This window comes from Chenopodium album, chromosome 27 (assembly GCF_948465745.1).
Source record: "Chenopodium album chromosome 27, dcCheAlbu1.1, whole genome shotgun sequence".
Lineage (NCBI taxonomy): Eukaryota > Viridiplantae > Streptophyta > Magnoliopsida > Caryophyllales > Amaranthaceae > Chenopodium > Chenopodium album.
The window spans coordinates 25,585,753-25,729,931 of record NC_137860.1 but is presented as its reverse complement, the minus strand read 5'-3'; the positions used below and the strand labels follow the sequence as shown (position 1 = coordinate 25,729,931).

At 32.9% G+C, this 144,179-nt stretch overlaps 13 protein-coding genes and 2 pseudogenes across 14 annotated transcripts; 9 read left to right on the top strand and 6 right to left on the bottom strand.

Moving 5' to 3' along the window:
* Positions 1-5,998: 5,998 nt before the first annotated feature.
* On the top strand, positions 5,999-13,115 carry LOC145619852 (sorbitol dehydrogenase-like). The gene is made up of 4 exons (XM_081674543.1): positions 5,999-6,097; positions 12,288-12,425; positions 12,765-12,832; positions 12,923-13,115. The coding sequence occupies exons 1-4, from the start codon at positions 5,999-6,001 to the stop codon at positions 13,113-13,115; spliced, it is 498 nt and encodes a 165-aa protein (XP_081530669.1).
* A 2,414-nt stretch (positions 13,116-15,529) lies between these two features.
* On the top strand, positions 15,530-18,023 carry LOC145619851 (putative F-box/LRR-repeat protein At4g15060). Its single transcript, XM_081674542.1, has 3 exons — positions 15,530-16,909; positions 17,373-17,570; positions 17,982-18,023. The coding sequence occupies exons 1-3, from the start codon at positions 15,530-15,532 to the stop codon at positions 18,021-18,023; spliced, it is 1,620 nt and encodes a 539-aa protein (XP_081530668.1).
* Positions 18,024-22,495: 4,472 nt separating this feature from the next.
* On the top strand, positions 22,496-24,558 carry LOC145619849 (putative indole-3-pyruvate monooxygenase YUCCA5 pseudogene; annotated as a pseudogene).
* Positions 24,559-29,149: 4,591 nt separating this feature from the next.
* Positions 29,150-32,205, top strand: LOC145619848 (acyl-acyl carrier protein thioesterase ATL3, chloroplastic-like). The gene is made up of 5 exons (XM_081674541.1): positions 29,150-29,352; positions 29,481-29,581; positions 31,591-31,703; positions 31,814-31,909; positions 32,095-32,205. Exons 1-5 carry the CDS (start codon positions 29,150-29,152, stop codon positions 32,203-32,205), a joined length of 624 nt encoding a protein of 207 aa, XP_081530667.1.
* Positions 32,206-38,504: 6,299 nt separating this feature from the next.
* Positions 38,505-40,205, top strand: LOC145619847 (acyl-acyl carrier protein thioesterase TE3, chloroplastic-like). Its single transcript, XM_081674540.1, has 4 exons — positions 38,505-38,604; positions 39,034-39,143; positions 39,786-39,881; positions 39,984-40,205. Exons 1-4 carry the CDS (start codon positions 38,505-38,507, stop codon positions 40,203-40,205), a joined length of 528 nt encoding a protein of 175 aa, XP_081530666.1.
* A 1,408-nt stretch (positions 40,206-41,613) lies between these two features.
* Positions 41,614-46,371, top strand: LOC145619846 (borneol dehydrogenase, mitochondrial pseudogene; annotated as a pseudogene).
* Positions 46,372-46,938: 567 nt separating this feature from the next.
* On the bottom strand, positions 46,939-48,969 carry LOC145618918 (secoisolariciresinol dehydrogenase-like). The gene is made up of 2 exons (XM_081673533.1): positions 48,932-48,969; positions 46,939-47,707 (listed from the first exon to the last, which is right to left on the bottom strand). Exons 1-2 carry the CDS (start codon positions 48,967-48,969, stop codon positions 46,939-46,941), a joined length of 807 nt encoding a protein of 268 aa, XP_081529659.1.
* An 11,672-nt stretch (positions 48,970-60,641) lies between these two features.
* Positions 60,642-62,443, top strand: LOC145619845 (acyl-acyl carrier protein thioesterase ATL3, chloroplastic-like). Its single transcript, XM_081674539.1, has 5 exons — positions 60,642-60,841; positions 61,353-61,456; positions 61,691-61,806; positions 61,999-62,094; positions 62,213-62,443. The coding sequence occupies exons 1-5, from the start codon at positions 60,642-60,644 to the stop codon at positions 62,441-62,443; spliced, it is 747 nt and encodes a 248-aa protein (XP_081530665.1).
* A 9,271-nt stretch (positions 62,444-71,714) lies between these two features.
* Positions 71,715-72,959, bottom strand: LOC145621517 (borneol dehydrogenase, mitochondrial-like). The gene is made up of 2 exons (XM_081676250.1): positions 72,876-72,959; positions 71,715-72,575 (listed from the first exon to the last, which is right to left on the bottom strand). The coding sequence occupies exons 1-2, from the start codon at positions 72,911-72,913 to the stop codon at positions 71,807-71,809; spliced, it is 807 nt and encodes a 268-aa protein (XP_081532376.1). The 5' UTR covers positions 72,914-72,959; the 3' UTR covers positions 71,715-71,806.
* A 15,045-nt stretch (positions 72,960-88,004) lies between these two features.
* LOC145621215 (acyl-acyl carrier protein thioesterase TE3, chloroplastic-like) lies at positions 88,005-92,316 on the top strand. The gene is made up of 4 exons (XM_081675956.1): positions 88,005-88,104; positions 90,808-90,917; positions 91,936-92,031; positions 92,200-92,316. Exons 1-4 carry the CDS (start codon positions 88,005-88,007, stop codon positions 92,314-92,316), a joined length of 423 nt encoding a protein of 140 aa, XP_081532082.1.
* A 1,768-nt stretch (positions 92,317-94,084) lies between these two features.
* LOC145619844 (F-box/FBD/LRR-repeat protein At1g78750-like) lies at positions 94,085-106,507 on the bottom strand. Its single transcript, XM_081674538.1, has 4 exons — positions 106,325-106,507; positions 98,216-99,472; positions 97,872-98,069; positions 94,085-94,494 (listed from the first exon to the last, which is right to left on the bottom strand). Exons 1-4 carry the CDS (start codon positions 106,505-106,507, stop codon positions 94,273-94,275), a joined length of 1,860 nt encoding a protein of 619 aa, XP_081530664.1. The 3' UTR covers positions 94,085-94,272.
* Positions 106,508-108,047: 1,540 nt separating this feature from the next.
* On the bottom strand, positions 108,048-109,612 carry LOC145619086 (uncharacterized). Its single transcript, XM_081673685.1, has 4 exons — positions 109,480-109,612; positions 108,816-108,943; positions 108,653-108,732; positions 108,048-108,473 (listed from the first exon to the last, which is right to left on the bottom strand). Exons 1-4 carry the CDS (start codon positions 109,499-109,501, stop codon positions 108,401-108,403), a joined length of 303 nt encoding a protein of 100 aa, XP_081529811.1. The 5' UTR covers positions 109,502-109,612; the 3' UTR covers positions 108,048-108,400.
* Positions 109,613-119,106: 9,494 nt separating this feature from the next.
* On the bottom strand, positions 119,107-126,914 carry LOC145620501 (uncharacterized). 2 transcript variants are annotated; one of them, XM_081675188.1, is made up of 11 exons: positions 126,477-126,914; positions 124,703-124,945; positions 123,849-124,010; positions 123,407-123,516; positions 122,591-122,699; positions 121,127-121,282; positions 120,861-120,976; positions 120,604-120,770; positions 119,964-120,094; positions 119,735-119,878; positions 119,107-119,632 (listed from the first exon to the last, which is right to left on the bottom strand). In XM_081675188.1, exons 1-10 carry the CDS (start codon positions 126,867-126,869, stop codon positions 119,768-119,770), a joined length of 1,698 nt encoding a protein of 565 aa, XP_081531314.1. In that variant the 5' UTR covers positions 126,870-126,914; the 3' UTR covers positions 119,107-119,632; positions 119,735-119,767. The 2 variants fall into 2 exon arrangements, 1 of the variants encoding a protein (XP_081531314.1); XR_014108244.1 differs by having other exon boundaries at positions 119,108-119,632; positions 119,714-119,878.
* Positions 126,915-134,057: 7,143 nt separating this feature from the next.
* Positions 134,058-139,488, top strand: LOC145619843 (uncharacterized). Its single transcript, XM_081674537.1, has 6 exons — positions 134,058-134,169; positions 134,214-134,424; positions 134,868-134,945; positions 135,535-135,659; positions 136,849-137,402; positions 138,733-139,488. Exons 1-6 carry the CDS (start codon positions 134,058-134,060, stop codon positions 139,369-139,371), a joined length of 1,719 nt encoding a protein of 572 aa, XP_081530663.1. The 3' UTR covers positions 139,372-139,488.
* Positions 139,455-143,746, bottom strand: LOC145619390 (IAA-amino acid hydrolase ILR1-like 4). The gene is made up of 5 exons (XM_081674073.1): positions 143,200-143,746; positions 142,657-142,782; positions 141,501-141,815; positions 140,853-140,981; positions 139,455-140,188 (listed from the first exon to the last, which is right to left on the bottom strand). Exons 1-5 carry the CDS (start codon positions 143,557-143,559, stop codon positions 139,784-139,786), a joined length of 1,335 nt encoding a protein of 444 aa, XP_081530199.1. The 5' UTR covers positions 143,560-143,746; the 3' UTR covers positions 139,455-139,783.
* Positions 143,747-144,179: the final 433 nt, after the last annotated feature.

Here is a 144,179-nt window from a genome sequence, read left to right as displayed (position 1 = left end):
ATTAATTATCAAGAAACAAGAGAAAAAGAGGAGAAAATCGGTAATTGTACCTGTAATTATTCGGTAGGAGAAGGTTCAAGCTGCATTTCTTCCAATTCGGCCACCACCCTTGCGTTTAACTGCTGCTGCTCCATTCTTGCGATGTGAGCTATGCCCAGAAAAATTAAAATGGAGGAAGAAGAGAGTAAATGAAGGTAAGGACTAAGGACCAAGGAGACCAGAGGAAGTAATCAAAGGAGAGAGAAAGCAGTTAAACACCGCCATGAATGAGGGAGCAAGAAGCCAGGAAATGGGGAAAAAAGCACCGACTTAAGGGGAAAAGCAGAAGGGCAGATTTGGTAATGTATTAATATTGGGGGCAAGAGTGTAATAGCGCCAGAATTTACTGTTCCTAAGGGGGCACTGTTGTTAAGCTACAGTGCTCCCAACTTCCTGCTTTTATAAGGTTTACAGATTAATAATTCACCAACAAAACCCTCATACACAGTATTAAAGGCTTATTAGAGTGTTACATTTTTATTTTTATTTTTATTTTTTAAAAAAGGAGTACTTTTAATCCTCCAACTCATATACTTGCAAGTTGCAACACATTGTCGTTGGCATGTTATCGAGAGAACTTATCAATCTAGATAGTACAACCATATTCATGTTTATGTGATTCTTAGCTTGTTCAAAACCTGATTTCTATTCATAGTGATTAGTGAACCTAAGTCCTAGCCTTTTCATTATTTGATTTTATTCGTATTAGTGTCTAATTGCTGTTAGCATTTCATCTCAAACAAAATCCCCTTTTACATAATCTAAATCCTATTAACCAACCGTAATAGAATAGCTTTCTCCGTGCGGATTTGACCATATTTCTCTCACTAATTTAGCGAGTGGATTTTAAGTTACCTTTTATTATTTGGTGATACGACTTTAGCCTATCAACTATTGGTAGAGGAGTTTTGAAAGAAGGTTTTTGCTTGGCTCATCCTTGTAGGAACATGGGTTAAAAAGATTTGGAGTTGCAAAGATGAGCGACGGAAATAATATCCTAATTTAATCTTTCTGTTTAAAAAAAAAATATTCTTGAGTAACATTGACTCTAGAATAAAAACACGTTGTTAAAACCAAAGACATATTTAAAATGTATTGTTGAGTTCATGAACAAAAATTACAAAATTCATCTCCAATCTCATTTAGTTTTATACCAATATAAAGTTGTGATATGATATCCAAAACTAGAAATTAAAACCGCAAATGTTCCTTAAATATCTTAATTTTTGTTTGAAAAACCCTTATTTTGAAAAATAAATGGGTAGGCTAGAAAGATTATTATTAGGTTTGTGTTAGATCTACGAATTGAGTTATATTTTTGAAAGAAGGGAGAGAGAGACAAGAAAATGAGGTGAAGGATGAGAGAGAAAAAAAAAGGTGGTAGAAGTGGGGATTGTTTGGATAGTGTGAAAATGTTAAAGCGTATTAGACAAATTAAACGAGGAGGTAGATCCTTATTGCTAAACTCTTAACAAAAAGTGTCATTCATATCACGTTTGATAACATGTAGAAGCTTGAAGTTACCACTAATAAAAGTAAAAAGTAAGTGGCAATTAATGAAAATTTTCCCGTAAAACCTTGTAGTTATATCGTGCTATTGACAATAAAAGAAGCTTTTATTAAAAAAATAAAAAGCAAAAACCATCACAAATATGAAAACATTTATCACATTATTACTTATTGCATTAAATCAAGTTCTATAAGCTGATATATGGAATTTTCCCTAAATACTAGTTTATTTGAACAACAAATAATAAATTCGATATGTAAATCAATAATTCTTCTTTCGTTCTTCAAACCAACTACGGCAACTCATAACGACAATAGGGGCAAATAGGATTCTTATGCAGCCATCTTACGATACAAGGCTCATGAAACACATGTTCGCAATGCTACTTCACAAGCGACTTTGTTGCAAGACAACATAAGCATCAACAATAGTTGTAGCAGTTGTATCGATCTTTGCATCTTTGTTGAAGAATAAACCTCTCAAGTGTCACCACATGTAAATGTCCCACATTGGTTGAAGAAGAGAGAATTAAACACTTTACAAGGCTAAGGGGCTACTCCTCCTATTGCCATATGGTTTTGGGATGAAACCTCCTTTGATCTTGTGAAGTGGACTCTCTCTTAGTTTGCGGGTGCGGCCCAGGCCAGCGTTTATCATGGTATCAGAGCCAGGCCCACGGTATGGGACCTCTAATGGTCTGGGTATGAGGGGGAGTGTTGAAGAATAAACCTCTCAAGTGTCACCACATGTAAGTATCCCACATTGGTTGAAGAAGAGATAATTAAACACTTTACAAGGCTAAGGGGTTACTCCTCCTATTGTCATATGGTTTTGGGATGGAACCTCCTTTGATCTTGTGAAGTGGACTCTCTCTTAGTTTGTGGGTGCGGCCCAGGCCCGCGTTTATCAATCTTCTTCCTCTTTTGTGTCCACAAATTTAAATTTTTGTAGACATATACTACACATATTCTCCATCTCCAAATATTTACCTTCATCATTATCATGGACAACATTTTTCAATCCCTTAATCAATGGTATCTTTGTCTCTATAATAGCCTCGTTTCCAGTCAAAACCCATGCCCTAAACTCTTCTCCACTGCAAATTCGTTCAGGAGTAACACGAACAAGAATTGATTTGGATGGAGAGGTGTTTTCTTTGAAAGGGATTCCACCTAAGAAAGTGCAGGTAGTTGATGGAAAACCTGATGCTAAGGTCTTAGCTAATGCAGCTCATCTGTGTTTGTTACAAGTGGTGGATATGGATATAGGTTCTTTGGAATCAGAATGCATTCTGTCTTCTAATGAGCTTGACTGCAGTTCAGTTTCTGAGTTACAAGATCTTAAGGATCAGTTCAGTGATATTTTTGCTGATCCTACAGAGCTGCCACCCCTTAGAGGTGTCTTTGACCATAAGACTCCTCTAGTTCCTAATGCTAGTCCTGTTAATATAAGGCCTTATAGGTATCCATTAAAACAAAGAGATGTGATTGAGCAGCTTATTCAGGAAATGGTTGATAGAGGGATAGTTCAAAACAGCTCAAGTCCTTTTGCTTCACCTATGGTGTTGGTGGGTAAGAAATATGGAACATGGAGGCTATGTGTGGACTACAGGGAGCTAAACAAGAGAACTATCAAGGATAAATTTCCAATTCCAGTTGTGGAAGAATTGATTAATGAGCTTGCTGGTGCAAAAGTGTTCACTAAACTGGATTTAAGGTCTGGTTATCATCAGCTTAGGGTGCATCCAGATGATATATACAAGACAGAATTCAAGACACATACTGGGCATTTTGAATTTCTGGTTATGCCTTTTGGGCTGACTAATGCTCCTGCATCTTTCCAGAACTGGATGAATCAGGTTTTTAAACCATTGTTGAGGAAATGTGTGTTGATATTTTTTGATGATATATTAGTTTATAGCAGCAGTATGAGTGATCATTGGGAGAATTTGTCTGAAGTTTTCAGTTTAATGAGACAACATAAAATGTTTGCAAAAGAAAGCAAGTGTTCTTTTGCAATGGAAAAGGTTGAATACCTGGATCATTTTATTTCTGCAAAAGGAGTAGAAACAGATCCTAAAAAGATTGAGGCTGTTTCTAAATGGCCAGTACCTAAGTCAGTTAAAGAATTGAGAAGTTTTTTGGGGTTATCTGGTTATTATAGAAAGTTTGTGAAGAATTATGCTGTGATCTGCAGGCCATTAAATGAGTTACTTAAAAAGGGGTCTTTCTCTTGGAATTCTTCAGCTCAACAAGATTTTGAGAGTCTGAAATTGGCATTAGTTTCTTCTCCTGTATTAGCAGTCCCTGATTTTACAAAGCAATTTATAGTTGAGACAGATGTTTCTCAGTTGGGTATTGGTGTTGTTTTGGTTCAGGAAGGGCATCCCTTGGCTTATATTAGCAAAACTTTGGGGCCAAAGGGTCAGAAATTGTCAGTATATGAGAAAGAGCTGCTGGCTATTATTTTTGCAGTGCAGAAGTGGGAACAATATTTAACTGGTAATCATTTTTTTATCAAAACTGATCAGAAGAGTCTTAAATGGCTTTTAGAACAGAAGATTTCTACACCATTTCAGCAGTTTTGGCTATCCAAGTTGATGGGATTCGATTATGAAATCCAGTACAGGAGTGGTCAGGAGAATTTAGCAGCAGATGCTTTATCAAGGAAACAAGGGTCTGATATGATTTTGATGGCTATTTCAGTAATCTCTACTGATCTTGTCTCTCAGATCAAGTCAAGTTATCATTTGGATTTTAACTTGATTGAAATAATTGAGGAATTACAGGATATGGAAATTTTTGCTGGGTTTTCACTTAAGAATGGATTATTAAGGAAGAAAAACAGAATAGTTATGGGGCCAGATGAACAGCTGAGACTGAAATTGATTAACTGGCAACATTCCTCTCCTGAAGGTGGTCATTCTGGCAGGGAATTGACTGTTAAAAGGCTGAAATGTTTATTTCACTGGAAGGGTATGACAAAACATGTTAGACAGTTTGTAAGAAGTTGTCAAGTTTGCCAAGCTTCTAAATATGATAATGATGCTAGCCTAGGGTTGTTACAACCTTTGCCAATTCCAGAGGAAGTTTGGTATGATATTTCCATGGATTTTATTACAGGTTTGCCTAAATCTGTAGGGAAAACAGTGATATTTGTGGTGGTTGACAGACTTAGTAAATATGCCCATTTTATAGCTTTATCACACCCTTTTACTGCTGTTCAAGTGGCACAGGCTTATCTTGATAATGTATTCAAGTTACATGGTTGGCCAAGGAGTATAGTTAGTGATAGAGATTCTGTCTTTTTGAGCAATTTCTGGAAGGGATTATTTTCTCTTTATGGGACAGAATTCTTGTTATCTTCTGCTTATCACCCTCAAATAGATGGGCAGACAGAAGTGGTTAACAGGTGTTTGGAGACTTATTTGAGGTGTATGTGTGGAGAAAATCCTAAGGAGTGGAGCTTGTGGTTACCCTTAGCTGAGTGGTGGTACAACACTCATTTCCACACTTCTATTCAGTTAACTCCTTATGAGGTTGTATATAATCAGCCACCTCCTTTACATTTGCCATATTTGGCTGGAGAATCAATCAATGAGGTTGTTGACAGGAGCTTGTTAAAAAGGGAAGCTATGATTGATACTCTCAAGTTTCATCTAAGAAGGGCTCAATCTAAAATGAAGTCTCAGACTGATAAGCACAGGACAGACAGAGAATTTTCAGTTGGAGAATGGGTTTGGCTGAAGCTGCAAGATTACAGATAGCAGACTGTAGTCAGAAGAAGTAACCAGAAATTAGCTTATAAGTATTTTGGTCCTTTTCAAGTTGCTGCTAAGGTGGGGAAAGTTGCATACAAACTATCTCTGCCAGATGATGCTCAAGTGCATGATGTCTTTCATGTCTCACAGTTGAAGAAATTTCATAGAACTTTGCCTATAGCTGCACATATTCCACCTTGGTTTCAAGGGCTACATGATTCTGTGCTCCCTAAACCTGCTGCTATTTTGGCTACAAGGATGGTGAAGCATCAAAATCAAGTTGTCATTCAATACTTGGTACATTGGGATGGTTTTCCTGATCATGAAGCTACTTGGGAGTCAGCCATTGAATTTGAACAAAGATACCTAGATTTTGTGCTGCCTGAGTCTTGAGGACAAGCCTCTTTTTGATGGGGGAAAGTATGTTAGGGGCAGAATAGTCTTTTCATATTTGTTTTTTATAACTAACTTTCTGTTATGGTTGTTAGTAGTTAGTTAGCTGGGTATAATCGATTAGCAAGCTATATAAGCTAATCTTGTTCTTTCTATTTCATTCAATCAAATATTGGAATAGAATCCTTTTCCTTCTCTCTAGTTTCTCTCTTCTTTTCTCTCTCTACTTTTATCTCTTTCCTCTGTTTTCTAATAGTCAACATCGTTGACATATCGTAGGATTATCATCCTACATCATGTGTAACCAAGAAACGGTAGAACACGATAAATTTTTGGCAATTCTAGACAAGATCGGTAATTCCAAACATTTATCTTTGGCACTCAAGGATTTGAAGGTACGTTACTACGATTTTCATCAACAATTTACATTCTAAGACGTGAATATATTTTTTTTTAATATATTTTTAATTTTTTTTAATGCTTAGGATGTGATTAAGTTACTTAAATTGAGACAACCAAATTCCTCACCGCTCTATGAAGTCAAGCATTTGGAAATATCATGTTACTATTTTAACTCAGATCTACTTGGAAAAATAGTTGAAGTTTTAGTTTGGTTATGTCCACGATTAAAGACGCTTCAATTTAATACTTCTAGGGTATGTTTCTATTTCTTAATTAACTATTTTCCATCTAGCAAGTTTAGACACAAATTTTTTTTTTCATCAAACATGATTTACTGGAAACATGCATCGCACGAGCTTACATCTAGTAATTGTATATTTAAAGATTAAATGAAAAATTACGAAACTTTAAAATAAATTTAACAAATTACATAGAATAAAATATTTGATTTATGTTAATATGAGTACATTTTACGTGGCACTAATGAATCAATGTCATATAAGATTGTGACAATTGTATTCGTATTTGTTTTATGTCAATTATATTTGTTAATCCTTGCAGGTACACATTCAATTTTGATACAAGGAACCAACTAATAAGAAGTGTGGTTGCTATGCATTTCTTCCTATTGACTGTTGGAGACATTCGGTTACGGATTTTGTGATTGAAAAGAATCTCACTACTACAAAAAATGGAATAGAGAACCGTTGAAATAGGCCTTATAGAACGCCTTAGAGGCGATCTTCTGCTAAGCGATGTGTAAAGTTTACAGAACAGGTATAGGAGGCGTTCTATATGCAAGGGAAAAGAGAACGGGTACAAGAGGCGTTCTATATGCAAGACATAACCGTTCTCTATCCTGTTTTTTATGCTTATAAAAAATAAATAAAAGAGAACGGTTAACACTGATAACAGTTCTCTTTGTTATATTTTTTTTTTAAAAAAATTATAAATTTTAGGAGATTGCATATATACTAATATACATTAGTAATCAATAAATCAAATTGAATTGAAGTTGTAAAAGTTGAAATCAAATGCCAAATTAAAACAAACTTTATTATCTTATTCAATTAATTACATCTCATGCCTAAAAAAAAAATTTACACCTCAAGTACTAGTATTGTTTCCCCTAAAAAAAAAATAATAACTATCAATGTACTAGTATTGTTTCGGTGCTTCCCCTAAAAAAAATAAACAAATCAATTTTAGGCACCATTTAAGGAAAATAATAAACAAACTTTATTATCATATTCAATGTACAAATGCAGGTTGCGCTTTCACTAGCCTCAACAACCGGAGCACGTTCAACCAACCTCAACCACCGTAGCGCCTCCACCAACCTCAACCATTGAAGCTCCACCACGAATAGTTCACGCAAATAGTGAAGCCGCACCAAACACCCAAAATCATAGATGAAAAATCAGAATTTAACAAATCATAACATTAAAATCAATTGATAAAAGTTATAGATAAAAATTAACAACTGAGAATTAAACAACTTGCGACCATGAACAGAGCACAACAGAGATTCAATGGTTCGATCTTTCATACTAGACTTTCGCGCAGCAACTATATCGAAGTTGGGGTTGGAAAACAAGGCTCGTTGTTCTTCATAACATTAGCGGCGATGCGACGATATGGATTGGACAGTACACTTGTAAACAAAGGAAGACGACGACAGTGAGGAGGTCAATCGATCGGATGTCAGCTTGGAGTTTTTAGGCGCCATTGAAGGATGAAGGTAGAAGAGAAAGGAGTTAGAGGTTTTTTTTTTTTTTTTTTTTTTTGAAAAGGAGTTAAAGTTTTAGAGGAGGAAAGAAGTGAAAGAAGAGGGGAACTTATGGATGAAGAATGATAGGTTGACGGCTATAAGAAGAAAGAGGAGTTAGGGTTAGAATTTTGGGCTTTTCATATGTTAGATTATTCTTTTTTATTTTTTAAAAAATAATATTAAGCATATAGAACGGTTAACTAAGAGGAGCGATCTATATTGTAATTGTAAAATATTTGGATTTATCAGATAGAACGGTTAACTAAGAAATGCGTTCTATAAAATAAATTTACAATTTAATAAATATAATAAATAAATCAAATAGAACGGTTAACTTAGATGGACATTCTATATTCTTCTGGAGAACGCCTGCCTTTGGTAACCGTTCTATATTTTGCGATCTCTAATCTAGTTTTTGGTGTAGTGTCTATTTCAAGATAATAATTCTATAGAAGAGTTTTTCAATAGTGTGATTAGTGGAGAAAATCATTGACAACGTTAATTTTTATTTTATTATTATTTTAGTAAGTCGAATATTATTACTCAAGTTTTAATTTGAATTACAACTTTACAAGGACAATACAATGCTAAGTTAAAAGTACATTATTTAATCAAAGTTTGTACTGTTAAATTAAAGATTAGACTCTGTCCACTTCACCTTATTTTTACTGAGTTCAAATTATTTTTTAAAGAATTTAATTATTTTTATTGAATTAAAGTAAATTTTATTGAAATGAAATTATTGTTGATTAACTAGAATTATTTTTTATTAAATAAAATTATTTTTACTTATTTTGTATTGTAACTTCTTTAAAGGTCTAAGTTACACCTTCTTACATTTATTTATTTCCATGTTTCTACTTTTAAATTAAATATTTTCCATCTAACAAGTTTACAGTACAAGAAGTTTGTTTTTTTCTAGTTATTTATCGGATAGTTTTAGAATAGCTACAATAAAATTGTGGTCATCATAAGAAATCGATTTGATTGATACCATTAATCTAAAAGATATATTTCCTTCAAAAAAAAATCTAAAAGATATATCATAACCATTTATTAATTTGACGGTTAATATTATCAACTACTAAAAAACTGAAGAAAAATAATTTATTTATTAGCTGTTATTTTTTTAAAATCAGCCATCACTTCATCTATTTTTTCGGAAATTATAATACTTGTCAGAATTCATGTTCCTTAAATAATCACAAACCACCAAAATTTCTAAAAAAATATTCCTATCTAGAATATACATTAGCATAAAGATCTTTTCAATACTTGAACAATAATTTTCATACCTTTATATTGATAATTTTAATATCAAATTATTTACTTTTATTGTTGTTTTACAGAAAAAAAAATTTGAATTTTTTATCCACCGAAAAAAACCACTCAGCAAGCTCTTTATCTGTTACTATGCTGATTTTGATAACGGGAACAAGTGAACTTTTTCTTTAAATCTTAATTGTTGAAGTCAGCTCAACTATTCTTGTGGTATTAAATATATCTTTTGTTAGTTATTCATTTTTAATTTAAATTATTACAGTTTGCAAATTTAATTGCTTTTTTTTATAATGGTAGGGAATTTTTGTTGTGGGCGCTAGAAGATTAAATGTAATATGTATATTATTGGTATATTTAGTAGCAAGTAACAAATTTTAAAAACTTCTTATTATATATAAAATGTTTTTTTAGCCTAATAATTGTATATTTAAAGATTAAATTAAAAAATACGGAATTTTAAAATAAATTTAATTAATTACGTAGAATAAAATAAATTTAACAAATTAATTAAAAAAAAAGGAAATTTTGTCAAGAACTACCAATTAAAGCACTTGTTTTGAAAACAACTACTATTACAAAAAAAAAAATTATATGATAATTTTAACAAAAAACGCATATGATAAATTACAAATAAAAAAATTAAAATTAAAATAAACCGTTTGATTTATCAATTTAAAGCATGACAATTTACAGAAAAAAAAAATTATATGATAATTTATAAAAAAAAAAAAATACAGTAAAACATATTATTATATGATTACTCCCTTTTTTTAAAAAATATTTGCTCCACTTTCCATTTGCAGCCGTTTTTAAATACTTGTTTCATTTCCTTATTTAAAAAGCTTTTACATTATTTAATTATTTCTCTCACCTAATGGTCCCAACATATATTCTCTCTCCTCCAATTCTTACCACTACTTTTGTCTTCTATAATTTTTTATTCTTCCACCAACCCCACTACCTCCATATATTATAACTTTCTCCAAAATCTCCTAAAACTCCGCGCATGAAGAAATGGAATAAGTATTTAAAAACGGAGAGAGCTTAATATAAATAATATTAAATTTTAATGATAAAATACCATTAAATATAAAAGTTTGAAAGAATTTATGATAAGAAACAAAAAATGGTTCCTAGCTTAATCATAATGAAATTAAAATTTGTAGTATTAGCATTATAAATTGACACTTATACGACACCAACAAAATTTCGTATCAATACAAAACCACATAAAGCGAATTTTGTATAAGTAATTTTGTATCAGTTTTAATTAATCAATGGCTAGGTAATTCTTATCTTAATTTTAAAAATCCGTTTAAATTTATACTACCTCCGTTTTGCATTATCTGCAACAAAGGAATATTTTATATCTCACAAATAATACCCCTTTGTTGCAGATAATGCGAAACGGAGGTAGTATCTGTAATCATTACTTAATTTTTTTTTTGGGATACTTAATGATTATAGGCTTATGTTTAGTTTACTAAATTTTGTTTTACACACAGATCTAAGCAAAAATGATTGGAAAATCAAAGTACGATCAAAATTCTTGCCTATTTGACGTACCAAACTTTCGCAAATAAGATATCTTAATAAGTTTGGATATGATGTTATTGGACGAGGAGGTATTTTTATAAATTATTTACATTTATTAACTTTATTTTATAAGCCTCTTTAGTTTTTCATTAATTAATTTTATGAATATATTAAATTAACTTAATTCTTATTTTTTAATTACAGGGTGATTACGTTTATGCTTTGATTAAAGCGAAATTTGTTCTATCTTAAATTTATTGAAGACTGAGATTAAAGAAGTTAAATTATAATGGTTGATAATTTAAATAATTGATTAATTTTATGATTTTATTAAATCATAATTTTATAAAATATTATTAAAACATGTTATAAAAAAAATCATGAATATAAATTTAAATTTAAAAAAATAAAGATAATATTGATTATTATTGTTATGATTTAAAAGAAAATCACAATTAAAACAAATATAATCCTTTTATATTATCTATGATAGTTGTTATTATTAATATCTAAAGTATGTAAATATAATATGATTTTAAGAAAGTCACAATTAGAAAAACATAATCCTTATACAAAGTAGATAATTTTTTTTTTTTTTTTTGAGAAAATAAGATTAGATTAAAAAAAATAATAGTGTTTTTAACTTATTATAAATAGGCATTAATAAATTAATTTATATGTACAACCAATTAACCACAAAAGATTTATAAGATAAAGGAAAAGTAAAGTTAAAAAAAAAAGAATCAACAGAAATACAAAAAAAATATTAGATAAAAATCCGTGCATTGCACAGGCTTACATCTAATATATAATGAATAAGAGAAAAGTAAGGTCTGTTCACTTCAACTTAATTTCAGTTCAGTTCAATTCAGCTCTCAATTTTCTTCTCTCATAAAATATTCATTTCGTCATAAAATATTCATTTCAACTTTATTCAGTTCAGTTCAGTAAATGTGAACAGGCCCTAAATAACAATTTTTATCATATAAATACAAGTTATTAAGTATTTCGTTGTATTTGATCGAATATATAGATGATAATTATTTATAGTATCAACAACCGTGACCCTATTTTTTTATTTTTATTTATTTTTATTTTTTTTAATGTCATCATGATCATCTAATTATTGGATAATAAAATAAACAAAATTATGTGGAGTAGATTTTGTATTTTTGTTCAAGAAAATTTTTATTCCTTGTATAGAAGAAATTAGGGGTGAGCATGGGACGGGTACCGGTATCGTTAGCACTAACTAACGGTTCGGATACCCAATAACCAAAATCACTAAAAGTGATACCCATAACCGGAACCGATAAGTTCGGGTACACGGACTTCGGGTACCCGGATTTTCGGATCGGTTATTGGATAACCAATAAGATATCCAATAATGATAATTAAACTTAATTATGTAGTTATTATGATATTATTTACAACTAATTAATTATATGATCTAAATCTGTTTTTTTAATGATAAGTATTAGATAATAATATAAATCAAATTAATCCAACGTAATAATTAATTATCTCTTAGTTTACAATTCTAATATAATGCACTACAAATATCTATAATAAGTAAAGTCCTGTTTTTGTCGCAGTTTGTGTCAGCAGAAGTGGATGAGATAAAGAAAATAATGGGAAAAGATATAATCTATGTAACTTTGGATTGTGCTGGTTTTGAGAAAACTGTATCAACTGCTTTCGGTGCTACTCGTAATGGTGGTACAAAAACTTTTGTATACATCCGGTTTACACTAATATTAATGTACATCGAATAGTATAAGGGTAACTTTAAGTTAATTTGGGGTAACTTTTTGCCCTTTTTGGATAATTTTGAACATAAAATAATTTTTTTATATATATAGAACAAGAAAAGTTTTTATAAAGGTAATGGAAACTACTTTCAATCACTAATAATTGAATTTTAGTCATTTAAAATGTGATTCTTTACTAATAACGCGTATTGTTTTTATTTGAATTGGGTTACTTTTATACATATTTGGGTACCTTTTATTCATTTTAAGGGTAACTTTTGATCACTTTGAGAGATCTTTATAATAGTTGTACAATAAAAGTTTGAGGTTCGCTTAATTGGAATGGGTCATTACAATATGACTGTTCCTCTTACACCAGCTGCATCAAGGTAAATATCAGTTATAAGTTTTCTTAAGAAAAATTGGTCGTACATGGTAAAATATACGAGTATTGATTTTGATAAGCACATGTATCACAGGGAAGTAGACGTGTTGGGTGTATTCCGATACAAAAATACATGGCCACAATGTATTGAGTTCATAAGCACTGGGAAGATCGATGTGAAGCCTTTGATTACTCACCGATTTGGATTCACTCAAGAAGATGTGGTGAAGGCTTTCGAGACTAGTTCTAAGGGTGGCAAAGCTATTAAGGTTATGTTTAACCTTTAGAGGATCGACAAGAGATTTTAGGGCTTTGTATGATTAGTATTTTCACTGGGGCAAACATCTCTAAGATGTAATGTAATGAGTTTTCACTAATAAATTTTCCATTCTTAATATTTTTCGTCTATCAATCAAGACTTGAGTTCGTACATTTCGAACCATTCATCATTGGCTACATCTTTACACGGTGTTTTTCACTGCACCCTTCTATTGAAGCACCTAATTGAGCAGCTGGTTGCATAAATGCATAATAATAGAGTTTCTGCATTTCTAACATGTGCAATTGTAGTTTGTTTTATTTTGAACTTGTAATTGGTTCAATTGTCTTAGTAATGTTCGATTGTGATTTTTTATATAAGTGCCGTATGCCTTATTATTTATGAATTTTAATCTTCCCCTCAAAAAAAAAAAAAAAAAGTTATACAAATACTATAATAATATAAGGAAAATCTGTTTACAGAATAGTTTTCACTTTTCAGTTTAGAAGTTTTATAGAAAGACAAAATAATAAATCTCATTAATGTGATACTTTAAAGTGTTTTGCTTACTGTACATCTTTGCTTCTAGGTCGGCATTTATCCATCTATCCTCATCCTTTATTTAAGTTCCAGTATCTTTCATTCTTTGATAAATGTATCAAATTAATTTATCATGAGATTTTATGTATGGTTTTTATTGGCTAAATACTTATAATTTTTTATATAAAAAATACCAATATATTTTTAATTTCATAATGAAAATAATTATAAAAATTATATATTATGATTATGATATACACATTATTAATGATACAATAAGTTCGGATCTAAAAAGCCAGAATAAGATTAACTAAACAAGGTCTAAAGATAAACTTTTTGTGGTTTTATGGTTTTGTTTTATGCACTACTTCCACGAGCCCTTAAACCTAACAGCATAAGTGCAGTCATAAACTCTTATTATTAAACCTTGAATTCTTGGAGAAAACCAAGCACTTTCATTACTATTAAAAAGTACTATTACATACTAACAAATATATGAGTATTAAAAAAATATAAGACAATTACAAACAATCTGCCGGCAACTCAAAACGACACAAAGGACAAAAGTGATTAAGGTTAAGCCACTTGACAATACAACCGTCATGAAAAGCATGTTTACATGGTAATAAACACACCAATTCTTCTTCTTTTCCTTCTTCTTTCTTTTCAAAATTATTTAGGCAAATTGAGCAAACTTCATCCATATCAACCGCTAACTCTTCAACTCTCACCCTTTTCAAATTAGCTACAACCGATTCATTGGTTGATCGTTGTGCGTGTATTGATACTCCATCGTTGTCGTAGAAGCCATTAGTAATAATGTTGTTTAATATATGATGAAAGATTTCTACGCTACTATCTGACCCCTGTCTAAAGGCATTGATGGCTTCCCAAATGTCAAAGCCATAAATAAGTAAGAACATAAGATGAATGGTTTCTACGCCACTATCCGACAACTGCCTAAAGGTATTGATGGCTGTTCTAATTTCTTCATTGGTAATTGTTCTAACCCCACGATTAATAATTCTAAGTATAACTACAATTTTGTGCCTATCTTGGCTTGACATTCTGTTTGGTATTATGGTAATATTGTATGGTATTGTATGTTATTAAGATTTGTGTATTAATTTATGACAATTGAATTCGTCTTGAAAGGCTTTATATAATGATCAAATTGGTATGAACTATTATTGTTGTGAAAGATTTCCTTAAATAGGAGTAGATAAATTTTAAGTAGGTTAGGAATAGATAAATTTTAAGTAGGTTAGGAATAGATAAATTTTAAGTGTTTTTACGTAGGAGATACAATTCAATCAATATATCAAATCCTATTTCCTAAGCAAAACTATAAAAAGAGATAGATTCAATTATCACCCAAATTTCCTTCTCACTTTATATATTAATCCGTAGTATACTCAAAATAGTTAGAACTTCCATTCAAAAAAAAAAAAAAAAAAAAGGAAATTTTTTTTTGTTTTGATTTTTTTTTTTTAATGGAAAAAGTTAGAACTAAAGAATGAGAAATAGCTCAAGTGGTTAGAGCTTCTCTCCCAATTTTAGGAACGGATTGATTTTAGTATAGTGGCAAGTGTGCAATCCGACAATTAAGAGTCTATTCGACATCACTGTACTGTATTAAGGAAGACGAACAAAAACCTAGTTTTGTATATTGAATGGAAAGCTGGTGTGTCATCCCAAAAAAGACTATTTCAAAAAGATATTTTTCTAAAAAAAAAAAAAAAAAAAAAAAAAAAAAAAAAAAATCGGACGCTCGAGAAAAGATAAGATAAATAAGAAACATATAAACATAATATACTCGTAACTATTTACCACAAATTTCGGAGACTAATTCATTAGGGTTTAAGCAAAATCTATATGTTAGCCATCTTCTGTCTCCTACAAATGGCAATGTCAATGAATTTTTCGAAACGAGATCGAATTTCGACATTACCAGAAGAATTAAAGCAACGTATACTCTCTTTGTTGCCCTGCAAAGAAGCAATTAAAATAAGTATTTTGTCGTCGAATTGGAGGTATGTTTGGCTCAACTTAGTTACGCTATCGTTCGAAAAATCAATCTTTGCTAAGAAAATAGAATTTCAAAAAATTGTCCATGTAGAAAGGTTCAGAAGCTTCCTTAATAGAGAAGCTGAGAAGTTAAGAAATTTTATATTGTTATTTTTGGACTTCCTTGAACGTTTAATTATTCATAGAAAAGATAGCGAAAAATGTATGCGATACGAAATTACACAAGTGGTAGATCTTTATTTATGTACACTACCGGAATTCTACCCACGAATCTTATCGTTTTTTAAACGATTGAAGGTGAAGGAATTACGTCTAGCCTTAAATTTTGGGATTTTTACAAATGAGAAGGATACCGAGTTTTTGGATTCTATAGGGGATCTTCAAGAATTAACAAGTTTAAGTTTATCTATTGGGCTCTCCGGTAATCTAACGAGTCCGTTAAGACTTCCTTCGTGTCTTCGAATCCTTAGTCTTGATAATGTGGACATACACGTTTTGGTGCTTGAAAATCTTTTTGATTCGAATTCTTGTATCGAGAGCTTGTGCTTTCATCAATGCTCGGGTTTTACGATACTCAAAGTTTACGGGCTTCCTAAATTGAAGATACTCAAGGTTGAATATAACGGAGATTTAATTCGTCTTGAAATCGATTTACTACCTAGTCTTTGCTCATTGTTTTATTATTTGAAAATTAATCAAAGAGCGAAGTTATTGGTTTCGAAGTCTATTTCCCTTAATAGATTGAAGTTATTCAATTATGATTTGCAAGAAAAATTTGGGAATTCGATGGATAATCTTGTGGTATTAGAGATGGAAGCTTGCAAAAATATTATCGCTTTTAATGTCGGAAAGTGTAAGAATTTGACGACGTTAGTTTTGGATGGTTGTCAAATCGATGATGATTGTCTCGATAAGTTTATAGAGACACTTCCAAGCATCAAACGTTTGGCTATACAGAATTGCGATCTATTGAAAAATATAAAAATTTCGCGTAGTAATCTTCAAGTCTTGGTGTTACTAGGGTGCACAATGTTGCATAGAGTTGAAATCAATTGTCCAAACCTTAATCGTTTTACTCATGTCAACTTCGATAACTTGATTGTCCTCCCGTCAATGACTCCATTCCCTCCTACGAAGGTTGAACTTTGGATTCCTCATCGACGAAATCATAGGGCAGAGTATGTCAACCTCCTTGAATTGTTCAAAAGGATTAGAAATTGCAAATCGTTGATCTTTGGAGCATATTACATTGAGGTAATCTCTAGTCTCACTTTCAAGTACTTTTAAGTTTTAATTAGGACATGTTATCTTCATTTTAAATGAGATCGGGTCTATTTTAATAATTTTTTATCTTGTCTGATTTGAATATTTATTATTGGGTGAGAGATCTGTAATGAGGTTTAAAGAGAAGAGACATGGAAGAAGAGGGAAGAACATAGGTGAGGATCGAGAGCAAAGAAAGGGAAAAGGAGAGAAATTGAAAAGTGGGGTTCACTGACGTTACATCTATAGAGGAGTTGGGCAAACAGGTAGTAATTTTTAAGGTTTTTGACGAATTGTTGGTGGTGAAGTAAAAAAAATGATAAAAAAAACTAAAAAAAAAATTTGTTGGTGGTTATTCACAAAATGAGTATAATTGTTGGTGATATTTTTTTAATTGTCTTCATTCTAACAAAAGAATAATCGTGTTGTGTTGTCATGTGCTTTCTTTATAAAGGATTTGATGCTTTTATGGAGAATGAGGCAAAGCTCTTGTCCACCACTTTATGAAGTGAAACATTTGAAAGTCAAAGTGGTTGAAAAGAGGGCATCTCAATTTCTTGCAAAATATGTGGAAGCTTTACTTTGGTTATTTCCTCAACTAATAACGATGCAATTCAAATTTTCAGAGCCTTCATCTAGCATATCCTTCAAGGTATGTGCAACCTTCTCTATGATTTCTTTATAGTTGTTTGCGGTTCTGTGAAAAGGTTAGCCTTAATAGTATGGATTCTTGTTTCATACAGATGACCCTTTTTTTTTAAAAAAAAAAAAAAAAAAAAAACCATTCTATTAAGGCAAAGCTTATATTGTATAGGATTGTAACTATTGCATTCGAAAAAAAAATAAAACTATACTATTGAGTTGGCCCTCTAACACACATTGGCAGATGTATCTATGTGTACAGTGGGTCAGTGGTGCATGTGACTCAGCAGCAAAAAAAAATGAAGTTTAATCTAGGAAAAAAAAACCGCCATGATTTGTGGTTTTGTGATTGAATGAATTAGATTAATTTTCTATTGAAAGTTTTGTGGTTTTGTTAATTGGGATTGAATTAACCATGAAGAATGGTCTTGATGATTTGTTGATTGATGGTGATGGACGATGATGATGATTGTAGAGGAAGAGGAAGAAGGAAATTGGGGTGGGGGCAGAGGCGGGGGGTGATGGGTGTGAGGGTTTTTTTTATTTTTTTTATTTATGATTTTATTTTTTTTATTAGAGTGTATTTGTGCGACCGTGCTAAGGCACAAGATATACACACGATATATTTAATATGTATATTTAAAAAGAAAAAAAATAGTAGAAGCGGAAGTTATAGAAATTTTTTAATTTTTTATTTTATATTTTGAGAAGTGGAAGTAATTTATAGGTTATTGCAAAAAAAAAAAATATAGGAGTGACGTTTGTTTCACAAAGTGGTATGAGTTTGGAATCGGGAATGGGGTTAAGGTGATTTTAGGTTGAAACTTGATACTTAATACCATGTGTTTGGTTCAATTTTGGAATGAAATTTCATCCCCTTAATTCCATGTATTTGATACCTAAGGGAATAGAGCCAAACCCACCTCCTCCCCCAAAGGTTTTTAAACCACATACCTCATGGGTTTAAGGTATGGGTTTAAAATTCATACTTTTGACAATCAAACATATAATATGGAATTCATTCGTACTTATATTCTGCGAATTAAATGCCCCCTAAGATTTTGTTTTGTTTTCCTTTTTTATTCATTCCTTTTTTTAAAAAATTATTTTTACTTTTTATTTCTAGTATATTTTATTTTTCTTATTTTGATAAATAAATTGTCTTAAAATTGTTGGTTGAATTGTTGAATGGATGAAGTTGTTTTGTTCAATTGCTGTAAAATTGAAGTCAAAGTATAATTGTCGTATTTTGGCATTGTGTTTTACCGTTTTGGACTTTGGAGAATTGGAAATGAATGGCTTATAGTATTTTAGGAAAGAACATGTATCAAAATCACAAAAATCATATGTTTGTTCCTCCCCCAATTTGACCCATGATTGATGTATTTTGTGAGGTGTGCCTTAAGTTTTATGTGTTTATTTCAAATTTTCTGTCATAATTTGGATATTTTTTTTTATTTTTATTTATTTATTTTTTTTCTATGCTGCAATATGTAACATATGTTAATGGTGGGTGCAACGGGTGTGGGGTTGTGGTTTTTTATTGTATTTTTTTGCTTTTTTGGTGGGTGGTGGCCGCGGTGTGAGTAATGGTGTAGGTAGGACATGGTGATCAATAATTGATGGTAAGTCACCTGCTCAAAAATCCTACATATTTCCTTGTACGTAAACAGTGATTAAATAGGACTTTTTGATAGTGTTAAAAGTTAAGTTGAAGTGTTAAAAAATTGTATATAATTTTGGTTTAATTTTGTACATTTTTGTGTTGTGTACATGAAATAGTTAAACTTTGAGTTTCTTGTAACTATCTAATTTAAACCGAATTTATTTTTTTGGGTTGCATTTCAGTTCAATTATAAATTGCAAACGCCGTTAGATGCAAAATATTGTGGTTGCTATGGATCAGTCTCTATCCAATGTTGGAGGCATTCAGTAGAGAGTTTTGTAATGCGAGGGAAAAAAGGATTTAAAGATGATGACTCTCTAGAACAATATTTTATTAGTGTAACACAATGATTCGGTTGTTATGAGATTTGGTGCAATAATACTAAAGCTGCTTTTATTTATAAGACAATACAAGCTTTTTGAGGTTCAACTTTAACAGATGCTTCTAAGTTCTTACTATCGGACTGTCTAATACAAGATCTAAAGGAAAGTTCGTGTTTAACAGACCTGACCTATGGTACATCCGATTGAAATAACAACCTATGTTCTTTGAGGTTTGAAATTTATATTTTCTTTGGTTTGAAATATATGTTATATGATGTTGAAACAGATTTTCTATCTCAAACATGAACATGCTTTTTTCTTTTTTTCAGGTTTGAACAAAATGTTCTATGATTTGGGTGTGAAGGTTAAACAAGTTTCTTGGATTTAAAATACATCCACGTTTTTTTTTTTTTTTTTTTTTTTTTTTTTTTTTTTTTTTTGGTAATTCATGTTACCTACAAATTAAATTTGACGAAGTATAAAAGATAAATGAAAGTCCATACTACGTAAAATTAGTATTGATAGATAAGTCACAATGCATATTATTATTGGGAAATTCCCTATTTCTCTCAGTGAGAAACGAAATTTGTTTCTCATGGGGGCATTTTCGTGAATAAATCAACAACTTTTTCAATATTGTGGGCTACACAGTTGAATAAAGTTGAAAAAGTTGTTGATTTATTCACAAAAATGCCACCATGAGAAACGAATTCGTTTCTCATCATGAGAAACTGGGGCATCCTCATTATTATTATAACAAATTAACACCAACTTTTGTTAATTTTACTAATAAACATTAAAAATATTAATCATCAAAATTGTGGATTGACAATTTGACACATTTATCGGTCGATCTAACTGATAAACTCATTCAAATATGAAGGAAGTATCAATGAAAAGCTTACAACAACTTTATGATCGATACCGACCAATCTTTGTGGTATTTAGCGGCGTGGATGATAGAGCCATGGCGATTCCATGTGACACCCTACTATCAATAATGATGCTCTCAACATTAAAAATTAGTGTTTGATCAGATTTAAAATTAATATTTTATGAATCTTGCTTCTGCAACAAGAATATATATTTTTCTGATTTGAATGTAACTAGTTTTTGGACCCGAGCGATGTCAGGGGTTATTACATAGGGTTGATCATTGTAATTTATAAATCAATTTTCTTGTAATTAAATTTGTTACTCATATTGTTTCAAAAAAAAAAAAAAAAAAAATTTTGTTACTCATATTGAATTGTCATTTGTTAGCTATTAATATTTTGTATTCAAAATAATACATAAAAAATAACTTAGATTGGTGGTTTAACAATTAGTTTTTAATTTAGAGGTTGCGTGTTCAAATCTTGTGGAGATTTTTTTTTATTATTATTATTTTTTTAATTATAAGTGCATGACGTGGCGTGGACGTTCTTAGGAACACCTTGTGCATGACGTGGCATAATGAGGGGAGTTTACGTGACACGTTGACGTTTTTATTAATGCCTTTTAATATATTAGTATAGATTGCTTGTAAGTTGTAATTAATGGCCGCCTTAAGATAGCGTTTTATGTTTTGCTGAGCTATTTCAATCCCTTCACTACCGTAAAAAATTGATTAATTATCTCAAAAATAATTATCATACAAATTACATATTTTATTATCACTTCAAGCCTAACGTTTTAATTTTCTCTTCATTTTTCAGAATTTTGTCATAGCAATAAGGGCATGTGCACATTTACTGAACTGAGCTGAATTGATTGGAGCGGAGCTGAGCTAAACTGAGCTGAACTGATTGGAGCTGAACTGAACTGAACTGAGCTGAAATGAATATTTTATAAGAGAAGGAAATTGGGAGCTGAACTGAATTGAACTGATCTAATTAGAGCTGAACTGAATTGAACTGAACTAATTAGAGCTGAACTGAATTGAACTGAACTAAAATTAAGTAAATGTGAACACGCCCTAAATCGCAAAACGAAAATTGAGGGCAGTATATTTCTTGAATTTGCTCATATACATATATATTTTTCACATCGTTACAGATTTATTGTATTGCTAAAGTATATATCATCGCGCATATATATATATATATATATATATATATATATATATATATATATATATATATATATATATATATATATATATATATATATATATATATATATTTTGTATATTTGTATTTCATCGTGTCAATTATACGTGGCAGTATATATCGCCAGTTATATGCTGCATGAATCAATCACATACGGAGTATAAGATTAAATTAAAATTTCACGATTATACCTTGTAGTATATATATGTAACCAGTTATATGGTGCATGAATCATAAGCTAACACATGCGAAATACTCCGCATAAGATTAAAACATCCCAAAATGAACTTTCATACAATTAGTAAACAACAAAGGAAGTTAAAATAAAAGGTGAAAAAAGTGATTCTAAAGTTGAGTGTCCCATCCTAGAAGAAGCTACAAATGTTGACACTAAATACATAATTAATCAATAATGGAATTGTGTTTGTTATGGAAGAATCTGAGTAATTAATTAGCTTAAAATACTCCATTAGATTTCGGTCGTCGTTAATTGCAGCGTTTAGCCCATATAAAGGGCCGTGGCTGCTACTTTATTTTCATGTTTATAGATACTATGATCTGTTGACTTGTTTTTGACTACTATTATTAAGGTTAATTACACTTTATTAAAGCTAAAGCATACATATTATCATACACTGTAAAGTTTGTACTATATCATTAGTGTAACAAGCATTATACCTTTCTTTTGGTACTATATAAATTCTAAACATAAACTGCTTTCTCCATCCATCTAATTACCACTGCAACAACATTTAGCAACAACAAAGAAAAATAACACTCAAATTAAACACTGTATCATTCCCTAGAAAAGTAAACACACAAACTAATTAAGTTTGGTACCACCAATTTTGATAAAATGTTTAAGCTAACATCCTCCCACAATGGAGAAGATCTCATAGCCCACCGATGCGAGTGGGTAAACGGGCCGGTAATTGTTGGAGCCGGGCCATCGGGTTTAGCCGTAGGGGCATGTCTAAAAGAGCAAGGGGTGCCCTTTGTAGTCCTAGATAGAGCTGATTGCATTGCTTCTCTTTGGCAAAAACGTACATATGATAGGGTTAAACTACACCTTCCTAAGAATTTTTGTCAATTACCCAAAATGCCCTTTCCTGAGTCTTACCCAGAGTACCCTACCAAGAGCCAGTTTATTACCTACCTTGAGTCCTACGCAAAGCACTTCGAAATCGACCCCAAATTTAACACGAGCGTTCAGTCTGCCAGGTATGACAACACGTTCGGGCTTTGGCGGGTCAAGACTACGGGCCATGCTGAGGGTCCAGATGGGCCCGAGGTTGAGTACTTGTGCCGATGGCTCGTGGTGGCCACCGGAGAAAATGCTGAGTGTGTGGTCCCCGACATCGACGGGCTAGCCCACTTTGGCGGGAAGGTGATCCACTCGAGCGAGTATAAGACAGGCGAATCGTTTCGTGGCCAAAAGGTACTAGTAGTCGGGTGCGGAAACTCGGGCATGGAAGTCTCCCTAGACCTCTCGAACCATGATGCAAAACCTTCTATGGTCTGCCGTAACTCGGTAAGTAAAAGCTAACTTTTCGACCACCACCATGTTCCATATTACTAATAGCATAAACATTTCGGTGTAAAAGCTAACATTTCCACTACAAAAGTACCATGATAATTAAAGTAACTAAAGATGCATATAAATTATAAATAAGTACTCTATATAATGTATAATACTTCCTCCACCAAAAAATTGCAACACTTTTTATCAAAAATATGATAATTTTTTAGATAAGTGTTGCAATTATTTTTGAAATTAAGAAGTATATAACATTCATTTATATAAATAAAAACTCAAAGTAGTGATACGTCAATTTTTAGTTAAATATTTTGCCTCCTAACTTTAAACTCCTTATTTTTTTTATTAATTTTTCTAATAAGTTATACACACTTTATTGTATCAGATTCATATCCTTCCTAGGGAAATTATGAGAAAATCGACATTCGAGGTCGCAATGTTTCTAATGAGATGGATTCCTCTATGGTTGGTAGACAAAATTTTGATATTTTTTGCCTGGCTTATACTTGGTAACGTGGAGAAGTACGGGCTCAAAAGGCCTAAAACCGGACCACTTGAGCTAAAGAACGAGCATGGAAAGAGCCCTGTGTTAGACATAGGTGCCTTGGCTAAAATTCGATCCGGGGGTATCAAAGTAGTGCCTGGAATCAAGAGTTTCTACGCAAACAGCGTCGAGCTTGTTAATGGTGTTGCAATGGAGGTTGATTCTGTAATTCTTGCTACAGGGTATCATAGCAATGTTCCTTCTTGGCTTCAGGTTAGTTAGACGTTATACTTTATCCATTCTATTTCATTTGACCTAGCTATTTTGACTTTACATCGTCTACACACTGTTCTTTGACCATTAGATGTAATTTATACATCAGAAAAATATACACATATAAGATGTCCATAAATAATAATATGCCTGTATTCCAAACATACAGTTAATTCTATCATAATTCAAACAACTTTTTGTACTTTTCAATTATTAATCCCCTTGCACATCCATAAATTTCCGTGTTATTAAATACGTTTTAACAACCGTTCCCATAATACACATATTTAGTTAAGCAGAGAGTATTAATTACTTCATCATAATTTTTTAGTTTTTTTTCTTCTTTGAGTTGTGATAAGTTGATTAATTTACTAACCAAAGTTACTAAAAATTTGGATGACAGGATGGTGAATTCTTTAATAAGAATGGAATGCCAAAATCTCCATTTCCAAATGCATGGAAAGGAAAGAGTGGACTTTATGCAGTTGGATTTACAAGGAGAGGGCTTGCTGGTGCTTCTTTGGATGCCGTAAAAATTGCAGAAGATATATGCAAAGTTTGGAAAAAAGAAACTAAGCAAAAGAAACTAAATGCACCTCGATTTAGGAGGTCTTTCACTACATGATTTTAATGTATAATGAGTATGTAATTACATGCATTATTTTTTTTATTTATTATTAATTTTATTATAAAGGTTTAACAAAATAACATATGAATAGAAAAGCATTATTATTGTAATTGTTGATCCGCTTCTGCTTAAATTTGGTGAACTCCCAGTTATTTATCCGCCTTGTGAATACTACAGTGTTGAAAGGATGCCCCTAATAGTTTATTCAATGAGCCAAAAGTAATTGATGTCACCTTGACCATCAACCCTAATAAGAAGACTAATTTAAATAAATTATAAAAGTGAGTAAAATATGTTGTTGATTGAAAATCCGAATCCAAAGCCGAATGTAATGCATAGACAAGGTAAGGCTTTAGAATGTAAAGCCAACGCGCATAATTGTCCATAATTACTACATGCCACCACCAATAATTTTCCAATCGTTAGCATTATCAAGACACCAACCCATCTCTGCTTTATGTGCATCTTCTCTAAACCACGGACCGTCCATTTGAATAGTAACTAGAACAGTTATAAATGAAAATTTACTTAATTGCACTGCATAAAACCTAAGCATGGTTAAACTGTCATGAATGATGTTGGAACTTGGAAGAAGGGGAGCATCTTGTAGTAGGACCGTCATTTATAAAAAGTGCATGTTATGTGTTTCATGAGTCTCCAACACCGGTTGGTTGATTGGTTTAGTAAATGGTAGTCAGCTCTAAAACCTTGTTATTCCTAAATAACCACAGGCTCCAAAGAGTACCAATAAATTATTATATTGAAGGTACTAATGCGGGGACTGGACTTAAAATCTAATCCTGACTAATAAAAGGCCTTTTCCTACGCCTTGGGATGTTCTCTTGCTTTTGGTGCGCTTTGCATACGGTTTTGTAAGTGGTTTTGAAAAGAGATGTCACGTACTATAATATTTAATTATTGAGTATTACAAAAATCATAATATTGACTCCGTTTTTAAATTATAGCTTGTGATGGTCATCGAAATCAAGAGAAGGGCTCGGAAATAATGGTTGTCTAATTTCGATGGTTTGGTGTGCTATGCAAAGTCCTAGAATTGTCTGCATATAAACCTTTGTTGTAATGCTTTGAGGTGAACTTTGATTTAGCGATCGATTACGGAGCTTTGAATGTGACAATTTTAAATTAAGTAAAAAAATCATGCAAATTGGGTAGCTTTCACAAATAGAGATTGTTGAAGAGATGGATCAGGAGAGATGCCTAGTTACTATTACATCACGAGAGTAGTTGAATGGATGAATAGGAAATTTTGTTAGAAAGGTCCTTTTAATTAGTTGACTTTGTGGTAAAGTTTCTTATATAAAAAAGGTGTCAAATAAAGTCTTTTTATCACAGTAAGGTTATAAAAAGGGTCCTTTGACTGAATTCTGGTGATCGACCTTTTTTTCCGTCTAAATCAACCTTTAACAATCATTTTTTTTAAACTTTTTCCCCCTTTTCCTCCAACTCACCCTTATTTCTCAGCTCCCTTTCTCCTTTCTCTCTACGAACCCTAATTCTCAAACTTAAACCAAGTGGGAAAAGATATTTAAAAAATAAGGATTTTAAAAGTTTTTTTGGTCTAAAAAAAAGTCAATGAATAATATCTGGTCAAAAGACTGTATTTACAACCCAAGTGTGATAAAAGGACCTTATATGTCACATTTTATTATAAGGACCTTTGTCACAAATCGACAATATTATAAGGATCTTTGACTCTTTGTCACAAAATCGACCACTTAAAAGGATATTTCTAACAAATGATTATTTACAAAACACTACTACGTCTTCCGATTATTTTTTTAAAAAAAAAAAAAAAAAATGAAAGGCTGGATTGGTACATCCTACTCTAGCTTAAAATTTTCAATTATTGCTTGGCAAATGGCAATAAATGCCACTAGTAATTAGAGGTGTCAATTCGAATAACCGGATCGGATGGAGTTTGGGTCAAGTCTGTTCGGGTCGGATATGTTCGGATCAAAATTATCCTTTTAACTCGGATCGGGTCAAATTCGGGTCATGGTCTATCGAGTCCGGGTCGGATATGGGTCGGGTCAACTCCAGATCGGTTCACTTTCGGTTTGGATAAATTTGGATCGGGTTTAACCGGATGACTTCGGGTCTGAAGAATTTGGGTCGGGTTGATTTCGGTTCGGATGATTTCGGTTCGGTCAAATTTGGTTTGATTAAGATAAGGTTGATCCGTTGATTCATTAAATGGTCAGTTTTGATTTGATTCCTTTTTGTGTTTGGCTGGATTTTGGTCGAGCTGACCAAATTCATATCCAAATAAGGTTATTTTTAATCTAAAGATATTATTGAGTTTCTACCTTATTATTGGTTCAATATGATTATTAATTACGAAGCACGAAGTTTTAGTTTTCTCATTTGATCAAGTTATGTATAATTTTTATCTTAAGGGAAAATTGAGATTGAATAATTATCGAAAACTTATAATACCTATATAAGTGAGACCGAGCTAGTGATATATTGACGATTAATAGTTACATATGGTGATATATACAAAAAAGAATATCAATTTTTTAAGGTTATTACAAAGTTACAACTCATCATCAATTGTACAATCTTACGAGGTTATGAGTTCTGTACTATTAGTTTAGTTTATTACTAATTCAATTTGTATAAGATATTTGTTAGAGTTGTTAGAATTACTTTATTACTAATTCAATTTTTATATTAAAAACTTGACATTATACATATTGCTAGTTAATTGTTACAATGTACATTATTTTATTTGAGCATAAATTATTGCATATGTATGTAATTTGTATATAACCATACGATGTATAACGCCTATAATTCTAGGATAATGTACAATTGTAGAGGAAGTAGTAATGAAGGAATGTTATGTATTTGTAAATACATAACAATGATTAAAATATTCTAAAAACACATGGTAGAGAGATAAAAAGAAAAGGAGAGAGATAGGAAGAGAGAGCTCATTATGTGGACCCCACCTACTTTTTGATCAGATTGTCTCACGTGATGGGTTTGTAGTAAACTTAGCAGACTATTTCTTTGTAGTAAAAAAGTTAACTTATTAATAATTAGTAAATATATAGTATAAGAACTTGAATAAAAAGGTCAATAATCAATTATGGTCGGGTTAAATTCGGATCGGTAAAAATCAAATTGAGTTAAAATCGGGCCGGGTTAATATCAGTTCGGGTCAAAACAGATCGGATATGATCGGTTATTTGTCGGGTCAATTTCGGATCGGGTTGAGCTCAGGTCGGGTCAAATCGGTTCGGTTTGAGTTCAGGTCGGGTCAAATCGGATCCGGGTTGAGTTCAGGTCGGATCAAATCGGTGCCGGGTTAAGTTCAAATCGGGTCAAGTTCGGATTCGGGTTGAGTTCAGTTCGGTTACAGATCGGGTTTGGGTCTTGAATTTCTCGGATCAAATCAGATCGATTACAGTTCGAAACGGATAATTTTTTTCGGGTCGGTTCGGGTTTGACACCTCTACTAGTAATTGCAAATAACACTTCACATTTATCTTTTCTTGCTCTTACTTATCTTACTAGTTACTACACATGCAGTCTACGCATCTACACATAAGTAGAGAATGAAGAATACTTGCAACAAAATTGCTTATACTGCAATCCTTTTTCAGCTTCACGCCATAGCCATGCATGTGATGTCACATGCAAATATGCAAGGTCTTATTACGTCAATTTAATTAATACTTTCTCATGTATCGTGTACATATTCAGAAAAAAAATTACGTATCATAAAATGAGATAAAGTTTAATTAGGACTCTTTTTTTTTTTTTTTTTTTTTTTTTTTTTGAAACATAGTTTAATTAGGACTTTAATTAGCCACATTGTTTTCCACCTATAACAAAATAAACTTTTGGTCAATTACTCCATATCTTGGAGGAGTACACACAAGGGATTAATTGATTGATAACATAGTAAGATTATTTTTTATTTTTAATAATTATTTAGCTATTTTAGGAAAATATATACTTCGTGGAACTTTACCCTAATAATTGTTACAACTCACGCGATAATACATTATAAGTTTATAACATTATTTTCCGGCAAAAAATAAAGTTTACCATTGACTTCACCCGTTGACTTTTTTGTTGTTATAATCACGTAATTTATACTTTACTAAGAAGAATTCTTCTCACTATAATCTCTTTGCTAGCTTTATTAATAGATTAAATAAATACATAGTATATACTAATACTAAGGCCTGTTCACATTTACTTAATTTCAGTTCAGTTCAGTTCAATTCAGCTCCAATCAGTTCAGTTCAGTTCAATTCCAATCAGTTCAGTTCAGTTCAGTTCAGCTCTTAATTTCCCTCTCACATAAAATATTCATTTCAGCTCAATTCAGTTCAGTTCAGTTTCAATCAGTTCAGTTCAGTTCAGCTCCAATCAGTTCAGTTCAGCTCAATTCAGTAAATATGAACAGACCCTAAATATTTGTTTAATTGTTCACATTTATTGCTCGTTACTATATAATGCCATTAGCTATTGCAAACATTTCTTCATCATCCTCTTATAATTTCATTACGCTCATTCTTATATTATCTTATTACACAACCTTGCTATAAAAATGCCTTTACTACAAGCGTTTTCTAGCTTCACAATTACACCTACACATGCGATGTCACCGAAGCCTAGTTCCATCAATTTTGGTTGTGGCAAACCAATTTTTTCTAATATTTACCCTCTCTCATCATCCCAATCGTCCGATTTCAGCGTACGTTGTTACTCACCAAATCGTTCCTCACTTCATCAACAACATTTTCCAAATAAGTATGTTATTCTTATTTGTTTAACCTTTTACCTATTAGACAATTATTAGTGTTTAATTAATATCATTCTAAACACTCTTAATGTACTAATACATCATATTTTGTAATAATATTTATGATTATTGCCAGAAAGAATGGATTTCTAGAGATTGAACTCAAAGTACGTGATTACGAATTGGATCAATACGGTGTTGTTAACAATGCGGTCTACTCAATTTATTGTCAACTTGGTAAGTACTTCCATCTAGAGCTGTCAAAAACTGACCCAACTCGAGAATTCGACCTGAACTAGCAATGATCTAAACTCAACCTGTACTCGAACAATGGGGTGAAACTAGTGACCTGTAACCTAACCTGAACCTGACCTAACCTTAACCGAAAACCGATTTGATCCAATACTTTATGACCTACCGTCAACCAATTTAATCAGACTCGAAAAAAATCTGAACTCGAACTAGTACCCGACCCAATTAAAACATGTACCCGAGTCATGGAAGGTTTAATAAAATTTCATATACCTATTATTCAGCTTATATGCTGGTATAATTATGTAAACCCTCAGTCTAATTTAATAAAATTTTTGTTCAGCTTATATACCTTTTGTTCTCTAACACTCGTATATAGGTTTAATAAAATCTTGATGATGCTTGATCAAATTATGGAAGGCGTAATTATATAGTTTCACTTGACCACATCGATTTTTATTAGAATTGAATTTGAGCCAAAACCCGGCACAACACTAACCTGACCCGAATGTACCATCTTGTTAACCCATTTAAACCCGACTCAATACAACCCGAACCTGAATTTGAACCATATCTAATTTTAACTCGAATTGAACCCGATCTATATCAGAAAAGGCGAACGGTCCGTTATAACTTGAACTGAAATTGACCCGACCTAAACTTGATCTGAAACTAGATTAATCCGACATAACTTGATCCTGATTTATCCCGAGACCTAATTTGACCAGACCCAAACCCGACTTGAATACCCGAATTGTCAGCTCTACTTCCGTCATTCTTCTTTAGATCTTACATTTTGATGCTTATGATATGTAATGCATATCTTTAATAATCAACTTCAATTAGATATGAGTTAAAATATTTAAATCCTAATACTCCCATTATTTTAATAAATTCTAAACAATATGATCGGTTTATACTGGTTTATTTCTTCATATTATAAAATGGACACAATTGGAAATATATACTTCCTCCGTTTTTTTTACTTGCAACACACCTTTTAGGCACGCAGTTTTAGGAGATGATTAGTGAGGGTAAACGAGCGATTTTATCAATATAATTTTTACACGAAGATTAGATCGAATGGGGTTAAGTATCACTTGTAAAAATTATAATGAATAATTTATCCGTTTACATCACATAAACCCGACCTCAAAGTACGTGCCACAAGGCTGTGTTGCAAGTAAATAGAAACGGAGGAAGTATATAATTTTTAAAAATTGTAATCTAACATAAAAAAAGTATTTATTTTTCGAGAATCTTATACAAATTTTTATATGAGGTTGGCCACACTGTGTGGCTAAAATTACTTATTCAGTGGTAAGTCTGGTAACCCATGACCGAGTAACCCCTAACCAACCAAGTAACCCCTATTCGACCCAGTAATCCCTAACCGATTGAGTAATCCCGAAGTGATCGAGTCACCCATGAATAAGTGACCCCTTAATATAAGTAACCCTGTTCACACGGTATAGCCAGCCACACCGAAAATGAGCTAATAAAATAATACTTCCACCGTTTTTTTATTGCACCATATAAGTTGGACACAATAATTTTTGATAGTGGAAAAGAGGAAGAGAGAAAGGTAAAGATACAAAATTGTCCATGTGATGTAAATATAAACTAAAGAATAAATGTAAAAAAAAAATAGGGTATGTTGGGTATTTGCAGTGTAAACAGAGATATTTTTGTCTAAAGTTAATAGAAATGGTGCAATATTTGTAAAACTTCTATGTAAGACAGGTAATGAAACTAAAAAATTGTTAAATTAAAAAAAAATGTTGATAATACTAGATATTTTGTACCAAATTTTTTTTGGAGAAAAATATGTCAATTATGAAATAAGTAATTATTAAAATATTATGATAGTTATATTTCAAACGACTATTATAAAATTTTAATTTAAAAAAGGAAAATAATGATGCGGGTAGATAGACTATTGACATTTGCAATAGACAATCATTGACGTATCCATTGATGTTATATATATACAGCAATTCATGAGATTTCGGAAAGAGTTGGTTTCAGTGTTAATACAGACGAGAGCAGTAGTGTTGCTGCAATAGCGTTGTCAAAACTTTCCCTTACTTTTCTTGCACCTCTCAAGGTACGTATGCAATGCGTTACATCTTTTGTGGTGGCTTGTTTTATGGCTCAATGAAGATTTATCGATAATTACTTATTGAGGTATGTATGTGCTTATATTGCGTTATCCAGAGTGGAGACAAGTTTGTGCTCAAGGTGAAGGTGTCTAACTACTCGGCTGTTCGCGTATTCTTTGATCATTTTATCTATAAGCTACCAAATAATGAGGTTTAATTTCTTGCCCCTTAAGAATAAATGCATCCTTTTATCTTTCATATGGTATGTGCATGTTACAAATTAAATAACGTCCTATTAGAGTATATAACATATATCTGAGTCTCAACCATATACTGTTGTACTTGTAGTTGTTATCTACTTAACTAACAACTTCCATATAATTTTTTGTGTAACAGCCGGTCCTTGAAGCAAAATCAGTTGGTGTACTTCTTGACAAAAATTATCGTCCTGTTCGTATACCAACAGAGATAGAATCCAAGTTAAGACAATTTATTAAGTCTTTATGATGAATCAAGGAGGTTCGACGACCCTTATTAATCATACTATGTCTACTGCTTCCGAGCCATTGAATTGGTTTATTACCATTCAAAATCTCTGTGAAGAAGCAGTAGGATCGCTCGTCTAGCTGTCTAGGGCATGATCATGAGCAATATTGATCACGTATATTTGACAATTTGTGTGTTTTAGAATATTTAGTTTTGCGCAATTTGATTTGTTATAGTCATTAAGAGAATAGTTGAAATTAGTTAGAAATTGGTGTAAATAATAAAGTGTTGTAATTAATTTAAAATAGAGGAAGTGCAACTATTTTATTTTAATATGTTGTGTAAGCCAATGATGGCTATATATAAATAATTCAGATAATATATACACAGCTTAGTTCAATTCGTTTCACATTACAACTCTAATAAACTACTAGTAGTGATAGTTACTCTATGATTGTGGGATTGGGGTCTACGTCTACCATGCATGCATCTAGTAGTGCCGGAAAAAGGGTAGTTGAAGTTGTTGGTGGATCATTATGGCTAAGGTTAGCTAAGAGCTTGAACGTAGAAGTGGATAAGGGTTAGCTAAGAGCTTGAACGTAGAAGTGCTGGTCGTGGTGGTGGTCATGGTGAAGGGTGGTGGACGTGTCTTGGTGGGCATTGAACGGTTAAATTATGCAATTTGTTCTCTACAAATTTAATGTTACAAGTTTACATGTAAGCCATGAAGCTCAAATAAATCAATAGATCGATGGATGGTGTAGATGTTAGTTTGTTACAAGATGACGATTTCAAAAAACGTATAATGACCACGCCTCAATATGTGAGTAAAACAAAATACTGTTATTTTATTTCTATTATATTGCACGCAAGTAAAGCAATCAAAGCCTAAGCTTTCATAAACTATTTCTTCCACCTAAAGTAGCCAACTTGGTTTCCCACTCCAAAATTGAAGCGTAAGTGTTCAACTTACGTATAAATAAATAGATATAGTAAAATGAAATTTGGACAATAATATATCACATAGTTTTCCAACGTGGAACACTTAGCTCGTAACTGATTTGCTTTTACTATCTTAATTAAGTTACTTTATTTTATTAATATACGGCAATACCCAGAAATTTCCTTCTATATAAATTGGTTTAACGCGGAGTAATGCTTTCTAATTCTCCTATACCAAAATAAATGCCCACATCACGTACTTATCTTGTTGACCGTTTTTAAACCGTTGGAATCAATTATATCAGTACTTTAGTACAGATACACCGTATACCAATGAGTATTTTGTTCTCATTTTGATTATTGTTCTTTCATTTAATCATCAAATAAAAAACAAAAAACTAATCTTGAGGTAATTGAGGGTTAGTTGGGTATACGATGCATCCGGATGTATATATCAAATTCCACAATACATGTGAAGCATATTTTTCTTTCTTATGATAATATCCACTTAATATATTTCTTTTTCATTATCCACATCGTCCTTTTATTAAAATGATTAAATCACTTACTCGCTCACTCACTATATTTGCACTATAGTCCCTCTATTTTTAAGTGTCCTGATTTGACCAACAAATGACATTTGATAACACAGAACATTAAAAATTATATAGTAGATTTTTAAAAGGATTTTTTGTAAAGAACTACCTTTTATAATCCATTTTTTGCGAGAAACTACCTCAAAAACGAAATGTTGTAATTAACTACCTAATAAAATACAAAATGTTGTAATTGACTACCCTCCACCGGAAGTCAAGTTGACTTTATTTTCCCGGCGTTGACCTGGACACGTGAGGGTCACGTGACCTTTAAAAAAAAAACCCCCCTTTTTTCCCTTATTCTCCCTCCTCTTCCTTCGAAAACTTACTGTTGCTTCTCTCTCCTCATTACCAATTGCTCAACAACACTGATTAGACCTAAATTGCAGAAGCTCTGAGCAAAATTAATGGCGAATTCAACTTGGCATTGAATACTTAGCATCAATTAACCTTTTTTGGTAAGTTTGAACTTTGTTATTTCATTTTCAAGTAAAAAATACGCACTGTTCATCTCTTTCAAGATCTGACAAATTTTGTACCTTTGTTTCGTTTTCAATGGCAAAAGGCTCTGGTACACGCAAACGTGGAGGTGGTGAGGGGACCAGGTGGCAATTAATTCAAAAACCCAGGTATGGTGTTTACTTTATTTTGAATTTGATGATGTTTTCAATTGAAAATAAGGGCTGGTGCGATTTTTATACTTGTTTAATTTTGGGGGTTTGTGTACCATTAGTTTAATGATATGTATGGTTGTCTGATTAAGTGTTTAGTTGCATGGGGAAGATGAGTTATAGTGTGGTTGTATGTTAATTTTTTATGCTGAAATCTGGTTTAAAGTAGGATTATTTCTTTAATTGCAACATGTTTAATGGTCAAGATAATATATTCTATCTTTGGTATAGACTGATGGAAGGTCCAATTAACATTAGGTTGTATTATGGGGGTGTGTTTGTCACTAAGAAAAGGAGTAAGAAAACTAGTTATGAAAAGGGGGAGGATAATTACTATGGTCTTGCTTTGCATCCTGATGTTTATGAAGTTTGTTATTTTGAATTTGCTGATTGGATTAAAAACAAGCTGAAGTATGCAACTGTAGGACAATTGTGGTTTAGAATGAGAGGTTGTACTTTGTACAATGGGAGGAAGGAGATAAAAAGTGATAGAGATATCCCTGACTTTTTGGATTCCCCTGAGCCTGATGGTTAGTACAATTTATATGTTACTCATACTAACAATGCTGAGGGTGTTAATGAGGTAGGGGTTGACAGTGAGATGGATGAGTTGGGCGAGCAGGGTGAGGTGGAAAGTGGGGAACATGGGAATCTCATGCATAACATTGACTCACCAAATATGAGGGGCCTACCAAATAGTATTGAAAACCCTAGATCTGAACTAGATAACCACAACACCACTTCTAAGTTGCCTCTTTCTTCTACTTCAATTTTAACACTATCCAAAAAAAAGACACCAAGCTTAACTAAAACTAGAGTCAGATCTAAAACCTCTTGTAGATCAAAAAAAATGGGCAGAACTTTCTGTTGTGCACACCATAAGAGAAGAGGATGATGTGGTTGAGGAAACTGATGAGGATGATTCTGATGTTATATTAAGTGAGGGAGATTATGATGATGATAGTGATGATGATTTATTTGCTGATAATGTTGATGAGGGCTTAGATGAGTTGGTAAACAGGAGTTTAGGAGGGACATTGGTGATCAGTTCAGGTCAGGCAGAACAAGAAAGTGAGGCTCATAGGGAAGATATTTTGGTAGGTGATGATGTTGATTTGAATGAGTCAGATGAAGATGTTAGGAGCTTGGATGGCAGTGATGATGAGAAGGGATTCCATTACCCTGTGTTTAACCCATCAGTTGACTTTAAGGGAAAGATTAAGCTTGTTTTAGGACAAAAATTCCCTTCTGTTCATGTGTTTAGGAAGGCACTGAGGTACCATGCTGTTGAAAATCAGTACAACTACTACTTCCTACATAATGGTGCTAAGAGGGTGACTATGTACTGCAGAAATAGATGTGAGTGTGAATGGATAAAGTACAGATTTGTTCCTTGCACTTGTGAAGCTGTTAGAAAGTGCAGGTTTAGGATACATGGATCTAAGGTGAAAGGAGAGGAAACATTTCAGTTGAAAAGCCTTAATTTAGAGCATGTTTGTGGTAGGCAACATCAGAATAACAAAGTAACAGCAGAATACTTGGCTGAAAGATTCTTGGATGAGTGGAGGGATTCACCAAGTTGGAAACTGTCTGAATTCATGAAAAGGGCAAAAAGGGCAGAATACAGATGCTACAACTACTGTTACAGCCCAACCATCTTCATCAGTTGCATCAAGGAAGTCAATGCCTCCAAGAACAGCAACTACTGCAACTGTTGCAACAACTACAACAACTGCACCAAGAAAATCAGCTGCACCAAAAGGGAACCCAAAGCCAAAGAAGCACAAGAGTATGGTTGAAGTGCTCTCATCTCAAACAAGCACAGCAGCAAAACCATGATGCATTATGTATTTTTTAGATTCTGTATTTAGAACCAAGTCTTTTGAAACATTATCTTTTGGAAGATGTCCTGTCTTTTGTTCAATTTGGATTATATGTAAGATCCAATATTCTGTTCAAACTTGGATGCTTATTTTGGAGTGTTCATCAATGGTTTAAATCTCATCATTTACTTTCTAAATTTTCAGTGTGATGATATATTTACCACAACACAAATATCTAATTACGAATTAATCATTAGGATTAAACATTCCAACATACAGTGCATAGTACAATCCTAAACACTCTAGCTTACATATTAGGCTGCTAAAACACCTAAAAAACAGAGGCTGGAACAACCTAACTTAAGAGTTTCACCATAAGGAAACTCACTACAACAGATACAAAAACAACAAAAGCTAAATTTCCTCCAGCACTAAATTCACCAGAATTCTTCTTCTTCAACTTCAGTTTCATGTGCTCTGCTTCATCCATTAACCTCTTCTTTTCAGCTTCAAGACAGCATACTCTGTTCTTCAATACAGCAACCTCACCTTTCAGAATATGCTTTTCAGAAATTAGTTGATTGGTAATATCCCGTTGCCAATCAATTATCCCTTCATCCACCCAACGAAAGTATTTGCAACCCCTTCGATTAGTTTCGGGATTATAAAACTTACAAGCTTCAAACTTCCTTCCGGGGTTATCATGCGTCCACGATGTCACCCTCGCAATGGGAATTCCACACTTACACTTGCCGTTGGATGGTGAAGCCATTCACACCTACACTCACAAATCGCAAAAAAAATTTGAGTCAAACCTAAAACAAAGAACACAAAAATAATAGGATAAGCAATTCAAAAGGGTATTCCAGCATACACCATCAAAATCACACAAGCAGAACGATTTCTGGTTTAATTACCCAATTTGAGGAGGAAATTGATAAGAAGAAGGGAGATTCGAATTGAAATTAGGGATTTGGGGATGAAATGAGGGGAATTCGTGAACTGGGAGGAGAATAAGGGAAAAAAGGAGGGTTTTTTTTTTTAAAGGTCACGTGACCCTCACGTGTCCAGGTCAACGCCGGGAAAATAAAGTCAAACTTGACTTTCCGTGGAGGGTAGTCAATTACAACATTTTGTATTTTATTAGGTAGTTAATTACAACATTTCGTTTTTGAGGTAGTTTCTCGCAAAAAATGGATTATAAAAGGTAGTTTTTTACAAAAAATCCTTTTTAAAATTAATTGATATGCGAAAATAATACATTATACGATTCTAACAAGTATTAATATAACCATATATAATCTTATGTACAAAGCACAAACATTAGTCAAAGTAATGTATGTGAATAGTGTAAAAACCATCAAAGTGGGACATATATTTTAGAACGGAAGGAAAAATTATACGAGTAATCCTACAATTAAACAGATTATTCTTAAACTCTGTGTTATTTCAAGTGAGACATTTATTTTAGAACGTGTAATAATCTTTTCTCAAAAAGAAACGACACGTTAATAATCTTTTTGGGCAATAAATTAAAGTTTTTCCCATTGACTTATTTTAAAACCAAATTTTTAGTCGTGACCAAACGTGACTAAAACTTCGGATAATTTTATTTATTTTCTCCAATGATCTCTCGTCCTTTTGATTTTCTTCATCTTCCTCTCACTTTCTCCCTCTAAAATCTCTACAATTTGCTTACTTTATTAATAGACTATTATTATAACTAAACACATGATTAAAATGTTCTTAATTATGGCTCGTTACTATATAATGTCACAACCTATTGCAAACATATCTTCATCTTCCTCTTTTCTTTCACTCTTCATATCTTATAATCTAACTACACACAACAATACTTATACCAAAAATGACTACACTACAAGCCCTATCTAGCTTCACAGTCACACCAACGCATGTAATGTCACATGAAAAACCTAATTCCTTAAATTTTTGTTGTCGTCAACCAATTTTTTCTAAAAATCACCCTCTCTCACTATCTCAATCGTCCAATTTTAGCCTCCGATGCTGCTCACCACATCGTTCCTCACTTATTCCTCAACAATGTTTACCGAATCAGTAATTCCTCTCATCTTTTTGTTTATCACTTATATTTGTTCACTTAATTCATAATTTAAGTATATAATTGTAAAATACTCCGTATGTAACAAGAGATCAATTGGTGAAAGTCATAGTTTATACGGAGTAATATTAGTTATTTTATGTTTTTTGACACTCTTAATAACATTCTACTAACTCAATATTTTATGTGTATTATTCTTATTGCTAGGATGAGTGGGTTTCTAGAGATTGAACTCAAAGTAAGGGACTATGAATTGGATCAATATGGTGTTGTTAACAATGCGGTCTATTCTAGTTATTGTCAACTTGGTAAGTGCATACTACTACGTAGCAAAAATATGCATTTATGTTGGTTATATGTTGTGGGTTAGTTGCATACAAAAATTTACTACTACGTAACAAAAACATGCATTTATGTTAGTTATATGGTGTGGTTGCATACAAAAAATTCACTTTTTTTGGTATAAATAAGTAAATATATTAGGTGTATAGGTGACTATGCACATCCTGCTTTAGCCAATTAGGGATAAAAAAAAAAAAAAAAAAAATTAGGAATTTTTAATTTTCATTTTCTATTTTTTTTTCATTATTTTTTAAAAAAGTGTGCATGCAACTTTACAATGATTTAACTTATTAAAAAGAAAAGGAATATAAGTGATGTATTATTAAAATGCTGGTTCGATGAGACTATTTATGGATAATTGACACATCCATTGATGTTTATTAAATTATAAACAGCACATCATGAGGTATTAGAAAGCATTGGTCTGGATGCTAAAACAGTGGAGAGTAACGGTGGTGCTTTAGCGTTGTCAAAACTTTCTCTCAATTTCCTCGCACCTCTTAAGGTACGTATATGCACATTTGGACCTTATTCACTGAATTATACTTTGTATATTGGGCTGTTTAATTTGCATTATTGAGTGTAGAAAGTAAAGTACTCCTTCAGTTGTTTATAAGTGCAACTGTTTGACCGACATGATTTTTTAAAAGTTTGGGTTGAATTTGTTAAAATGATACAGAGTATGTGAGAGGAAAGAGTTATACTGAAAATATCTGAGGGTACACCAGTCTATGTTAGGGTAGGTTGTCAACTTGTCATTGATAGACAGCCCAAACTTAGTGGTGTATTGTTGCAATTTTTTTTATTTATTTATTTTTTTTTGACAAAAGCGTATGTTGCAAATTAACTACTCCTTCGGACATTCAGCCCCTTATTGTTTACACCATTTTGACAATTTTAATATAATATGTAAGATTAATTTATTGGATCCAAATAAAAAGTATAGGTTATAGTAGTTGTAATTTTTATAACAAGTTATGAATAAAATCTAAAATATTTTAAAGAAAATTCCCAAAATTTTACTTTTTAAATGGGGTCAATTGACTCCATTACTCCATTATTTACATGGTACATGTAAAGTACGATATTTCGTTATGGCTTTCACTTAATTGATTCCGCACTTGTGCGCTAATTTCGTGTAATCTAGAGTGGAGACAAGTTTGTCCTGAAGGTGAAGGTTTCTGAATACTCGGCTGCTCGAATATTCTTTGAACATTATATCTACAAGCTACCAAATAACGAGGTTTGATTTCTTCTGGCTCTATTACTAGCTGTTATATATTGTTGTTTAACTTGTTTTAGCTTGCTACTTGATTAACAACTTCCACAACTTTTTATGTAACAGCCGATCCTTGAAGCAAAATCAGTGGTTGTTCTTCTTGGCAAAAATCACCGTCCTGTTCGTATGCCTGCAGAGGTAAAATCCAAGTTACGACAGCTTATGATGCATCAAGAGGCAGGCGCAACGCTTATTGATCATGCTATGTGTACTGCTCCCTCGCCGTTGAACGGGTTGATGACCATTCCAAATGTTTGTGAAGCAACAGTAGGGTCATTTAGAGCATGATTAGGAGCAATATTGATAATGTATGTCGGACAATTTGTGTGTTATAGAAGGTCTATGGAGCTCTGCAATTTGGAATATGTTTTGTAGGATGTGTACTTGTGAATTGTGTGTAGTCAGGGTATGTTATATATATAAATGGATAATAATTGTTACTCCAGTTTGACTGGCACATACATTTATCAACACGAAACTCAAATCAATAATGTCTTTGATTAACAAAATGGGTAGATTAAGAAAAGTTGATATCCGAAATAGGATCTCTGAGATCAAGGCATAATTCAATAAATAGATAATCACTTGAGCTAGTAAACATAGATTGTTGTTTGGAAGTATGACTATTAAGTTTAGATATGAAATTTGATTTATTTCATTTTTTGAAGTGCAAACAATAAATTTAAATCTAAATTTCAACTTTAAATATTTAGAAGTAATAAACAAACTTATCTTATTTATCTCGTGGTGTGACAAAGCATCACTATCCTGAAATCGAATGTGTTCCATCCATACTATTCACACAGACTATTGGCAATTCAAATGATCTCCATTAATACACAACTCGATACTAGCTATCTCTTAAGTGTTCTACAAATCTACAATGAAATAGATTGATATAAACACTGGGGCACCCCAGTTTCTCTTCTTGAGAAACAAGGCTCGTTTCTCTAATGGCATTTATGAAATTATAGCTCATTGAGAATTGTAAAGTAATAGTACTTTAATGAAAAGAAGTGCTGACTATAGCATTCACTCATACTGCTGATGTGGAACCATTTAGACGGTGTGAAATGGTAATTAACGTCGTTCTTCAACATCCATCCAAGCTATCGTTACAACCAAAGTTACTCCACATTAGAAAATTTTCACTTACAGTACAAGGTTCCAGAATTGATTGGAGGATTCCGTCGGAAAACTTGAATGAAAGTGAAGTTTAGTTCAAATCGCTGTATGTAGTTGTCTCCGGATCTCGTCGCCCCCGGCCGTAGTCTTTAACCTCCTTAGCCTTCCCGGTCGCTTTACCGCCAAATCAAATGAAAAACCCTAGAAAAAATGGAGAAATGTTGAGCTAGGCTTATGTATTTAGCTTATATTGGGCTTATGTTTTAGCCCGATCCTAGGTTGTATAAATATACCCTTATACGTAATACACTGACTAAGGATTCACATTCTTGACATGGTATCAGAGCCTAAAACTCTAAAACCTAAAACACTGATTTTTGACAAGAAATTAGGGCTTATATTGGGCTTATTCACATTTTTTCAGTTTTTAGGGTTTATTTAAAATCAGTGTTCACATTCTTGACAAGAAATTAGGGCTTGGTTAACCCTCAAGGGCAGGGTTTGACTTCCACCTCCATTAAAGATGTACCTGCATTTTGATTTCTACGTTGAAGGTTTTTTATTTCCATTGATGGAGGTGAGAGAATGGAGAATGGATGGAGGAAGAAGGAGAACCTATACAGGAGGTCGTGAAGTGGTAAATTCAGGAGGGTAACTCCTTAACAGGAGGGATACCTCGTTAACATTCCGTCAACGAGAATACATAACGCCTGGTAGCTTCAAAATAAACTAGGAAAATGAAAAAGTCACATTTACCCTTAAGTTCTTGCGCGAACGAGTTTAACCCCAGTATCTCAAGAAGATAAACTAGAAATTACCCGATAAACACTATTGATCATCATCATTCAAGATTTTAAGAAATACTACTTTAGGTCTCATGCAATGCACTTCACGGCTATAGTTGAGATTTTCTTTCATAACTAACGTAAAAAAGACTATTACAACAAAAATAATAATAATATAAATTGATTCATAATTTCGTCAATATTTCAAAATTCATAATAAATAATAAATGTTGTATACATTAACTATGCAAGTAACTTTATATTGTGACTATGTACCACAAAATAAGATAGTAAGATTTTAATAAATAAAACCTTTGAGAAATGAATTTAATTAATTTTTACTTCTTTTTCCATTAGAATGGTTACATGTTTTTATTTATTAAAAGTGCATGTTTTCATTCTTTAGATGTGTATTATATTTGAAGTGTTTACATGTTTTTATTTTTTATTTTTTATTTTTCCATAATAAGGTCAACTAGGCCCAACCGAAGGCTCTAATCATATAAAACCTAGCTGGTAATGCCCTAAAGGGGTAAAGGGTCGAATTTGTTCGTTGCTGATGAGAATTGCACCTCGAGGATGTAAGGTTACCACTTGTGCCACTGCACCAAGAAGTCTTCCTCTTGGCGTGTAAGAGAATAAATTCTTATTTGAAGCATACAACACTTGAAATTAGAATCAATTATAACTCCAACTAGCATAATTTTGTTCAATCTACCAATTCAACTGATGTTTATCCTTCCTCTCACTCCTAGTGAGTATAATTTTGTGAGGTGCCGATTAATTAGGGTTACTTCTAATTATCGACTCATCCTAAGTGAAAGAAAGTTAATGTTTTGCAAGAATGTCCTCTGTTTATTTTTCTTGCAACACTACTCGTGATACAAATATATTCTAGTACTATACTTTGACAACAAGTAAGGAAAAATATAGTCATTTGAGATCTTTTAGATTTGCTTCAGTTTAAACTTTTATGAAATTGTAATTTTATAATGTTTACATATTCATAATGAGAAAAAAATAATGTAACGATTAATAATGCGTTATAAGTAAAAAGTAATAATCATGGAAATCCTACATATTCAATAAAAATCAAATTTAATTTATAATAATTTAGCTTAAATAAGATGAATATAACAGAACCTTATTCACACTACATATTATCATAATAAATTTTACCTTTACATATACATAATGTTTACTAATATTAAGTTGAGTAAACACGAGCGATACGTGCAGTGCGCCACAACTTGCCATTTTTGAGGGAGCTCTTTCAATTATTGCTGGTAACATCATGAGAAAAATTATGTAAAAATATATTTTTAAGGGTTTAATGTCCGCACACTATTCTTAAGGGTTTAAAAGAGACAATCAACCTTAATAAGGGCAATTAATTACATATACATTTAAGAGGGTATAATTTAATTTCTAAACACTACTCATATAAGTTAAATTATTAAATCATCCAATGAAAAATTTAGAGACAATTAACATCATATCAAAAGGGACATAGATAAACAAACATATTAAGGATATATTTATCCTTACACTATTCTTAAGTGTTTTCTCATCCTTTCTAAAAGGTAGGGATAAAATCAAATATATTACCACCACATTATTTAGATTGAGAGAATCGGAAAAAAATTAAAGAAAAGAGAAAAGAAGGGTTTCATCTTTCCTTCTTTGGTTAGGAAAGGGAAGGGATCGGAAATGAAACAATTCATTTTCCCTCTCCTTTTCTCTTCCACTTTGTTATCCAAACAAACCGTAGGCATACATACACAATCAAATGCACATATATTAAAAGAGATGAAGTAAATGATTAATGAAAAGATAAAAAAAGTTACTCGTAATAATAAAAGGAGCAACTTGTTCAATAAGTCGAATAAATATTATTTTTATAAGGAATAGTGGACCTTGACTAATAAAAGACAAAATTACACTGACCAACTCCCGGCTGTTCTCTAGTTCTAAAGTATTCCATTCTCCATGCTGGGTGCCAGGGAGTTGAAATGAGAGTGGAAGTAAAAAGTTAAGTGGGTTGTTGTAGTGACTGCCTATAATATTATTGCTACATATTCTTAACATGTTCTCATTGTAATTTTCATGCTTTATATTATTCCACACAAAATAAAATTATAAAATTATATCTCCTTGCAGATATCTTTAATTTACGTCTTGAATCTGTTCTTTCCTTATAAACTGTTAAATTATCAACTCAATCAAAAACATAAACTGACGGATGAAGGCCGTGATCGATTTATTTGCTCTATCATGCCTCTTCGTATATCTGAGAAATAACAGGTGACTTTTGAAAATGACCAAAGTTTGATAGAGAAAAGTTAGTTAGGTAGAGGGAAAGCTAGTATTGCATGGTGTAATTAGATAATTAAACCCATCATTAACGCGTCGTTAATCTTATAAATTAATGGCAGGTATCTTTCAAATCTGGCCTATATAAACCTCACCAACGGAGTATGGAGCATCACAATTTTCAGAAATTTAATTCACTCTCAAATCTCATTCTATAAAATCAAATATTATATTCATCAACCAGTCTAGTTATCCATTTTCATTGGTAAGTTGATTTCTCTTAGTAATGGTTTTTTTTTATATATAATTTTTAGCATTTTAATTGTGAGCTCCAATAAATATATTATCCTTTTTCATTAGTAACTTGATTTCTCTTAATAATGGGTTATTTTAAAAATATTTATTGAGCATTTTAATTATGAGCACCTACACAATTAGAAACATTTTTTTATTTAAAAACACTTTTGAACGATAATAACGATACATTATAAAATTTTAGTACTTATTTCATTTGCATATTTCAATTTTAATACAAAATCGTCATAACATTTACTATCATTAAAAAGGGTTTTAAGTTTTACGATCCTTTCATTTCAAGATTTCAACATTTATTTGGAGATTTGTATAGTAACATTTTTTTTTCTTTTGGCATCAATACTCAATATTGTCGTAACAAGCTTATTTACCAAGCAATAAATCTCGTTATCACTTTAATATTCCATCTTATATTTTCTTTATTTAGTGTGTTTTATGTGATGAATATGCATAATATATTGTATTATTGTGTGATTTATTAATAAGAGCTTAGTATCTCAACAGTGTCTAATTCTTCCTTTGTCTCTATGCATAGGCATATGGGAAATTTCTCAAATTTTTCTGGCATAGTAAGAAGGTAAGCAATATTTCCGACTTCTTTTAATCTTTTTTATATCTCACATCCTTTACTTTTCCATAAAATATTAATCTCAGTATCTTTTTTTATAGGAGTAATTTTTAATCATTAATACCCTAACTACCCTACATTTTTTTATTTTATTTTTTTTGTAAAAGTAAAAGTCAATTAATCTACCTAAAACTATGTGTCGGTCAAAGTATAACATTCAAAAAACAGAGGAGTAACAACATTTAACATGACAATATTTGAAAAGGTGTATCAAGTAGTAAAAAGTAATAGATGATCAATAGTAAAAAAAAGTCAAACTGTGTTAATAATTCTAATACAAAGGAAGTACGATGTAATGGAGTTAAAGTTAAAAACACTTTATGTACTATCTCCGCTAATTTTTATATCACATTTAAGAGGTATTAATAATTGTGATACATAAAAAATTCCTTTTTTACAACTAAAACTTAACGGAGGTAGTAGTAGTAGCTAGATACGGAATTCCTTGTTGAATTTTATTTGTGGATACTAAGTAGTACATATTTACGTTTATAATTTACAGGTTGGAAGGCAAAGTGGCCCTTATCACCGGAGGTGCTGCCGGAATCGGCGAATTCACAGCAAAACTTTTCTCTAAACACGGTGCCAAAGTTATAATTGCTGATATCCAAGATGACTTAGGCCAATCTGTCTGCAAAGAAATAGGCACATCATTAGCCTCATACGTCCATTGCGATGTCACGAATGAAAGCCACGTACAAAATGCAGTAGACTCAACGATGTCTCAATATGGAAAACTCGACATCATGTTTAACAATGCAGGCATTGCAGGTATGTCCAAGCCAAACATCCTTGACATCACTGAATCTGAGTTCAAAGAAATCTTGGGGGTGAATATTATTGCTCCGTTCTTGTGTACTAAGCATGCAGCTCGAGTAATGATCCCGGCCAAACGGGGTACCATTATCAATCATGGGAGTATTTCCTCTACCATTGGAGGTGCGGCATCTCATGCCTATGTTAGCTCGAAACATGGTGTGCTAGGTCTTACAAAGAACACAGCTGTGGAGCTCGGAAATTATGGGATTAGGGTGAATTGTTTGTCACCATACGTGGTTTCGACTCCAATGACAAGGAGCTTCTTTAAGCTAAATGATGAAGGATTATCTAAAGTATACTCAAATCTCAAAGGGGCTAAGTGTACAATAGAGGATGTGGCGGAAGCAGCTTTATTTCTTGCTAGTGATGATTCTAAGTTTATAAGTGGCCATAATCTTGTTGTGGATGGCGGATTTACTATTATGAATCGAGGATTTTGTATGTTTGAATAGCTCAAGCAATAATAATTGTAATAGTCAAGCAATAATAAGGCAATAAAAATAAGGTTTTATGTCCGATTAATAAAAAGTAATTTTCATATATAAGAGCTCAATAAAAATAAGGTCTTATGTCCGATTATCTAAAAATTTTCTTTCAATTTCTATTTTAATTGATGGATGTGTTATTGTTTTTTTTTTTTCAATGAATTTATGACGAAGGAGAGAGAGGGGTTGGAGTGGGGATATGAGGAAGCGGGAAAGTGGAACGGGAGGGATGGGGTGTCGTGGTTTGGAGGAAAGGAAGTGAGGTTGGGTCGCCGGCATCGGGAAAAAAAGGAGGGGATAGTCTCCGACCAGCGGCCGGGTGGCAGGGGAGCTGATTGGGAGTTGACTTATTTAGTAGGTTGTAAGTTATTTAACTTATTAAAAGAAATACTGTAGTATCTTTTATAAATTGACTTATTTTAAGTTAAACAAAAAGTTGGCTTATTTTGAGCTAACCACACAAATGTTAGTTTATTTTCGATAAATGTTCGGTAAGAAAATTCATTTTCATTAATCGGGCATAACCGCATAAGACCTTCTTACTGCTTGAGCTATTGAAACATACAAAATCCTCGATTCATAACAGTAAATCCACCATCCACAACAAGATTATGGCCACTAATAAACTTGGAATCATCACTAGCAAGAAATAAAGTTGCCTCCGCCACATCCTCTAAAGTACAATGAGCCCCTTTGAGATTTGAGTATACTTTAGCAAATCCTTCATCATCCAACTTAAAGAAGCTCCTTGTCAACGGAGTCGAAACCACGTATGGTGACAAACAATTCACCCTAATCCCATATTTTCCAAGCTCCACAGCCGTGTTCTTTGTAAGACCTAGTACGCCATGTTTCGAGCTAATGTAGGCATGAGATGCCGCACCTCCTATAATAGAGGAAATACTTGCATGATTGATAATGGTACCCCGTTTAGCCGGGATCATTACTCGAGCCGCATGCTTTGTACCCAAAAACGGACCAACAAGATACACCCCCAACGCTTCTTTGAACTCGGATTCGGTGTTGTCGAGAATGTTAGGCTTGGATATGCCTGTAATACCTGCATTGTTGAACATGATGTCGAGTTTTCCATATTGGGATACCGTTGAGTCCACTGCATTTTGAATGTGACTTTCATTCGTGACATCGCAATGAACGTATGAGGCTAATGATGTGCCTATTTCCTTGCAGACAGATTGGCCTAAGTCATCTTGGATATCAGCAATTACGACTTTGGCACCATGTTTAGAGAAATGTTTAGCAGTGTATTCACCAATTCCGGAGGCGCCTCCGGTAATGAGGGCTACTTTACCTTCCAACCTGTGAATAATATGAGGATATGAATACCACTTGCTATCCACAAATGAAATTTAACGAGCTACTCAATCTTTCCAATCCTATTTGTTCTTCTGATGAAATCTTGTTAGTATTCGTCATGAAATTCCTATCAAATTTCAAACATTTTTATTTGGTGGAGGTAGTGCTATCCGCTAAGCATGAGCATTAGCAAAATGTCTACCATGCATGGCATTTATGAACCAAGTTATACTTGGTCTAGCGGTAAGGTTTTACCTTCCAATCTTGAGGTAGGGGGTTGAATCCCCACTATAGGCACTTTAAGGGTGGGGGATCCCTTACCCTTCCCCCCTCCCTCTCAAAGTGTCTGACACGCAAATATCGGGCCAAAAAATCTGTGAGGATTGAAGTTCGTCAGGGTCCTTATCCTTACCGTTTACAAAAAAATAACGAAACTAGAAATTTCTTTGATACTACATATTCTTGTAGTAATACCAAAAATACTTTCAGCGGTATTTAATTTTTTTTTATGACATGTTTTAAGCTACTAATGGCAATGGCAGCGCACTATTAAAATGGAGGCGTAGCATGGTCCATACCAAGGGACGAAAATAGTATAAAAATCAATAATAATAGTATAATTAAAAATAACGCTCTTTCTTCTTTTTCTCTTTCTTCTTTGAAAATCCACTAGAGTAATAACAGTATAGAATAAAAAATAACAGTATAAAATCAATGATAACAATATATTTATCAAAAATAACAGTATAAACAAAAACGAAAAAAAGTATTTGGTATGGACCATATCCGATATGGGCCTATACTTACTCTTTAAAAGTAGTCCTATTTTCATCACTTTTATTTTACCCACATGAATAGCTGGTTGAGTTATGTAGTCTAGCATAAAGTGTGTGAGGTATAGTACACACCACTTACATTTCTCCTCTTTTTTCTTCCTTTTTCTCTCATCCCTTGTTAGTAATTTAACAAATATCTAAGTTGTTAGCTGATATAACTTCCTCTTATAGGGTGAATTTATCAAAATTTATTACTACTTTTCAAGTTTTTTAAAAATAAATTTCATACGAATATTTAACTTTTTGTTTCACCAATTGAACTTTCTTTCGCATATGATTCAATCACTCTCTCTCCCAATGGGTACAATATATGTCCAAACTAATAATAATTGTTACAGATTAAATTAGAAAAAGAAAAAAAGAAAAAAATAAAAAAATAAAAATTGCTTACCTTCTCGCGACAGCAGAAAATTTTGAGAAATTTGCCATATCCCTATATATACAGAGAAAGGAGAAATAAGTGAATATCTACATTATCTAAATTTATGATAAAGAGAATTTTTAACGTGTACTCAACTTGTATAACATGTGTATAAAACACTATATAACGAATAAGATGCAATGTTAAAGTGCTTACAATATTACTTGGTAAGCACGTTTGTTATCAGTTACCTTGAAATTGATCGAGTATTGAACTTTTTTAATAATAACAAGATTTTCTCCAAATTGGTGCATATCAAATGTTAAAAGCCTACGAGTATTTATAGATGATCTATTAATATCTAAACTATGAAATGTATCTAAAATTTTTTGTTTCATGTGTACTGTACCCTTTCTTACATTAGTATCATGCTTCATCATCATTATTGAACAATCATTATCCGTTAGATCATAAATTAGAAATACATATAATGATATTTGATCACCAAACTTAATTGAATGGAAACCACATTTATTACCATCTTAGCTATAAATAAATCTGTTCTATGAATCTACATGTATATTTAAAAATCTGTTCTATAAATCTACATGTATACATACATATATATATATATATATATATATATATATATATATATATATATATATATATATATATATATATATATATGTCATCCAAAGCAAAGCTCAGATCACATACTATCAAGTGTATTAATTAAGTAGAAAGTAACTTACCAATAAATATGGATAAATAGATTAGTTGATAAATATTTGTTTTCGTTGAACAAGATATGTGATCAGAGGGAGTTTTTTTTTTTTTTTTTTTTTTTTTGTTCTGAAAATTGTGATGTTTCATATTCAGTTGGCGAGGTATTTATAGGCCATGTTTGAAAGATACTCGTCATTATTTTATAGGAATAACAACGTGTTCATATTGGGATTAATAGGCCATGTTTGAAAGAACGAACTTTTCTCCTCGAAAACTTAAGTCATTTACTAAAGTCACTTGTTATTTTTCTATATCAGTATATGACAAAGGAAAATGAACAGTACATTATTAATTTATTTTCTTCATAAATTAACCTATTGCATTAATAGTTAAGCTATTGCGTTTATAATAATTACTACCTCCACTTGTTAGTTGTTGTTATATCTTTTTAACTGTATTTTAAAAACAAATTCCACATGATATATACCCAGTCAAGGTAACAAATTTGTCGTTATATCTTTCTGTTGTAGTTAAAAAAATTTACATACCCACTTAACAATAATACTACCTCCGGTTTTTATTATTCGCAACAAAGCAATATTTTATATCTCACAAATAATACCCCTTTATTGCGAGTAATAAAAACCGGAAGTAGTATAAATTGTTCACATCTTTCAAAAAAAAAAAATGTTCACAACAAAGTGCAATGCACATTACCCATCAAAAAAAAAAATTAAAAAAAAAAAAAGAAAAAGAAAAAGTACTACGCACGTTACCTTTGTCTATTGGCAGGTCCGAGGAAATTGATAGAGGACAAAGCATGAGAAAACTCTAGCAAAGCATGCATACTTTTTGTTTCACCTAGGATGAGCTCAAGAATTTATTTTTATATACACCCATGTCAAGTCCATAGCATTATTAAAACGGTTTGATAATTCGGTTTTGATTTCGGTTTTAGTTTTGGTCGGATGAAACAATTTTGGTTTAAACCGGTTCAAGTGTTTAGAAGGTCAGTTTCGGTTCGGTTCAGATCGATTGGTTTGATTTCGGTATTTTGTGCATTTATAATTCGGTTTGGGTCCTAAACGGTTCTAATAGTAAGAGGTTTAAGTTATAAACGGATTGGTGACGGTGTAAGTTGAAGCCTTCCTAGCTCAATAAATTTGGCGTTTTGCAGTCGGGACAACAAACACTTGGGCATTATGATTTTTCTTGTTTTAAAAGAGTCAAAATGAATAAGTTGTATTTGGATTACAGTCTGAGTGAACTCATAGTGCTTTTTTTTTTCTTTTTTTTTTTTTTTTTTTTTTTTTGAACGGTGAGTAAACTCATAGTTAGAAGAGCTTTGAGTGAAGCTGTTAGGGTGAGAGATTTAGAGAATGCAATTGGTTGAGGAATTAGTTGTTTGGGGACCTCGAATTCGTTGAAGAACTTGAGTTAGGGCTTGTTTGGTTTGCCTTATTTTTGCTTATCTAAACTTATCTAATCTGGTTTGGTTTGATATGGTTCAATTGGATCTGATCTGATAGTCCGATTTTATCAAACTTTGACCTTAAGTGTACAATAATCTATTAGGAATACCTATATAAATGGGGTTCTTGTTAGATTTATTGTAATAATGTGTATTTTATTTATATGTAATTTTTTTCGTTATGAAATTAAAGATATTTAATTTAATGATAAAAAACTACACATACTACGATTATCTGATCTGAACTTATTTTTTCTAATCTAATCTAATCTAGTCTAAACTTATTTTTTCTGATTTGAACTTTATTTCTGAAATAAGTAAAAATAAGGTGAACTAAACAATGCCTTAGTGTCTTAAATTGTAATAGGTTATTTGCCCAACTATAATTAAGAGTTGAGTTTAAATCCTTAATAGTCGTAGTTTTAGTTTTTTTTATTAATTAGGGCCAATAAATTTCCACGCTAAATTCTTTATTTCTTGTTTCTTTAATTTGACTTCTTTTAGCTTTATTTATCAATTTCGCAAAAATTACCCTAATTCTTGTACAATACAATTCACCAACCCCCCTTCCTCCCTAGTGGAGAATTGTATTGTATTCGGAGGTATAGATGTACTACATTCAGCGAAAAAAAACCTCATAACATAAGAGACCGCCTGTATAAATAGGAATTTCTTAGGTACTGCTGTGTAGTTTGCCATGCCCTTTCTGTGTAAAACTCAGATAGACCACCTATTTAAGATATTTTCACTATTTTAATTTCACGCTATACTACTATTTTTTTATTAAAGAGATCTATTGTTACAAATAATAACATGTCTCAATCTGTTAATTTTTTCCACCATAAATTAGTACTTTTGATCAAAGAGATCGTACCCATTGTTACAATATAATCTTTTTTTACACCCAAACATATTTAGTTACACAATTATAAATCTTATGAAAATTTGATTTGAATAATCCAACGTTTACGCGATTCACTTTTAATAATCCGACCTTTTGATTATACATGAATAATCTAAGCTTTATATCATATTCTATTCTATGAGGCCAAACCGGTCACCAACCTACAACACTAGGTTACCTTGCCACGTGTCGCATTTTGATTTGTCTAAACAAATATATTTTTATATTTAAATTTTTTTAATCTCTATTTATTTTTACTTTAGAATAAAAAGGAATTTTTTTTCCAATTTTCTCCCTTCCTCCATTAAATCCGGCCACCATGGCCCTCACCACCTTCATTCCGGCCACCCTCCCTTACCAGCCATGCAGCCACCTTGCCTTTTTGGCCACAAGCAACCTGAAACGTGTCACAACCCCACCCGAAACAGCCACAACCCACCTGAAACCGGCCACAACCCCACCTGAAATCGACCATACCTGAAACTGGCCACAACCCCACTCGAAAACAGCCACAACCCACATGAAACTGGCCACAACCCCACCCGAAAACGGCCACAACCCACATGAAACCGGCCACAATCCCACCCGAAAACGGCCCCAACCCACCTGAATCCGTCCGTAACTGCAAGCAGCCGCCACAAATCGTCCCCGATGCTCCCTCACCACCTCCACCAACTGCACTCCATTTCGCAACCATTCGCATAGCAGAACCGCCCACCAGCAGTCACCAATTCAAATAAGAAAAATCGCAGCCCACGACACTGCGGGGTTGGGTGGTTGGTGGGGAGATCGAGCAGGAAAGAAGAGAGGAAAGGGAAGGGCAGGAAGAGTACATGTTTATTTTTTAAAAAATTGAAAGGAAAAGAAAAAAAAAATTACTTGAAGAACAGGTAACTGGTCATTTTGGCCTAATAAAAAAGAATGGGATACAAAGCTTGGAAAAGTTTGATTCCGGCACTTGAAATAAGTTGTAAATACGTAATACTTCGTAGTTGATTTTTTTTTTTTTTTTTTAATTTCAAGAAAACTTCTGAGTGTATTCTTTAAAGACTAAAATTAATAAATAAAAGTTGAAAGAGCAAAAGCAAACTCCAATGAATGGTTAAATTATTTACTTATTTATTTATTTTTTAATTTTTTTTTTTTTAATAAAACCGATGTTGAAATTAATTATTTTGAGCTAAGCTTTTAGATTAGGGTGAAAGAATTGTAACATGTTTATAGTACTCCACAACTAGCTTATTTTTTAACTTTCGGCTTTGTTCAGGGTTTTGGTTTCTATATTGGGCGGAATCACTTTACATATTTAATGACCAAATTTAATTAATTACTCGTACTAGCTTGTCATTGATCTAAGCTTTACTCACATGCTCATGTTTTGTTTTTCTATTTTAATAAATTAAAAAAAATTCTCTTTTTAGATTTAGTAATTAAACTATACTAAAAACAAATCCTTACGTAACACTTGTCGTTACCCGTGAAAATTTTACCACCTTTTTCTATTATCTATTTTTTTTTTAATTAGTTTGACAACCATATTCCATATACTACGTATAATTAAATGATGTATTTCACAATATTTTTTATATACTTTGAAAATTTAACAACAACAAACCAACCTTTGCTACATTTTCCCAAAATGGACCAACCTTTAAATCTTCCCAAAATAAACACAATTTTGCATTTTATCTTGCTATAGTGAACCAAGCAGGTCACTTGAACTGTAATGCTAGGTTGCAATATGTCATGCCCTCATTGGTTAATTTTTTTTTTTAAAAAAATATTTTGATAATTAATAATACTTATTTATTGTAATTTTTAAAATAAAATAATTAAAAAAAACACCCTCCCTACTAGCCACCTCTCCTCGGCCTACCGGTGGCCGACGCTCAACTGGAAGTAGCGCCACAACACACAAAACCCGATCAACCAAAATCAAAACTGGCAAAAACCAATCAACCAAGATAAAAAATCGATCCACTTTTTCTGATCCAATCTCCTCTAATCGGATCTCATTCTACCCAGAAATCATCAATGGAGCGCCACCACATCACGGTCGTCGCCTTCTTCTTCTTGACCCTATTTTCTTTCTCCTCCTCAGATTTTCGATCAACCAAGATCAAATCCAACAATCGACCCATAATAATACCCATCAACAAATTTAGGCTAACTCATACCGGTCACCTCGAACTCAACGTCATCGGATTCACCCTCTCCAACAACAACAACAATCACTATCACTGGAATCACAAAAAGCAGCTAGAAAACACTGCACTTCACCCTCACCGCTGCAGAAATCTAGCCACCATATCAAACTGCATCCCCGTTGCACTTCCTTCATATCACAAAACATAGCAAATCGAAAATCACCCATGTTAGGGTGGTTTTAGCGATTTTAGGTGAGAGAAGAGGAAGAAAGGTCGAAAGGGAGGGGGTAGGTCGTCGGCGCCTATGATAGGAATGGTGTCTTTCGAATAAGTGTATTATTATAATAGAGGGTTCGGAATTATTAGAAAGCTAGTTATTCAATGAGGCCAATGATTAGGATGCCTAAGCTAGCTAGAGGGTCGCTTCCAATCAGTAATATTAATGTATAATAAATAATACAACTTAATCTTGACTGAACGACCCTTCGGGTCACACCCAATCAAGTAAACAATATATGTAACGACGAATTAATCTGAAAGGAATTAATAAGTCATTCGAGTATTATAAGCAAAGACGTCAGATATCAAGCTGGGGGCATCAAAACCGAGCGTCTCAAGTAGAGTCGGATTTATGATACGATGTGACAATAAAATCAAGTAATCAACAATTGATAAATAACCCAAGCATTGGAATGCACCAGGAAAACCGAGTGCTAAGGGCATGGTTGCTAGCATGGGCGCCGCACCTAGCCGAGGCTGCTAGCAGCGCTGGCTATTGCGGGGGGCATCGCATGCTAACATCGCTAGCAGCGTTAGCAGGCCAGCAGCATACTAAGCCTTGCTAGCTACTGCTAGCGTAGCGCAGATCACACAACTCGCCTCACACCAGCAGCCCGCAACAAGCAAGCATAACTTGTTGGGCTAGCGCGCATGGTAGCTAGCAGCAGCACCCAGTAGCCCGGCAACATTAATGCTTGACTTGCTAGCATGGGATGCTGACCTATGCGACTAGCTGGCAGACCCAACCAAGGGGCCAGGTAGCCAGCTGGGCAGCCTTGGCACCCAAGGCAGAGAGCGTCAGCTGGCGCGCACCTAATGGGCTGCAGTGGGAGCCGGTTTGTGAGGCGTGCCTTGGGGATTCTTGATGGTCCTCACCTACTCCTTCTCTCTTGCTATGACACTTGTTGATTCTTGATTACCTTGGCTTTTTATTTGATCTTTGGTTTAAAAATTAAATAGGAAAAGGCATCTTTTCATTTCTCCGACATTAATGTGAGAGTGAAAGCCTCAAGTGCTTTCATCTATAAATATCCAAGTCTTGGGATTTGGGAAGACACTTGAGTTGTGAGCTTGAAAGGATGACCATAAAGTTGAACAGTTCGGCTCCAATACTCGAGTAAGTCATTTTTGGTCTAGCTCGGCTAAGCTCTGGGTAAGGGCCGTACGGGTCATGCACTACTAAAATTTGGCCAAATTGCAACCGCCTCTGACGACCGTTGAAAATAGCAAAAACGGTTGCTGAAAATAATTGCGACAGTCAACGGTCGTAACGTGGTGGTCATTATTCATATAGTCGCAAAAAAATATACTACCTCCGTTACATATTAGTTGCAACTTTGGAATATTTTATCTCTCACAAATATTGCCCAAAGTTGCAACTAATATGTAACGGAGGTAGTAATTACGACCGTTTGACGGTCGCATATTTTTTGCGACCATTTTTAATATTTTCAACGATCGCATGGATGACGGTTGCATATATATATAATTACGACCTGTATAAGAAGCGGTCGCAAATCTGGAAATTAGCGACCACTTAAGGCCGTCGCAAAAAGTTCTAAAGAAACAAAGAATAAAAAAGAGCAAAAGCGCACCCACTTTCCTGCAGCCAGCCCCATCACCTTTACCCACCCTAAAACACCTTTATCCACCTTAAAACACCACCAGCCACCTCGTAAATCTCCCCCAACCACCACAATTTCCATCCCTTTGCCGTGAAAACCCCAATCAGCCACAACAAAGCCACCCCTCAATAAAATTTATGAAAATTAAACCCAATTAAACTAACTAAAATTAACGAAGAACAATACTAAAAATAACCAAAAATGAACAACTTCAATTTGATTATCAAACCCAAAAATTAATAATAAAAAAAAAACCAAAAAATTAAACGAAAATTACCCGAAAATCAGACCCAAAAATCAACGAAAACAAAATCAAACCCACTAAAACAAACCAGGCCAAAAACGAACGACAAAAATCAAACAAAACAACCAAAAACGAAACGAATATCAACCAAAAACTAAACAAAAATAAACCAAAAACGAAACAAAAAAAAATCAAAAACATGAAAACATATCTCAAACTTTGAATTTTACCTCAAATTTGGTTTAATAAGGCCAAATTCGACTAGACTTTTCAGGGTCGAATTCCACCTTAAAAACAATTAATTATACTTGTTCAGAAAAACGAACCCGATCTCGCCAATAACACCGCCGCTGCCGGACTCCTTTAAGGAGGATAAGAGCCAGTGAAGATTGTGGCGAAGGAAAGATGGTGGCGGAGGCTGGAAAAATTATGGCGGAAGCCGGTGAATAGAAGAGAGGAAATAGAGAGGAGAGAGAAGAGAGGAAAGAAATCAGAGATTCAGAGAAGAGAGGAAATAGAGGAGAGGAAAGAGAAAGAAGAGAGGAGATGAAAGATAAAAACGGCATGAGGTTTAGTAAATTAGGGTTGGGGTGAGATGGGTAACATTTTATACCCGTTTTTTTTTTTATAAAAAAAATAAAGCTTTTTGCGACCGGTTTTGTGGTAGCAATTTTGCGACCGCTTCTTAAACGGTCGCAATTTACCAAATTTACGACCGTTTTTTACTGTCGCAACAGACTTTTATAATTTATAATTATTTTTAATACCCTTGCGACGGTTTAAAAGGGCAAAACGGTCGCAAATTTGCGACCGCTTTATAAAACGGTCGTAATATTGCGACTGTATTTAAGACGATCGTAAATTTCATATTTTGCGACAGTTTTGATGATAGTCGTAGAAAAACGGTCGCAAATTGACCAAATTTTAATAGTGATGCTTGTGGGTGGACTCCGTAGTAGTTTCTCGCATTTGCGACACTCGAGTAGCTTTTCAAGTACGAGCTCTCTAAGGAGCGAAGCACGCTACAAGGTAAAATCGTCTTTCTCACTCTTTATTAAATGTGTTGTTAATTATGTTATTATGCATTTATTAGTTATATCAATTATGAGCGGGTCTTGGGGAGGGGTTTTACTTCCTCGGGATGTCGGACATTCCAAAACCCAACAACCTGAAGGTAGGGGTGTTCAGATCCGGGTACCCCAGATTTCGGGTAGTTAGTTACTCGGCTCGGGACCAGACTCGTGAAATCTGGGTACCCGCCCAGGTCGGGTCAGAGGGTACCCTAAAAAAATGTAGATAAATTAAAATTAATTCTTGTATTTGAATGCATATAAAAATACTTTTCATATACAAACTGAAGATAATTAAATTGAACTAAGGTGTTAAAAGAAATTGAGAATAATCAGCTGCAAGCTTGCAAGTTGCAATCCGAAATAATATTTTGTACTATAATATGAAGTATACAAAACATTAAAGTTTGAAAAAAAATGGACAAAACACCATTAACATTACAAATGAACCACAAGGCTTTTAAATTCAAATCTGTACACAATAATCTGAACCCGCAGTGGTTTCCGGGTCGGGTATTTTTGAATACCCCTACCTAGGGTTGAGTTGAGCGCCAGGCGTCGGTATGGGGAGGGAGGGGAAGTGGCTGGCAGTGGGTGGGGGAAGAGGGCTAGCGGTGGTTAGAGTTTTTTGTTTGTTTTTTTTTTTCATTTTGTTAATTTTATAAATTAAAAAGATAATTAAATGACAAAAATATAGTAAAACGAAGTGACCGGTTTTTCAGGTCATAAGTCAGATTGGTTTGTAAGGGAGAAAAAACGCAAACTTGTGTTTGTTTTGGGAAGATTTAAAGGTTGGTCCATTTTGGGAGAATGGAGCAATGTTTGGTTTGTTGTTGTTAAATTTCCCTATATACTTTATATTTTATAATATTACTACATCGTATGTCTTTATATACTTTATATTTTGTAATATTACTATGTCTTTTATATAGTTTATGTTTTGTAATATTTCTTAATATTTAACAACCGTGCATTGCACGTGATTTTAACCTAGTAAGTCACTATATATCTATGATTATATGAGTATATATATGACCATCCTTTTAAAAAAAAGGTATTTGTATGCTTTCCGAATTTTCTAAACCAATAACAATTCAGTAAAAAATTTTAATAACTTAAATAAAAGAGCACAAATTCTACACTTTATCAAGCATCAACTCAAATTGAAGCAATATCTAATCAAATTTACGAATACTTTGAGAGCATAACACCCATTTAAGCAAAAACAGAGAATAAAGAATTGCCCTAATTTTCTCTAATGAACAATTATGCATAATTGCTAGAGGTGTCTGTTCGGACTTTGGATTGGACTGAAGCCTAGTCCAATCCAATCTGAAATATATTTGGACTCTTATTTTATAGTCCAAATCCAAATCCAAAGTTTTCAAAATTTAATCCAATCCAAATTAAAATCTCATACTCTGAATCCAGTTTGATCTAATCCGAATTCATAATAAAAATAAATTTTCCTAAGAAAGTCATAAGAATCATAACTTTAAAGTATTAAGGGGATTTGGTTAGTGGATTTGGGCTATTGGGTTTGGGCTTATTAATGCTATATGGATTGAGGTTATATCATCATCATCATCATCATCATCATCATCATCATCATCATCATCATCATCATCATCATCATCATCATCATCATTATTATTATTATTATTATTATTATTTCTTGTATATATATTTATATATATATATATATATATATATATATATATATATATATATATATATATATATATATATATATATATATATATATATATACTCAAAAAAATTTAGTCCAAATCCAATCTTAAAATCCGAATTTCAAAATTTTTTAGCCCAAATCCAATCCAAATTAAAAAAGTCCAATTTGAAAAGCTTATTTGGACTGGATTGGATTAGATTTTGGACTGGAGGAACCTCCTATTGCCATATGGTTTTGAGGTGGAACCTCCTTGGTCGTATAAAGGGACAGTTTATGTCGGGTGTGGCCCAGGCCCGTTTATCATTGTATTAGAGCAAGGCCCATGGTATGGGACCTAATGGTTTAAGTATATTGCCAGGTCCAAAGTTTGGGACCTTTAATGGCATTAAGTATTCTGGGCCAAAATTGAATTGGATCAAGTGATCCTTGAGTTAAAGGGACCTTACATGTGAGGGGGAGTGTTGAAGAATAAAACTCTCAAGTGTCACCACATGTAAGTATCCCACATTTATTGAAGAAGAGATAATTAAACACTTTATAAGGCTAAGGGGCTACTCCTCCTATTGCCATATGGTTTTGAGGTGGAACCTCCTTGGTCGTATAAAGTGGACAGTTGTGTCGGGTGTAGCTCAGGCGGCCCGTTTATCAACATGAGTGACATGATAGTAATCTAATAATAAAATGACAACTCAAAAATTACTAATCTTACTTGAATGTTCGTCAACTCGACCAAAATTTTTGCCAAACCGAAAAAGATCTGAATTGGAATGGACCCAATATTAAATTGAACTTAACCGAAGCGAAATCAGGCGAATATGAAGCAACCCTACCCTATCGTTATCCGACCAAAAATTAACCCTATTAAATCCGTTTTGAACTCGATATGAACCTATCCAAACTGAATATGAACCGATCTAAGTTGACCTGACACAGACAAGACCCTGGCTCAATAAATCTTGACCCAAATAATTTGACCCGATACAAATCAAAACGAGTTAAAAAAGTGGCCTTAACCTAAATATACCAGATCCAAATACATCCTACCTGTCATAAGTTAATACAAACTCCATCCGGTTACTGAATTTGTATCCCTACTTGGCTACTTCTACTATTCTACATAATCTATCCATTGAATAAGATAGTTTGCTACGGAACATGCTACAACATTCTTCTATAACAAATATTAAACTTTTTCCATCCATTGACTTACTTTAGAACTATGTTGTAAGTCTTTGTCCCAAAAAAAAAAAAAAAAAAAAAAAAAAAAAAAAAAACTATGTTGTAAGTCATGACAGTGTGACTAATATTCCACTACGAAGAAATTAAATTTTTTCCCCTTAAACTGTGTCCCTATGATTCCTTCATCTTCCTCTCACTTTCTCACCCTAGATTCTTTATTGGTTGATTATTTAAATTCCTAACTACAGAATTTAATAAATGCTCACACTTATGCTTATCACTATATATAATGCCTCTTGCTTGCAAACAATTTCATCATCTTTTCATTTTGCTCTTTATCTTAACTTACTAAACAAAAGTATACTTAACTTACTAAACAAAAGTATACTTATGACAATAATGCAAGCCTTTTCTAGCTTCACAGTCACACCAACGCATGTAATGCTACATGCAAAACCTAACTCCGTCAATATTTGTCATCGCCGTCAACCACTATTTTCTAAATACCCTCTGATCTCTATAGCTCAATTGTCTAATTTCAGGCTTCATTGTTGGCCATCACAACATTGCTCACTTTGTCAACAACGTTTTCCGGATCAGTAATTCCTCTTCTATAATTTTTAATTTTTATTACATGTCTTTAATTATTCTTTTCGTGATTTTGATTGTTTTTCTTGCTCTTTTATAAAGTTAGTTGTAAAATCACTAACAATTTATATAGATTAAGTGGTTTAAGCCATAAGGTAGTGACTTTACTATAATTTCGTCTACATCATTTACAACAAGTGAAAAGAAAAACAAAAAAAAAAAAAAAAAAAAAAAAATCGTCAACTCATTTCTATTGATTTTAATAGTTTGTATTTGTTGATTTAGTTACAACCTATTTGCCTAAAATAGTATATGGGACTAATAAATTGATACAGATGGAGTACTATACTAATTACTACGTAAATATTAACATTGAGCTTTTAGTATATACATAGCACTTGTTAATATTAATTATTTATTCAATTTTTTTCTTTGACAAAATAGTATTAGTATTATTGCACGTCTTTGTACAGTACTCTTTAAATTATTCTACTAATATATAATTTATTCTTCTATTACCAGATTGAATAATGGGTTTCTAAATATTGAACTCAAAGTACGCGACTATGAATTGGACCAATATGGTGTTGTTAACAATGCGGTCTATTCTAGTTATTGTCAACTTGGTAAGTAATACAAAGTATTGTACACGTTTACATAATTACATACGTAAGTTTTCTTGCATCTAATTTTGTTATATTGTCTAGTTGATTTAATTCAATGTGTATATATTAACATGAAATAACCTCTTTATAATTTTTTAAATACCGCAGTATATACATTTTTTTGCATATAATTGATTCGTGCCCAAATGCCCCAATACACTACATATTGATGGATCCATTGTGATATGTCAACAGCACATCATGAGGTTGCAGAAAGAATTGGTATAGTTGCAAATACAGATGAGGGTGAGGGGAGTATTGGTGCATTGGCGTTGTCAAAACTTTCACTCACTTTCCTGGCACCTCTCAAGGTACACATCCATGAACGAGTATTATTTTTATTCGTTATTATTACCTATTGGTTTTAGTATGGAACATTTAATTTTTATAAAACTCGTAAGTGTACTAAACTCTCCTCCTTATAGATTTGTGTTGACTCAATCATAATTTCTAATATTTTAACAAATGCCCATTTCTCTCATGACTTGTTTCGTGTAATCTAGAATGGAGACAAGTTTGTTCTGAAGGTGAAGGTGTCAAACTACTCGGCTGCTCGAATATTCTTTGAACATTTTATCTACAAGTTGCCAAATTATGAGGTTTAATTTCTTCTTGTACCCTTTTAGAATATGTCTTTTAAATAACTTAATAGTTGTTATTGTTGTTTTAGGCTGCTACTTAATTAATAACTTCCACAATATTTTGTATGTATAACAGCCGATCCTTGAAGCTAAATCAGTTGGTGTTTTTCTTGACAAAAATTACCGTCCTGTTCGTATGCCTATAGAGGTGAGATCCAAGTTACAAGAGTTTATGACGCATCAAGGAGGCTCGACGCTAATTCATCATTCGCATACTATGAATACTGCTGATGCGCCATTGAATGAGTTGATGACCGTTCCAAATCTCTTAGAAGGTCGTCTAGTGCATGAAAAAGTGCAATATTGATCACTAATATTCGGCAATTTGTGTGTTTTAGAAGGGTCCAATGTTTTGTGATTTTGTTTTTGTTTTTTTTTTTAAAAAAAAATAAAAAAGTTAGAAGAATAATGTTTTGTTCAGGATATGCACTTGTGAAGTTGTGATTAGTGAATTGTATGTAGCAGCCTTAAACAAGCGAGATTGGTTGTTGCTGCTATCTATTAACTGTGTATACATTGCTGGTAGCAATCCTTGAAGGATTTCGAGATCAAAGAGAAATTTAAGAAAAGTTAATTTGAGGATGTTATAAACAAACACTTCGATTAAGCAATGTTGAAGAACTAGTTGGATGATGAAATGGACAAAATAAGCATGTTGATTTTGTGAACGAATGGTTATTCTACCATAAAAATGATGGATTTACATTACGTTCAAATAATACTTTAACTGTATATATATATAGGTGGTATGAAATTTTTATTATTTCATGTCCATACTACTAAATATTACAGTATTTTATAACTACATTATATGATAAAAATGGGATGAAAATGACTCAATTTTTCTTATAAAACATCATAATTATGTACACTTAAAAAACAAAAATATTTAATTAGCTAACCATACTCAAAACTAAAGTTGCAAAGTGGTAGGTTTTACTCATTATACTTCATATAGTAATTAATAATATAATAATTAATTTCTTATAAATTAGATGGTAGATTATTGTGTATACTAAGGAGTTACTAGATGAAAATTAAATAGGGATGTTATACATATGAAGAGGCTTTTAGTAGGTTAAAATAATTACTACAAGGAGGTTATACCTAAGATGAGTTTTTATAGAAGATTAAATATTAATTACTTCAATAATGTTTTTGCATATAGTAATGATACGTAAGGTGACACATAAGTTCATGTGGCGCCAAATCATCTTGAGATAAGGGGTGACACATGGCAATTCCATGTTGTTCCCTTGAATTTTAATAATTTTATAGATAGATATGAAGTTTTTTTAAGCTAGTAGTAAGGTTGTGTTTGTTTTATTCACCTAATTTTCACTTATCTAAACTTAACTTTTTTTTTCTACGGTAAACGACGTGTACCGCTATGTACCACTATTAAAGTTAATTATATAAATTATTTAATGTTTGCATTTTTTAAGTATGGTTTAAGTCTAGTTAAGATGGTGAACTGTATTATTACTTTGATTTTGTGGTTCAAGGATCAAATCTTTATACTTACCATGTTTTTTTTTTTTTTTTTTTTTTTTTTTTTTTTTTTTTTTGTGCAATCCTCAATTGTGTAAAAGTACTTTTCTATTTACATAATCTATACATACATATAGAGATTAGATTGGCAAGATTACAGAATGAAATTAATGATAAAATCGTTCCGAAAAAAATACAGCGCAAAATGAAATCAAATACATTATAAATGTCAATCAGTTCAATTTTCTACACAGCGTTTTGTATACTTCACCAACTGTACTTTCACTCTCTATAATTCGAATAAGATAGTACATACGTTGTTTCAATTAAAAAGTTTGGCTGGTAACTTTGGCTCCTCTACCAGCCAAAGAAATTGATTGAAGAATAAAATTAAAAAAAGTATGTACCATGATAGATTGAAGGTATGAAAAGTGCCAATCAATTCTATTATCTGTATTTATGATATCGCTATATTATAATGCAATGCCAAATTATTGTGATGAATTATTTAGGTTTAGATTAAATCTGTTACAATGGCTACCAAATTATTGTAGCCATTGAATACAGATTAGGGTTTTAAATTAATAAGAGGAAGAGATTGAAATTAACAAAAATAATTATTTTAAACTTAGAAATATAAGTTAGAGTTATGTTTTAGATTGATGAACAGAGATATTAATATTGAAAAAACTAATAAATTATAATCTTCATAGCTATTGAATAATACTAGATGAAAGCCCGTGCGATGCACGGTTTTTTCATATATAAATCTCAAGATAATATATTTTCATATATATTCTATGTTTTTTTAAAATTATTTGATTTATTTTACTATCTAATAGTTTTAGACAAAAAAAACACGTAATATTTTAATTAAAGTGTTATTGCCTATTACAAAAGATAAAGAAATCAATAATGTATAAATTTATGGAAGTGAAAAATTGTTGTGAAATTGATCTAAAAATTTTAATTGTACAAAATCTAATCTAGATCTATGCATTGGAATTTTATCATCATCCTCAATTACCCGAACAATAATATTTTAAAAAATTAAATCATTATATATTTACCGGAAGTGAAAAAATTGTTGTGAAATTGATCTAAAAGTTTTAATTGTACAAAATCAAATCTAGATCTATGCATTGGAATTTTATCATCATCCTCAATTGCCCAAAAAATAATATTTTAAAAAATTAAATCATTATTTTGTTGTCACTAACAATGTGTGCGATATTGCTTCTTATTTGTAACGATTGAAAAGTATCTAATGGCATAAACTTTTCTTTCAATTTATTTTGGACGAAAAGCTACAAAGTTAGCTTTAATTGAGGCATTAACGCAATCATCCTGTAATTAAAAATAAAAATTAAGTTAATGTGATGGCTTGATTATGCTACCTAAATCACAAAAAATTGTTTTAATCATAAAATTAATGAATAAAAACTAAAAAGGTTTATAAGAAATTTAAAAAATGTAAACGATTTATAAAGATATAATACCTCTTCGTACTTTGATTTTCCAATCATTTTTGATTGAATTTAATTCTCTGATTTAATTAGATCTACATGTAAAAACAAAATTCAATAAACAAAACATAAACATATAATCATTAAGTTTTCCAAATAAACACAATGTAAGAAATAATCACAAATATATACATTTAACACATGAAATTTAAAAATTAAACTAAGAATTACGCAACCATTGATGACCTAAAACGGACACAAAATTCGCTTGATTTGGTTTCTATTGATATGAGATTTTATGTGAGTCGTAGAATGCGTCAATTTATAGTGGTAGGCATCACAAATTTTAATTTAATTACAATTTAAAAATAATTTTTATTTCTTATCATAAACACTATAAAGATTATCTTAGATATATACCTCCTATATCTAAAGATGATTTTTGTAAAAGATAAATATTAGTTTTTTAAATAAATTAAATCCTCATAAATCATTATTCGTTGTTTTTACCTACGTGGCAAATTTCTTAAATCTCATTCGTCGCTTTTATTTAGGTGGCAAGTGAATTTTTTAATTCTAAAATAAAATAGAATTCAAATTTTTAATTGGTCAAAAATATACCTTCGTGCGATGCACGGTTTTTAAATATTTCATTTTTGTATTTTTTTTTTTTGTAATTTCTTAATATTTTTTGTTTTTATTTTCTATTTTATTATTTTAACATTAATTTAAGATAAAATATTTTGTTAAGTTTGAAATTAAATTATTCTTATTCAAATTTCACGTATATAGAACTTGAATTTATAAATTGAAATAAATATAATCTCATTCATCGGATAGTTAGATAAAATCATTAAATCAAATTAAATTTTTTAATTTCTAAATATTTGTTAAAATAATATAAATCCTAATGTAAAAGATAATACAATATAATAATTTTTGTTTTTTTTTTCATTATTTAAATCTTAAATTACTATTTTTTGTTTTCAATTCTCAAATTTCATTTGTTAATTTTTTCTTAAATGGCGACTGAAAATATAAATTCTAAATTAATATATAAATCTAATTTTTAATTGGTCGAAATATTACTTTTGCTTATGTGGCGTGCAATGCACGAATTTTCATATACATTTTGTATATAAATATTTTTTTGGTGATATCTTAATTGTTTTCTTGCATTATAAGTTTTAAAAATTTTGTATGAAAATATCATATCATCAGATATTTACATAAAACCATTAACATCAAATGATAATTTCAATTTTTTAAATATCAAAATATAATTTTTAGTTTTTTAAATAATATAAATCCTAATATCTAAAGATAATTTTTAGTTTTGTAACAAATAAAAATGATAAAATTTAGTGTTCTTTAATAATTAAAATCCTAATAAATTACTATTCGTCGTTTTTACCTACGTGGCAAAAATTTAAAATTCCATTCGTCGCTTTTATCTAGGTGGCGAGTGATTTTTTTAATTCTAAAATAAAATAGAAATCTAATTTTTAATTGGTCGAAAATATACCTTTGCTTACATGGCGCTCCCAATGCTCTCCAAAAATGCCTACTTTATTTATATATATTAGATTATCCCCAAATTATAATTTGCTTTAGGTAGGCAGAATGAGTGATCATGATAGGATAATAAATTAATAACAAGAAAATGGTAAGAAAAATAAAAATAAAAGGGGTTGAGGGATTATTTATTTATTTATCTATATATATGTATAATTTAATACTTCCTCCGTTTCTTTTTAGTTGACACGTTTCTTTAGTCAAGTTTGTCAATGCACTTATTCAATCATTAATATCTTTAATTGTCGATAAGCAAAAATTTTGAAAAGTTGATATTTTGAAAAGTTGATATTTTGAAAGTATATAACGTTACGTATCTAACAAGATCCCACATGACTATATTTTTCATTACGTATAAAGCACAAAATACGGTCAAAAGGAGGTAGATGAATAGTGTTAAAGTCAAAACGTGTCAACTAAAAAGAAACGGAGGTAGTAATACATAGCAGTACATATCAATTACAATACATAGCAGTATTTGTCATGTACGGACATTATTAAAATTTATACTTGTTGTAATTTATATTTGAATAACTCCTGTCATAATTTATTATATTTCTTGAACTAATTTTAATGGATCTTAACTTATTTTATTTGAATGTATTAGATTTGAAGTTAGTACATACTTCGTATATGGTAAACATAACATGCCTTAAGTGAACGGAACTCTCTTCCTCATTGGGATGTCCTGGCCCACGTTATATTTTCTAAAATTTTAACAAATGTTCATGTCTTATTGCTTGTGCTTGGCGGCTTGGCCTAATTTATCAACAAACAAAGATGATGTTCACTTCATCATAAAAAAATAATATTAAATTAAAATAATTTCAATTCAATAAAAATAAGTTCAGTTTCGTAAGATTAACTTCATTTCAGTAAAAATAATTTCAACTCAGCAAAAATAAGTTCAGTTCAGTAAAATTCAATTTTCTTAATGAAGAATTATAATAGAAAACCGGTAAAAAATAATTTCAGTTTAGCAAAAAATAATTTCAATTCAGTAAAATTAATTGAAGTTCAGTAAAAATAATTTAAGTTCAGCAAATATTATTTTATTTCAGTAAAAAGAATTTCACTTAAGAAAAAATAAAGTGAAGAGAACGGCCGAAGTAGCTAATTCAGGCATGAATGTATTTGTTTATTTCGTGTAATGTAGGGTGGAGACAAGTTTGTTCTGAAGGTAAAGGTGGCGAAATACAAGGCTGCTCGAGTATTCTTTGAACATTTTATCTACAAGTTGCCGAATTATGAGGTTTAATTTCTTCTACTCCCTCCGTTCCCTAATATTTGTTACGTTTGGAATTATGCGCAGTAATTTAGAAATTGTGTAAAGTTGAGGTATATTGGGAATATTTTAATGATTGAAAGTACAAATTTATTGAAAAATACAATGTTGAGCATGTGGGGTGGAGAAATTAGAGGAGAGAGGAGAGAGAAAGTAATAATAAGTGTTGAAAAACTAATAAAACAGTATAAAAAGTACAATAGCACATGGAAAAGTAAGGAATTTTGAGTAAAAAAATTGTAAAACAAGGGTAATTTATTCCAAAATTTATGACCAAAATAGGAAAGATACTAAATGTAAAGAATAAAAAGGAACACCCTAAATGGAAACGTAAAAAACATTTAGAAACGGAGGGAGTACCTTTTAAAAATAAACTGACTTTTAAAAAAATTTTGTACACCATAGGTTTGGTTGTGTTGGATGTTTTCATAGTAGTCATTATTTAAAGACTATCACTTTACGTCTATACTTAATTTTCATTGGCCGATTTTTCATTAATTTTTTGTTGGTCATTTTTTTTAAAAAAAAAAAAAATCATTTTTTCAGACTAAATTAAGAAAAAAAAAAAAGATTTTTGAAAATTAATTTCTGAAACTTTTTTGAATTTTAAAGAAGAAAAATCATTTCTAATGAGTTTGAGTAACAAAAAAATAAATAAAAAATCGGCCAATGAAAATTAAGTATAGCTAAAATCATATTGATCATTTTAAAGACGACTACGGTAGATTTTTCCGTGTTGTATTGTTGTTCTAGCTTGCTATTTAATTAACGACTTCCACAATCTTGGTATAACAGCCGATCCTTGAAGCAAATTCAGTTGGTGTTTAACTGGACAAAAATTATCGTCCTGTTCGTTTTCCTACAGGAGAGTTTATGATGCATCAACGAGGCTCGACGCTTATTCATCATACTAACACTTTAACACCTACTGCTGCCGCGCCATTGAATGGGTTGATGAGCATTGGTGACAATATCAAATCTATGTGACGCAACTAGCTTAGCCAACTACATGGTTGTCTAGTGCATGAACAGGAGCAATATTGATCACATATGATGGACAATTTGTGTATTCTGGAAGGGTCCAATATTTTATTAATTACTTTCATATTATAATTTGAAAAATAAATCAATCATATCGTTTTATTAATAAAATACTATGGTATTCATATTTTGAGGTGACAATTAAATAACATTTGTTTATATATGTGTGAATTGTGATGGAGTAGTCCTATAATTGATGGGCTACAAGTATTGTTGATAGGTAGCTTAATTAGGGTTGTCTTAAAAAGGGAGAGTGGTGGTTGTTGCTACCTATCTAAATTGCATTGATAGGCTTGTCAAGTACCTCTCAAAAATAAACCTAACTAGACCATTTAACTATACATGTAGACGGTCAGGTAATGGTGGATCCCTATAGAATATGGTTTAATGAATTGAAACGACTCAAGCAAATACTAAGCAAGGAACCAATTCGATCAAATAATAAGAAGTATACTAAACCAATAACTAAATAACACAATTAATCTAAACAAATAGAGGAATTCGATAATAAAAAATATTCAAGATCAAGCATTACCACAAACATAGCTAATGCGTAGTCATTCTACCCTTAACATATAATACAATCGACAACAAGAAAACTAATCCCTAGAAAATATCAAAGGTCTCTCTCGAGTTATCAATGGTTTCACTAATCACAATCAAGTCTACTTTCATATAATCAAGCAAATATGAGACATTAAGCATATTACTTAGCTTTGTAATCATTCAACTACTCTCGTGATGAACTTCGAACCCTTAATTGATTTATGTAGACCCTTAATTGATTTATTCAGATCAAACCCGTGAAAACCTCACCTTTGTTGCGATAAAAACAATACTACGCACGTGAAGTTTGTTCTAGTTTTATCGTTATTTATTCTAACAAATGTTATAATAAGTGGGTATTTATGTAGATTTTATACACAAGTAGTGAAGTAGAAAGATATAACAACTAAGAGGATGTGGTAATTATAGCAAGTGCAATAGATGTATTTTCACATATTAGATTTTTTTTTTTTTGAAAGGCATATTAGATAGATGTATTTTTTTTTTTTTTTCACATATTTGATAGATGTATTTTTTTTTTCACATATTAAATTTTTAATCTTCATTTTCATTTTTATTATATATAATCACGATATGTGACTTTTGAAAGCGACCAAAGTTTGATGGAGAAATGTTAGGTAAAGGAAAAGTTATCATTGCATGGTGTAATTAGATTATTCAACCCATTATTAACGCGTTGTTAATCATATGAAATAATGAAGGGTCTCGTTCAAACATGGTCTATAAATACCTCACCAACAGAGTATGAAATGTCACAATTTTCCTAAATTTAATATTCTCTCATCACAAATCCCATTTTATAAAATCAGGTATTCATCAACTGGTCTAGTTATCCATTTTCATTGGTAATCTCATTTCTCTTAACAAAATATTATATTATGAATATTTTTAGCATTTTATGAGCACCATAGATATATTCTCCACATCTAGAAACAATCACAGATCATAATAATACATTATACTCTGTAATTTATAAGTATTTTCTTAGCATAATTCAATTTACTAGGGCAGTCAAAGCGCGCGTTGCGTTCAAGGTGGCCAGCCTTTTCAACATAATTTTCCTTGGTTTGTGTTTTCACTTAGCTTGGAGTTAATGGATTGATAAAGGAATATCTCTCTATTGCTTGATTTCACAATGCTCAAAAGTTAACAAATAATTAGAAAATGAACTCGGACAAAATGCTTCTAACAATTTGGTTTTGCAGTAAAATAAACACCATGCAGCACCATAATTCTCTTGATAATTCCCTTGAATCCCTTCTTGCTTTCTTCCTCTTTTCACCGTGTCAATTTGGTTTCTTTTCTTCCTAGTATATCTACTTCAGCACAATCATAGATTTATTTCATTAGCTTTAATATGTACTTTTTTACACAATTATGTGTAAGTCGTTAATTTTGACATTCACAAAATAAAGACAAAAAAAACCTCCCACATAAAGCAATAACCTTTTGTTATTCAATAAATAATGTTGTCATGTAATTAAACCATAATCTCCATTAAATTAAATATAGAAAATTTTAAACTTTATTATCTCATTCTCCATTTTTCTAATTAATTGATGGCCTGGGTCTAAGAAAAATTACAAAATTACCCATGAGGGTAAGAAGGTAATCAAACATTTTGAGGGGTATAATTGTTCATGCACTACTCAAAAGAACAATCTACTACTTTTTAAAAGCTAGGGAAATAAAAAAAATTATCTTTAACTTTTCTTCCCATAAAACAAAAGCCTTAAGTTTGTTCTATGATCCTTTAAGTATTTCAACATTTGGAGTTAGTATTCGTAATAAAATTTTCGTATGTATTTATGGACAATTTGTACTATTTTAATAAAGCACTAATTTACCTTTGTTTCAATTAAAAAATAAAAATAAATAAATAAATAAAAAGCCATATATTGTAAATTATTTTTTTTATTTTGACTTCAATACTAGCTAAATAATCAATATTGTCTTAACAAGCTTACTTACCAAGCAATAAATTTCGTCACCACTTTAATGTTGCATTTTTTTGTCAAAAAAACAAAAAAAAAAAAAAAAAAAGCAAAAAAAAAATTTAATATTGCATCTTACATATTCTTTATCAAATGTTTTATGTGATGAATATACATAATATATTCTTTTATGTATGATTTATTGATAAGAGCTTAGTACCTCAACAGTCTCTAATTCTTCCGTTGTATGTATACATAGGCATATGGCAAATTTCTCACATTATTGACTGTTACAATTATTAGTTCTTGTGTTATTCAAACATACAGAATCCACGATTCATAACAGTAAATCCTCCATCCACAACAAGATTATGGCCACTAATAAACTTGGAATCATCACTAGCGAGAAATAAAGTTGCTTCGGCCACATCTTCTAAAGTACAATGAGCCCCTTTGAGATTTGAGTATACTTTAGCAAATCCTTCATCATCCAACTTAAAGAAGCTCCTTGTTAATGGAGTCGAAACCACATATGGTGACAGACAATTCACTCTAATCCCATATTTTCCAAGCTCCACAGCCGTGTTCTTTGTAAGACCTAGTACGCCATGTTTCGAGCTAACGTAGGCATGAGATGCCGCACCTCCTATAATAGAGGAAATACTTGCATGATTGATAATGGTACCCCGTTTAGCCGGGATCATTACTCGAGCCGCATGCTTAGTACCCAAAAAGGGACCAACAAGATACACCCCCAACGCTTCTTTGAACTCGGATTCGGTGTTGTCGAGAATGTTAGGCTTGGATATGCCTGTAATGCCTGCATTGTTGAACATGATGTCGAGTTTTCCATATTGTGATACCGCTGAGTCCACTGCATTTTGGACATGGCTTTCATTCGTGACATCGCAATGAACATATGACGCTAATGATGTGCCTATGTCCTTGCAGACTGTTTGGCCTAGATCATCTTGAATATCAGCAATTATGACTTTGGCACCATGCTTAGAGAAAAATTTAGCAGTGTATTCACCAATTCCAGAGGCGCCTCCTGTAATGAGAGCTACTTTGCCTTCTAACCTGTGAATAATATCATGAATTCATGATATACTTAGGCCATGTTCAATTTACCTTATTTTTTTAATAATTTAATTAATATGTTTTAAACTTATGTTTTTTTATTTGAATGATTTAATTTAACCTAATCCTATCATTTGATTTGACCAAATTTGAACAAAGGTAATGGTAATCTGTAAAGAAAAAATATATACCAAATTGGATTTTATAAGATTCGTAATAATGTGAAAGTTACTAATATTTAATTTTTATAATTTTTTCATTACAAAATAATTTTTATAATATTTAATAATATTTGCTTACCTTCTTGTGACAGCAGAAAATGTTGAGAAATTTGCCATGTCCCTGTATATACATTAATGTGAGCAGACAACAGACAAATAATTAGTGATGATGGACACAATCTAAAATTCAATGTAACAAAATATATATATATATATATATATATATATATATATATATATATAGAGAGAGAGAGAGAGAGAGAGAGAGAGAGAGAGAGAGAGAGAGAGAGAGAGAGAGAGAGAGAGAGAGAGAGAGAGAGAGAGAGAGAGAGAGAGAGAGAGAGAGAGAGAGAGAGAGAGAGAGAAAATTTTACGTGTACGTTTTTTTCTTGAGTAAAGACTAAATACGGTCCCTCAACTTTTCAATTATGCTCACTTTTAGTCCCTCTCTAACTATCGCTCATAATAGTTAGAGAGGGACTAAAAGTGAGCATAATTGAAAAGTTGAGGGACCGTATTTAGCCTTAACTCTTTTTTTCTTTATTCTTATTTTTAATATACGACATGTGCATTAAACAATACTCCCTCTATCCCACCCATTGTTGTGTTTTAATTCATCTGCCATTGCCACTTTCTCTCTTCCACTCAATTTTTTTTTTTTTTTTTTTTAAATCTGTAGAAATTTTTTTAAAAAAAGAATCATTAATTAAATAGTGGTTGAAAATGTCTAGTGAACTTTTCCGGCTGAATTTTAACGGTGTGATTGGCTTGTGGTTTTCATGGTAGAATGGGTGGAAGTCGTTGACGGTGGTGGTAAGGAGGTACGTAAGAGTTTGGGAGTTTTGGGCTGGTGGAGTTAGTTGTTTGATTAAACTCATTATTCTCAACTTTGTTAATAAAAGCAAATGGTCCCCACCTTATTTTCCTTTCAACTAGCACTTAATAAAGCGAAAAAAATGAGACGGGGCAATAATAAAAGGATAGAGGGAGTACTAAAGAATAAGAAGCAATATTAAAATGTTGGCGATATGATTACTTGGTAAATAAGCTTGTTATCACAATATTGATCTGAGTATTTGAATGTCTAATAATATATATATATATATATATATATATATTATGATTCAGCAAAAATCACGAGTATTTATAAATAAGAGAAATCAACTTTTCGTAAAAATAAATAAATAATAAAAAAAAAGGGGAAAAAAAAAGGAGAAAGCAACTTACCAATTGGTTAGTTGATGAATAATCTTCTGAAAATTGTGATGTTTCATAATCCGTTGGTGAGGTATCTATATATAGACCATGTTGCCCGTCATAACTTAAAGCTATAGGCCATGCATCAGTGCATTACTCGCTTTTATCTAGATAAAGTCCCTGTAATTTTTATTTTTCTAGGAGTAGGTATGACAATAGTAAACGAGTGGATAAGTATTGGCGCATAGGGCTTATATATTTTAGAAACAAATAGGATGACTTTTTTGTGAAAAATGAGAACATGAGAAAAAATATTGGTGGAAAATGCGCCACGTGAAAGGTATTTTGGGGGAAAACATGATGGCAAAAAGTAACAACACATGTATAATACTCCCTCCATTTTTTATATATGCATCACTTCCCTTTTATGGGTGTTTTTTTTATATGCATCACTTCTATATTTCTCTCTTTTACTTTAAACTCCACTTAAATTATTTTATCATTTCTCTCTCTTCTATGTCCCCACTTAAATAATAAAATATCTATTCTCTCTCACATACTTTCTCTCTCATGGTCCCCTCATACTTTTATTATAATAATTTATTCACCCACTCACAATATTATATTTATCTCCTAAAACTATGTGCATTTCCAAGTGATGCATATAAAAAAAACAGAGGGAATACTATAATTGTAAAAAAAAAAGGTACTATTAAGACAACTTATACTTTAATGGTACATCATACATACATTATACAGAGTACTCCGTAGTACACAAAAATGTACTATTCTACTATTAAAAGAGAAAAACATCAAATGAAAAACCATATATTACCCTTCTAGATATGTGCATGCAAAATTAATACTCGTAGGTCATAGGCGCTTAGATGCACTCAAAGAAAATGAACATTATATTGTTGATTATTCACCTATTACACTTATTATAACTACTACCACTTTTTTGTCAAAAAATAAATAAATAAAATAAAATTATAATGAATGACACGCCTTGTTTTTACAAAAAAAAAAAAAAAAAAAAAAATAAATAAATAAAAAGAATACTAACTACAGTACTACCTCCTCTTTTCTTTTCTGTTTTTTCCCCTTTTATACTCACTTTCTTAAGATACATTTTTATTTATTATTCTTTTCTTAACAAATCATAACCACTTAGGGCCTATTCTGTTTAGCTTAATTTCAGTTCAGTTCAACTCCAATCAGTTCAGTTAAGTTCCTAATTTCCTTCTCTCATAAACAATTCATTTGAACTCTATTCAGTTCCAAACAATTCGGTTCAGTTCAGTTCCAAATAATTCAATTAAGTTCCAAACAATTCAGTTTAGCTCAACAGTTTTCAGTAAATCGGAACAGGCCCTTAATATTTATATAAATATTAATGTAAGAAAAATTAAAGAAAGAGCAAGAACACATTTATTTATTTGGCTCAATAACGTGCTAACTTTGTCTATGGGCAGTGTGAGTGAGAGTGTGTCATCAATGTATTGGTCTTAAAAAAACCAAAAACAACAAAACTACTAAATTAACCAGCCATCAGCCTTACGGCTGGCGACCCACATAAATAAAAAAGTTTTCTAATAGCCAATGTAACCTTTTTATAAAGCAAAGGTAGTGAAATGTTAAAAAAATAAATAAATATAAATAAAATAGGAAGTGTGAAGAATCATGCAATTCTACAATGTCATCCTGTAAAATAAAGCACCACAATTTACTTACTAGTGAAATTTATTTGGCCCATATTTAGTATTTTGAATTTATAAGAGGTTCACATAAGCATAACATGAAAAAAAGGATCACATAAGCATAACATAAATTTTATAAATCAGGAGTGCAACGAAAGGATCGATGTTGAAAAAAAAAAAACAACTTGCAAATGTAAAATAACATATACTTATTTTAAAATAACATATATATAAATTGAAATAATAAGAGGTTCACATCAAAATAACATGAATTTTATAAATCTGGAGTACAGCGAAAGGATCAATGTTGAAAAAAAAACAACTTGCAAATATAAAATAACATATACTTATTTTAAAATAACATATATATAAATTGCGAAGTTCATATTAAAATAACATAAATTTTATAAACCTGGATTACCATGTACACGGTACTTCATGAGTAGCATAGAATTTAATGTCCAGAATGTATTAAAATTGTATATATATATTATATATTGTTTTTAATACATGTATTGTTTTTAGAAATACATAATTGTAAATTATAAAAATCTATTTTTAAAAAGCGAGTTAATTTTCAAAATCATACTTATAATTAAAAATTAGAAAATTAAAATTGTTCATCATTGTTCATCAATGTTCAGTAATGTTATAGATTAGCCATCCATTCCCTAAATTATTGTTAATCGATTGTTAATGCGTAGAGGTGTCAAAAGCACACCCGACCCGACCCGATCCGACGACCCGAAAAATATCTGATTCAGATTTGGACTCGTGTGGACATAATAACTAGTATAACTCAACTTTAAAAATTTACCCGACCCTACCCGACTATACGATCCGATTATCTAAACTGACACCCCTATAATAATGCGTATATGAATTGTGTTGTCCCGTTTTAATTTTTCAGCCAATGAATTGTTGTGTACTACTTCCTTTTTTAGGTTTTTGTTCATAAAATATCTCAACAACAATATTTATGTACTTGTTGAGGAAGAATTGCCCACATAGGTATTTTGCAATATCATGATGATAGCAATTTAGGTTGAATGATTGATGTTCTTCCATTGTCTAATCGAAGAAGATGACCATGATTGATTTTTTTTAATTTTAATTATTATTTTTTCTTTTTCAGTCCCATCAGTTTGATCTGTAAATATTAATTAATTTTTCTCAAACTTGTGTTTTTCTCAATACTCAACTTTTTCCCATTGACTTATTTTAAAACCAAGTAGTAGGTAATAACATTGATTTCTTCATCTTCCTCTCACTTTCTCATCAATAATCAATAAAATATACTAAAAGAATTAAAAAAAAATATTAATTAAGGAAACAAATCATTTACAAAAATAATATTTTTTTATGCATATTCCATATTAGTGGAGTATGTAAGTATTATATTTAAAAATTAAAAAAAAAAACATATTAGTGGAGTATGTAAGTATTATATTTAAAAAACAAGGGGCAACTATAAACCAAAATTTGTATTCTTAAAATAATTTGTGACCTATTTTACAATAGAAAAAAGGTTGCTTAGATCTTTTGCCTACTTTTGTTTAAGATGTGTATTAGAAGTTACAATTAAAAATGTAAATACCGGATCAACCTATTGCATACTTTTACTCCCTCCGTGGTTTTTTTTAAGTGTTAAAGTTTGACCGACACATAGTTTTAGGCAATTTGATTGACTTAAATAAAATAAGAGGTAAGTGGGATAGATGGAGTATTTAAAAATTGTAAAAGAAAGATAGTGGGGTTAATAGTCTATTGAAAAGTAATGAATATGAGAGGAAAGATATAATAATAATAATAATAAAAAAAAAAAAAAAGTAGTAGTAGGTTTGATTGGGGAACATGAGAGGAGAGAGATATATTTTTATTTTAATGTAGCTTTTCGCCAAAAAAATGAAGTGTAACACTTATTAAACACGATCGGATTTGGTAAGTGTAACACTTATTAAAACACGGTCGGATCGCAGTATTATTCCTTGACTAATAATTTATTATTATAATACATATAATAAATAATTTATAATTGTAGATCACCGTACATGGCACGAGATCTAACCTAGTTTATTGTTCACATTTATGCTTATCATTATATAATGCCTTTGGCTTGCAAACATTTTTTTAACATATATTCTATTGTTACTTTATTACACTACAAGACATTTGCTTTTTGGTAACCAAAAAAGTTGCTGCTAAAAATATCTTAGTTTAAAATACGACAAAATATTATTTTAAAGATAAATAATATGACTGGTTTAATTTTTTATGGTGTTAAAAATTTCACAAACTTTTAAATAAATCGGATGTACAATAAATATTGTACATCCGTTATAAAGTTACTCCTAAAATAAGCAAAAGTTACCCTAATATGGATAAATGTTACCCTAACATAAATAACTGTTACAAAATATTTATACTTTATTGATAAAAGTTACCTAAAAAATTGTAAAAGTGACCCTAAATTTGATAAAAAGTGACCCCCGATGTACAGTAAATTACTGTACACCGGATGTATACAAAAGTTATTGTAAAAATTAATATTTCCTAATATTTTTAACTTTTGTGGCCAACTTTTAGAAAACTTAATTGTACAATACACTATTATTAAATTTCGAAATCATATTATGTGAGATATCTGTTTAATTTTTCTTGAAATGAATTTTCAAAATATCTTTTTTTTTTTATTATTTATATAATATTTCCAAAAATCTACTTTAACATTTCCCTAATTAAAGTTGTACATTAGAGACCTTAAAATTTAAAATATAACAAGTAGAAAGAAATGACGGAAGTAATAATAATATGGACTCAAGTTTGTTCATTATGTTATCACAAACTCTTATATGTGGTGTGGCCAGCTAATATAGGGGTTACTATATTAGCATAATAGAGTTTAGTAGATCAGTATTAAAGGGGTTACTTTGTTAGTGTTATAGGGTTACTCGGTCATTATAACAATGGTTACTTGATCAGTGTTACAGGGATTACTATGTTATTTTTATAAGTGGTCGCATGGTATGGCCGGCCACACACAAGACGAGCTGTTATGTTATTTATATTTGTCACATTACTTTCTGCTTCAATCTGGTCGAGTGCTTAGTTTAATAAGGGGGCGTTTGGTTTGCAAAGTGGTATAGGTTTGGAATCAGGAATAGGGTTAAGGTGGTATCGGGTTGGAACTTGATACTTAATACCATGTGTTTGGTTCAATTTTGGAATGGAATATCATCCCTTAATTTTATGTATTTGATACCTAAGGGAATGGAATGAGGCCAAACCCACCTCCCTCCAAAGGTTTTTAAACCCCATACCTTATGGGTTTGAGGTATGTGTTTTAAAATCATGTTTTTGACAACCAAACATATGGTATGGGTTTTGGTCATTCTAAACCATACCTCATACCTATAATCTGTGGACCAAACGCCCCCTAAGTTTTTGGTCATCTGTCGTGGAACACTTACCACAAGTAGTCAAGGATTACTTTGTTGGTTTTGCTTTTACTGTTTTAATTTTCATTAATTCCAGGAAAACAATCAGAGTGTGTTGGAAAATTTTAATAGTTATAATTACCTTAACACGTCTTCAAATGTATATATCTCTATTTTTATACATGCAAAAATGAAAATAAAAAACTTAATATAAATAAAATATACAATGATACGGCTCCCTTTAGGTTTTGTCCTTAGGAGGGTTATTTGTTCCCTTTAGGGGTTTTCTAGCTTGCATTGCTAAGTTTTTTCAATATTTTTTGAAGTGGATACGTACGGTTCCCTTTAGGTTTTCTCCTTGGGAGAGTTATTTATTCCCTCTAGGGGTTTTCTAACCTGTATTGCTAGGTTTTTTCAATTTTTTTAAAAGGTTTTCCTTCTCTCGCTCTTCTCCCTTTTCTCTCCTTCTCCACCATCGCTTTACTCTTGGTCTCAGCTGTGAATCTTTGTAGGGGTTTTCACTGGTTTTCTTATTGGTGGTAAGTTCTAATTAAAAACCTTTTAATTGCTTTCAATAAATAGATCTCATCCCTGGGATGATGATTTTTGTCTTAAGTTTATTTTCTTTTTATGTTTGTATGGCGTTAATTAAAGATTTAGGGTTTCATAATCTCTACAAAATCCAGAGGACCACATGACGTACTTTCACTCAAACGACTACGCATTAGTGGATTTCAAGCCGAATTAGTACATACTCACAGATTGTATTGCTTTAGTTGAAATTTATTATTAAGGCAATTGCTAATCAAATCTACGACGTATTTAGTTTTAAGGTGTATACTTGTGTTGAAATTTTTGATTTCTTAGAAATTATATGCAAGTGCGTGCCGTTTGGCTATATTTTATTAATGAAATCCTTTTCTTGTCAAAAAAAGAAAAAAAAATTATACAATGATACGATTCCAATCAGATTCCACATGAATATATATCACTTATAGATTAATGAGACTTTAGGGGTTGAAGTTTTAAAAGTTTGACCCAAAAAAATGCAATGGAGCAAAAAAATAATGGATGGAGGGAGTAAGAAGTAGGCCTGTTCACGGATCGAATATCCGATCCGAAATGGGATTTCGGATCGGATATCCGAAGCTTCGGATATCTAAAATTGATATCCGAATCCGATCCGAAAATTTCGGATATCCGATATCCGGTATCCGAAATCATTCGGATCGGATATTTCGGATATCCATTATCCGATATTATTTTTAAAAATTGATTATGCTTATCTAATAAATGTCATTAATTTTATCAATTTTCTAACCTTAAGCCTTCCTGTACAATATATCAGAGGGGGCAATTTTGCCAATAAAAGAACAAAAAAAGGAACCAATATGAAATTGAATCTCCAAAAAAAAAATCCCTCATTCTCGCAAGTAACCTCGGAAGCCGACATCGCCACTTAGCCCAAGCAGCAAGATGATGATGCTGAACAATAATCCTCGCAATTTCTAGTTTCCGGCGACACACGACATCAAGAAGCGGGTTCCACCCGGAGGAGTTTTGCAGTGACATATCAGCGCCGACGGAGGCGAGGAGTTGAGCGGGGACGGCGTCGTTTAAGCGGACGGTGTCATAGAAAGGGATATCGTCGCGGCGGTCGAGGAGATCTGATCGGAGAGTTTTTCTTGGTGGAGTGAGTCGGACTCGGAGTTAACTCGGGTCGGATCGGCGAGTTTGGGGAGGGTTGAGAGGAGGCGAGTTAGGATGGGGTGGTCGTGGACTGCGACGAAGGGTGGGTGGCGGCCTGAACAGTGAACATAGAGAAAGGGGGAAGAATTTAGGGTTTTTCTTTTTTTATTGAGAGATTGAAAGTAAGTAGATGTTGTGATAAACTGATAATGTGATTCACTAATTCTTGTGAATTTATTTTAGAAATTTCAGTTTTTTTGTTTATTTTTTTATTTTCTAATATCACGATTTAGTTTTACCTAATTAATTTCGGATATCAGTTCGGATATCCGATATCCGACAATTTTCGGATATCGGATATCCGAAAATTTGAAAACCAGTATCCGAATCCGTATCCGATATCCGATTTTTCGGATCGGATATCTGATCCGAAATGAAAATTCGGATCGGATATCCTAAATTTCGGATCGGTTCCGGATCGGATTTTCGGATTCTCGGATAGTTTTGTACAGGCCTAGTAAGAAGTACTCCTTCTACTTCTTTTTTGTAGTATCATATTGACTATGCACGATACTCCTTTAACTATTAATGTATTCAATTATATATCACCAAATATTACAAAATTCTGATATTTTAAACTAACCAATCTAACAAAAAATCACGTGAATATATTTTTTTTATAATTTAATGTGAATTTTAGGTCAAATTTTAAAAGTTCGGCCATAAAAAGTCAAAATGGACTACTAAAAAGGAATGGAGTACTAAAGGGAATAATCCGAACTTTGCTGAATTCGCCTAAAATTCCATGCACGCCTTAATAGGGTAATTATAAAAACGGATGGCGTACTTGTAAAGTTGTAAGAGGCACACTACCACATAAACGAGAAAAAGCATGCAACAGCCAAATGCAACAATTATATCTAATGCAACGGTGTAATGCAACGATCATAGCTTGCTGTAATAGCCCGTATTTTCAATGAATTTTATAAATTATATATTTATTTATGAAATATATGTTGGGTAAAACTATTTTAATTATCAAATTTAAATTAAGTAATAAAGTTTAATATTTGGGTCAATACCTAGCTTACTCCAATATAGTCAATTTCATAACAAGCCCATTTATCCTATTTTCATAATTGGGCTAATAATTCTTTCATCACATTACTATTTTATGAGGCCCAAAACTTACCCTAATCTACTCTACACTATAAATACTCCTTTAATTCCCAAAGTTTCCCACACAAAAAGTCAATTGGTCAAGAAAATTATTTCTCCTCTTCTTTCTCTTTTCTTATTCTTTTTCCTTTTTCCTTTTCTCTTCTTTCTTTTCTTATTTTTTTCCTTTCTTTTGCTTATTCTTTCACGTGGGATTTCATGAATTCCAAGTTGCTACTACTCCCAACAACACCATGCCACTGCTGCCCGTCAATCCCACAGCCGTTCGGCCACCACCCACGGTGGTTCTCCCCTTCTCTCTCCTCTTTTATTTTGTTTTAATAATTATTCCTCTAATATATACTTTGGGGTTTTGATTTTAATTGTTTAAACATGATTATTATGTTCTATAATTGTGTTTTGATGATTAAATGTTGTAAATTTTAGATTATAAAGTGTTTAATTTTCAGATTTTATAAAGTATTAAAAGTTAGGGTTTTAATTATTAAAGTGTTGATTTTTAGGGTTCAAACTTACGATTAATTTGGGGGTTTTATATACCCATTGCTTGCAAGTGATTATAGAGCTTAAAGATTGTATCGTTACGAAGTTTTGATGAAGTTTTAATGGGTTTTTTTTTGTTAAGTTTTAATGCTGAAATTTTGCCTAAAGTACTACTTTTGATGATTTTATAAAAAGGGTTTAATTACCCATTAAAGAGGAGTGTAATTAAGGGTGTTACTATAATTTTTCAGATTTATATTAAGTAGTCTAAATGGGAGTTAAGCTGCTGGAAATTGTGTATACAATAAGGAGAAGTAATATAGTATTATTGTCCCTTTATGTAGGAGACTTGGTTCGAGAATTGTGGTAGTGTAATCGGCTATTTTAAGAGATAATTTGAGGTACGTTTGCGTACTTAGCATATTTTGGAGTTGTAGTATCATGCTAGGCTTGATTTAAGTTAATCCCAAGTAGTATCATGCTAAAATTTTGATTGGAAGTTGTGGATTATTGATATTGGTGATCAAATTGAAAAGCATGATTTATTTGTGATGGATTAATGGTTGGAAAATTATTATTTGGCATGTTGTGTATGAACCACACTTTTATTTATGCCATGTTTGGAATGCATGTTTAATTATACTACATGTTTAATTTGGTTTAAAATATTGAAAAGGAATTTATTGATGGTTCATATAATTTTTATTGATGCTATAAGCATGGAAAATGAGCTATATAAGTGTCTATGTACACACGAGGAATAAATTGTATTTTGGTGCCTTCGTGCACTTAAGGTGTTTTTAACAACGAAGGATAGGATTTGTGGTGCTTTATGCGTTTAAGGTGTTTTTGACACTAAGATAGATTTAAAAAGGGTTCAACATTAAATATTATGGGGTCACCAATTATTCAAAAATTAAATTGGTATGTTTGTTTGATTGGATATTTATTGTTGATTGAATTATTAGGCTTTGAGAGTCATCACCAAGTCTAATAATATGTAAATAACGTAAAGTGAAAGAGATTACGCACCAAAACTCTTGGAACGTATATACCTTGAGTATGAACATATGGGGGGAGTTATGGGATTTTATATTTAATTATAACTTCTAATGGAGTACATGACGCTGTACATTCCTTTTTATTTATTATTATACGCTGGAATTCCGCCACCTATGTGTGGTATTGTGCTGGCACAGTTAGCTCCTGTGTCAGTTAACCTCAATTTATTTGGGGGAGGTAGAGTTGGAAACCCGTTCGATGCGTAATCAATGCTAAATAAATTATTTAGTGTTTAGTTGAAAAGTCTTGTTGAATGTTGTGTGTGCTTGTAAACAGGTGCATTGAGGTAAGTGTGTGTTCGTTGATAGGTGGATGCATGTTAATGTGTTCAATTACGCTTATGTACTCAGCTTTGCTGATTGTGTGTGTGTTTGTGTGATTTGGCCATGTCTTTACCTTGGCCCTATGATGACCCATTTTTAATGAAGAGTAGTGGAAACAAGTAGAGATAAGCTTTTCAGGTATTGAAGCATATTCATGACGGGGCATGAGTGAAGAGCGAATCATGCTAGTTTCCATTAGTTTATGACATGTTCTTATGCTTTAATTATTTATGATATTGTTCATATGTGGGACTAACGCAAAGTTTTGGATTTGGTTTGGTTTTAATAAGGGCCTACAATGGTTCCAAGTTGTAGGTTGATTTTATTTGACTTCGTTTGCCTTAAGTTTTAACTTTATTTTCGTTTGGTTGACTTCTAAAGTTGACTTGTTTTGAATGGTTTTGAAATTAGTCTTCCGCTGTGTGTCTTTGATAATTTCCTTAGCCGTATTCACGGTGGCGGTAATGTCTTAGAATTTCCTATTCCGTATTTTAAAAGAGTAAAACAGGTATTTTAAAGGAAAGGAATTTCTAAGGTGTTACACTTGCGCGCAATGGTCTAATGCAACGGGTAAAGCAAAGCAAAGCAGAGCAGCTCTAAAGAACGGGGCCTAACTTACCCTCACGTGTACTGTATGTATTATTGTATTTCACCACAGATCACCAACTGCCAAGACAAGCCCATCACCGGAAAAAGTATTATTGCTATTATTATTATTACTCCCTCCGTTTCATAATGTTAGTCCCATATACTATTTTGGGCCTTTTTAAAAGATATACCCATATTGAATATATTTCATTTATAACTTGATTTTTTTTATTTGAAATTAATAAGTTGTGGATTGATGACATGACTCGAATTAAGGAAATCTTTACCTTAAATTATGCAATTATGACTTGTGATTTCCTAATAAAAAATTTAAAAAGTTAAATAAGGTAAACTAATTATAAATTATGTTGTACTTTAATGTTAGATTCCAAATATATTTCTTTTCTTATTTTATGTGATTGATTCCATATGGGGCTAACATTATAAAACGGAGGGAGTATTATTATTTTTACATCAACCCAAAATATATGGAATAGGCATTTTCCACCGGTCCAATCGGTTTGTAGGGACAACTAAGCTAGAAACCGACCTGAATTTATACTTCTACAGTTCAGCCTACAGTATCATTTAACCATTTTCTTACATAATAATACTCAACTTTAATTTTTCCCATTGACTTTATTTTAATACCATTAAACCAAGTTGCACGTAATAACACTGATTTCTTCATCTACCTCTCACTTTCTCATCCATAATTATTGTACACATTTATGCTTATCGCCTTATCACTATATAAGCCTCTGGCTTGCAAACATTTTTCAACCATATTTTCAATTATCTTACCAAACACTACACGTATGAGTATGACAATCACACGTATGAGTATGACAATCAATAATGCCTATAATGTAAGTATTTTCTACCTTCAAAATCACACTGACGCATATGGTGATGTCACATGTAAAACCTAACTCCATCAATATTTGTCATCGCCAAACATTATTTATTAATCACCCACTCTGTTCTAATTCAACGGTCCGATTTTAGGCTTCATTGTTGCCCATCACAACGTTCCTCACTTAGGCCCTGCCGCCCTGTTCTTTTAAGTTGTTCTGCTCTCCACTGCTCTTAAATCTGTTATGCTTAAAAATAATAAAATTAATAGTTAAATATAATAATAATAATAATAATAATAATAATAATCATAAATCAATTGACATTGTAGGTTTTGATTAATATAATAATCATAATAATTAATATTAAATAATAATAATAATTAATATATATAATAATAATAATAATAATAATAATAATAAATATTTAATATTTCATAATAATAAATATTATTCAAACATAACAATAATAATAATAATTAATATTTTATAACAATAATAATAATAATAATAATAATAATAATAATAATAAATCGATTGACTTTGTAGGTTTTTATTAATATAATAATAATAATAATTAATATTAAATAATAATAATAATAATATAATAATTAATATATAATAATAATAAATATTATTTAAACATAACAATAATAATAATTAATATTTTATAACAATAACAATAATAATAATAATAATAATAATAATAATGCTGAAATGTGCTGTGCTCTGCTCTGTTTCGCTGACTCTGATCAAAAGAACAGGGATCAACATTTTCAAGACCAGTATTTCTCTTCTTAAATTTTCTTACGTCTTTATTCATTCTTTATTTCTTGTTCTTTGTAATGTTGTATAATCGCTAACAATAATAGATTGATTAAGTGGGTTAAAATCATAACGTAGGTACTGGTACGTAGTGACTTTTCTATAATTTTTTCTACATCATTTACTCATTTTTATTTATTTTAATAGTTTTGTATATGTCGTTGTATGTAATTACAACCTACGGAGTAATGATTAGTCGCTGATAATAAAGTTTGAAATAAGACAAAAACACCATTCATTTATTGTGGATTTGAACTGTGCTCTAAGTACATTTTGGACCCTAAGATATATAGTTTTATAATTGATATCATTATAGCTAGGGATGACAGTGGGGCGGGTCAAATAATTATCCCCGCCCTAGTGGTTTGGCAGATCAGATGGTGGGGCGAGAGAGGAAAATGAAAACTATATACCCGTCATGGGTGATGGAGAGGGGGTAGAGTTTAGGTTGTACTTGTCCCATCCTCGCCCCGCCCCGCCCCGCCCCGCTTCCACTTACTCCATACCTAACACATACCCACATTTTTATATATTTTAAAAAAATAAAATTATATGCTTTAATTTTATACTATTTTATTTTATAAAAGAAAAATTTAAGGTAAGTATTAAATGTACGTAATACTACTTTGAATTAGACTAATACAATAAACAAACAAAAAAAAGTGTAATATTAACATTGATTTTTTTTGTTTTTAAAAAAAAATATTGATGTAATTTATATTATATTATGTAGTATTGTTGTATTTGGGAGGCAGGGATTGGACGGGTCTTGGGTGGGGATTAAATGGGTGTGGATATCCAAATGGGAGGTGGGATGTAGATGGTTTTAAATTGTACCTGCCGAGGTGGGGATGTAAATGAATTCGAACCCACCACAGGGATAGGGGTGGGGATGAGAATGTTGGGCATGGATGATGAAGGAAAGGCCAACATTTCCCTGCCCTATCTCGCCCCATTAACATCCCTAATTATAGCCTTATGTGACTATGTCATATTTCTTTTGAACTAAAATAAAATGAAAACTTTATCAGGTTTTCTCTAAGTACAAAGGATCATAATATACATCTACATCTATCACCCAACATTAGACAATAATAGCCCTAATCCATTAAATTATACTATAACTTAATATCAAAATAGACATCATCAGATTACTTTATTTATTTTCTTCAATGACCTCTCGTCCTTTTGGTTTTCTTCATCTTCCTTTCACTTTCTGCCTTTAAAATCTCTTTAATTTGCTTACTTTAATTATAGAATGTTATTTATTTCTTTTCTTTTGGACAAGAAGAGAAGATACTATTATTATTACTACTCACATGATAAACAAGTTCTTAATTATAGCTCGTTACTATATAATGTCACAAACTTATGTAAACATTTCTTCATCATCCTCTTTTCTTTCACTCTTCATGTCTTAATTAACGACACAAAACAATACTTATATAAAAAAAATGCCTATACTACAAGCCCTTTCTAGCTTCACAATCATACCAACGCATGTAATATCGCATACAAAACCTAATTCCTTCAATTTTTGTTGTCGTCAACCAATTTTTTCTAGTAATCACCCTCTTTCCCTATCCCAATCGTCCGATTTTAGCCTCCGACGCTGCCCATTACATCGTCCCTCACTTAGTCCTCAACAATGTTTACCGAATCAGTAATTACTCGTCTTCAGTGTATTGCTTTTATTTGTTCTCGACATTCATAATTTAAGTTTTATCTTTATTCTTGTATATATTTGTAATATACTTCATATGTAATTTACAAGAAATCAATTGGTGAAAGTCATAGATGATACGAAGTAATATTAGTTATTTCATGTTATTCGACTAATCCAATATTTTGTGTTTACTCTTATTGCTAGGATGAGTGGGTTTCTAGAGATTGAACTCAAAGTAAGGGACTATGAATTGGATCAATATGGTGTTGTTAACAATGCGGTCTATTCTAGTTATTGTCAACTTGGTAAGTACTATGTAACAAAATATGCATCTATTCTAATGATACGGTCTAGTAGCCGTAGGTGAACAAAACAACAGTTAAAAAAGATGCATTATTTAAAGGAAAATTTGACAATTACCACCTTCTGTTATGTCCATTTTAGCAATTACCACCTTCTATTTTTTTTTTTGAAAATTACCACCTTCTATTTTCAAAAACATCAAAAGTTACCACCTTCTTGCCCCTCTACTACCACGTGACGTCATTTTGGGCTCGTTCTTTCCCTTTCCTCCCTATTTTCCTCACATTTCTCATTCCTAACTCGATTCTCATCCCCCCTTTCACTTCTTTTCCCCCAAACACTACTAAAAATTGGCCAAATTGCGACCGGCGCAAACGGTCGCAAAAAATAGTAAAAACGGTCGCAAAACATAATTGCGACCGTCAACGGTCGCAACCAGGCGGTCGTTATTATCTCGGTCGCAAAAAAAAAAATTTACGACCGTTTGACGGTCGCAAATTTTTAGCGGCCGTTTACCCTATTTTCAACGACCGTTTCAAAAACGGTCGCAAATATTATAAATTGCGACCGCCTTATGAAACGGTCGCAAATATTAAATTTAGCGACTGTCCTAAGCCGTCGCTAAAAGTTTTTAAAAAAACAAAAAAAAAGAAAAAAAAACCCACCCACCCACTCTTAACCTAGATCCCACCCACACCCTTAACCCAGATCCCACCCTTAACCCAGATCCCACCCAAACCACCACCGCTGCCCACCCTAAACAACCAGTAGCCGCCTATGCCGCCCTCTACTCACCATTACCTTCGCCCACCAATACCCACCACCACTCACCCTTAACACAGAAAAACAGTAAAAAAATTAAAAAAAAAAATCACCTACAAAAATCAATCAATTTCGGAAAAAAAATCCAAATTTATCAAAACAATTAACCCACAAATAAAATGCTCAGAAATTAAACCAAAAAAGGAACAAAAATTAAATAAAAAAAATCGGCCAAAAATTCAACCTAAAAAAATAAACACAGAACAATTAAACCCACATAATCGAACAAAAAATTCGACAAAAAATCAAACAAAAAACGAAATAAAACCCTCATAAATCGAACCAAAATTCAACAATTAAACCCACCAATTCGAACCTTAATTCGACAAGTTCGAGCTCAAAATCAAACCAAAAATCTATGAAATTCGAACAAAATCGAACAGAACTAAAAAAAAAACTCAAAATAAAACCAAAATCAAAGTAATTGGAACAGAAACGCAAACAAAAATCGATAACAAAATCAAATAAACATGGAAATTCTAACTAAAAACGAAATTCAACCACAAAATTTGAAAATAAACAAAATTTTCGAAAAATAAACATACCTCTCATAATCTATCTTCCTCTTTAGGTTAATATGGTCAAATTCGACCAAGAAAACTCCAGATCTAGAATTTTTAAGGTCGAATTTGACCATAAACACCAAACTAGCGTGTTTCTTTTAACGGTTGGCTTTGCTTGTGACGGTGACTGCTCTATTTCGTTCGGGTTGGTGAAGAGAAGAGATGCAAGAGAAGGAGAAAAAGATGAGGAGAAGAGGATTCATGAGATGAGGGCTGTTCACAAGGAGGTGGAAAGAGGAAAGAGAAGAGAGGGAAAGAAGAAGGGTTTGAGAAAAAGAGAGAGGAGAAGAGGATGCGTGAGGAGAGAGAGAGGATAGAGGATGCGTGTGACGGCTGTAGTTCTAATAGGGTTTGGGTGATCTCCTTATATACCCTTTTTTTAAAAAAAATTAATAAAACACTTTTGCGACCGGTATGGCGGTCGTAATTTTGCGACCGTTTCTCAAACGGTCGTAATTAACACATATTGCGACCGCTACTAACGGTCGTAACAGAATTAATTTAATTTTGAATAAATTTTCACATGAATTTTATTTTTAAAATATATTTAATTACCTTTGCGACCGTTTTATAGCCCATAAACGGTCGCAAATTTGCGACCGCTTACAAAACGGTCGCAAATTTGCGACCGCTTAAAAAACGGTCGCAAATATCAATTTTTGCGACCGTTTTCATGACGGTCGTAGAAAAACGGTCGCAATTCGACCGAATTTTAGTAGTGAAACAATCAAAAACACTTCAATTTACTCCTCCAAATCAAAATTGACGAACAATTATTGGTGGTTTGGGGGAAAAAAAAGTGAAAAGGGAGATGAGAATCCAAATAGGAATGAGAATTGTGAGGGAAATAGGGAGGAAAGGGAAAGAATGGGCCCAAAATGACGTCACGTGGTAGTTAGGGGCAAGAAGGTGGTAACTTTTGATGTTTGTGAAAATAGAAGGTGGTAATTTTCAAAAAAAAAAAAAAATAGAAGGTGGTAATTGCTAAAATGGGCATAATAGAAGGTGGTAATTGTCAAAATTTCCTTATTTAAAATTTTCTAATAATTAACTATATTCAGTATTAATGAAATTAAAATCAAATTCACAAATTTATTATAAAATATACGTATAAAAATTTAAAATATAAAAAATATTTAAAATTAATTTTGACATATAAAAAAATCAGCCAATTAAAAATTAGTATAATAGTAGTCATTTTATACAGAATTTTCACTTAAATATTCAGCAAAAATGCAAAATAACAAAATATTGCATTATATACATTATTGAGAAATGCCGAGTTTTTTTTCCTGAAACATTCGTGTTTTATATATACAGCACATTATGAGGTTTCAAAAAGACTTGGTCTGGTTGGTAATACAGTTGAAAGCAGTGTTTGTGCATTAGCGCTATCAAAACTTTCACTCACTTTCCTGGCACCTCTCAAGGTATGTAATTGATCGATGAGCTCGTATATATTTTGTTTTTCATTATTACCAATTGATTATAATATGAAACTTTCTTTTTCTTTTTTTTTTTTTTTTTTTTTGTTTTTTTTGACGGGGAAACTTTCTTTTAAATTAGCAAGGGTATATTCGGTTCACTTAATTTTCACTTATTTGAAGTCATCAACTTTAATTATTTTTACAACTTACTTTATTTGTAAATTGTATTTTTTTTTTTTGAGAGAAAAAAAAAAAAAATACAATTTACAAATAAAGTAAATTGTATTTGAGTAACACTTATCATAACTTATTTTTTAAGGTAAACCGAACATGCCTTAAATGTTAATGTCTCATTGCTTGTGCTTGGCCTGATGAAAATTTATCAATAAACAAAGTAACTAATTAAGACGTGTATACATATTTTATTTCGTGTAGGGCTTTTTGTCAAAAACTACCTAATAAAACTCATATTTTGCGAAAAACTACCTAACAAAAAAAATGTTGTGATAAACTACCTAATAAAGGTAAAATGATGTAAAAAACTACCTAAGAAAATGTAAAATGTTGTAAAATACTACCTATACTGAATTTTTACCGTTAATCGACCTCAAAACACTCTCAAAACTACCGCTTTCATTCCTAAACTAACACAACTTGCTTGAAATCGTCTCCACCACATCTAAAGCACCTTTAATTTCAACCCCAACACCACCACCTCTAACCTAAAAACCACCATCCCGAAGCACTAATCTACCCTCACCAACTCAAAATTTCCTCCAACCACCTCGAAAATAACCTTACCACCTTGAAAACCAACCCCAACGGTGGTTTTGGGTTGTTATAAGGTGGATCAACATCCTAGAATTAAGTCAACGGTGTAATTTCGGTCAAAGGTAGTATATTACAACATTTTATCAACTATTAGGTAGTTTCTTACAACATTTTTTTTATTAGGTAGTTTCTCACAAAATTTAGGTTTTATTAGGTAGTTTCTCACAAAATGTCCTTTCGTGTAATCTAGAGTGGAGACAAGTTTGTTCTGAAGGTAAAAGTGGCGAAATACTCGGCTGCTCGAGTATTCTTTGAACATTTTATCTACAAGTTGCCGAATTATGAGGTTTAATTTCTTCTTACCCTTTAAGAATAAACTGTAAACCCACCTTTTTTTTTTTTTTTTTTTTTTTTTTTTTAAGGTTTGTGTTTTAATTAACTTAGTACTCCGTAATTGTCACTGTTGTTTTAGGTTGCTGCTTAATTAACAACTTCCACAATCTTTGTATAACAGCCAATCCTTGAAGCGAAATCAGTTGGTGTTTTTCTTGACAAAAATTACCGTCCTGTTCGTATGCCTACAGAGGCGAGGTCCAAGTTAGAAGAGTTTATGATGCATCAAGAAGGCTAGGGTCCAATGTTTTGTAATTTCAAATATTAGTTAGAATATCTTTTATTCAGGATGTATATGAAAATTATATTTACATAATAGATATTAAAAGATTAATTGTGTTCATGTTATAATATGGAATAACGAACAGATCATATTGTATTATTAATAAAATACTATGGTAGACATATTTCAAAGGACCACTATAAAAACATCTGTATACATACATTCCAGCATATGCTGGGGGCAAGGATCGATCCCGTAACCTCGAGGTTACGAGATGGTAGTGCTACCATCAAGCCAACTCCACATCCTTACCTACATGTGAATTGTGATGTAGTAGTTATATAATTGGAGCAAATACAAGTTAATAACTTATATCAACTTCAATTGTTGATATCAGGGGCAATACCGTCTTTTAGCCTGTTATATCAGCCCCGTTTGAAAAGAGTTTACTGGTAATGTCGTAGTTGACAGAGATATCAAGGTTAACTTGCTGTTAACCTCTTTTGTTCCACCTTTACACTCGCATAGTCGCATCCACCACCTTCAACCATAACCCTAGTCGGAGGATCTTAACCGGAACCTAGGAAATCGCATATTCTGCGGAATCCTTTCCCATAATTCAGCTACAAATTGGCCGACAACCAGCTGGTCAGTAGATGCTTTGATTGTTTATGATGGAATCGAATTATCAAACGCCGACCATCATCGTTTCCTTTACCGAATTTTTTTTTTCTCTATAAGCTAGGTTGTTATTCTCTCTCCTCCACTCCAATTTTACCAAGAATACATTAGAGTTGAGCAGACAATGTCAACATTTCCATCCATTAAAGATACGTTACGCTATTGGAACAAAATATTGCAAAAGCATTCCACTGGGTAAGATCATGAGATTCATGACAAACGAAATACATACAAAATGCATCTCACGAACGAAAACACTAGCCAGTTGCACTTAAAGCAAGACAAAATATAATAGTTCAAACAACAAATCACAAATGCTCTGTACCTTTCCAATTCATTCATGATATAGCTTGCAATGCATATTGATAATTGTTATTCCATGGTGGGTTGAGCTTTACAAATTTCAAGGCAAGTAAGATCATATCATACAGTATCAAGAAAGAAGCGTACTCAAAAGCATAATCATCAAATAGAAGTCCAGCAAATTTCAGACGTTTCATAGATCCACAAGCCGCAACCTCAATATCACACGGATGATAGTAACGATCCAAGTCCTCACCTTCATTCACATAAGTGAACTCTAACAGACTAGGTGCATCAATCTCAACCATTTTACACCCTTCAGCAGAGTGCTCAACTTCAACCTTCACAAGCTAAGTAAGACCAAAGATTCCAATTCTTCTCAACCCATGACAATGTTTCAAGGTTAAGACCTCGAGGTTAGGAAAACTAGCTCCTAGACTCTCCATAAACCCCTCACCTAAGTAAATATTTTGAAGGCTTAGCTTCAACAGGGAAGGCAATTGGGACATTCTCAGCTTCTCTACATGATTTCATGTATTCACTAAATGGGACATGGGATGATGGAACATTGGAACATATCATTGAAAAATCTTAAACACAACTGCATATCGTTTCAGACCATAAATAGAATAGTTTGAAACTTTCTCAGCTTCTCTACATGATTCTAAAAATGAGGACAGTTTCAATAACATTTCAGAATTCGGACAGTTGGCTGTAAGTTCATGAGCCTTAATCAACAAATCTTTCATAATCCCTAATATCAAATAAAAAGATGGAATTGTCTACCCATCATTCCAAAACAACAACAACAACAACAAAGCCTTAGTTGTTCCAACCAAAAAAAAAAAGGAAACTTGTTTAAGGAAACCTCATACAGCCAAGGAAATACAAAGACACCAATAGAAGTGAAGCTCACAATACATGATCTGCAACTTTGGTCCAAAATGCTTCCCATATGATCCAATCATATCTAAGCATCTTCCCCATTTATATATTCAGGGGGCCATCCAGGCCCAGCATTCGATACCATCCAGGCTTCACGTTCTTGACAAAACATACCGCTTTCCCATCAGCCCTCGCCTTAGAAAAGAAAGTTGCTAGTTTTGTATCGTCTTCATCTCCACTCCGATTCTCAAGGGATACTTGAGTAAGATCATGCTTCCAGCAGCCACAGTTCATCTTGCCTTCCACTGGTTTCTCGTATATGAGCTAAAAAGTAAAAAGAAAAACAAGACCAAAATCATCATCTCATTTAAACCATGCTCCCCAACCCCATTCCCTATCTTTTTCTTACCAACAAAACATGTTGAATCATTATAAGAATGAAAAGCATACAGATTACACAACAGATTTACATATTTGTTTGAACAAGACTAAATTTTACAAATATTATATATATGAGCCTTTGTGACACATGCAAGGTGCAAGGGACATATACTATTTAATAAGAAAAATCTCCTCCTGAAAGCCTTAAGCTTAACTTGCCCACATATTTTTCAACACCACAAAACAAAAACCCAGGGGTAAGGGGGCAAGAAGCCTAGCAACAAGAGCAATGATATCATACGTCATACCTCACATAGACATACACACACATATCCCAGAAAGCACATAGGGACATCATAAGCCAAAGAAATAGTAATTATAAGTGAGTACTGAAACTAAATTTTGATATTTGTAACTCTGTATGTACAAGTAACAGCTTTATTTAATAAAAACTACAACAATCTGCATAAATAAGTACATACTAAATGTACTCGCCAAAGACACACCAATGTGAGAAGCTGTGGTGAAACAGTAGGATTCAATTTAACGATTAACACTAAACAAGTACCATGTAACTCAGGCCAAGTGCAAAGTAACAACGAATTTGTTGAGATCTAAGCAACTTAAAACTCTTACGGCCTGAGACATGTAGCTTTCTTCCCTGTTATCCCCAATGTTTCCAGTTTTATATGCACAAAAGAAAGCTTCATTTTCTCAGTCGTCCTATGTACCGTCATAACTCAATCATAAAGCACATAGCTAAATAACTGGTGACTGCTCTAGGTTGATGTAAAACTAAAAAAAATATCTGTTTTTGAAGGAATAAAGTTGGCTTTAGTTATTAAACAAAAATATTTGAAATTTCCTGTACAGCTACACCCGAGATCCATAGGGACTTCCATCTCGACTATTAGACTCCCTAAAACATAGCTAAGAATAAACAACATGCTCAAATAAGCCTTAAACTATTAGTATAATCACTGAACATCCTTTCTAAGAGCGTGAACAAAGTACAGAATTGTATGCATGAAGGGCCTGTTCTCATTGACTGAACTCAGCTGAACTGAACTGAGCTGAACTGAATTGAATTGAATTTCAACGTATGAGAAATTGAGAACAGGCCCGAAGTATATTATTTTATATTCAGTAAACACTACTAGAAAACAAGCTAATTCCGACGGATTGGTTACGACGGACTCGAAATTCCGTCGGAAAAAGCAAAATTTCCGACGGATTTATGTTCCGTCGTATATTTCCGACGAATTAAACATTTCCGTCGGAAATTTCCGACGGATTAAAAATCCGTCGGAATAAAGGTTCATTCCGACGGAATTTTCCGTCGTAAATTACAATTTCCGACGGATTTGTAGTTCGTGTCGTAAAATAATTTTAAAAAAATTTAAAACTGATTTTTGGTCTAACCCTAAAATGCACCCCAACTCCTCATTTCCCCCTTCTCCTCATTTCCGCCTCCCTTTCTCTTATTTCCCCCTTCTCTGTTTCTCTCTCATCTTCTCTGCTCCTCCTTCTCTTTCCTCTTCTTCGTCCTCTCTTCTCTTCTCCTCCTTCTCTTTCCTTTCGTCCTCCCTTCTCTTCTCCTCCTTCTCTTCTCTTCTCCTCCTTCTCTTCTCCTCCTTCTCTTTCCTTTCGTTTCTTTCCTTTTCTTCGTCCCCTCTTCTCCTCCTTCTCTTCTCTGCCGACGAGTTTGGTTTGGTGGTGTTCAAGACGCCGGTGAGTTTGGTTGGTGGTGTTCAAGTCGATTTCTCGCCAATTTTTAGAAATAAATGGTTTTTCATGTCAAATTCGACCCTGAAAACTTTAGATCTAGAGTTTTCAGGTTCGAATTTGACCTTTAAAACCCAAATTCGAGCCAATTTTGGGGGTTTTTTGGGTGAAATTCAAGGTATGTACCTTTTTTCTTACTTATTTTTGTTTTTTGAGATTTTTTTTTAATTTTATAGTGAATTGTGGTTGAATTGCGGTGGTGGTGGACTTGTCGGTGGCGGTGGTGTAGATCTAGGTTAGGGTTTGGGTGTTTTAGGTGCTTGGATCTGGGTATGGGTTTGGGTTAGGGTTTGGCGGTTGAAGTTCGGGTTTAGGGTGTTGGGATTTTAATTTTTTTTTCTTCTTTTTTTTGTTAATTTTTTCGGGTTTCGGCGGTAGTTTTAGGTGGGTTTCGGCGGTGGTTTAGGTGGGTTTCGACGGTGGTTTTAGGTGGGTGGTGGTGGTAGGTCTGTTTTCATTTTTTGTTTATTATTTTTCTTTTTTTTTTTTGTTCAGTTTTCAAAAAAAAAATTGGGTTTTAAGTTTTCATTTTAATTTTTTTTTGTTTTTTGTTAATTTTTTCGGGTTTGGTGGTAGATCTGGTGGTTGTGGGTGGTGGGGTGGTTCTGGACTGCTGATACGAGTTAGGGGTTGGTGGTTGTGGCGGTGTCTGATGTTGGGTTTTTTGGTGGTTGGAGGTGGTGATACGCCGTGCCGGAGGTGGCACGGCGTATTTTTTTTAATTTCCCGAAAATAGTTTCCGACGGAATTCGCAGGTACCAGAAATTGTCTTTCGACGGAAAATTCCGTCAGAATTTCCGTCGGAATAGTGTTTCCGACGGATTTTCGTCGGAAATGGTGGTATTTCCTACGAAGGCATTTCCGACAACCGTTTCCGACGGAATTCCGTCGGAAACACCTTTTCCGACGGATTTCAAGGTGTTTTCGACGGAAAAATTCCGTCGGAAATGGGCCTTTTTCTAGTAGTGAAAAGCATTGAATTTGAATAATATTTTTAAAAAATATAAACAATGAAAGTAACTAAAATTCTAGTGGGTCTCTAAGTAATTTAACCTACAGCAAGGAAACATGTAGAAGAACAAGTGTGAGCACAGCTCTGCGCAGTTCAATGAGATGAACAAATGCAAGTTAATTTTCTGTCATCATCTGCTTTATATTCTTATGGCTAAATCATGAGTAAAGAGTCATTAATTAACCTCGAGTAACGGAAAAAAAATTCAAATATATTACGCCCTCTAGTTATTTATTCTTATCAAATCGAGTCACCACAATTTGTTTTCTGATTCGAAATGCCTATGCAACAACAGTAACAATGCAGGGCAGTCTCTGATGTTTTACCAACTCTAGTGTATAACTTAATCTGGACAATTGTTTGTGGTGGTCAGATCAGTTCCTTTTTATAATTCATATTATTTACACAAAAATTCCAAGTTATGTAAAAAAAATATAGCAAAATCAGCCTATCAGGACAAACCACCTAAGATAAACAGAAATATGAGCAGATCACGATCAAGTATTTGCCAAGATAGAAATACCTTAAGAAACTTGCAGACCGGAATAGAGTCATTAAAGATAAATAGAGACTCTTGGCACGGTGCAAGCCAAAGAAGAGCCTGAACAAGTTCGACTTGAGTATACTTTAGTAATGATGAACGAAGCTGCACCACCAAATTTTTGACTCCATGTAGGGGAGGGCAAGATTCCACCCTTACTGATTCAGGGATCAGAAATTCCTTGTTTTCAAAATATCATGGCAAACAAAACACCCAAAAAAAAAGGAAGAATTAGCTAATAGATAGCATGATGGAATAAAATTATAAACTTATCATGCAACCAAAAAAGAATATAACATGAAAGAGAAGGAAAAACATTATCATACCTCTCCAGAACCAACAATAAGTTGTAACTTTTCACAGTGACGAAACTTTGCAAGAAACTTGATGAAACGAACATACCAGTTGTCACCTCTGATGTTTGGTTTTATGCAAATGCTTGCTTCGGTTAAGTTGAGAGTACAACCCTTAGGTTCAATATTCATAAGCTCACCATTCGTATAATGAAAGGATTTTAAATTAGGAGCATTAATTTCAACCATTTTAATGCGTCTACAGTAGGAAAACTCGGCCCGGACAAGATTTTGATTTGAAACAGAAACATGTTCTAACCAATTGCAGCGATATAGTACCAATTTTTCAAGGACAAAAAGATTTTCAAGTATCTGTTTAAAAACAGCATCACCCAATTGAGCACCATGTAATCTCAGACGTCTCATCTTTGGACAGGCTAGCACCTTGATTGCACACGTCTGAGCATCAATATCGCGATCATTCATATAGAAGAACTCCAACAGATTAGGTGCCTCAATCTCAATCAACTCAATTACATCAGCAGAAGACTCAAATTCCATAGTTAAGAGCTTACTGAGACCAGAGACTACAAATCTTGTCAACCCACGACAACTTATGACATCCAAAACCTCGAGATTAGGACAAACAGCAGCTAGGATCTCCATGACTCCATCATCCATATAAACATATTCAAGGTTTATCTCTCGTAAGGAAGGTAATTGAGCATCCACAAAACGAGACGAATTCAACTCACATTTTTGCAAGTGCAATTTTGTGAGTGAATTAGCACCTAATACAATCTTAGGCAAACAATATCTGGGTTTTTTCCGTGAACTAAAGTGCAATTTCAATACTTTAATACGACGCCTAGCAACACATTCTAGCCAATGATCCAAGCGAGATTCCAACTCCAACCCGTAACCAAAAACATAAAGATCAAGCTTCTTGAAATCCGGACTCGACTCAAGAACCCGATCAAGAAACCCATAAAACCCCTCCCTCTCCCTAAGAATTGCCTCTCTCTTCACTCTAGCACCATCATTCATACCTTTAGGCAATTTTTTAACCATAACTGACCTAGGAAATTGAAATTTAAGTTGATATTCACTCAATTTCAACTTTGGAAGTTCAGTCCACAACCCCTGCCAACTTCTCGACAAAATGCTAGATCTAACAGCATCATCAGTTGGCAATAATGAAAGTATATGCCTTCTAACTGGTTCTGGCAAATCAGAAATTCTATCTAAATTCTTCTCCAAATTAACCTTCTTCTCCATGTTAATGTTCACCTAATGCAGAAATTAATACAAAAACATCAATGAAATTGCAAAATTGAAATTTTTTTAGATTCTCTTGTCAAAACTTACCTAATAAAATTTAGATTTTGTGAGAAAGTACCCAATAAAAAATAAAAAAATAAAAAATGGTAAGAAATTACCGGAGACAAGATATTGTAAAATACTACATATGGCCGGATTTCCACCGTTGAACAAATTCTCATGCATTAACCCACCTCAAAAAATCTCCTGAAAGGCTGAAACCACCGCTTTCATCCCCATAACCAATTCACAACTCACTTGAAATTGCCTCCATCACGCCGAAACCACCCTCCGCCATCAAAACCTCCCTCTCTTACCCCAAAACCATCATCTCAAATCCCGATACCAACTAACTCGAAATACCCCCCAACAATCCCAAAAAAAAGCCTTACCACCTTGAAAATCAACCCTCACAATGGTTTCAATTTTGTTTAGGTGGTTTAATATAAGAAAATTAGATCAATTGTGGAAATCAAACCATAGTTATTCCGTCTTTCACTACCTTCTATTGCGTAAATTCTCACAAAATCAAGATTTTATTAGGTAGTTTCAAACAAAAAAATCCAATTTTTTAATTAAATTATATAGGGAAATCAAAATCTTAATTCACTGATTGTATAGACAACTTTAATTGAGAAATGAAAAAGTTAGGATTTTTACCTGAAAAATGAGAATTTTGAGACGATTGATGCAGCAGCCAAACCCTAAGCAAATAGTATTGCTAGATGTGTCTTTGAAAGATGTAAATAAAATTGCTTATTGTATTTATAGTGATTTCATCAAACTCAAAGATTTATTAAACACTAACTTAGCCAAAAAGATCCAAATTAGTGGCTTTAACTGTTGATTGTATTAGTTGTATAGAGGGCTTGTTTGGCATTACTGTAGTTTTAAAAAAAATAAAAAAATAAAAAAAAATTATATGATTTATGTCATGTATTGAATCAAAAATTAGTCAAATTTAATAAAAATTAGAAAAATTTCACATTTGCTATCAAGGAAATCACCCTATTTCACATTTGCTACCCCTTTAATTTTTATTTTATAATGATAAATGTGAAGCAAGGAAAGCTGATAGCAAATGTGAAAATTTCCTAAAAATTATGATAATTTTGAAAACTGACTATAGAAAAGAGGAAACACCCCTTTTTTTTTTTAGGGAAAAGAAAAGGGAAAGGAAACACATTTTTCTTGTTTATTGTTTTAGGTTATTTATTTTTAAAAAAAAAAAAAAAATTATAAAAAAAAAAAAAAAAAAAAAAAAAAAAAAAACTAAAAACGATGTAAAACAACCCCTCAATTAATACAATCAATAGTTTCATAAAGCCACTAATTTGAATCTTCTTGGCTAAGTTGGAGTTTAAAAAATCTTCTATAAAATGACCATGATAAAATCACTACTAATACAATTAACAATTTTATTTACAACTTTTAAAGACACATCTAGCGGGATCCACTAAATAAGATACAAGTAAAATTGAGGAAGTTTAATACTTTCTCAGTATTTTTCCAACAACTTTCATGAAATTGTTTGTTTGTTTGTTTGTTTGTTTTTTACATTTTATTTAATTTTATTTTATTTTTTTTGAAATAAAATTGTTTGTTATTATTCCAACAATTTTCATGAAATTGTTTGTTATTTACACGGGCACATAACTTTAGGTTGCTTACTCCCTTTATATTTTTTACAATAAATCTTGTATTAGCCGAACTTAGGTTAATTATATTGAAACACTGTTAATTTAAGTTGTATATATCACCGGTATATTCCATTCATATGTGCAACTAATGTACTACACTACAAGATATATTCAACGATTGTAAGTTTGATGGAAAGAACCGTTTATTGATTTTAGGAAAATTTAAAAATAATAATCCCAACTTTGCTCCATTTTGTTTTAATAATCCCGACTTTTGAATTATTTTACAATAATCCCAACTTTGGGAGGTGTTTTGTTTCTTCGATCCCAATGACCAGTTACCGGTTGAATGGGTTTTTTTTCTTTAAATGACATGTGGCGCATTTTTATTAGCTAAAAAAATTTTAAAAACAAAAAGAAAAATTAAAAACAAAAAAACAAAACTAAATTAACCCACCCAACCAAACCCCACGCAGCACTGCCCAAGCGCCGGAACCCCTGCATCGCCGCTATTCCCCCACCCCTGAAGCACCGCTATTCCCCCTCCCACAATGCTCGTTTCCCCGCTCCCTCCGTGCTGGTAATGCGACCCACCAATTCACCAACTTCCTTCTCTCATTTTCCGACTCTCGAAACACCTTGAAAACACCTTTCCCACCATCAAATCTCCCTTAAAACACTTAATAGGCCTTAAAACCACCTTCCCCACTTTTGAAAACCCCAAACACCCCTCCCTTACCTTTGAAAACCCTAGCCGCTAGGGTTTTGCGGTGGTGGAGGAGCGGTTTGGAGTTTTTGGGAGTGGGAAATGGGTTTTCTTGGTGTTGCGTGGAGAGTGTTTCGAGGTAGCTAGGGGAAATCGGCGGCTGCTCGCTGGAAAGAAATGCAGTGGCGGGCTGGGTAATGGTGGAGTTAAGGTGGGCGTGGGGGCTGGTCTTCTGATTTTTTGTTTTTTTTTACTTGACACGTGTCAATTGACATGATATAATAGGTCATTGACTTTTATTGACCGGTTTGGGATAGAAAAAACAAAACACCCCCAAAGTTGGAATCATTGTAGAATAATCAAAGTTGGGATTATTAAAACAAAACGGAGCAAAGTTGGGATTATTATTTCTAAATTTTCCTTGATTTTATTTTAGGAAAATTTACAAAAACCCATTTATTGAAATTACCTCCCTAAGAAAAATTACTTTATAATACCAACAAAAAGACACGGGGAACAAAAATATATATTTCACCACCATTTGACAAGAAAATCGTTAAACCTGAAGTTTAAAAAAAATTTCTACCATGCTCTTTAGAGACTTAGGGGTCATTTTTGTCCAAAGGAACCGATGTAATGTCAAAATTTATGAGAAATAATTAAAATTGCCTCATTTTGCGTACTGAAAAATAACTTAGTTTGTGTGATGTATGCAATATGAAGCATTCTCAATAATAATAGCATGTTTTTAGCATAAAAGTCGAAGAAATTTATTTAAAGTGTAACATATAACGGTCTTCTTAACAAAAAATATTAAATGGTGAAGAAATCTATTTTTTTAATATTATACCTTTCTCATTCTATGGCCCTCACACACCCAAACCCACTATTATTTTTTTCCTCTCACAATCATTATTTTTCAAGAGAGTGACGGATAGCTTAAGTGGTTAGAGCTCTCCTCTCGGTTTCAGACAGTCCCACTACCCTACTAACCTCTTATCTTATTTAAATCAATTACGCAGTAAATTATAAGGTATATGACGGTTAAAGTGTAACACTTGGTAAAATACGAAAGTGGTATCAATTTATACCTTCATAATACTTTGTATTAGATTTTACAAACATTTACTAATGATAATTAAATATACTACCTCCATTTCTTATTATGTGTAACAAAGGAATATTTTATGTCTCTCAAATAATACCCCTGTGTTGCACATAATAAGAAACGAAGGTAGTATCACTACTAGAAAACAGGCAAATAATGACGGACTGGTTCCGACGGACACAGAAATCCGTCGGAAACGTCGAAATTTCCGACGGACTAAAATTACGTCGGAAATTTCGACAGAATATAATTTCGTCGAAAAATATGTGCTTTCCGACGGATAACTTTTCCGACAGATAAATTTTCCGTGGGAAATTTCCGACGGAAATTGACGGATTTCCGACGGAATACAATTTTTTTTTAAAAAAAAAAAAAAATTAAGAAACCCTAAAAATCCTACCCGCCGCTTCTCTCTCTTTCCCCTTCTCCATTTCACTCTCTTTCCTCTTCTCTCTCCTCTATCTTCTCCTTCTCTCTCCTCTCCTCCTTCTCCTCTGTCGTTCTTCTTGTCTTCCTCTCTTCTCTTTCATCTTCTCTTTCTCTCATTTTCTTTCCCTTCTTCCATACACCTCACATCTCCCACCACAACATCGACATCAACAACAAACCCACCACCGCCAACATCGACAACAACAACCCCAACTCAGACAACTTCGACATCAACAACAACCCCATCACTGCCAACATCAACATCAACAACAACCCCAACACCGACGACATCAAAAGCAATTTCGAGTAGATCGAGTTTCGCCCTTTCTCTCTCTTCTCATGATGAAAACAAAGGTTTTCAGGTCAAATTCGACCATGAAAACTCTAGATCTAGAGTTTTCATGGTCGAATTTGGCCTCCTAAACCCAATTTCATGGTTTTGTGTAGTCGAATTAAGGTATGTGTATATTTTTCGATTTTTTTTGTTGTTGGTTTATCAGATATTTTGAATATACTTCGAATTTGGTGGCTGTTGGAGTTCGAATTTTAGGGTGATTGGTGTGGGATTATTTTTTTTTTTTTTAATTTTTGGGTTGTGCTTTTTTGTTATAGCGGCGACAGGGGTGGTTTTGGTGGTGTGGGGTGGTTGGGGTTGTGTTAGGGTCGTAGATATGGGTTCACTGGGGTGGTAGATCTGGGTGGGTTAGGGTCAAGTGGGTAGGGGATTGGTGGAGGTTTTCGTGGTTGGGTAGTGGGTGGTGGTTCATGTTAGGGTGGCTGGTGTGGGTGGTGGTACGGGTGGTTCATGTTAGGGCTAATGTGGACTGGTGGTGTGGGCTGGTGGCTGGTGGTGTGAACTGGTGGTGAGGGGTGGTGGTGAGGCATATTTTTTTTGTTTTTTTAAAATCATTTTCCGACGGAATTCCCGTCGAATTTTTCCGGCGGAATACAGTCCGTCGTAAATTTCCGACGGACTTTTGTCGGGCCTGAAAATCACTTCCGGCGGACAGAAATCCGTCGGAATAGTGTTTCCGATGGAAATTCCGTCGGAAATGGCCCTTTTTGCGACGAAGTGTATTCCGACAACCAGTTCCGACGGAAATTTCGTCGGAAACAGGTTTTCCGACGGAAAACAAGGTGTTTCCGACGGAATTTTTCCGTCGTTATTTGCCTGTTTTCTAGTAGTGTATTAGTATTTTAACGAATGTAATATTAAACTTAACATTTTTTTTAACGAATAAAAATTATTTTTACTGAACTTAACTTATTTGCTAATTTAAACTTATTTTTTTGCAAAACTTAACTTATTATAATTAAACTTAAATTATTTTTACAACATATTATTGTTTGTGAATATTATTAAACTAAAAATAAGTTATTTTTTGAACTTCAATCATTTATAGGCTATAACATTTTGGCGTTCTTTGATAACAGAGCTTGTTGGAGAACTTTTATCTTATTATGCCCTATTAGTAGAGGATTTTTAAAAAACCCGACCCGATTGACCCGACCATCCGATGACCCGCAAAATACCCGATGGGTAATTTGTCCTTTTTTTTCCTTTTTTTTTGGTTCGAGTACCCGACTCGCCAAAATAGTGAGTTCTCGGGTCGGGTCATGGGCCGCAAATTATTTTTCTGACAATAAACAGAAAAAAAAATATATATTTTTCTCTCCCTCAACTTAGCCCAGCCCACTAACTCACTCAGCCTCTAAAGGTTTTTTTTTCATTCACTCAAACAAAAAAAACTCAGCCTTCGAGTACTCTTCCTCCCCCTCTCTCTCTCTCTCTCTCATTACCCTTCAAAACATGTGACACAGCCCTCACACCAGCTACAACTTCGTCATGACACAGGCATGATCAACCGCACCCTCATGAACCTTCTAGATCGCCTCATCACACCCAATCCACCTCGCACAATGACGTAGTTTCGCTCCCATCATCATCTTCTTCCACGACGGCAGTTAATGGAAAGAGAAAATAAGAAATTTAGGGAGTGTTAGTTGAATAGTGGAAGTCAAGGTGAGATTTGAGTGTTTTTACTTTGATGAAAAAAATGTATATACAAATATTTCATTTCTTCCAATTCTTTGTAAATTTCAATTGGTTTGTGTTATTGATTATTTATTTGCATTTTAGTTGTACTTAAATCCTTCTAATTGTGTGAATTTTATAATAAATTGTTTAATTTTTTTCAAATTTTAGGTGTCAAATTACTATCATATCAAATTCGGGTACCCTAAATCTGGTACCCGAAACCTACCCGGATTTGAACACCCCTACCTATTAGAGATTTGACCATTTCAAAAAGCTAATTTGGGTGTTTGGTAAATAGCTTATTCAAAATCTAATTATAAAAGCTTTTTGACATTAGCTTATTGAACAATTAGCTTTCTGTTATTAAATACACTAAAACAGCTACTCCCTCTGTCCCCTATTAATAGTCACTTTTGCCATTTTGGTGATCTAAAATGTTAGTCACATTTGCCTTTTTCAAGTACCATTAATATTATTTTTTTTACCAAAATTCTCTCCCATTTGCAAATATATTTGTGTAAATTTAACTTTTTCATGTAAATTTTACTTTAACACGTACCTTAATTACTTTCTCTATGTAAATTTACTTTTTCAATGTACTTTTGCTACTTCTTATTTATGTTTATTAATTCCCGTGATTTTCTACCAAAAGTGATTATCATTGAGGGACAGAGGGAGTAATAATTAACAATTATTTACTTTTACCTATTCTATTTACAAACAGCTACTCAAACTAGCTAATATAATCGGCTAATACAACCAGCTTTATCAGTTTATCAATACGTATATAATATAGGAAAAATGGAAAAGAATATCTTACCAATCTTTAGCCGAAAACAATTTCACCTTTAATTTATTCCAAAACAATCTCACCTTTGATCCTCATTTTCTCTTAACGAACCTTGACCGGTTGGTGTTGCTTGCCCATGTCCAACAGCCGCCCCCGCCCCACCCCACCAACACCCATGTCTTCCACTTCCACGGCAGCCCCACCAAAACATCTATCACCGACGACCCACCATATATGCATCCACCGTCGTAACCCATCACATTTAGCATAATCAACACCCCACGGCCTCACCATAATCCACCACCCCCTCTTTCTCTATCCTTTTAATTTCTGCCTTGAATATTTAATTTGAATTATGGTACCAAATTCAACCCCAACAAAATTGTTGCTGCTTTGAATCTCTGATATTTTTGCTCTTTTTCTTTTCAACTGAGATTTGTGGGTGTGTGAGATTTTGTTGCCGTTAATGGCGCGTTTGATTATGATTAGACAGAGTAGCCTACTAGCCTGGCAACCTGCCATGGAAGAGGAAGGGGAAGGTGGGTGGTGTTGATGGCGGCAATTTTGGGTGGTGGTTATGGTGATAGCCATGAAAGTGGCTGGGGAGGGGGGAGGTGGGAGGATTGGGACTTGAGAATAAAGAAAGAAAATATTTTAACAGGTTACAAGCACATTGGTTAGAGAATAAATTGTTTTACGGTAGAATAAACTAGCTTTTGGGCTATTCTAAGGCTCTGTTCTTTTGAGTTATTGGGCAGAGTAGAGCAGAGTTGAACAAGAGTCAACAGAGCAAATTGTAGCCGAGCCGAGAGTCACGAAACTTGGCATTTTGGTTTTTCGCCAAGAATCACATCATGTAAACAACAAATAAGAATTAGTGTGACACACATGATACCAAGATAAATAATTATAACTTTTAAATACTTTTAATATAACTTTAACCCGTCTTTATAAGTAGCGAATTAATGTAAGGATTTTTAAAATATATTTCAGAGGGAACCCGGGGCATCGTTTGTGGTACATACATTTCCAAGTTTCAAAAGCCTAGCAAAATAATAGCAAGATTCATGGTCTGTGCTGTTCACCTTATTTTCACTTATTTCAGGTATAATAAGTTCAGTAATAAGTTCAGATAAGTTCAGATCAGGTTTAATCAGTTATGATAAGGGTTACCCAAGTACAAATTACAACTAAAATAAGTTTTAATAAGTTCAGATAAGTTTAAGTTAAGATAAGTTCAAATAAGTGAAAATCAGGTGAATAGAACGCACCATCAATCTTTCAACAAATAATCAACAAATGTAATAATTATAATTAAAAAAAATGGTTTAATCATAAAAATTAAACTATCTAAATTACAATAAATAATGGCGCTATAAGCTATGACATAAGAAATGTCATAAGCATAGTTTGATATAAATCGATCTCATAGAACCAAGAGGGAAGCTCTAACATTGCTTTCGAAAGAACGAGCAAAGGTGAAATTTTTTATTTTCATTCTCCCAAAAGTGTATAAAATTACAAGCAAAACAATTGCCATGCAACTAAAATAATTTAAACTCATTAAATATAAGGTAAAAGAGTATAATACCTTAATCAGTACTCCCTTCATCCTTAATAATTTTCTATATGTTACTTTAATTTTTTAAAGTTATACAAAGTAAATGATTGGATAAGAAGAGAAAAAAGTGATGGAATCTAAATTAATGTTGTGAGAGTAAAGTTTAATCCCATAGACAATTTATTGTATGGGGAAATTTTTGTAAAATGCATCATAAAACAGGAATTTAAGTTATCTTCAATGATTTTACATGGAAATTGCTCTAAAACCAGGTCTTATCTTGAATGATTGATATACATATTCTACTAGGTAGTATACAGCAGATTACTCTTGCCTGCTGAAAAAAAAAAATTGTTAGTCCTGCATTTCAAGGTATAAGCATGAAGCAAGTTAATTATTTCAAGACAGTAAGAAGCAAAGAATAGTTTCTATCCAGATCATCAATATACATGAAGTGGTTAGAATTTCAGTGCTGGAGCCGCTGGAGCACCATATATGGCTGTAAAGTCTGCAGCAAAAGAAATTATTCGACTGCTGCATCAGTGGGAACATCAGCAATTGACTCCTCTGTGGCTCAGAGTGAAATAATTTCTGCTGCGTGAGGGCAATCATTTGCCAGTAGATGGCTAGATGCACACACAGGAACTCCAGAGTGTTGCCGAGTTCTTAAAAATTGCAACAGATGAATGCAAAACGAGCCTACAAAAAAAAAGTATTTTACTAAATTACAAATACTGTATAAAAGAACAAAGGTCTCAAAAGAAAATTGAAACAAAATAAATATCTGAAGAATGTTTTGGGATCTTAAAGATAGTTACTGAGCAAATAGTATCAACAATTATTCATTGAGAATTTTGAGATCCAGCAAGCAAACACACTCGATATGTGGGGTGTGAGGGAACATGTCTACAAGTTGGATGCTACTTAATTTGTAGCATCCTTTTATTTTCTGCTCCACCTGCAAAGACGCCATAAATGTGATTCAGACAGCAGGAAATCAACCAGATAACAGATTTCAATGATAGAAGATTAATCAAATACCAAGCCATGACACGGGTACTCAAGGTCACGAGCGCATGTGGCAGGATTGCAGGAAACATAGACGATTCGAGGGGCTTTCGACTTTAACAAAAACTTGATCAGCATGTGCATTCCAGGACGATTTGGATCTGGAACATTGAAACATCATTTAAAAAATTAGAAACTAGCTAGCTCATACAAAGATTACCTCCGACTGATTACTTATAAATGTGAAACAAATGGCCAGCAATTGACATCAGGCAAATGACGATATATGCATATATCCCCATAGTAAGTTAGTAACTCCCTCCATTCCAGATTATTGTCAATGATAAAACACATACACTAGGGTAATAGAACCAATAATTTTCATTTTAGGGGAAGAGTGCCATAAATGCACAGGGTGACGGTAAATATCTTAGAAACATCCTAAAACTGGAATAGTGCCATAAATACACAGGGTGATGAACTGATGATGAAGAACTGGGACAGTCTACTGAAACATCCTAAAACCAGAAGCATCATAATCAACTTAAACAAGTTAAAATACATTTTCCCAGCCTCATAAATTAAGTTAAAAAATCATAGTCAGGATACAAAAACATGGAATAATTAATAAAGAAATGCAAGAACATAATTAGGAGAAACAGCACAGGGGAGCAAACTATGACATTGGATACTTTACCTGATATCACTAAAGTTTTCATCAATTTTATTGAAGTCTCCTAGGACAAATGAAGCATTGCAGATTCCATTCAGGTCAGCATTTCGGCGAGCATCTGCAATGGCTTGAGGAACTACTTCATAACCATATACATGTTTGGACCTGAAATTACAAGACAAATAATGAGTATTACTGCATAGTGTGTATTACCGTCTACAATAAAGTCAATGCTATGATGCCAAGATTGCAAACCTTCTGGCAAGTGTAAGACCAATGGTGCCTGTTCCGCAAATAAGCCTTAAACTATAAGTTTAATCACTGAACATCCTTGTTAAGAGCGTGAAGCATGAACAAAGTAAAGAAATGTAAGCATGAAGTTTAATTTTATATCCAGTAAAGGCAGTACATTTGAATAAACTTCTTAAAACATATTTGTTGGGCTCTAAGTAATTTAACCCACTGCAAGGAGACATATAGAAGAACAAATGTGACCACAGCTCTGTGCATTTCAATTTGATGAACAAATGCAAGTTAATTTTCTGTCACTATCGACTTTTCTTTTTTTAGCTAAATCAATAGTCTTGATATAAGCAGCTGGATATATAAATGCTTTTACAAGGTTAATTACAAGTAAAAAGTCATTAGTTAACCTCAAGTAACTGAAAAAACTTCAAATAAATAAGGCCATCTAGTTATATATTCTTATCAGAGTCACCACAACTTGTTTTCTGATTCGAAATTCCTAGGCAACAACAGTAGCAATGCAGGACAGTCTCTGATTTTTACCAACTCTAATGTATAACTTAATCAGGATAATTGATTGTGGTGGTCAGTTCCTTTTCATACTTCGAATTATTTAGCAATGTAACTGGAATACTACTACTGAAACATCTTTAAACATGAATTTGTACACAAAAATTCCAAGTTATGATGTACTAAATATAGCAATATCAGCCTATCAGGACAAACCACCTAAAACAAACAGAAATATGAGCAGATCAAATATTTGCCAAGATAAAAATACCTTAAGAAACTTGCAGACTGGAATAGAGTCATTATAGATAGATAGAGACTCTAGGCACGGTGCAAGCCAAAGAAGAGCCTCAACAACTTCGACTTGAGTATACTTTAGTAAAGATGAACGAAGCTGCACCACCAATTTTTTGACTCCATGTAGGGGAGGGCAGGATTCCATCCTCACTGATTCAGGGATCAAAAATTCCTTGTTTTCAAAATATCATGGGAAACAAAACACCAGGAAAAAAAAGGTAGAATTAGCTAATACATAGCATGATGGAATTAAATTATAAACTTATCATGCTAACAAAAAAGAAATATAACATGGAAGAGATGGAAAAACATTATTATACCTCTCCAGAACCAACAAAAAGTTGTAACTTTTCACAGTGACGAAGCTCTGCAAGAAACTTGATGAAATGAACATACCAGTAGTCACCTCTGATGTTTGGTTTTATGTAAATGCTTGCTTCGTTAAACTTGAAAGCACGACCCTTGGGTTTAATAGTCATAAGCTCACCATTCGAATAATAAAACGATTTTAGATTAGGAGCATCAATTTCAACCATTTTAATGCATCTACAGGAAAAAAAATCGACCTGGACAAGATTTTGATTTGAAACAGAAACATGTTCTAACCAATTGCAGCGATATAGTACCAATTTTTCAAGGACAAAAAGATTTTCAAGTATCTGTTTAAAAACAGCATCACCCAATTGAGCACCATGTAATCTCAGACGTCTCATCTTTGGACAGGCTAGCACCTTGAATGCACACGTCTGAGCTGATATCGTGATCATTCATATAGAAGAACTCCAACAGATTAGGTGCCTCAATCTCAATCAACTCACTTACATCAGCAGATGTCTCAAATTCCATAGTTAAGAGCTTATTGAGACCAGAGACTACAAATTTTGTCAACCCACGACAACTTATGACATCCAAAACCTCAAGATTAGGACAAACAGCAGCTAGGCTCCCCATAACTCCATCATCCATATAAACATATTCAAGGTTTATCTCTCGTAAGGAAGGTAATTGAGCATCCACAAAACGAGACGAATTCAACTCACATTTTGCAAGTGCAATTTTGTTAGTGAATTAGTACCTAATACAATCTTAGGCAAACAATATCTGGGTTTTTTCCGTGAACTAAAGTGCAATTTCAATACTTAAATACGACGCCTAACAACACATTCTAGCCAATGATCCAAGCGAGACTCCAAGTCCAACCCGTAACCAAAAACATAAAGATTAAGCTTCTTGAAATCTGAACTCGACTCAAGAGCCCGATCAAGAAACCCATAAAACCCCTCCCTCTCCCTAAGAATTGCCTCTCTCTTCACTCTAGCACCATTATTCATACCTTTGGGCAATTTTTTAACCATAACTGACCTAGGAAATTGAAATTTAATTCACTCAATTTCAATTTTGGAAGTTCAATCCACAACCCCTGCCAACTGCTCGACAAAATGCTAGATCTAACAGCATCATCAGTTGGCAAAAATGAAAGTATATGCCTTCTAACTGGTTCTGGCAAATCAGAAATTCTATCTAAATTCTTCTCCAAATTAACCTTCTTATCCATGTTAATGTTCACCTAATGCAAAAATTAATACAAAAACATCAATTAAATTGCAAAATTGAAATTTTTTGGATTCTCTTGTCAAAAGTTACCTAATAAAATTCAGATTTTGTGAGAAGATACCCAATAAAAAAATATTAAAAAATAAAAAATGGTAAGAAATTACCGGAGATAAGATATTGTAAAATACTACATATGGCCAGATTTCCACCGTTGAACAAATTTTCATACATTAACCCACCTCAAAACATGTCCTGAAACCACCGCTTTCATCCCCATAACCAACACACAACTCACTTGAAACTGCCTCCATCACGCCGAAACCACCCTCCAACATCAAAACCTCCCTCTCTTACCCCAAAAACCATCATCTCAAATCCCGATACCAACTAACTTGAAATACCCCCCAACAATCCCAAAAAAAAAGCCTTACCACCTTGAAAATCAACCCTCACAATGGTTTCAGTTTTGTTTAGGTGGTTTAATATAAGAAAATTAGATCAATGGTGGAAATCAAACCATAGTTATTCCGTCTTTCACTACCTTCTATTGTGTAAATTCTCACAAAAATCTTTATTAGGTAGTTTTAAACAAAAGAATCCAATTTTTCAATTAAATTATATTGGGAAATCAAAATCTTAATTCACTAAATAGACAACTTTAATTAAGAAATGAAGAAATTAGGATTTTTATTACCTGAAAAAATGAGAATTTGGGGAAGATTGATGCATAAGCCAAACCCTAAGCAAATAGCATTGCTAGATGTGTCTTTAAAAATTATAAATAAAGTTGCTAATTGTATTTATAGTGATTTTATAAGCTCAAAGATTTATTAAACACCAACTTAGCCAAAAAGATCCAAATTAGAGGCTTTATAAAACTGTTGATTGTATTAGGTGTATTAAATAGTTCACCAATAATTAAGAGCTTGTTTAGCATAACTGGATTTCCGTTTTTGATTTTTTTGAAAAAACCTATATGATATAGGTCATGTAATGAATCAAAAATTAGTCAAACTTATTTAAAATCATGATAACTTTGAAAACTGGCAATAGAAAAGAGAAATTAACTTTCTTCTGTTTTTTTTTTTTTAGGGAAAGGAAACACCTTTTTCTTGTTTACAGTTTTTGGTTTTTAATTTTCAAAATAACAAAAAAACTAAAAACGATATTAAACAAGCCCTCAATTAATACAATCAATAGTTTTATAAAGCCACTAATTTGAATTTTCTTGGAATCTTCTATAAAATGAGCATGATAAATTCACTACTAATACAATAAACAATTTTATTTGCAACTTTTAAAGACACATCAAGCAAAATCCATTAAAACTATTATCTTTTTGGCTAAGTTGTTGTTTAATAAATCTTTGAGCTTGATAAAATCACTATAAATACAATTAGCAGTTTTATTTATAACTTTTAAAGACACATCTAGCAATGCTATTTGCTTAGGGTTTGGCTTCTTCATCCATCTTCCCCAAATTCTCATTTTTTCGGGTAATAAAAATCCTAATTTCTTCATTTCATAGTTAAAGTTATCTATTTAGTGAATTAAGATTTTGATTCAATTTTATCCAGTTTAATAGATATGATCCTCGAAAAATTCTCAAATTTTGTAGGTGAAACTGACAAAAAAATTAACCAACTTGAAATAAAGAATCACCTCAAAATCTTTAGAAACGAAAGAGAACCAAGTTGTGCATTATGACCTTTGAAACTAAGTTTTCTGACACAAATTGTCAAACTCGTCCCTCGTCAAACAGCAGCCACACCAATTTGATATGGATTTTAATGGATATAACCTTCAATCGTAATTTAAAGGTTTGGAATGTTGAGTCTAGGTCAAGAAACGCTAAGCAAAACAAGCTTAAAACCTAAACTAGGTCCAAAATACACAAGTAGAAGCTTACGTAAAACTTTATAAATTTCAAATCAATCCATCATCCTTTTCGTTAAACACAATCACGTATTTATAAGCTAAATAATTAGCCTAAAAATCGTGTTATATAAATTCTAATCTAATTGGAAACTAACCCTAACGTGTAAAGATAATATTTTGCAAATATGATCTTTAAAGTTAAGCTTATCTTCTACTAACCGAATTAAACTAACAAAAATATCCTAATAAATCCAGTCACCTAATAATAAAATTAAAAATAACAATAAAAATAATTATAATAACTATATTGATGCCTTGGAATCGCATCATAAAATACAAGTATAATTGAGGAATTTTAATACTTTCAGAGTACTTTTCCAACAATTTTCATGAAATTGTTTGTTATTTACACGGACACATATCTTTAAGTTGCTTTCTCCCTTTATATTATTTACAATAAATCTTGTATTAGCCAAACTTACATTAATTTTATTGAAACACGGTTACTTTAAGTTGTATATATCATCGGTATATTCCATTGATATATGCAACTGATCTACTACACTACAAGATATATTCTACGATCGTAAGTTTGATGGAAAGAACCATTTTTTGATTTTATTTAAGGATAATTTACAAAAAACCATTTATTGAAATTACCTCCCTAAGAAAAATTATTTTATAATTCCAAAAAAACACAAAAAAAAAATAAAATAAAATAAAATAAAATAAAAATAAAAGATTTCACCACCATTGATAAGAAAACCGTTAAACCTAATGTTTAAAAAAATTTATACCCTGCTCTTTAGACGTTAGGGGTCATTTTTGTTTAAAGGAACTGATTTAATGCCAAAATTTACGAGAAATAATTGAAATTACCTCATTGCGTACTAAAATATAACTCAGTTAGCGTGAGTGCGTGACATAAAAAATATTAAACATTATCAATAATAATAGCATGTTTTTGGCATAAAAGTCCAAGAAATTTATTTAAAATGTTATATATAACAGTCTCCTTAACAAATAATGAAAAATGATGAAGAAATCTATTGTTTTTTATATTACATCTTTCTCATCGCATGGTCCTCACACACCCAAACCCACTATTGTTTTTTTATTATTTTTTCCCTCTCACTATAGTGGTTAGAGCTCCCCTCCCAGTTCCACGTGAATCTTGTGATCAATTCTCATCACTTGACCTTATGGCTCTCTAAAAACCAAAAAAAAAATTATTAAACTATATTTCTTGACAATTTTTTTAATACTTCCACAGTCCCACTGCCCTACTAAGCTCTTATCTTATCTAGATCAATTAAATTGTAAAGTATATGATGGTTAAAGTGTAACACTTATCAAAATACGAAAGTGGTATCAATTTATAATTAAATATTAAACATATTAGTATAATGAACTTAACTTATTTGCTGATTAAAACTATTTTTACTAAGGGCTGAACTGATTGGAGAGCTAACTGAACTGAATTTTTTATGAGAAGAGAATATTAGGAACTAAACTAAGCTAAATTGAAATATAATTGAAGAGTACAGGCCCTAATTCAGTGTTAAATTTGTTCTTTAAAATTACAAAGTTTTACTCTTTAAAATTTATGTTGATCGATTAAAACTTATTTTTGCATAACTTAACTTATAATTTTTTTTAAAATTAAATTGATTCATAAATAAGTCATACGACATCAACAAAGAGATTAAAATCTAACAAAAACATAATAATTGAATCAAATAAAAACATTCCGTAAACAAAGCTACGATCGTCGAGGAAAATCATACACTCTTCATACCCTTTGTCATATAGCTGTGATTTACAGCCTTCTTCGGCGAGGGAGTCTATCGATCTGTTGTAGTCGTGCAGAAAATTTCCGTCTAATTCATTAGAATGTTGTCGAAATATTAACCTCTTTTTCAATCCCGCACAAAATTTTACCTATAAAACAACTCTATAGAAATTCATCAAATAAAAAAATAAATCCTCACTAAAAAGATAAAATAAAAACCCGGTCTTTCGAAGGACCCAAATCGTCCTTGAGAAGAAAAAAAAAATTTGTCTTTCGAGGGCCCTAAAAGAGAAAAAGTTATTATAAACCTAAAACAAGAGAATATTACACACAAAAACAAGGGGCTTTTCACCGGTAAAGATGAAAGTCCCTTCAAAATTCAACAATGGAGGCTGGCTAGGTTTTAGAGAGAAGAAAGGAGAGAGGGGCTAGGGTTTTTTTTTTTTTTTTTGGGGTATAGAGAATTTACTTAACTTATTATAATTAAACTTAAATTATTTTTAGAGAATTTTATACTACGTATTTTTATTGTTTTAAGGTTTGACCATTCTAAAAAGCTAATTTGAGTGTTTAGTAAACAACTCATTTAAAAAGCTTTTTGGACTCAAAAAACACTTTTACCAAAAGCTAATTATAAGAGCTTTTTAATATTAGCTTATTGAACAATTAGCTTTTTGTTATTAAATGCAATAATAATATTTTACAGCTATTTACCAAACACTTTTATCAATACGTATATTATATAGGAAAAATGGAAAAGAATATCTTACCAATCTTAAGCCTTTCGAAAACAATTTCACCTTTAATTTATTCCAAAACAATCTCACTCATTTTCTTTTAACGACCCTTGACCGGTTGGTGTTGCTTGCCCATATCCAACAACTCCTTCACCGCCCCGCCCCGCCCCGCCATTGGTTCCCGTGAGCCCCACCGCACCAACACCCCCGTCTTCCACTTCCACGGCAGCCCCACCAAAACACCTATCACTGACGACCCACCATATATGCATCCACCGTCGCAACCCCATTACAACCACCAATAAAAATCACTAACTAATTGATCTATGGCTTTGTTCACCATTCACAATATTCAACCCCAAAAATAATTGTTGTTGCTTTGAATCTCTGGTATTTTTGGCTCTTTTTCTTTTCAATTGAGATTTGTGGGATATTGTTGCCGTTGTTGGGGTGTAAGATGAAGGAGATAGGGTGGCGGCAGAGTGTGATGGTGTTGTTAGCCATGGAAGTGGGTGGGAGGATTGAGATTTGAGAATAAAGAATGAAAATATTTACCTACCTAACAGGTTCCAAAGTATATTGCTAATCCCATTAAATTTCAATTTGTGGGAAATAAATTCCATCATCAAAATCATGGGAATTCAACAAATTTGTTCGGTTAAGAATGGAGGAAGTAAATTTTCATGGAGATTTCAACTTACCAAGGGGAATAAGGTAAGTGAATTCCCATGTTTAGTAGGAAGTCAAAATTCCCATGAATTTTCATTGCCCCCATTTTCACTTTTTTGAATCAATTAAACAAGAGGGTGAAAATGAAATTCATAGAAATTTTGACTTCCCACAAAATATTTAACCAACCAAACAAGGCCTAAAAGATGGGGTTAAAAGGTAAAATTATTTTACGGTAGAATAAACTAGCTTTTGTTCTAAGCACGGATGTGAATAGTGTAAAAAGTTAAAGTGTCACACTTATTAAAACACACACGGAGGGAGTACTCTATATTTTTTATTAATAGGAAAAATTATAAATAATAATCTTAATTTTCATCAATTTTTATAGAATAATTTCAACTTTGGATTATACTAGACTAATCCGAACTTTAAGGTGTCTTCTTTTTCTTCAATCCCAAGTATTGGTTACTGATTGACTAAGTTATTTTTTTTTTTTGGTTAAAAAAGTGACACGTGTCTCAAATTAGTTGGTTAAAATAATTAAAATAAAAACCAACAAGTCACCCAACCCCACCCCTGGTCACTAGAACCCCTAACCGGCCAAATCCTTGACACCAGCCACACACGCAAGCCACTGAATTCACCCATCCAAAAACCTTGTTTATCGCCAGCGACCACAACCATTACCCTGCTCCAACCACCACCACCACTCGAAACTCCCATTCAAACCACCTCCCCAACTCTCGAAACCCCTTAAAACCACCCCCCTTACTCTCTAAAACCCCCAAAACTCCTCCACCACCATCGAAAACCCTATCTGCTATGGTTTCGTGGTGGGGGAGGAGTGTTTGGGGTTTCGGGGACGCGATTTCGGGGTTTCGTGGCTACGATTTTGGAATTACGGTGGTTGGTAATTTTGGTGGTTGCGTGGGGTTTCAGAAAGAGGGGAAAACAGTGACTCAAGGGGAGGGGGAGACGCGACGGACTAGGCAGTGGTGGTAGAGGTTAGGGTGGATCGATGGGGTGGCGAGCTGGGTTGTGGTGGTGGTGGTGGAGTTAGGGTGGATCGGTGAGGGAAAAGGAAAGCTAGGTGGTTTTCTGTTATTATTATAATTATTTATTTTTGGATCAATTAGGACTTGACACGTGTCAAGTGACCTAATATAATCAGAACTTTTGTTGACCGGTTAGGGATTGAAGAAAAAGAACCCCAAAGTTCATATTAATCCACAATAATCCAAAGTTAGGATTATTTTAGCAAAACTCATCAATATTAGGATTATTATTTCTAATGTTTTCCTTATTAAAAAAATTTACAAATTACTTGAATAACTTAATTTCATTGACTTTTCACATTTTGTAACATTTTACAAATTTTTTAGGTTTTAATATTATATTATTGTAATTAAGCTTTTTTTGTTTTTAAGAATCTTTTATTTAACCAAACTTTTTTGTATTCTGTTTTTTTTTTTTTTTTTGGTTTTGATAAATAAAAGTACCAATGGATTAATTTGGACGAATCTCATGAAATCGAGAGGGGAGCTCTAACCACTAGAGCTATCCCTCACTCTCATTGGTTTGTGTTTTTAAATACTAATAAAGTATAAATTTATGGTAAAATTGCTTTTAGAAGATCAAGCAAAGGTGAAATTATTTATTTCCATTCCCTCAAAAGTGTATTAAATTACGAGTAAAACAATAACCATTCAACAAAACTAATTTTAAGTTCATTAAATATAAGGTAAGAGAGTACAGGAACTTAATCAATGCTCCTTTCATCCTTAATATAGTAGTTTTCTACATGTTACTTTTTTTTTTTTTTTTTTTTTTTGGGAAATTCTACATGTTACTTTAATGTTTTAAGTTTTAATTGATTCGAATAGAAGAGAAATAGTGATGGAATTAAAATTAATGTTGCGAGAGTAAAGATTTAATCCCATAGACAATTTATTGTATGGAGAAATTTTTGTAAAATGCATCATAATTCAGGAATTGAAGTTATTTTCAATGATTTTACATGGAAATTGCTCTTAAAAAACAGGTCTTATCTTAAATGATTTATATACATATTCTACTACTGGTAGTATACAGCAGATTACTCTTGCCTGCTGAAATTGTCAAAAAAATATATAAAAAAAAAAAAAAAAAAATGTGAGTCCTGCATTTCAAGGTATTAGCATGAAACAAGATAATTATTTCAGGACAGCATGAAGCAAAGAATAGTTTATATCCAGATCATCAATGTACTTGAAGTGGTTAGATTTTCAGTGCAGGAGCCACTGGAGCACCATATATGGCTGTAAAGCTTGCAGCAAAAAAACATTAATCGACTGCTGCATCAGTGGGAACATCAGCAGTTGACTCCTCTGTGGTTCAGAGTGAAATAATTTCTGCTGCGAGAGGGCAATCATTCGCCAGTAGTTGCGCACGCAGGAACTCCAGAGTGTTGCTGAGTTCTTAATAAATGCAACAGATGAAATGCAAAACCAGCCTACAAAAAAAGTATTATACTTCGTATTAAATAACAAAAACTGAAATAAAAAAATATCTGAAGAAAGTTTTGAGATCTTACAGATAGTTACTGATTTAGAACCTTCGTTCTGATAGATGAAAACAGTATCAACAATTATTCATTGAGATCCAGCAAGCAAACACACTCGATATGTGGGGTGTGAGGGAACATGTCTACAGGTTGGATGCTCCTTAATTTGTAGCATCCTTTTATTTTCTGCTCCACCTGCAAAAACACCATAAATGTGATTCAGACGGCAGAAAATCAACCCCGGGAAACAGATTCCAATGATAGAAGATTAATCAAATACCGAGCCATGACAGAGGTAATCAAGGTCGCGAGCGCATGTGGCAGGATTGCAGGAAACATAGACAATTCGAGGGGCTTTCAACTTTAACAGAAACTTGATCAGCTTCATGTGCATTCCAGGACGATTTGGATCTACAAACATAGGAAAATCATTTGAATTAGAAACTAGCTAGCACATACAAAGATTACCTCCAACTGATTACTTAAACACATGGCCAGCAATTGACATCAGGCAATTGACGATATATGCATATATCCCAATAGTAACTCCCTTCATTCCAGTTAATTGTCAAGGTTACACTGAGGTAATAGAACCAATAATTTTCATTTAAGTGGAAGAGTGCCATATATGCACAGGGTGACAGTAATTATCTTAGAAACATCCTAAAACCGGAATAGTGCCATAAATACACAGGGTGATGATGAACTGGGACAGTCTACTGAAACATACTAAAACCAGAAGCATCATAATCAACTTGAACAAGTTGAAATGGATGAAATACATTTTCCCAGCCTCATAAATTAAGGGGAAAATTATAGTCAGGATACAAAAACAAGGAATAATTAATAAAGAAATGCAAAACATAATCAGGAGAAACAGTGCACTGGTGGGAGCAAAACTATGACATTGGATACTTTACCTGATATCACTACATCAGGTCTAGGAAAATTCTTTCCAAAGTTTTCATCAATTTTATTAAGGTCTCCTTGGACAAATGTAGCATTGCAGATTCCATTCAGGTCAGCATTTCGGCGAGCATCTGCGATGGCTTGAGGAACTACTTCATAACCATATACATGTTTGGCCCTGAAATTATAAGACAGATCATGAGTATTACTGCATATTGTATATTACCGTCTACAATAAAGTCAATGCTATGATGCCAAGATTGCGAACCTTCTGGCAAGTGTGAGACCAATGGTGCCTGTTCCGCAAAACAGATCCAGCACAATTTCAGAGCCATCACCTCTGAGACCAGCAACATCCTCGATTAGTCCATAAAGAACCTCTGCCTGAAAAAGTACTAAAATTTGGCATTTAGACCAGGAATTAATTGATAATATTACCAGCAAGGTCAGAACTCAGACGGACTCTACTTGTTAACATCCAGTCATACAGAGACTATTAATATCAATGCATAAGAAAAAGATACGAACACATACCTGCTGTGTATTTGTCTGGAAGAATGAGTTGGCAGAAATCTGAAACGTCAGCCCTCTCAAAACTTCAACAATAGTAGCTTTCCCATACAATACATGCTCCTCCTCCCCAACTGAAGTGCTCCCCACTGAGGTATTTATGTTGTTCACAATGCTGGCCTATTGATCATGAAAAGGAAACTTAATTATTACTATGATTACAAGCAAGTAAAACAGTATGAAAAAATAGAAAGCTAGGACTGTCTCCCTCAAAGACAAAAGTGAACCTCACATTATCACAAATATTCAATATAAGAAGTGAAAGAAGGGAATGCAAGAAATAAGAAGAGGAAATTTAATACCACACAAAAGAAAGAATAATCAACTCTCAGAAATGAAGCCCTTGGCAATTGAAATTACCATTCTTTGTCAAGAAACAACCTATCCCAGAAGCAATCCTAATTTTATTAGCTAACTTCTGCCTTCCCCAAAATTAGAAGCCATGCTTACCACTCGTTCATCTCTCAACCAAAAGGTTCATCTTTCACCAACAAAGGTTCTCTAAGTCTCATCAAATGCTTGCACAACAAACTACCATTAAAAAAATTAATACATGTGCAGAGAACAGCATATCAACATTATTATTGTCAGGATAAATATTTGTGTATTTGACTTCCTTGAATAGGAACCAAGGTCATAGTGCTGCACAAATCTCCTCCAGGAAGTAAGCAGCATAGCTTGATCAACCTTAAAACTGTCAATACCACACAGACACGCAAAAAATTTGTATTCCAGCATTTATATCTCCATTACTTCCTTCTGCAAATTGCCTTCAAAGATGCCACAACTCGATCTACAAGTAACTCAGTTTATGCACATTTACCATATCAAGAGTCACAAAAAAAAATTTGTATTCCAGCATTTATATCTCCAAATGCCTTTACAGATACCACAACTCGATCTACAAGTAACCCAGTTAATGCAAATTTACCATATCAAGAGTCAAAAAGTCTCTCCCTCCCTCCCTTCCCTTTACCCTCTCCTCCCTCCCCCCACCCCCCCCCCCCCCCCCCTCTCTCTCTCCCACACAACTATGTTTTTCGTATATACAATGAGAATTTTAAGTCAAAGTTTTATAAGTTTGACAATAATATGAAAATGGGCACTATTTTATGGGTCAGGAAGTATTAAGCACAGATATGAACATTATTTCTACTTCCTAGAATCCTAGCAGAATCATGGAAGGATAGAAAGGAAGAAACAAATGATATCTTTCATCATCAACAACACAATAAACATGAAAGGTTTGATAGTCCCACATCTTCCTACAAGCATATACAATTTTTTTCAGGAAACATAATTGTTTTTACGAAGTGAGACCTTAAAAATGGCTCACCACTCACCTTACAAGAAAAGAGTAATGATTAAATTTCATAACATAACAATAATGTTTTGAACAGTAACTATTAATATATAAATGTGACTAACCACTTCAGTTATGGCCGAAACTTTCTCAACTAGAGGCTTTAAAAGCTCTGGCTTGTACGCAGAAGTCACAAAATTGACCATAATTTCAGGCTTACCACTTTGGACATCCCTGCAAAATGAATGACCATCCATAGTAAGATTTAAATATCAATTATCTAACGAGCTCCAGCAAATTTGAGTCCTAGCAGAAGGATAATCTTGATTGCATATAAATTGAAAGGCACATGTTAGAATGTCACTGACCTCCTAACTCCTATCTATGAAACCGGCAATGACACAACTGAAAACATACATTTGACACTGCACCCATAAGCCTAGACCCAATTTTCTCACAAAGTAGGCTAACTTTACAATCAACAATATTAACAGCAACTTTGCAAATCAATTTTGTCCAATACCTGCAAATATCAGGACAGCCTTTGTCATCTCTGATATCCAGGTTTGTTTAAGTTCCAGAAAAGGTCAACATTTTTGTAAGAATGACTTGTCTAAGACTTGGCTCTTAAATTTTGGAGACTTGATAAGTGCAATTTACATATGTATATTTATCATTTGGAAGCAAGAGAAATTTACTAAGTTGAAAGTATTCAAGGTCATTTAGATTTCAGGCTCCAGAAATGGATGGAAATTGAAAGAAAATACGATACTAAAAAGTCATGGATCACCAGAAATCCCTTTATCCTCTTAAATTGCATGTCTCCATGGAAAAGGTTTAGCATGGTTTAGGTAAGGATCACATTCTAAAGCAAATCAAGCTTCAAGCCTTCAATACCTCACAGGCCAGAATTCATAATAGAAATAAGAAAATCCAGTTACCTGCCAGTTCTTATCACTAGATGCTTGAGAAACCCAGCATGGGTATGAACATTATAAGGAGAGAGGCCTAAGCTCTGATCTCTCCAGCAATCTTGAACTGCCAAGAGAACCTATTATCAGAAATTCAAATTAACTCTGAAATAGATCATGAACCAAACAACTCAATATCTAACATAATCATGGCATGAAAAGATGATATACAACACTCTACATATTAAACATGAAAAAAAATGTAAACAAGAATTGATCTTTGCATTAAGGGACTCCAGAAAGTAATGCTTGACATAGGTAGTAGTAGCAGATGTAAATATATAAAAAAAATTATTGATGGAAACGAGGGGCAAGCCCCATGTAAATATATAATTCTAAGCCAGAAACAAAACTGCATGAAGGAAAGAGCCATGAGTTCATTATCTAGAGACCAAATTAAAATTTAACTTACTGCATCGGCTGGCTCGCTTTGTAACAGGCACTTGTTGATATTGAGTATCTTGTCAAAAAAGCCTGGGGCATGAAGTCCAAGAGCATAATCGTTCCCACTACCTTGTTCTTCTTCCCAAAGTTCTTGAGGTATCCATCTTCGATTGCTAAATGAGAACTCCATCTGTCAAAAAAGAGTAACAATATGACAATATCCCATTAATTTGATATTAAGTACTGTAGATAAGTTTCAGCATAATTAAATTACTAGAAACAGTATAGTAGTGTTAAAGGAATAACTTGACAAAAAAAACTGAAGCAGGATAACAACTTTAATGCTAATGTATTAGAAGATATAATATAAGCATGTAACCAAACATATGATGTACATGACTACATCAGGACATATGACATGACCATCTAGCAAACTATTATCATTTGACATCGACTTCTCATCATTACCTAGTATAAGTACTAAATGTACTGTTATTTTAACCCTGTTTCTCACATTGAGAAACAAAATTTGTTTCTCATGGGGGCATTTTCGTGAATAAATCAACAACTTTATCATTATTGTGGGCTCCGCAATTGAATAAAGTTAAATAAAGTTGTTGGTTTATTTACGAAAATGCCATGTGAGAAACAAATTTTGTTTCTCTATGAGAAGCCGGGGCATCCCCAATTTTTATACATAAGTAAATTGCTGGTGATCTCGACATAGATTCTACACATGCAGAAACAAAGGGACCGGCAATTATTTATTCATTTGTTTAATTAATGTCATACATTCTACTTCCATCTGTTTTCACCTTGTTTTTTTTTTTGGTGTTGGGGGGGGGGGGGGGGTATCACAGTAAAGAGTTGAAATTTTCTAACCTTGTTTCTGTAATGAAACTGGTTTGCACAAGGAATAATGGGCTTTGTGATGCTGAGAAAATCAGGTTGTGCAGCAGAAAACTTCCCAACATGTAGCATTAATTCCCAAACTTGTTGCTCTTTATATTTTAGTTGGGCTTCATATGACAGACTCTGTGTCTTACAGCCTCCACAATATGAAGCATATTCACAAGGAGCATCCACAGCATCATGGTGAGGAGATAATGTCTTCACCTTTGCCACCTAGAAACAATTCAAATACACAAAAGAACTAAAAATAAGTCAATAAATGTCATCACAAAAGTACGAGGAATTTAAAAGACTCAGACAAACTTCTTAAGTTCTCAACAATCAAACAGTACAGCATAGCAGCCCCAACGCAAGAGGCAGTGGATAGAACCAACTCAATTATCCTTTCCTAGGAAATTGGTAAACTCACACAAAAGGTTGGAACTCAGAACAAATGCATAAAAATTAAGGGATGTCAACAGAATCTAAATAACTAGGATGAAATAGCTTTAAAACCAGGTATTTTTAGCTAGTTCTTCTGATTAGCGAGAGAAAAACTTATAAAAATTTAGACTGATTTGGGGATTTAGGAACAACACGATTATATTAATTAATTGGTTGTCACCTAATATTAATTACTAGCTTTTGAGAGGTTGCTCTCTCCCAAGGAGTGATTACAGATTTGCTTTTTTCAAAAAGTATTACAATCAGCATCCTCTGCTATCCTTTACAGCAGCCCTCCCTACAATTGCTCACCACTTCAACGTCCTAACAAACTCAACACTGATTTCACTTGCCACCATTTAGTACTATTTCAGTAAAAAACTGCTAAAATAGTGAAATGGAAGCACCATTAAGCATTTCTAATCAGATTTCCTTTATGCTCATATTTCTTGTCAAGCAAAAGTTGACAGCCCTAAACAGGATATCAAAGCAAGCAGACATGTCGATAGTCCAAGAACAATGAAAGATAACCACTTGATACAAATTTCAGATATATGGATATAAATGATCTTCAGAACTTAGCTGATTATTGCATGCAGGGGTAACACCCCAATATCCAACTCTTGTACACTAAACTTTGATCAACCTTCATTATTATGTAATGAAAGATAGGAAAACTGTATCACATGGATAACATCATTCGAATGCCCAACACGAAACTCCCACCTAAGCTACTTCACAAAATCACAATTGCAAGGAGACATTTCCAATGATCACCTTGATTGAAGAGGACAGAGACTCACATCCATCTAACCTACTTCAAATTCAAACCTGGCTTAAAGTTCAAAACTCTACAAACAACTCACCTATTTCACCAAATATATTCCAAAATCATTGCACAAACACAAAGTTGAGGCTTATTATAACATGTAAGAAGGCTTACCACCCATCTTCATAAGAGTTCATACTCATGTTCATATCATAGTGAGTCGAAAAGAAACCCATCAGACCGTCTTTTACAAGTTTTTTTAACAACTCATTTTTCATCCATCACTCCAAATAATTATAACAAGTAAAACACAAAATTCCATATCAATTCCAATCAAATAAACTAATTGTTCCAACATTGTAACATAATTAAATTCCAACCAAAAATATAAATAAAAAGTAGCATTATAATTCCATATACCACAGCATAATTATAACAAGTAAAACACAAATTCCATATCAATTCCAATCAAATAAACTAATAGTTCCAACATAATAAGATAATTTAATTCCAACCAAAAAATTCTAAAAGTAGCATTAGAATTCCATATACCTCAGCATAACTACCCTTTTTACGGGTAACACGACCCAGAAAGCGTTCACCAGGAAGAGCACGATCACACATAAGAACAAACCCAGTTTCAGGAACTTTACAAACCCCTTTTGCTTTAAACGCCAATGTCTCACAAACTAACTCAAGGGTTTGCCCTCTTTTGGGGTAAAACGATGCGTTTTTGTTGCTGGATTTTGGAGGGGAGTTTGATGGGGTTGAAGGGTGTTGCTCGGAATTTTCTTCTTCTTCGGCAGTAGAGATTGAAGCAGCGGAAATGGCGGAGGAGAGAGAAAATGGAGTTGGGGAGAAATGGCGGAGAGTGAGAAGCCATGGACGTGTTCGTGGGTTTATGGTTCGGAGAGTGTGAGTTGTGGGTATGGTTATGGCTGCCATTGTTGAGCTTGGTGCTTCAATTTTTGAAGAAGATATACTTTGTACTTGTCTTTCTCTATTTGGGTTTGTAATTTGTTAAAAGGCTATACTACGTCGTTTTAAAGGTGAAACTAGTGTGTGGTCCCAAGCGATGCACCGGGTTTTGCTTTGAATACCAAGACATATATTATTTGGGCTATAAAATCATAAACTATATAATTACAAAAAATAAGTAGACAATAATAACTAATGAAATTAAATAAACACTCTCAAATTGATGTCTTGTAAACTACAAATTAACGTATTTAGTGTATTATTATTGAATATGAAGCACAATAAAAAGATAGCGAAATTGGTAATAACATTACTTTATTTGTTATTGGTCTTGTGTTCAAACCTTGTGATAAACATTTTTATTGCAATTGAAACATGTTCATTATATTCATATTACAATTGATGAATGGATGATGTGGCATATTACGGTGATGTGGCATATTTCTAACACATGTGAAGTGTGCCACGTAGCACATATCATGTATTAGGAACGCTTTTTAATATATAAAGTATAGATTCATCTTCTTTGACTCTTGACTAACTTTTAAAAAAATCGGATGTACAATAAATTCATTATAAAGTTACCCCTTAAATAAATAAAAGTTACCCCCAATATGCATAAAAGTAACCCTTTACAAATAAAAGTTATCCACGCATTATTAGTAAAAAAATCACATTTTAAATGACTAAAAATCAATTGTTAGGGATTGAATGTAATTAAATTACCTTTATTAAAATTTTCTTGTTGTCTATTTATATAAAAATTGTATAAGGTTCAAAGTTACCCAAAAATAGGCAAAAAGTTACCCTAAGGGGCCGTTTGGTTCACCCGGGGTATACGGAATGGAATGAACAAAGGGAATGGAAGAGAATGGAATGAAATTACCCAATATTCACTATGTTGTTTGTTTTAGAAATAAAGGGAAACAATCCAATCAACCCACCACCACACAACCACCTAATTCATTCACTTTCCACCTTTTGTAGCCACCAGCCGTCCACCAAACCATCAGCCGCACCTTCGCCGCCCTTCGCCGCACACGCGCAGTACAATCAACCCCGAAAACCCTAGAAACTAACCCAACCCCTAGAAGCTAGGGTTTCGAGGGTGGGGGAGGGTCGGACGGCGGTTTTGTGGGGAGAGGGAGGGATTTCTAGGGGCTGGGTTAGTGTTTGCGTGAGGAGAAGAGAGTTTTACAGGGAGGGGGAGAGGCGGCGAGGGTTATCAGAGACGCGGTGAAGGTCGTCGGAGAGGCGGGGAGGGTTGTCGGAGACGCGGCGAAAGTCGTCAGAGAGGTGGCGAAGCAATGGGTAGTGCGGTTGTTGGGTTTCTCGGGGATGTGTGGAGGTAGGAAGGTGGTGGTGTGGTGGTGGCTAGGGAATGGGAATGGAAAAGTCTAGGGGGGTAGGGAATGAACTTAGAGGGATTTAAGGTAATGAAGAGAGGAAAGGGAATGAAAGAAAGTGCTAAACAAACATCAACAAAGGGAATCGGGCCAGTTAATTCCCATTTCCTTACCTGATTACCCCCAATCAAACAGCTCTAAAATTAGTTAAAAGTTACCCTTGTACTACTCGATTTACACAATATTAGTGTAAACCGGGTGTAAACAATATTTTTTTTGAGTCTTTCACTACTCCCTTTCTTTTTAAATTACGTAGTAGGATAATTCGCATTCGGACTCCAGTGGGAATTTGCGCAGACGAGGCCAAGTCCGATCCGCCCCCTATTCGGATTCGGGTCAATTTTATCAAATTTGGATGTTTTTTTACGGATTTGAACTAGACTTTTTTTTTCCCGGATTAAGTCAAATTCGAATCAAACTCGAATTGAATTGTCATCCCTACCCCCCAATTGATGAGTCGCCACCTAGAACCCCCACCCTAGTAACACACCTCCATCGTTGGCCGACCCCCTAAATTATTGCAATTAAAACACTGGGAAGATTTTTTTTTAAAAAAAAAAACATACTCCCTTTGTCTCTTATTGACAGTCTCTAATGAACAATTTTTAGTCCCAAATTAATAGTTTCATTTGCTTTTTTCAAGTATCATTAAAATCAATTTTTTATCAAAATTCTCACCAATTTGCAACAATATTTGTGCAAATTTAACTCTCACATGTAAATTTTGTTTTTTCATGTATTTTTAGCACTTTATCTCACTACTTTTTTTTTTGCATACCCAATTGAATTTAACTTTTCAATGTACTTTTACTACACTTATTTATCGTGAAAATTGCCCATAATGGACTTTGAGTATTAATAAGGGACGAAAGGAGTATATTATTAGTAAGAAGATTCCATACAAGAAGAATATTTTGAAATCTCTGAAAAATTATATGGAATAGTCAACATTAAATGGATCACTTTTGTTGTTTGTTTAGAGATGTTATTTTTTTGCTTTCTAGAAAATAATACAAGTAAATTAAAATCAAATATTTATAGTAAAGTACACCACTTAGGACCTTGTTCACTTCAGCTTAATTTCTATTCAGTTTACTTTAGTTCAGCTTCAAGTAGTTCAGTTCAGCTCTAATCAGTTCAGTTTAGTTCAGTTCAGTTCAACTCTTAATTTCCTTCTCTCATAAAATATTCATTTCAGCTCTATTCAGTTTAGCTCCAATCAATTCAGTTTAGTTCAGCTCAGTTCAATAAATGTGAACAGGCCCTAAACATACATTTCAACATTTGTTATAACTTAAAAAAATGGGACAGCTATTTAATTACTACATTAATAATTGAATTTAAAATAGATTATCCCAATAAAATAGTCAAATGACCAAACAAGCACAGATTAACTCTGGGTCTTAAGATTATACATGACATTAACAAGTCACTTTTAAATTGTACTTCCTCCGTTCTGTTAATATTGCAACAAGGAGAAAATTACGCATCCCAAAGCACTTTTTATATGCTATATATCTATAATTGTGTAAGTGTAAAAATTATAAAAAGTTGATATCGTGAAAGTATTTTATGAGACGAATCCAACAAGATCCCACATGACTATATTTTGATTAACGTATAAATCAATATTATATGGTCAAACAAGAGTGATGCATAGTGCAAAAAGTCCATTGTTGCAATATTAATAGAACGGAGGAAGTATTAAGACAACACTTCACAAAATATATGCATTTATGAAGCAAAGTCTTAACAAAGTCTTGAATGGAGTATTGAAAATTCAAAACCCAACTTAAGACTCATTTTAATACTTTATACGCTGTATTTTGCCTATGTACATATACCAAAGCACAACTTTTTTTTTTCTAAAAAATATTATTGTTAACAATAATTAGATTTAATATTGTAAAAATTGAAAAGTGTAATATTTAATTGCAACGGACTGTTGTATTTATTTTTATTGATAAATATGTTTGTTGTATTTAACATAAAGTATTCCTTTATTTGCTATTTTTTTGTTGTATTTTAATCTAAAGTATTCTATTATTTGCATAATTTTCATCAACAAAATTAAATTATAAAAAAATGTAAATTTTACGGCTATGATATTATGTATATATAATATATATCACAATATTCATGTGGTTTTATTGTTATTAATGAAAATTGTGTATCCAGTGGTTTGATATTATTTTTTCATCTATGTAAGATATGTAACTTACGACAACGTTGCAATTCTTGCAAATTATACTATTAAAATATCATATATTAAAAATAAAATTAATACGTCCATTTAAGAAATCTTAAATGAATCTGAAGAATGAAGATCTAAATTTAGATGAATTTTAAAGAGTCTTAATATAATTATAAAATATTAAAAAAATATTAAAATATGATGTGACATGGAAAAAAAAATTTAAGATGAGACAGGGCTAATCTTACTCTAAGTCCATCTCTTCCCATTTCTGCATACAAGCAAATATTTTTCTACTACTTTCTTCCAACCATTGATTTCAGCAGCAATTAATATTCTTAAAAATTGTGAGCAAAAAAAGAGAAAGACTGAAAAAATGGCTGAAGGCATGTGGTTTCAAAAAAAAAAAAAGGCTGAAGGCATGCTGTTCAATCTTGCTGAGACATTGCTTACTAGTCTTGGTTCCACAACACTGAAGAGCATAGCCTCTGCAGCTAAAGTGTGCAGATGTTCATGTTAGTTGAGACGAACACTACAAGAGGGGGGTGAATTGTATGTGAGTTCCTAGTGACTACTTTTGCAGAATATAAAACAATGCATATAGGAACTTGCAAAGGCACACAAAATTTTACGAGGAAACCTTCCAGGGCCCACTGGAAGTAAAACCTCGATCCTATATAAGGGATTTCAAACACCAAAACCACTTCACTATAGGGCAGACACCAAGTTACAACCTATTATAAATAGACCTTTACCCACAAGTTTCAGAACGAACTTGCTACATAGTAGGACCCTATCCTGCCTAATCTAAGTCCCACACTTAGATTCTCTCGTACTCCCGGCTTCACACTAGAAGCTTGCACAACTGTATGCAATGATAAAATCACACAAATACTACACCCAAATAACCCAACCAATATAAAGTAAATGATACCTAGTATATGTTTGGCAAGCTATGCACGAAACCCGAAATTAATATGACAAGGGTAGAAGCTTGGCAAACTTACACAATTTAAGCTCTGAGATTTCTTCACGCGTAAACTCACAAAAACTAGTAAAATGAGATTCTCTACTATTTATACAAGAATGACTCGTATAGCTAGTAGGGTTTTTCAAAGATAAATTTAAATTAACTAAATCTCAAAACATGGTTTTACGTAAATCATTTTGAATAAAATCTTTTCGGGAAAATATGATCAAGAAAGATTTAACAGAAAGAATAATATCTTTTGTTAGACGGATTTTAAGAAATAAAATCAATTAGAAAATCTTTACTTAAAATCTATCTTTTATCCTTTCCGTTTTAATTAGTTTTGCAAGCAACTTGTCACGCTTCTAATAGGTTTCATGTATATCTACTTAACATATTTAACAATAAATCTAGAAGATAAAATCTTAACTAAATAAATATTGTTGTGCCGCGTTTCTGTAATTGTGGATTACTTGGGCTTCACACAGGCTAAGTTCTTTCAAGAACTTACTGTCTTCAAACGCAACACCTCAGCTTGCTATCTTCAAGTTCCTGTTAGGGAACTTAGTTCTTATTAGAGAACGTTTCTTCTATTCGATTAACTCCTCTTCAAAGGCCTTTTCATGTCTTCTTAGTTTAGGTTACTCTTTCATTACCAAGGTCTACTTTACCTGTTCTAATTAATCAAACACTTATAAACCTTTGTTAATTGAGTTTGCTTTAGTTTAAGTTCATCATCATCAAAACCTTTAAGCTTCAACGGTTCCACTTGCTATACGAACTCTTGGAAGCCTTCTAAAGGGAAAGGGGGAAAAGAAATGGCGTTCTTGTATGGATAATGAGCTTGCAAGGATAGATGAAGCTGGTAACATCATGTGGATGCAATGTCCCACATGCCCACCCATACCTCACATGAAAGGCCCTTTAGGCTTGAAATGAGGATGCAACACAGGCCCACCTATACCTAGTGCAAATTAATTCCACTTTGAAGGAGGGGTGGATGAGATTCAAACGAGTGACCTTTGTTTCACGTTGGCTCAGATACCATGTTAGTGGACCAACTTAACCAAAAGTTTAAGCTGATGGTTGAAGCCCGGAAATATGTTTCACTCTTAAGCTTTTGGTTAAGGCCCAGGAATATGTTTTACTCTATTAGATCTAATGCATGATTTGGCTAAAGAAGTAGCTGGGGCTGTGTGTGGTTACAACTTACAACAATGGAGATGAAGGATGTCACCAAGAGAGCTTATCATCTATTATTGGATTGCAGTCTGAATTCACCATGCAAAATTTCCCGTTTCTTGCCAAAGGCAATGTGCTTGCGAATATTTCTTCTGCCTGAACATGTAAGTTCAGGGTCATACTTCCGCACATCCTTTTGTAAGCTTGTTTCTAGCTTGAGATTCTTGTGGGTGTTGGATCTACATGGACTGGAGATTGAGAGTTTGCCAAAATATATAGGTAAATTAATGCATTTGAGGTATCTCGACCTCTCCAATATACCTATAAAAAGACTTCCAAACTCGATCACAAAGCTTCTTAATTTGCAGACTTTAAAACTTGATGATTGTCTGCAACTTAAAGAGATTCCTGTAAATATTGAGAAACTTGTCAATCTTTGGCATCTTAGTGTGAGCAACTGTGAGTTGGCTTACATGCCTCATGGAATTTTCCAGCTAACCTCACTTCATAGACTAGATTGTTTCCTTGTGAAGCTTGAACCAGTAAGCTACTGTTGTCCATCTTCCAAATCAAGTACGCTTCAACTCAGTGATTTGAAAGCTCTCAATTACCTCGGTGGATAGTTAAAAATTTCAACCCCATCATAATATGAGGAAGCTGCTGATCGAAGGTTATGGAGATGATAGCTTTCCAAACTGAGCTTGGCTTGTCCAAACCTTCTTCACATTGAACTAAATAATCTTCCTGCATGCCGGCATCTTCCCTCTTTTGGAGAGCTTGCGTTTTTTGAAAGCCATACTTTATTGATGCTTGAAAAGGTGGAGTACATGGAGACTGGCAAGCCATCTATACCTCCTCCATCAACTTCTCAACCAGCAACAACATTATATTATGCTTTCCATCCCTTAAGAAGCTTACATTGTTTCGTATGTATGAGTTAAAAGGATGGTTAGAAGCACTGGGTGAAGAAAACCAGCATTTATCATGGCCATCATTCCCAAAACTCTCTAAGTTATCAATAATAAATTGTCCTAAGCTCCAAAGCATGCCATTTTCTCCTTTTTTTGATGACCTGAGGATTGTTGATGTCGGGTTCAATTTCCCAATGGCAATGCTCAACAGTTCTAAATCCAAATTGAAGGCTCTAACACTGATAAAGTGGATGATTTAGTTGTGCTCCCAACAGATGATTTACAAATGTTCTCTTCTCTCTGCATTCAGTCCACCAAATTTGAGACTTTGTCAAGCCTCGAACCATTATGTAAGGGCTTATCTTCTCTTCCATGCTTGAAAATTTGTTGATGCTCTGAATTGAAATATCTGCCTGAATGTTTGGAACATCTTACTTCCCTTAGCGAGTTAAAAATAAGTTTTTGTAAAGAAATGGACTTGTCACAGCTGGAATGGAAAGTAATAGACCTTGGATGGCTCTTAAGAATCTTTATTATTTGACACTAGATCTACTTCAGAAATTATCAGCTCTTCCTGAAGGTCTTCAATACTTGACATTTCTTGGTCTCTTAAAATCTTGTACTGCGAGAATTTGGTTGAATTATCAGAATGGATAAGCAGCCTTGTGTCTCTTCAGATTCTCGAACTAAGTTATTGCCACAGCTTAGTCTTTTTGCCAGAAGGGATCAAACTCCTGAACTCCTTTGTACAACTTGATATTGTAGACTGCCCTGGATTATATAGAAGATGCCGTAGTCCTAATGGTGAAGATTGGTCCAAGATCCAGCATATTCCCCTCCTGAGTGTTCAAAGTAGTTTGTAATTTCAGCTTGTTCCTGGGATTCAACCTGCCAACCTATAATTTAATTAAGTATGCTTAAAGGTAAACATTTATAACATGTATTAACTTATGCTATACTAGGCTTGATTTTATGCAGTACAATATTGCTCACTCTAAGATATTTTGTTTTAGTTGTTGAGCTTCACTAGCTTATTGCACTTCATTTACGTAAAATCAGCTTTTTTTCATGGTCTGTAAAATAAGGCACAAGAGCTTAATTTTTTTTTTTTTAATTTTTTTTCCTCAGATGAAAAGACATCTTTATGTAAGAGTGTTGATCTATTGTTATGGCTACTTCTAAAGAGACGGTCCATTGTAAGATAGGGGATTCTGTCATAGAGTTGTGCTAAATTTGCATTTTCTATTTTTATCTCCAATTTTATTTTATTTTATTTATTTATTTATTTATTTTTTTTTATAGGAATAGCCTTATGATTTGCAGTCAGGCTGTACTTGTTAGAAGCAGAATTCTTGGGCTGGGAGCTTATTATAAATATAGGTAAGCTATATGGATTAGACAAAATCCTGAAGCTAAGGTTCAAAACCAATATGTGATTTTAAACAAATTCCTGCTTGATTTTCGATGAACTTAGTGGTACTGCTAATAGTACTTCAAACCAAAGTCCAAAGTTTATAACAGCAGACTGTCAAATGCCAAAGGTGAAGTTTGTTTAGGTCCAAGGTACTAATAGCTCATTGTTTGAGATAAAAAAAAAAAGTTAGAAATTTACGGTACACAATACTGAAAACAAGGCCTAAAAATAAGTCATTTCATCATTTGACTTCTGACATTCAAATTTGTTACAGTTTGTTCATATTTTGGTTCAGGTATCTTGCACTAAGTTATCGGTATAGTTGCAATGCTAGTTGCTGGTGTTGATTTCTGTATTCTTCATGATCTGCATTCGGCAGTTAGTTTCCATGACTGTGAATGGTTTTTTCTTCCATTTTTGAGTCTGCAAAGGGGATCTTGTACGAGTTGTACCAGCATTACCAGCTAGATTTCAGTAGAACCTTAGTAAAGAATAAAGATGCATCTAATGTAAATTCTTTCTGGTAACCTGATATTGCAATTGGTTTCTTGATAGAATAGTAGGGCAAGTACAATCTAAGGTTTCGAAATTCAGACTTTTCACCTTAACATCAGAATGGTTGATTGTGTCTGTATATCTTGCATCTACTATTGTTGCACTACCTTATACGGAATTACGGAGTACGTTGAGTTTATGATATGGCGAGTAACAGGACAGAGGGATTTAAAAAAAAATGTGACATTATTCTTCAAAATGTCAAAAAGTTATGCAAGCAACTGTTTGTGACACCTTTAACCTTGACTAGTTAACAAAAATTTATGCAACTGTATGCGACATTATTTCTTCAAAATGTAACAAAAATTTATGCAAGCAACTGTATGTGACATTATTCTTCAAGGCAGGAGGACTAAAGTAAGAGTCATTATCATTACATTTTCAAAATCTTATTACTATAAGCAAATATAGCCACTAGTCATGCAATGGGCCATACACAAGAAATAAAACAAAGTACCAAAAAAAAAATCTGATAACAGAAATTGATTTTTTAAAAAATCACAGGACAGAAGTCCTATGTTTCCCATGCTTTTAATACGAAATATTCAATTTCAAAAAAAAAAAAAAAAAAAGGTAACCAAACAAAAGTATTTTAAGTTGTTATTTTTATTTTATTTTATAAAAGTACTTACAAATGTAAAGATAACACTTGGCAAAGTATAATTATACCAAAGTGCCATACACATGCTGTCAAGTGTCAACATTCTCCAATCTCTTCCCAATCTTCCGGACAATTCTCTTCTCTTCACTATTCTCAAACCCCTTTTGTCTTCAATTCAATAGTTTTTTTCAGTTTCAAATAAACGTACAATTTAGTTTCAAAACTGATGTAATTTGTGATTTATAACAATAATAATCACATTTAATTACTAAAGCTGTTTTTTAAGCGTTTTGTTAATTTCTTTGCTGTTTTCCTGTCATACTATACCTCTCTTATTACCTTACCAACTTATAATCACACATGGTATGATCACAACAATATCCTTCTTTTTCTCATCTTGTTTACCTCTTGTTATACATTCAATTTTGTCGATTTCGAACTCGTAATTTGATTTTATTGGATTATATTATTAGAAAGATTGTTCCTTTTGGTGGTGGGTTTGTTACGTTAGTGTGATTCATATTGTTGTACATTGTAAGGGAGGATCACCCATTTTTAGGTGATCCCATTTCGTGTCGTGTTTGTGTTCGTGTTTTGTTGAGGCTCTCATGGATCAAAGGACAGTTTTGATCAATGTGATAGGACCAACTAGTCTATATTCATAAACCCGGATGTTAAAATCCCAAATTTTTGGTCATTTGTTTTGAGGTAAGGATTCAATCCTAGGAAAGAGCTTGTTCTGATTAAAATGCAGGTTAGGATAATGAACTGCGAAAATGGGAAAGACGCCGTAAGCTGTGCAAGAACAGTCCCAAACAAATCTTGGTCATTCAAGATCTTGTACTTTATCTTGATATTCTTTGTTCTTGGTCTTGGAGTTTGCATATTGAGTATGAATATGATAAGGTATCTTGGGTTGCGAAACATGGTGTTGAGAGAATCGTCGAGGTTGGAACCTTGCAACGATGCTACAAATACTCTAGAATGCTGGATGAAACCGCCTTCTAACCTTATGCATAACATGAATGATACTGAGTTGTTTTGGAGAGCTACATTTGCACCGCGAATTCAAGAGTATCCTTACAAGAGGGTTCCGAAGGTAGCATTCATGTTTCTGACAAGAGGACCTCTGCCGCTTTCACCTCTTTGGGAGAGGTTTTTTAGAGGCAATGAGGGACTTTATTCCATATATGTTCATTCACTGCCAGGCTATAGAGCAAATTATTCCCGTTCTTCGGTTTTTTATGGCAGACAGATTCCTAGCCAGGTATGAATTCCTGCACACAATACTTTCTCTGAGTTTGTTAGTCCTGTTTATTATTAATGTGGCATCAATGTTGATTGTTTTAGATGCTTTTGATATCGTCTTATAGTATCGTCGTTCTGATTGTCTGAAGGCAACAGCTTAGTCTGTTCTGTTTATCTGAAGGCGTAAATTTACTTGTTTTAGCTCACAGGGTCACACTAATGTTAGTTGATTAAAGCTTAGTCTGTGTTACTTATAAAGCTAACTTGTAATTTACAATTTGAGTACATTAGACAAGGACTTTTAAAGAGGGGATAAAACAGCTTTAATAGCTTTTTGAACCAAAGATGCTTGTAGTGTGCACAAGTTCTTTGACTCTTTCTATAATCAATCAAAGCCTTTAATCCAATAAATTCTTTCTGTAATAGGCTACTTTAATGAAAGCGTCTTGTGTTTCGTTGTACCATCATTCTTCCTGTACCTGAGAACTTCTTAAAAAGTTTAAAGCAGAAATTCTGCAGTCAAGAAAGCTAATGTGAAATATTGTTGTTAGACAAGATTACAAGAATAATCATTTGACTAGCAGAAACTTTAATACTCCGTATTAAATTAAAATGTAATAGTTTCTAGCTTTGGTGGCACTTGGGATTTGGGAATGGCTACAGAATTAATAGGATACTTAGTTTCAATGGAGGTTAAGTTCAGTACTTTTTAGGATCTTACTGAACTACTTCCTCTGTCCAGAATTGATATACACCCTTACTGTTTAGGATGTCCTGAAAAAGCTGTCGTTTTTACTAGAATAGCAAAGGTTTATGATTGAATATCTTGATGTCTCTACTTTAACTTGAAGCATAGAAATGACACTTCATGATACATTCTTAGTTATGAGAGATTGGGACAATGTGACAACTATTGAATATCCTGACAACTATTAAATGTGCTCATGTTTTTAGGCAAGAATTAGTATGTTCACTTTGTTGTAGCTTACATGTACCTTGGAGTTTGAACTAATCACTTTCATCAACTCGTCAACCAAATTTTGTGGCACTGAACTGAACATTAAGATCAATTCAACACTAATTAATGCAGAATTCGTGTTAGGAAAAAAAAAAAAAGGCTGCATCTTTGAAATAGCAGAATTCAAACGTCTGTTCTGCTATTACTTTCAGCTCATTTCTGACTGTTTATAGCGTGGTTACTAATAGTCTGTGCTAGTGAGCGTCACATTTTAAGTACAAGTGATACTGATTGACAGATGTTACCAGAAGTGTGTGATGTGAAGAGAGTTTCATGAACATGTTTTTCAAGCATTTTTCTCATAGGAATGTTTTGATTATTGTTTTTTCAGGCAACAGAGTGGGGGAAGATGAGCATGTGTGATGCTGAGAGGAGACTTTTGGCAAATGCGTTGCTTGACCTGTCCAACGAATACTTTGTTCTGCTTTCAGAGGCCTGCATTGCTACCCGTAACTTCACCATTGTGTATCGTTACATTTCAAAATCTCGCTACAGCTTTCTAGGCTCCTATGATGAACATGGACCCTATGGGAGGGGGCGATATGACAAGCGCATGGAACCTGAGGTCACCCTCGAGCAATGGAGAAAAGGTTCCCAATGGTTTGAGGTTAACCGTGAACTTGCTCTCCGGATTGTAGAGGACAAAGTTTACTATCCAAAGTTCAAGGAATTCTGCAAGCCTGCTTGTTATGTGGATGAGCACTACTTCCCCACAATGCTAACGATCCTAGTTCCTCATTTGCTAGCAAACCGAAGCCTTACATACACAGACTGGTCGAGGGGCGGACCCCACCCAGCTACATACGGCAAGAAGGATGTTTCAAAGGAGTTCTTTGACAAGATTTTAGGAAGGCGAATGTGCTTCTACAACCATCGCCTTGTCTTTCTATGCCAGCTTTTTGCTCGAAAGTTTGCACCCAGTGCTTTAGAACCCCTCTTGAGTTTGTCATCTGAAGTTTTTGGATACTGAATTAGGGAATAGAGACTGCTGGTACCTAGATAATGATACAATAACATGCTTCTGGACCAACTGTGTTTTGTTACTCCTGTGGATACAAGCTTACCCTTTTTCGGGGGAAAGCGAATATGTAGCAAAACTCTAGATTACACGCTTCAACAGGATGGTTACATACTTACATGTAAGTTTAAACATTTGAAGCCTATATATAGAAGAGCCTACATACACTACATCATGAAGGTTTTATTTGTTCTAAAGCTTAATGTGACGGTTAGGGTACAAATCATAACTTGCCAATCGTTCTTTTCCTGATCTGGATATATAACAATTAGATAAATGCTGAGCTAAATTTTATTTAAAAGCTGAATTTACTGCAGAATAAGCACCCGCATTGAACCACATTTCATGTGCGTCTCAAAATGGATTACAATTCATCATGACGAGTTCTATCATGTTCAAGGTTTTTTGTCCCCTTTTCGAGAAGGTATCTCACAGCCAGTGAGGCGTGAAGAGATGCACCATAAGGAAGCACATTTTCATTAAGAACAAACAATGGGTTATGCTCTGAGCCTGTTCTGCCTAGCGTCTCATTTTGCAGACCAACAAAGAACAAAAGTCCTGGGATTACTTCTTGATAATGTGCAAAATCCTCAGATCCAGTCAGGGGCTTGGCTTCTTTCACATTCTTTGAGCCAATCATATCTGTTGCAACGCTACTGAAGAGCTTATGCAAGTTTTCATCATTAATGGTCGGTGGATATGTGACTCCAGCATCAAAGAAATCAATAGTTGCAGTGCACCTTTGTACAGCAGCTTGGCTTGTTATAACCTGCAATGTAATGCAAATATTAAATGGGGATGATAGCTGCAAATTAATTACCATGCATCAGACAATCAGAAAAGCATTGTGCTTAACAAGTGCAATCTACGAATAGATCTTCAATCCTTTTAACGCGAAAGTCTCAAAAATAAAAATAAAAATAAAAATAAAAAACAAAATTCAGCCAGACACAGATGCAGACACGCCCACTGGATTTAAAGACCATTTGTATACAATCAACACTACCAAAGTTTCCGGAGCTGACAAAAAGTATTTTTACTACCTAGTAGAGTGACCCAAACAAGGCAGAAATCAGCATTCACTAACTAAATTGTATTTCAAGAAAGCAAGAATATCAGAACCTGGATACAGTATGTATTAATGTAATAGAATATCATCTAGAGAAGTTCAGGACAATGTCATGATATGTTTATAATATTATCTACGAAGTATTAATTACTCTGAGCCTCAAGGTCAGTCTTAGCACACAAAAAAATAATATTAAATAAATAAATAAAAAGCTAGTAACGTTATTGTTTTATTCAATATTATCTTCTGAATACCTTATAAAGGTGCTCGTTGTTCTCAATGATGAAAATGTAGGTCAAAACAGAAAGACAATCCCAAAGAACTTTATCATTATCACCAAAGAAAGGCCAAAAGAGTATTATACCTCTCCAATTCTTTGTTTAAGATGTGTAAGGCTTTCCCTTAACAAGGCTCTGAATGTACCACCAATTGTGACAGAATCTGGTATTACATTGAATGCAGCGCCTCCTTGGAACTTCCCTACTGTAACAACCTGCACAGGAAAACCTAATCTTCAAAAATTTATGGGAAGAATATAACAGTAGAAGATGATTTACCTCCACAGAGAGTATGACAGCAGAAGAAACAGACAGAATAACTTTCAGCTAGAATAAGGAAGACCTCATTTCAATAGCTGATTAACTTTAAACACTTCAATAATATAATATATTATCAATAGATAATACAATAGAAAAAGGAAGAACATCTGGATATTCTAATGCTCCTAGTTGAGGGCTAGAGGACTATAAATTATAATTGTCCGAACCACTCATCAATATATGCTAACTAATTATGCCTTCTAATCTCAATTATGCCCACACAAGTTGGTTAGACTGAAAAAGATATAAAAACTTAGCAAATGAGTACTATATTCTCAAATACTATCTGAAATTCATATATCACTATCCTAATGAGAAAAGTTATAATTTAAGGAGCAAATACAGGTGGTTACCCTGATAACAAAGCCCAGTCTAATAATTGAAACTAAGTGCTAGTTAAGAAAACAGATTACTTGAGAATCGAGGGGATCAGCTTCACGAGAAACAATATGCTGTAAGCTAACAATCACATTCGAAGCTGCCAATATGGGGTCCACTGAGTGATGAGGAATAGCAGCATGACCACCTTTTCCAGTAATTACAGCTTGAAAGAATCCACTTCCGGCCAAGAGTGGACCAGGCCTGGAGGAAACTTGACCAACAGGTAAGCCAGAATTAACATGCAAAGCAAATATGGCTTCAACATTCTCCACTGCTCCAGCCTCGATCATTCTCTGGGCACCACCATATCCTTCCTCTCCTGGTTGGAAAACCAAAACAACTGTCCCCTGCAATTTTATGAAAGGGAGCAAAAGGCATAACACTTCAGGGAACTAAATAAGTGTTAAGACTTAAGAAGACTGCTCTAATTCTTATATCAAAATTTTCATCATTGAAAACATGTAAATGCACACCGGTAATAAAATATCAATTAATTACAGTGCTAAATATCAGTTAATTACAGTGCTATGTCATTTGTTTGCACTGGTCAAAATAGGTTTGCCAATGTCTGCCCCAACTTTATACAGCATACTCAAGAAAGCATACAAGCAGTACATTTAACGTTTTTACAGTCAATTTCGAACAGATGATAGCGAAAGCGCCTTTTCACAAGAAGATTCTAAAAAGTTGTCTATCCAAACAACCAAAATGATACCGAACACAGTATAGTATAGTAAGTCAACTCATCATGCCTATCTAACTGCTTATAGTCAACTCAACTATATAGTTTGGTCAACTTGAATCTTTTAATTGGTTAATATGTCATCCATTCCTAACAATGAATTAACTAAAGTTTAGAACAGCTATTCACAAATGTAAGTGATTTTAGAGATTAAAAGAAAATCCTTAAATGCTCAGAAAAAAGAAAGATTTTACTATACATGCTTCAATTTACTTTAGGAACTACTACATTGCACTGCCCATGAAGAGCCATGGAACGCTTCAACTCGGCCACACAATTAAGCCACATAATGGAGATAAATATATCTCAGATTGAGCATCTACGCATTTATAGCTACATGATTCCACCATTTACAGCATCAAGTCGATAAATCCGCATAAAATGAAGCAACTCAAAGAGGACGGATGAAACCTTGAGTCACGAAAACAAATTCAGGAGAAGGAAACCTGTAACTTGTGTCGATTTTCTTGGAGGATCCTTGCAGCACCAAGCAACATGGCAACATGAGCATCATGCCCACAAGCATGCATTTTTCCAGGAACTTGACTCTTGTGTTCCCACTCCACCATTTCCTGCAATAAGAATGAGCATAGTAAGATTAAATTGATGACTACCTTTAACCTCCTCTACCCAAAAATCATCAAACCACATACAAGTATATTTCATAAACTAAAATGCAAATCACATTTTTTTTCATTCATCAATTAAAAACACAACTCCAAATACACCACTTTCATTGTTTCAAGAGCCACAGGAGCAATGATGCGGACAAGATTAGATCTTGGGTAGAGGTCACCCACTCACGACTTTACCAATTAAAGTAGTTGACATCCATCCATAAAACATTATAAATAACATACATAAATAATTTATTATTAAACACCCATTTCCTATAACCATTACTAACAAACAATGAGCATTAATGTAAAATATAAAAAAATAAATAAATTACACAAATTTTCAATTAAAAATAAACAATCAAACAGTACCTCAATAGGAAGAGCATCCATATCAGCCCTCAAAGCCACAAATGGAGGATCCCCAGTTCCAATAAACCCAAGAACACCAGTAACAGCAACTGGGTACTTGTAATTTATACCCAATTTATCCAATTCCTCTCTAATAACCCTACTAGTCTCAAATTCCTCAAACCCCAATTCAGGATTTTCATGCAATTTCCTCCTAATACCCACCATCCAATCAAATACCTCAGATTTCTGGGTTTGATTAAGAAAAAATTTTGGGATCTCTTCAAGTTCATTTGAGGATAAACTTGACTCAGATTGTATGAAATTTACAAGAAAACAATGAAGAATGAAGATTGCAAAAACCCAATTGGAAAAACCCATGATTTTGGTTTGGTTTTGTTTTGCAAAATGTTTAATGTTTGATCAATTAAATTCTGTATATAACATAAAGATTAAATTTTGTTTCTTGAGGTGGAATAGGGGACCAGATTCTGTAGAGTTGGCGCACTTTAAACAGTAATAAGAGGAGAATTATAGGCTGAAATTAATAATGGTAGAAAAGTTGATGAAGGATGTTTGCTGGAGTTGATTAAATTATGTAGAAGTGGGTCACAGGAGTGGGTTTTTTTGTGAGTTGTGACTCAAATTTCTGATAGAATCTTCACTATACTTTGAGAGTTTGAGTTGAATTGTGGCATTATTATCATGTGCTTGAATTATTTAATGTAAGTTGTTCAGATATTTTCAAATACTTAAACAATTTAAAATAATTGACACATTGGACTTTTTTATTATTTGTTTTCGAATCAACAAACTCCCTTTGTTCCGTAACAATCTCAACACTTTTTTATATGTTCGTTTGACAATAATTACAACATTTCGTTGTTTGGTAATAATTCACTTTTATTTCATTCATCTAGCAACCCCATTTACTTTTTTACTCCCTTCGTTCAAAAATAATCTACCCTTTATTTCATTCATCTAGCAACCCCATTTACTTT

What these genes read in the sequence shown, in the direction of transcription:
- LOC145619843 (XM_081674537.1), top strand. Translation starts at nt 134,058, where the DNA reads ATGGAAAGTAATAGACCTTGGATGGCTCTTAAGAATCTTTATTATTTG. An exon ending in GGAGCTTATTATAAATATAG is followed by an intron (nt 134,946 to 135,534) that starts GTAAGCTATATG and finishes GTTTCTTGATAG; the next exon opens with AATAGTAGGGCAAGTACAAT. An exon ending in ACCTTATACGGAATTACGGA is followed by an intron (nt 135,660 to 136,848) that starts GTACGTTGAGTT and finishes TTTTGAGGTAAG; the next exon opens with GATTCAATCCTAGGAAAGAG.
- LOC145619847 (XM_081674540.1), top strand. Translation starts at nt 38,505, where the DNA reads ATGAGTGGGTTTCTAGAGATTGAACTCAAAGTAAGGGACTATGAATTG. An exon ending in TTCTAGTTATTGTCAACTTG is followed by an intron (nt 38,605 to 39,033) that starts GTAAGTGCATAC and finishes AATTATAAACAG; the next exon opens with CACATCATGAGGTATTAGAA. An exon ending in ACAAGCTACCAAATAACGAG is followed by an intron (nt 39,882 to 39,983) that starts GTTTGATTTCTT and finishes TTTATGTAACAG; the next exon opens with CCGATCCTTGAAGCAAAATC.
- LOC145619844 (XM_081674538.1), bottom strand. Translation starts at nt 106,507, where the DNA reads ATGGTGAGGCCGTGGGGTGTTGATTATGCTAAATGTGATGGGTTACGA. An exon ending in AGCAACACCAACCGGTCAAG is followed by an intron (nt 99,473 to 106,324) that starts GTTCGTTAAGAG and finishes TTTCTGCATTAG; the next exon opens with GTGAACATTAACATGGAGAA. An exon ending in TTATTGTTGGTTCTGGAGAG is followed by an intron (nt 98,070 to 98,215) that starts GTATGATAATGT and finishes TTTGAAAACAAG; the next exon opens with GAATTTCTGATCCCTGAATC.
- LOC145619086 (XM_081673685.1), bottom strand. Translation starts at nt 109,501, where the DNA reads ATGAAAACTTTAGTGATATCAG. An exon ending in GAAAACTTTAGTGATATCAG is followed by an intron (nt 108,944 to 109,479) that starts GTAAAGTATCCA and finishes TCAATGTTCCAG; the next exon opens with ATCCAAATCGTCCTGGAATG. An exon ending in CCTCACACCCCACATATCGA is followed by an intron (nt 108,474 to 108,652) that starts GTGTGTTTGCTT and finishes TTTTTTTTGTAG; the next exon opens with GCTCGTTTTGCATTCATCTG.
- LOC145621215 (XM_081675956.1), top strand. Translation starts at nt 88,005, where the DNA reads ATGAGTGGGTTTCTAGAGATTGAACTCAAAGTAAGGGACTATGAATTG. An exon ending in TTCTAGTTATTGTCAACTTG is followed by an intron (nt 88,105 to 90,807) that starts GTAAGTACTATG and finishes TTATATATACAG; the next exon opens with CACATTATGAGGTTTCAAAA. An exon ending in CTTTCCTGGCACCTCTCAAG is followed by an intron (nt 90,918 to 91,935) that starts GTATGTAATTGA and finishes CGTGTAATCTAG; the next exon opens with AGTGGAGACAAGTTTGTTCT.
- LOC145620501 (XM_081675188.1), bottom strand. Translation starts at nt 126,869, where the DNA reads ATGGCAGCCATAACCATACCCACAACTCACACTCTCCGAACCATAAAC. An exon ending in AAAAGGGTAGTTATGCTGAG is followed by an intron (nt 124,946 to 126,476) that starts GTATATGGAATT and finishes AATTGTTTCTAG; the next exon opens with GTGGCAAAGGTGAAGACATT. An exon ending in AGTTTCATTACAGAAACAAG is followed by an intron (nt 124,011 to 124,702) that starts GTTAGAAAATTT and finishes CTTTTTTGACAG; the next exon opens with ATGGAGTTCTCATTTAGCAA.
- LOC145619390 (XM_081674073.1), bottom strand. Translation starts at nt 143,559, where the DNA reads ATGGGTTTTTCCAATTGGGTTTTTGCAATCTTCATTCTTCATTGTTTT. An exon ending in TGGATGCTCTTCCTATTGAG is followed by an intron (nt 142,783 to 143,199) that starts GTACTGTTTGAT and finishes TTCTTATTGCAG; the next exon opens with GAAATGGTGGAGTGGGAACA. An exon ending in TTAAACAAAGAATTGGAGAG is followed by an intron (nt 140,189 to 140,852) that starts GTATAATACTCT and finishes ATTACATTGCAG; the next exon opens with GTTATAACAAGCCAAGCTGC.
- LOC145619852 (XM_081674543.1), top strand. Translation starts at nt 5,999, where the DNA reads ATGTGTAACCAAGAAACGGTAGAACACGATAAATTTTTGGCAATTCTA. An exon ending in TGGCACTCAAGGATTTGAAG is followed by an intron (nt 6,098 to 12,287) that starts GTACGTTACTAC and finishes TTTTTGTCGCAG; the next exon opens with TTTGTGTCAGCAGAAGTGGA. An exon ending in ATGGTGGTACAAAAACTTTT is followed by an intron (nt 12,426 to 12,764) that starts GTATACATCCGG and finishes GTACAATAAAAG; the next exon opens with TTTGAGGTTCGCTTAATTGG.
- LOC145619851 (XM_081674542.1), top strand. Translation starts at nt 15,530, where the DNA reads ATGGCAATGTCAATGAATTTTTCGAAACGAGATCGAATTTCGACATTA. An exon ending in TTGGAGCATATTACATTGAG is followed by an intron (nt 16,910 to 17,372) that starts GTAATCTCTAGT and finishes TTCTTTATAAAG; the next exon opens with GATTTGATGCTTTTATGGAG. An exon ending in CATCTAGCATATCCTTCAAG is followed by an intron (nt 17,571 to 17,981) that starts GTATGTGCAACC and finishes TTAACCATGAAG; the next exon opens with AATGGTCTTGATGATTTGTT.
- LOC145619845 (XM_081674539.1), top strand. Translation starts at nt 60,642, where the DNA reads ATGCAAGCCTTTTCTAGCTTCACAGTCACACCAACGCATGTAATGCTA. An exon ending in CAACAACGTTTTCCGGATCA is followed by an intron (nt 60,842 to 61,352) that starts GTAATTCCTCTT and finishes TTCTATTACCAG; the next exon opens with ATTGAATAATGGGTTTCTAA. An exon ending in ACAAGTTGCCAAATTATGAG is followed by an intron (nt 62,095 to 62,212) that starts GTTTAATTTCTT and finishes TATGTATAACAG; the next exon opens with CCGATCCTTGAAGCTAAATC.
- LOC145621517 (XM_081676250.1), bottom strand. Translation starts at nt 72,913, where the DNA reads ATGGCAAATTTCTCAACATTTTCTGCTGTCACAAGAAG. An exon ending in TTTTCTGCTGTCACAAGAAG is followed by an intron (nt 72,576 to 72,875) that starts GTAAGCAAATAT and finishes TATTATTCACAG; the next exon opens with GTTAGAAGGCAAAGTAGCTC.
- LOC145619848 (XM_081674541.1), top strand. Translation starts at nt 29,150, where the DNA reads ATGCCTTTACTACAAGCGTTTTCTAGCTTCACAATTACACCTACACAT. An exon ending in CTCAATTTATTGTCAACTTG is followed by an intron (nt 29,582 to 31,590) that starts GTAAGTACTTCC and finishes ATATATATACAG; the next exon opens with CAATTCATGAGATTTCGGAA. An exon ending in CTTTTCTTGCACCTCTCAAG is followed by an intron (nt 31,704 to 31,813) that starts GTACGTATGCAA and finishes TGCGTTATCCAG; the next exon opens with AGTGGAGACAAGTTTGTGCT.
- LOC145618918 (XM_081673533.1), bottom strand. Translation starts at nt 48,969, where the DNA reads ATGGCAAATTTCTCAAAATTTTCTGCTGTCGCGAGAAG. An exon ending in TTTTCTGCTGTCGCGAGAAG is followed by an intron (nt 47,708 to 48,931) that starts GTAAGCAATTTT and finishes TATTATTCACAG; the next exon opens with GTTGGAAGGTAAAGTAGCCC.